Source organism: Apaloderma vittatum, unplaced genomic scaffold, assembly GCF_000703405.1.
Source record: "Apaloderma vittatum isolate BGI_N311 unplaced genomic scaffold, ASM70340v1 scaffold2405, whole genome shotgun sequence".
Taxonomy (NCBI): Eukaryota; Metazoa; Chordata; class Aves; order Trogoniformes; family Trogonidae; genus Apaloderma; species Apaloderma vittatum.
Genome location: NW_009717478.1, coordinates 6,715 through 129,223, shown reverse-complemented (window position 1 = coordinate 129,223; position 122,509 = coordinate 6,715). Strand labels below are relative to the sequence as shown.

At 38.2% G+C, this 122,509-nt stretch overlaps 1 protein-coding gene across 1 annotated transcript; it reads right to left on the bottom strand.

The window, feature by feature from the left end:
* Positions 1–1,791: 1,791 nt before the first annotated feature.
* PRUNE2 (prune homolog 2 (Drosophila)) lies at positions 1,792–102,119 on the bottom strand (the record flags this gene model as incomplete). The annotated part of the gene is given in 15 exon segments (XM_009869900.1): positions 1,792–1,915; positions 2,089–2,220; positions 5,841–5,943; positions 13,184–13,360; positions 19,697–19,897; positions 20,794–20,873; positions 44,355–44,482; positions 44,591–45,183; positions 45,611–52,127; positions 53,122–53,280; positions 90,032–90,126; positions 93,086–93,238; positions 99,875–100,038; positions 101,357–101,559; positions 102,015–102,119. Coding segments are annotated over 15 exon segments (8,934 nt in total), but the record flags the coding sequence as incomplete, so codon positions are not given.
* Between the last annotated feature and the right edge of the window lie 20,390 nt (positions 102,120–122,509).

Sequence of the window (122,509 nt, the reverse complement as noted above, 5' to 3'; positions counted from 1 at the left end):
CTAGATGATCTTTCAAGGTCCCTTCCAACCCCCTGACGTTCTGTGATTCTGTTATTTACTAGTGTGAATAATTGGGCCATAAAGAGTATCTAGGGCCTGGCTTTGCAGCTACTAATGCTTTCATTTCCGTGTGTTTAGGCAACTGTTTAGTGCTTGTCAGGCAAGATGAGTCCCAGATTCCACTGAAAGACCTTGCTGTTTTTTAAGGTAGAATTGACTACAGCACAACCTCAGTGACTTCACTGTCCTTTGTCGTGCTGTCTCTCAATTTCTTGATTCCTACTGCTTTGTCCTGCATCTCAGCTGAAATACAATTAAAATTATGTTGCTCGTGTTCAGCTATCTCACTGAAGCCTCTCCTTGCCTTGTGACCAATTCATTCTGACTCTAAATTCCCACCATGTACATCAGTCGTTTGGTGAACAGCTCAAGGCTAGTAAACTAAGCTACTTAAATATAATCAAGTTTCTATCTCCTTACATTGCTTGTTACTGAATTTACTTTCTCTTTTCATGCCTCCCTGAGTTTTTCACTCAGCTTTCTCATAGTGCATTTCTGTCCTCAGCAAGGTTCAAATATCTTGCGTCATCTTCCACAAAAGTTACATTACCTACGTGTCCTGCCCACTTTTTTTCAGCTCCTGTTCGCACTTCTATTTCTCCTTCCATGGATTCAATCTGCTTGGCTGAAATGGAGACTTAACTGGTCTCTATTGTGTCTCGTTTTGTACTGCTAATCTGCTTTGCCAAACTATTTGGAATGAACCTTTTCTCCTTTTTGGCAATGCGAAACCTCTAGTCGCTGCTGCTCAGTACAGTCATTCTGAAAAAAATTACTAATTAATTGAAACGGACATGGCATATTCGATTTCTTAAAAAATTTTACTGCCTACCTTCCCCTGGGAGCAAATAGGCTGCCAACAGAAATATCTCACCAAATACAACACAATGAATCCCCATCATTACTGTTGATAATTTCATGTATTGTTTCCCTGTTATTCTGGTGTTTTTAATTGTAATTTTCTGCTTGGTATTAAGGACATCACATCTGAAAGAAGCAGCTTCATTATGACATGCTGCCTGTCGCACTTTGTCAGAACTCATGTGCTTCTCCATCCCAAAGTTATCCTGTCAAGACAGAGCACCCTGCGACAGACACCTCCAGTGTCCTCATCCGCAGCCCACAGGGCAGACCTCTCTGGAGTCTGTCATGACCATGTGCAGCCTCTGCAGACAGTGCTTCTTCTCTCACCTTTCCCACACCTGCTCTCCCTGATCTCAGGATTTCAACTGCATACTTGTCCATCTACTTCAGCAACTTGTGAGGTCTTCAGGATCTATTAACACTTTGATTTTTTTACCACTCAAAGCATTAGTTGGGTGGCATTAAACCTTTTTTTGAACTGGAACTCCTATGCATTCAAACAGCTCAAGGGGCTGGCAGTCCTCTTGCATGAGCAGCAACTATTCTTTTCAAACCCAGAACTGTGGCTTAAACTTGTTGGATAGCCAAGATTTTTTTTTTATGAAGTGATTATCATTACATGCAGACCTATTTTTCACATGTCTTTTAGCTGGCCTTGCAACAAAGACAGTTTAAGGGATTGAATTCCCAGTTCTGCATACACATACAGGTTTAGAACGTGCCTGTAATGCCTGCAACTAGATACTCATATAAATCACAGGGGGTTTTCCTCACTTTAGGAAAGTCAGATTCAGCTGTCAAAATCCTAACATAATCTGTAAAATGAGTACTCTTTAATGAAAGATGATTTAGGATGTTTCCATATTCTTAAGGACATAGAAAGTCACTGGTATTCACTACATACCTTATAAAAGGTCGTGTCACAGCCAAAATTGTCCTGATAAACCATGAGGGATGAACAATTATAAATGATTTCAAATTCTTCCGTAATCTAAGTAAAAAAGAGAAAATAAGTGCTTTCTTAGAAAAAAACCCCACACAAAACCCCAAAAATCAAAAACATACAGAAATATCATATCCAGTGAACACTGCTATATAAGGGTTAAAAGAAATGGATAGTGTTTAAAATAATGGCTGTGTATCAGACAGAAAAATCCTTCTTACCTTCGATCAATCATCTGGTAACATTTTTTCATCCAACCCAGTCCAGGCATCCTCCTTCTTGGTGTTGCACCATTCAAGTAGACAATCATATAGTCTTCAGCCACCATCAGCTCTAAGGTGCTGATTACATAGCTGATAAAAGTACAGAAGTAAGTCAGCACATACTTAAGCCCAAACTAAATCAGTCTACTAGGAATAAATCAAGGCAGACTAAGCAATTGATGACAAAGTGCTTTTGGTTTTCCTTTAAACCAAAGCAAACATTTAGCACTGATCATCATGCTACCTGTAGATGTATAACTACAAAACAATCGAATCTGCATCTTCAGAAATATGTAGTTTCCTTACAAACACACCATTTAATTAGCGAGTTTTCAAATCTTGGTTTTTATTTTTTATTTTTTAAGAGGGCATTAAATAATGGGACTTTGCAAGAGAGAGCAGGACAGGACAATATGAAGTTCCAGGCACTCTGAAAATTAACTATTGAGAAACCTTACTTTATTAATTATCATGTTTGTTCAATGTAAAAATAATAAGGGTCAGGAGAGGATACTTGTCTATAATTGTGATCCTCACATTACTTCTACTGAGTCTGTGACTATCAACTACAAATACTTTGCATCTCAAGGATCTTGAGGCTTTGAATCTCACGGCTGTAACACTTGTCCATCAACTTGCCTTCTGATGGGACAGAACACTCCATGGCATCACTTCATTTTCTGAAACATTTCCAAACACTTATTGAATTCCTCAGCTCAGCAGTAATAATTCAGACAGAATAGTGCTTTGGGGGCCAAACTCACCTCACCTAGAAGAGCACAGTACTCAGTCAAATGTATGGGTAGCTTTAAATTCTTGTCTTGGACTACTTATATAGATCTGTTTAGTAGTCCCTACCTCACTTGGGAGTTGTTTAGCACAAGAATGTTCAAATCGTTACCTCCTCTATCCAGCCCCAAGGCAGGTCTGTGTAAAAACTACAGTGAAAATCAGGAATCACCTTAAAAACCTGAATGCCTGAGTGTGCTCACTACAAAAGGCAGCTCTATCCCTGAGCATAATGGCCTCTTTCACAGGTGTATGGGAACGACTCACAATCTAATCTGATTTAAAATGCTGTTTCTTTAAAAGAATGGTAGGAAGTCTAGTTCTCACCAAAGAGGGTGACATTTTACCCGGGCATAAAGTAGGCAGCCATAAACTGATCAGTTCCATGCATTTGATAAATGCCATCTAAATTCCTACTCACTCAATGCTTTTTCACTGCTCTCCTTCTCAACTTCCAGTTGCTTTGCCGGCCTTTGCCTGACATTTGCAAAGGCTCACGTATAACAATGAAATATCAAAGTGAGGAATTTATAGACATTCTGTATGGATGTTCTGACACAAAAAGCTTGATTTTACTGAACCTAATGACTATTTGATGACATAGAGAATTAGGTCTAGCCATAGGACACAACAGCTAGTGCTTCAAAAGCATTTACACACTGGAACGTGCAGAAAAGCATGTGTAAGTACTTCTCAAAACACTACAATCCTTTCAGTTATAGAAACAGAGATTGTCTGAAAAATGTCTATGTCTGCCTAGGTGCAAAGGGAATTGTGAATATTATGAATAATCAATTATACTAAGATCAGTCATGTATACTTCTTATCAGGAGTAAGAGGAGTATTATGGCAAAGAGGAATCCCTGATAGTTTTTTAGTTAGATCTCATTTATCTCAAGTACTCAACAGCTTTTACTCCCTGTGCTTTGAATTAGACTATTTGCCATTTTAGGAATGCTGACCTCTTTTGCAAACCTTACGTAACTTGCAATTTTGTATTATTTGGTAATAATGTTAATTATTATTTTAAAAGATGAAAAAAAAATTTCTCATTGACTAGAAAAAAATCACTCAGTCCGAAAGCAAAAAAATGCTGGTTTTGATATTCAAAGTGTAGTTTTTCAAGCTGTGATTATTTTAAAAAACTTTTCAGCTCTAGACTGTATCAGGCAGCCATGGATAGCATATTTTTCTGTGTGGTTCTTATCATCTGGAAGAAATGCTGTAAAAGATGCAGTCTCAAGGTTTTGGCTCAAACTCAACTCTTCAAAGACAGTTTTACAGGATTAGTGAAGGCAACAAACAGGAACAATGTAATTGGAAACATGCAGGAAATCTGGAAAGTAACTGCAAAACTCAGAAAGAGTTGAGGACAGTTGTTATCCAGAAACTAGAGGTGGCTTATATACTACAAGTGCATGATTATCTACCAGAAATACACTGTATAAAAAATAAGAAAATATTTAGTGAATTGTAGGCTTCTCCAAACCCCTATATAATTCAATAATAAAGAATTCACAAATATTTAAATATATCAGTTATTGGATATGTTGTAAACTGTCGCACTCTAATTTGTTGCAATTAGGAGGCCTACAACTGAAAAAGGTGATCTAATTTTTCTTGTCTTACAGAGAACCAAGTCTACAAGCCTTAAAATAAGCTGAAGGTCCACAGCCAACCTGAACTCTCTCTTACACTACTACTCCAGAAAAAGACAGCAAGTTACAAAATTGACTTCAGCAATACCCTCAAGTGATGTGGAAAAGTCTCTTTAAGACTTGAAAAGGCTTCCTCTGCGAAGTCTGATTACTGCCAGCTCCATCTATGGACGGAGGTCTCAGATGAAGTCAAAGAACAGCTACATAATGTCAGTCACAGTTACTCTCAGCTTTGTTGCCTAGTTATCAAGTTAAAACCAGTGTAGGTCTCTCCTCTAAACCACTGGGCACTGCGTAAATCAGTTACCGCAGATGACATGGGGTTCTTACCAGCTCTACCAGGCAAATGCTAGCCTGACCTGGGCCTGAAGGACTCAATCTCATTTTTCACAGGCAGACATAATGTTGAAGGCATTAGCCGTCAGCACATGCACCTTCAAGGACTGGAGTTTTATGGAAAACGGGTCCATGTTCTCGGTGCCTTGCAAGCTGCAAATGGTGGAGGCCAGGCCTAGAAATTATTACTGAGTTTTAATATAGAAAATGCTGGAATAATTGGGTTTTTAACAGCTGTAAGTGGAAGTAGCTGGAGGCACTTCAGGGGAGTGCTGCCTTCACAATTTTTGGCTGCTAAACCATGTTGCTGTTAGGAGCAATTTTCCTGTGATAAATTTGGGTTCATGTGGCCACATTTGTGTCCTGGCCAATTGGTCCCTGCCCCTTATAACTCAATCAGAAGCAGCTGGAGTCAGGAAAAGTACTTTGAGCTGTTTGTGTCAGCAACTGTCATTTATCCTGTATTTTTAAAACAAGTGTCACAAAATGCTCCTGTGACTCTTACATACAGACCCAGCATATATTTAAAATATGATACACCATGATGATATATAATAAGCAATGAATAGTGAAAACCAGTCTGGTGGCCCAAGTCCCTGCTGATTGTCCTCAGAAAGGGCTGGAAATCACTAGTGAAACAGTACAATAACTGTAGGCCCAAGAAGCTGAAGATGCTGCACTCCTTGACATTGAGGGAGATACTACAGTCAGATTTGGCCCTGATAATTCATTTGGGTGAGTAGGTAAAGAATAAAAAAATAATACTCCACTGAACAGTTTATCTAAAACTGCTATTTTCGTTGTCATTCATATCGCTCCCCCTCTAATGACCACAACTACCTCTTAATTCAAGTCAGGTTATATGTCACTAAATAATTATGAGCACTAACTCAAAAGACTCTGTCACATTGCTCACATATCACTCACAGAAAAAGATTTTCCATGACATAGTTGTAATCAGTTCGACTGCTGTCTGGCAAGAAGCATGCCGCAAACACAATGATAGCATTCAGACCATCACCGTAGTATCCTGTGGAAAAAAAACCAAAAAGGCGTTTTTATCTTTGTTGAAGGCTCTTAAAAAGATAAATTTTAAAAGAAATCTCAAAGTCCTGGAATAGAACTACTATGTCTACCACTGAAGAAGACTGAAAATGTACAAACTATCATCAAGGGATAACGAAGTAAAATAGTTATGTAGAATTCCTGAAAACCACACTTAGCACAACTACTAGTAAACTTTCTATAAAGACCAGCAAAGAAACCTTGGAAGTAATAAAATCTTATCTGAACTCCTGGTTCAGAACTCCCTATGGCAATCATGTGCTGCAGCACTACTGTTTGGGGGTTGCTTGTTAACCAAAAGAATTTTCTATTTTTTTTCCATGATGGATTAATGTTGGTTAATCTTCTCCACAATCCTCTGTAGTTGCTATGGATCTCTGTATTGGTGTTAGTGGTGGTGATAAAAAAAAATATTACTACTACTATTACTATTACTATTACTATTAATTACTATTACTACTGCTACTACTACTACTACTAATAATAATTCCTGCATTTCACTTGGAAGTTTTGTTTAAAATATCCATGCAATCAGGAGGCAATTTATAATGAAGCTGCAAAAATGGTTGTAGATACATAGCCCTAATGATGCCCAGAGATAGAAGCTAGATATACTTAGAAAATTACTTGAAAGACTTTCAGAAGAGGCTGGGAGAAACTAACCATGAGGGTGAGATGATAATCTTTGTAAAGGAAATTCTGTAACTCCCTAGGAGATAGGAACACATTCCTGACAAAATTAAAGAATAATACTGGCACCTACGCAACGCTTTCCTAAGGAGATCTTAAAAATTTTCAGTGCTTTTTGGATATTAGAGAGCAGTATCCAAGCCTAAACCAAATGCTTGGAGAATTTGTTGTACTGTGGTCAGCCAAGGAAAGCAAAAATTCTCTGTGGAAAGAAAAAGAGTGCACAATCTGCGTGTGCAAACCAGTGAAGAGTGAGAGACTAGTTTATTTTCTCCTTTCTTACTCAACACTTAAGCTGAGTTTCAGTTAGCTGGAGAAGGTATTTATGTCACAGAATTAATTTCATACAAGGCTTTGTAGAGATCTTCAGAGAATCCAGAATCCCTGACAAAGCAGGTTCTTCAAGGCACTCACCCATGAAGTCAAGGAGAACCACAGCTAACTAATCTCAACACTATCCCACCCACAAGGACCTGCACAGAGGCACTGTCTGTTTCGGGCTCTCAGCTGTTCCTTACAGGACAGAAAACCACCACTTCCCCAGCTACAAATGGCAGCAAAAGAAGTATAAGTCTCTAAGAGAAAAATGTGCATGTCAGAATTAAGTCCCCTGACTAAAGCCATGTTGTGTGAAATCAAGGCTTGGCAAAGCAACCTGCTGAAAGATTATGTTGGACTTCTGTTCTGAATTTGATTTGGTAGATTTGACAAAATATAATGTATTAGCTAAGATGATACTACATATTGTTGATGGTAACACCAACATTGTGTTGAGAATGCTAGCTAGCCTTGACCTCCTGAAGAATCATCTGGACACTGCAGAAAGCTTTCTGTTCTTAGCATTAACTACATCCTTCCATGATCTTAGCATCTCTTATCTTCCCTAGCAGTGTGAAGCAGATTTTTTTATGGCCCTCAGAGGCCAAAGGCCAGCTAATCTACAGCTGGGCTTTCAGAGCTAGAAAAGCCACTGTACAACAGCGGCCCAGCATAGATCTGCTGTCTTCTCCAGACTTACAGTGCAGTGTGCTCTCCATCCTGTTGGAGAACATGGATGAGATAAGCTCAGGATCAGGGTCTGAGCTCAAGCCAAAGGGCAATGTAGACAAAACCACTTTAAATCATGTGTCACTGGGTGGTGTGTCATAGCTCCAGCTCATGTTAAGATCCAGTAAACATCAACAGTGTATCTATAGATACAGATACAAGTGACTAACTTTGGTGTCGCAGTGAAGATGTCAAGTTCAACTTCAAAGAGGAGCATTGTATCCTCTGGCAAGGATGTACACAGAGAAGGGAAAGAAACTCCAGTCTTGTTTTTGGCACCTCTACCGTTTAAGATCTTGACATGAAGGAATATACCAGTCTCCTCAAAAAACAAAAGAGGAAAGAACTCCACCTGCCACACTGATCACTTAATACTATTCTTTATTATGTTTCTGTCTTCTAAATAGAAACACAAACTTTTAAAGAATCATAGAATCATAGAGTGACATAGGCTGGAAGGGACCTTAGAGATCATCCAGTCCAACGTCCCTGTGTAGGCAGGGACGCCACCTCTTGACTAGAGCTGGCAACACTTATTTCAGTACTTATTTCACCTATCCCATCCTGGATCATGTCTCAGCTAAATCATTATGGAATAACGCAGTATTTTTTCCCCTCTTCAGCTTTACAAATAGAGAGGAGATTTCCTTCCTCCCGTAAACTTAAAAATCCTTAAAAGACTTTCAGGACAACTTATACCATGCTGCCATAAAGCAATCTGTCCAGCTCACTCTCAGGAGTGAGAGCACACTGTGGAAGGTGTGTCTGCTAAATCACACAGCAAAGTCTGCAATTCATGTAAAGCAAAATGATAATGTGCAGATGTCACCTTGCAGCACACACAAGAAAAGCCCATAGATAAATCTAAGCTACTTTTTCTTATGCATGCTTATAGACAAAGAATGCTTACCCAAAGGAGAAGTGCTTTTCAATTCATCACTAGAACCCAGTAAAAGCCACTTGCCCAAATTCTCAGTTAGCCTACGCAAAGAGACAGATCTCCAAGAAATTTCTCCATCAACATATGTGGAAGGCAATCACACACATAGACTGCTGAGTCTACCCTCCACTTTCCTATTTTATGGCTACCATTTAGATTGGGTATTCAGTGTATTATTGAAGTATTGCCAAACAGGACATCACACAGGATAGGTCTGACGACTGTAACATAGAAACTGTTCAAGCTGTCCAAAGTTTTCCCACCACTTATGCATCAAAATCTTTCCCTCTCTGTATCTTCAGTCTGCCACTTCATAAACACAGAATCTAATCCAGTTCTTAACTTATTTTGATATGTCTAGATTTCAGGAAGTATTTCTAATTTAGACAGTGATGGGCTGAAATCTATCATTACATCTCACATAATTTCTTTTGTAATGGCTAAGTTACTGACCAGCACCCATCTGAAATGTAATGCCCTTTACCTCAGATTGATCTAACAAAACAAGATGTCAGACGTAAAATTTGAATCCTGATTATTTCACATTGAGAGCCAAGCTGAACGACCCAGGCTCCCATCAATAACTATGAATTATTACATACTTCACAGTTGCTGTCAGAGATGTCTGTCACTGGAGCTAGTCCTCATTCAGCTGTGAGCAATGCTTAAGAGCTAATTCTCCACACACTAAAATGCTCTAGTATTTATCTTTCATAAAAGGTGGTATAAGTGTATGCATCAGCATCTAGCAAGAACTGTATGTGATAGTTTTTACCACAAATGTACCTACGCTAGTTTACAGCATACAAAAACATACAAATAACCACCATTAGCAAGGCCTCAAAATATCGTATGTTTGTTTCCTAAATTATGCCATCTGTGCCTGTTTGCTAAACTGTGTCTGAGGTGTCATCACATTCATAAATCTTTGGTAGTGTTGTTATAGTAGGAAAATGCTTGGAGGTTTAAATATCTTTATTAATTCCAACTAAAATTTCTGCACACTGGCCACTGTGAATATCTGTAGGCTAGGATATACCTGCTTTTAATATTAATGTGCAAATCTGAGAATCACATCCTCAGATAATACAATTAACCATAATTTATTTATCTCACTTTTACCAGATAGAGATTGAACACTGAAAATACACTGGAAACAATGGTTTACCTTTAAATTATGTTACAGATTGGCAACAATGTCACAGAAACATCCTCATACAAACTCACAAATCTTACCTCTGAGATGTTACCTGCCTCAGATTTTGCAGAAGTAGAACAACTCACCCTTACTTTACACCTTACTTAAGAGCTTGCAAAGAGCTTCCCCCAAACATACAGAATCCAAAGATAATCTAAACCTGAGACCTCAAGAAAAAGGTTCTTAGAAACCTCTGTTACATTTCCTTCCTCCAGTATCTACAGTAATATTTATCCTTTTGAGTTAAATTACAAAGAAGTGTGCTATTAACAGCAGAACTACAAAGCCTCTGAGGAGGTTAGGGAGCAGATGAGCAAAGAAGACAATATAGTAAGCACATGAAGTCACTTTCATAGTGATCACCTAGTCCAACCATCAGTTCAACACTACCAGGACCACTAAACCATGTCTCAAAGTGCCACATTTAAGTTTTTTGAACATTTCCAGGGATGGCAACTCCACCACTTCCCTGGGCAGCCTGTTCCAATGCCTCATCACTCCCTCAGTAAAGAAATTTTTCCTAATATCTAATCTAAACCCCTGGTGCAACTTGAGCCCATTTCCTCTTGTCCTATCATTAGCAACTTGGGAGACCAACATCCACCTCACTACAACCTTCTTTCAGGTAGTTCTAGAGAGCTTGAGGTCTCCTCTCAGCCTCCTCTTCTTCAGGCTAAACAATCCCAGCTCCTTCAGCTGCTCCTCATAAGACATGTTCTTTAGACCCCTGACTAGCTTTGTTGCTCTTCCCTGGACACGTTTCGGTGCCAAAATGTCTCTCTTATATTCACCAGTGCAGGGGCAAGTCACTTCCCTACTCCTCCTAGACACTCTATTCCTGATAGAGGCCAGGATGCCGTTGGCCTTCCTGGCCACTTGGGCACACTGCTGGCTCATGGTCAGCCGGTTGTCCACCAGCAGATCAACACTCCCGCTCAGTCTGGTGTCACCTGTGAATGTACTGGGGATGCAATCAATCCTCTCATCCAGACCACCAGTAAAGGTACTAAACAAGACTGGCCTCAAAACTGGGCTCTGAGGGACACCACTTATACCTGGCTGCCAACTGGCAGCCAGTTTTTAATCCAGCAAAGAGTACACCTGTCTAAGCCATGAGCCACCAGCTTCTCTAGCAGAATGCTCTGGGAGATGGTGTCAAAGGCTTTACTAAAGTCCAGGTAGACAACATGCACAGATTTCCCCTTATCCTCTAGGTGGATCACCTGCTCGTAGAAGGAGATCAGGTTGGTCAAGCAGGACCCGCCTTTCATGAACCTGTGCTGGCTGGGCCTGATCCCATGGTTATCCTGGGCATGCCATGTCAGTGCACTCAAGATGAACTGCTCTATCTTTCCTACTTTAAATGTTTTCTTTGATATACTATATGATGATCACTAACAAATTACATGGAAAAAAACACATGAAAGAGCTGCTAGTTTGCATCTAGTATGAAGTGCTATTTGCTGACAACTATAAATGGCAGAAAAATAACATAAGGAGCTTAGCCAGATGAATGGAAGCCCCAGGGAAAACTATTTTTTTTCTGTTGCCACTCTACTTGTTTAGATCAGTGCACTCACATACATCACTCAGCAAATCAGAGAGTACCATACCTCCTTGTGCAAATTTTTTTCCAAAATCCACAGAATAAAGTTTTCAAATTTTTTTCTGTAGTACAAAAACTTTTTTCCTTACCCTAAGACAGTTTTAGCCTACAAGGACTGGATTATTTCTGACACATGTATGTTCATTTATTTGTTGCTCCTGAAATTGCTTTTTATTTAAAATATCCATTAGTCATTGCCATGCTGAACTGAAAGCCAGGTTGATTTCAGCCAGGGATGAAAAATAAACTCTTTCTCCTCCTTGCCACTAGTATAACTGAACTAATACAGTGTCGTGGTTTGACCCTGGCCGGCAGCCAGGTGCCCACACAGTCGCTCTCTTACTCCCCCTTCTCCACTAGACAGGGGGAGAAAATATTTCAAAGGGCTCAAAGTTTAAGATTATCATAGAATCATAGAATGGCATAGGCCGGAAGGGACCTTAGAGATCATCTAGTCCAACCTCCCTGTCATGGGCAGGGACGCCACCTCTCGACTAGACCAGGCAACACATGGGGACCGAGCAGGAATCAAACCCGCAATCTCAGTGTTGTCATTGTTGTCAGCACCGCGCTCAAACCACTGAGCTAACCGGCCCCCTAAGGACAGGGAGATCACTCTCATTTACCATCCCAGGCAAAACAGACTCAATGTGGGGGAAATTAGTTAGATTTACTAAGAACAAATCAGAGGAGAGTAGTGAGAAATAAGAAAAAAGCAAACAGATCTCAAAAGCAAAACACCTTCCCCCCATCCCTCCCTTCTTTCTAGGCTTAACATCAATCCTGGTTTCTCCACCTCCTCCCCACAAGAGGCGCAGGGGGACAGGGAATAGGGGTTACGGTCAGTTCATCTGACGTTGATTCCACTGCTTCTTCTTCACTCCAGACGAGAACTCTTCACTCTTCCCCAGGGTCATTGCGGGGTCCCTCTCACGAGAGACAAGCTTCACACTCTCTTCCCTGGTGTGAGTCGCCCGATGAAGGGCAATTCATCACAAACTGCCCAACGTGAGACACCTCACGAGGGGCAACCCACCCCTCGTGAGTCTGAGGTGCAGTCCTTCAGGGAAACTGCTCCAGCGTGAGTACCCCACAGCGTCACAGAAGTCCACCAGCCAACCTGCTCCAGCGTGGGCATTCACTCTTCCATGGGCTACAGGTTCTGGCAGCGACTTGCTCCAACACGGGCTTCGCACGGGCCACAGCCCCCTTCAGGCATCCATCCACACGGCATGGGGTCCTCTGCCCCACGGTGGACACCTACATCCCGCCCATGGGCTGCAGGGGGACGACCCGCTTCACCATGGGCTTCACCACGACCTGGAGGACTCTCTGCTCTGGTGCCTGGAGCTCATCCTCCCCCCTCTCCTTCTTCACTAACCTTGGTGTCTTAATGTATTCTCGCTCCTCTGTCTCTGTGCCAGCTGTTGTGGTGCAGTTCTTTTTCCCCGTTGCTAAATATGTTTTCACAGTGGCGTTCCCCTCCTATCACTTTACTGACAGGCTCAGCCTTGGCCAGTGGCGGGTCCCTCTTTGGAGCTGGCTGGCATTGGCTCTATAAAATTCGGGGAGCTTCTAGCAGCCTCTTGCAGAAGCCACCCTGCAGCTCGCCTCCCCACTGCCGAAATCTGGCCAGGCCAACCCAATATATATAGAAATATATCATGCTTAATAAAGCAAGATTTTTTACATCAATCTAAAAAATGCATTCAGGGTCTTCCTACCTCCATGTGAAATGACCTTTTTGTAAGGTTCAATGATTTTCATATCAATTCTTTGTTCTTGTTCTCCAATAACCACCGTTCTCCATAATCTGTTGTCCTCTCGCTCTTCTTCAGCAGTGTACTCTGGAATTGATTCAGACTCCTCCTGTGAAGCATCCTTAGTAGCAGTCTGCTCTTCTGAAAAATAAAATTGTACATATTACAGCTTCCTGTAAAAGCTCTAAATATTTTCTGTTACATGCATTTGAAATGGATGACTGAAATCAGCTGGATTTTTATAGCACTATCGTGGATCTGCACTAGTATAAACAAAACCAAATTTCAAATATCTAACAGTCAGTATATGAGATGCTTAAATTTTTTAAAACTTTTCGTCATTATGAACATAAAATGAACAGCAGCAACTAGCACTGTGCAGAATACCACCAGGGGATTTTTGCTTTTTTGCATCCAGTTAGTAAGATCAGCTACTCACTACAGGTACTGCACTGTAGGTCTTTAAAAATCTTTGTGTTGCAGGTATGAGAACTAACTACTAACAAGCAAAACAGGAAACTAAGAGTGAGAATAGTGATGCTTCTTGTCAAAAGGTGAATTACCACAGAGCTACAGCTTCTCAACTTCTTCCCAGTTTGTCTCCAATCTCTTCGCATGTGGCACTGGCAAATATGAAGAATGCCTATCTTCCTCTGCTTCAGTCATGACATAATGCTGACTTCTCAAATAAGCACAGTATTCACTTCCCTCAGGGTCTTTTTGCTGAGATTAAATGCCAGTTTCCTCCCAGATGTAAAGTACAGAGCAGCCAGGCAATCTGTCCTGTTTGCACTAGCACCCACGAGAGAACAGGTACTTGGTACTCCACAGACACAGTCATCACAATAAATAAACTGCAGAGCTGACAAAAGACCATGGAGACTCGTAGCACAGCCTCTGTGCTGGACACTCTTTGTTTCAGAAAAGCTGTAAAGTAATTAACTGAATCTAGATTGTCATTGCATATTGATGAGATGTCTTTTAACAACAAATGTAACTGTATTCCAGTTTTTCAAACTTAATAACTGGTTACAGAGAGAGTAAAATGAACAGTCACTTTGTCCACAGCTGGTATTATTTCCTTTCCTTCTTCAGCCATTGTTAAAACACACTGGGTTTTTGTTTCATGGAGAAATAAAAATAATCCATCTTTTGTACTATTATTCTTGCTGAAGCATCTTTGCCTTGTGGCTATGTGTGTATTTTTAATTTATCTTCACTGTAAAGATTCTAAGTAATATGTATTACACATATTTGAAGTAAACAAAATAAACTGTGCTTTTTAAAGCACTATTCTGGCCCTGAAGTTGTAAGTAAGAGCAGAATTTGGTGATGTACATCAACAAGTGAGGTAACAGTAAGTAAAGATATAGTGAGGTATATAATGACACATATATAATGGCACATATACAAGGGCACATAAAAAGTAGATCAGTCATCTACATTGAAAATACCAAAGAGATCTATGAGAGTTAAGTATAAACTAAAAGAAGTGATTTTAATTGACAAGAAGAAGTAAAGAACACAATTTTTCACAGAAGTCCTCAAACGTTTTTATGTATTGGTTTATCTTCAGATGCCTCTTTGCTGTTTCTTGAACTACTCACAAAAATGAAAGTAGATGATTCTTAAAACACATCAGTTTAACAAAAGAATTAAATCAATGATCTTCATAAAATCAAGAATAAGATACTATACTGTGTATATACAACTTCTATCTATAGACATAGAACCTATGGGCACATACACATACATATACATGTACTATTACTTTGTAAAACTGATTTTTGCACTGAAAGCTATCACGAATTCCACCAGATTTCTTGGGAATATCAAGTTCCTCAAAACACACACAAAAAATCTTTGAACTTTAAAAAAAAAACATTACGTTGAGCACATATTTGTTGTTACATTAGGACTAATGAAGTCCGAATCGCTATTGTCTTGTATTTTCTGTCCCTAATACAAAGTATTTTTAAGGAATAATGGTGGTGGACAGTACCCATTTCTGAGGCAGAATCTCCCATGGTGTACTGGGTTTGCCTGGCCAGATTTTGGTAGCAGGGTGGGGGGGCTGTAAGGGCAACTTCGGCAGAAAGCTGCCAGAAGCTTCCCCTAGGCCTGACAGAGACAATGCCAGCCGGCTCCAAAGACGGACCTGCTGCTGGCCAAGGCTGAGCCTGGCAGTGATGATAGGATAGGAATTCCTCTGGGATAACATATTTAAGAAGTGGGGGAAAAAAGAACTACACCATAAGAACTTGCAGGGAGAAATAGAGAGGAGTGGGAACATGTGAAGACACCAAGGTCAGTGAAGAATGACGGGGAGGATGTGCTCCAGGCACCAGAGCAGAGATTCCCCTGGGCTGTGGTGAAGACCATGGTGAGGCAGGCTGTCCCTCTGCAGCCCATGGGTGTGATGGAGGTGTAGATGTCCACCTGTCACCCATGGAGGCCGAGAAGGTGGATGCCTGAAGGGGACTGTGACCCTGTAGGAAGCCTGCGCTGGAGCAGGCTTCTGCCCAAACCTGTTGCACCTGCACAGAGAAAAGCCCATGCTGGAGCAGGTTGGCTGGGGGACTTTTGTGATGCTGCGGGGGACTCACACTGGAGCAGTTCCCCTGAAGGACGACTGCACCCCATAGAGAGAGATGCATGTTGGGGCAGTTTGTCAAGAACTGTCTCTCATGAGCGGACTCACACTGGAGAAGGTTTGTGAGGAGCGGTGTCCCATGAGAGGGACCCCCCGATAGCCCAGGGGATGAGTGAGGAGTCCTCCCTTGGAGGAAGAAGGAGTGATGGAGACAGCATCAGATGAACTGACCGCAATCCCCATTCCCTGTCCCCCTGTGCCGCATGGGGGGAGGAGGTGGATAACCTGGGAGTGATGTTAAATCTGGCAAGAAGGGACGGGTGTTATTTTTAAGATCTGTTTTTATTTCTCATTACTCTTCTCTGATTTTGATTGTTAATAAATTTAACTTATTTCCCCAAAATCAAGTCTGTTTTGCCTGGGATGGTAGCTGTGGGTAGGATCTCCCTGTCCTCATCTCAAACTACGGGCACCCTTCATTATATTTCCTCCCTCCATCTAGCTGAGAAGAAGGAGTGATAGACCAACTGTGGTGGGCACTTCACTGCCAGCCAGGATCAAAGCACTACACATGTGCAGCAAAAGCTTAGTCTATTAAGAATTCTTTTCTTTATCTAAATCCTGCCTGCTGTAATCTTGCAAGAAATTAGCGATATTTCAGCTCCTAACTCACTGCCTAAATCAGCTGATGAGTTAAAAACATATCCAAGTAAAATTGTATTAATGGTGGAACTGCAAATAAAGGGAATTTCAGGACATCTAAAGTTGGGAAGAATAGACGGTGAAAGGCAAATTTTTTTCAAGTATACTATTTCAACTTGGTTTAACACTTGCTGCTCAGTAGATTATATATTGTGGAACTGAAGTATGTACTCATACCTTCTCAGGGTACAATGGTTAGGATGTTTATTAATATTATTTAGCATTTGGTTTCAAAGTATCACATATTCTGTGACACTGGGAACAAGCTTACAAAATGCATAACCCTGCTCCCTCCAAACCTAGATATCTTGATGCAGTTTTGTATGACGTTAATTTTGTAAAAGCACCATGGGAAACAATGTGAGAACTACATAAATGCAGTCAAGCTACGCAATGTTCGACAGGCCATCACAGGGTGGTCCATTCCTTTAAATATACAGGGTCCCCACAGGATGCTATTACGCAGCTCAGGTGCTTTCAGGTTAGATAGATGGGATCATCAGAACAGCCTAGGAAACCTGCCTAGTCAGCTGTTTCCTCAGAGGGTAGAAAGAACACGGCCAAGGTAGAGAACTGTAGATGGCAGAACAGCTTTAGTGAAAAGAGGCCAGGATAGGGAATTGGCGAATTCATGTTGAAATAGTGTTTGTGGTTCGGTAAGTTTTTGTTTTTTGGTGAAACTGCAAATGATGAAAAAAATCAGAAAGAGATCCTGATAAAACTAACGATGCTGGAACAGGCCAAATGAATTATTTTTTGACAGAAAACAGAACACCTCTTCCAGACAAAGTAGCTAGGCTTTACCGCCTGAAGTGTTGAGTCTGCAGTGAAAGATGCACCAGTGTGAAATTCAGAAAGGAAATAAACATGTGCAGACAAAATGATAAAGACTTCTACTTCCCAAACAAAGCTGATTGGGATGGAGGCCTTCACCTATATGCACATGTGGTTTTCAGAAATGCAAGTTCTATGTCATCTAATGTAATAATCATGAAAAGTTCATCTCAGAAACAGGAACAAGTTCTGAAATAGAATGTTTAAATGTAAGGTATTAGTGAAATTGATGATTGACCAACACCCAAACAAGTCAGGTGCTAGTTTAAGACAAGTGCTTTAGTATTTCTGTTCTTATAAATTTTCTTGCAGTTGTGATGATGATTCTTCATTATTCTTTCAAACAAATGGTATTTCAGTATTTCTTGTACTACAGAGGTATCATTTTTCCAGGAATGAGATGGCTCCCTGAATCATGTTGACAGTCTTCATTTTCTCAGTTGCCTTTTATAGTTCAAATGGACATTCAGCAGCCTGAGCATGCCAAACTAGAAATCACAGTTCTTTATAGTCTTAACAGCTACATCTTCTGTGTATTTACTTCCCTGAGTTTGGCAGAACAGTCTGAAAACTCTGATCTGTGGTTGATTATGAGTGTTGGTATCACTAGAGTGCATACTGGTTAACAGTACAGTGATGGAAGTACAAAGATAAGAAAGGCTATTTGCGATGCAAATAAACCCTTATGCACTAGTTCTTGTGACTACACTCTCAGCTATTAGATTCATGTATTATATAGCCCACTTATTTTATTGCCAGCTTATTTTGATAAAATGCGATTTTTTTTTTTTCCTTTTCTACTCTCTTGTTCCTGGTTCACCTAAGTGGAGGACGTTTGGCTAATTGAATATGTCTAACATCAGACTACACAACTGTAAAAATGTCACCAAAACACAGGCACCTTGAGTTCTGCACCTCGGAGTTCAAGGTTACAGGTCCAACTTTGGTGATTGAATGAATCATCACATTTAGAAAGCAGCTAAAAAAGCTGGGGAGAAATGCTTGCCATAAATACAACTGCCACCAAAATCACTGAAGTTGAATTTATTTACTTGAGTGCTTAAAGGCAAAATCTGTTTCACTGCAGGCAGAGATTTTTGCTCTCACACAGGAATCACAATAGTCTAAAATTGCAAGCACACGCTGCTCTGCTGTGTGTGTGTGCTAGTTTTAACCTTGGCTAAAAAATACTCTAACCACCAAGCAACTCATCACTATGCTCTGCATCTACTCATAAGGAAATCAGCCTTCTAATGAGAAGTGACATTAGCGATGCTCATGCATGATTGAGTACACAGTAATGTCTCTTTGGCAATATCACTTAAAATTGATGCAGCCGTTCTTATATGCTCAAAAGAGCACACCATTTTAAAATTATAGCGATCTCACCAGCAATATAGATTTTAAATGCAAGGGAAAATTCAATTTAAATTGATCCATTTCAAAAATTTGTTTCTGGTGTAGATTACAAAATGATCACACTCATTTTCCCCTCAGATAGCTTATCATCTTTATGCATCTACATTAGTGAATAGAGTTTTTACATGGTTCTTAAGGTACTAGCAAGGAACGAGTACCAATACCCTATTTTCTACATCATGAAGGTAAACAGAGTAAGACTTTTCTACCACATGAGGTAAAATCACTAATATGCAAGGGAAGAGTGAAGCATCCATTTCACACTTCAGGGTGTATCTATAGTGTACAACTGCCCCTGCTGAGAAAGCATAGTTAAATTAGTGGAAAGAGGAATTCTCTCGTTCCATCAGCTGAGTTAACTTTATAATGCCATGTGCTCACCTTCCTCACCTCAGCTTTCCAGCCATATGTGGAAATAAAATAAGACCTTTCTCATTAACAAAAGAACTCTCTCATCACGCTGTGTCTACTTCATTTATACACTGCTAGCTCTTTTGGTACAGCTTATGTCAACCAACACATTTTGCACAGTGTTATATCTTTAAGCACTACTAATGTAAGGGCAATTTAGAGTTAGCCAGAGCTGCACAAGGATGCAGTTAGCTAGAGTGTTCTCTACAACAGAGAGAGACTCTTTCCAGGCAAGTCCTATCGTATAGGACAAAGATAGGACTTTGAATTTGATTCTCTCTAGGTAGCTCTTTTTCTTCTATTTGATCAGCTGTACTTTGTCTTTCCGCACTCTGTGTAAGCAGAAACGTATTACATTACATAGGGCAAGAAAGGTTGAAAAACTGCAGAAAGTAAAAATATCTGGACATCTAGCATTAATTCTCAAATGCTTTAATCATATACATGGCCTGACAGACACAAGAATGATAATCTAAATAGTCAAGGAAAAAAGAGAGATAAACAGGCTGGAACATTACCTTGTCCAGTGTATTCAAAAGAGTCTGCTTCATCAGGAGTGTCAAGGTCATCTACATTGATGTCAATTTCATCTGGTGTATCCAAATTATCATCAGAAAGTACAGACCCTTCACTCTGGTCCAAAGAGAGATTGATATTTGGAGCAGTGAGCTTTATCCTTCTGGGGTGGGAACCATTAAGATCAAGAGAATTGGGAGGTTCTGAAAAAAGAGGAAGAAAAAAACCACTTTATCTCTTCTGCATATGAGTAATCTCTCACATATTAAAGAATCACCTTTAAACACATTGGGATAGATCAGTTCTAGTAACACCAAGCCATTTAAGACCACCTAACATAAACCACAGATATCAACATTAAAGAAATAAAAGAAACATCTACAGCAATGGCAGATGTAGCTGGGACAACTTAAATTATGCCAAATCCAGATTCACTTCCTTGCAATCATAAGACAAAAATAAAGCCTTGGTCAGGCTCTGAATCATAATGTTTAGATTTTAAAGAGCAACATACAAATAATTTGAGTTCTAAACCAAGACACCACTGAATCCTTGAAAAATTCACATGAGTAAAAATCCCCTGTAAATACTTGTTTTCTTATGCACTTGATGCTATTCAAATAGTGCTGATTTGCAAGCAGATACGTCTTTGGTTTTAACTCTACAATATCTTATTCATTACAAAAACAGAAATAGAAACACCTTTGAATCTCTTAATCAATATTAAATAAAAGCAGCCTTCAATAAGACAAAAGCTAGGTTTGGCTTTACCCCTTGTGCGGCACATTCCAAGCTGTTCTGTTTGAAGTATTCTAATGCTAACTCAGTTCACTTAGAGAGCAGATAAACATAAGATAAATAATAGAGACTACCTTAACTTCACAAGGACTAAACAAGCAATGGCAACTGTGCACAAAGAAAACGGCATACCACAATTGTCATTTGTCAAGTGAGGCATAAAGTTGACTAAATTAAGTGAACTTTAAAATTTTTCTTTTTAACTGAACTAATTCTTTATCAGCACAGAAACATCCTTCGCACTGCATAATTAAATGACAAGGGAATAAGATATAATTAAGAAAATAAATGTTTCTCTCACCAGGTCTCATCTCTGTAGAACTGGGGCTTAGTACACCCTCAGAAAATGGGATGTCCATTCCCACATCCTCTTGTACTAACCTGGGAGGTAAACACAAAGCAAAATCTTCAAGAGATGTACAGGTTGACCTCGCTATCAAGACAGCTCCTGCGGATCTCCTGCAGAACTGAAATTTTCCTGAAGATAGCCAGTTCGTAAGTCTGATCACAAACGGATGTGAGAAACAAACGCAGCTATCGTAATTCTACTGTGTCGTTCTTACCCTCTATTTATGCACGTCTGTAGAACCTCTGGAGCCAAGAGGTCACACAGCCACTTTTATTTGGACCAAGACATAGCACTGAAAAATAGCAGGTTGGCATAACAGCAATGTGTCTCATTTTATACAAATTAAGTTTGTCTGGCAAGCCAGACACATCATTGCACGCAGCTTCAGCTACTCTTCAAACTGCAGGTCACAGCTAAGAGTTCCATTAAAGTGTTTTCATTGCTGTACATACAGTTACCATACAGAAAAAAAATGAGATGAGTAGGTTTTTTTAATTTTTTGATATAATTTGTACTTTAGAACAATTCTGACCCAAATCAGTCATTCTGTGATACTGAAATCTGCACTGAAAGATTAGACAAAGCACTGAGAACCAAAACTACGTAACAGATTACACAAAATACCCTACATAGACTCCATTTTAGGAAGATACTAAGAAATTACATTTAACATACCTACATAAGACATGTAAAAGGCATTAAGTGGTTAAAATAATAACAAAGGTGTTTGAATGTTATAGAGCAACTTGTCTTGAACCGTTTTCATGTCTATTTTCTATTCAAATATCTTACAAAATGCTTGCTGTTCAGTTCAACTGCAGAGAGGAAACAACATTTTACATTTTCAGGACGCACTTGACAGCTTCCAAATTACTGCACAAAAATTTTATGACTCAAAAAAGCTTCATTTATTTTACCAAACTAATTACGTATTTTTTTCTATATTCCCGTTTCAAACTGTTTATTTTTAAATTTAATTTCTTTTCTTCACAAAAATCAAGGAGGAGACAATTTTCATACTTTGATTAACAGAGCTGTGATGAGATTAAAGAAGGTACTTTTCCCTGCCACAGCACCAGCTAGCTCTGTTCTGAATGATCCAGCTGAATGGGTCTGAATAGTCTTGGCCTGTCACTTCTGCAGTTTCTTCTCGCCCTCGTTTTCCCTGTGAGGACTACCCTCATTATTTTACTGTGTGCAGACAAGACTCTTCTGGCCAATCACTGCATCAAAGTATAAATACAACTTCTGTGTTTTCTTGTTAATTTCATATAGATTATATATAAATGCGTACATGTAAACCTGCCTTCACTATGCTTGGAAGTTGCAGAAGATCTTTATCCCAAGCCTCATACTATCAAATTCCCAATGCAGACAGGGAAACAAGCAAACTCCCACTTTTCCCATGTGGTCATAGAGAATACAGACAATACAAACATAGGGTCAAACACATTTGTGCTGCTCAGTTCAACATCAGGCCTTGTCTCTTAGTAAAACCAGACACATAATAATCTTGCTAATTTTACTACATTTATCCCCACATACAGTAGAGTGCACCTTTCACAAATACAGAGATTAACTGCTTAATGATGCCTACAAAACATGCCAATTCTGGAATATGTTTAATTACTGTCAAATAAGGCTTGAATTATCCTTTCTTTTTGGCTACACAATAGAATAGTAAAAAAAATTGATCAGAGTATCCTGTTCATGAATAAAATGAATGGCACAAATTGTCTGTAATGTACCATTTCCTTTTTTTCTGCTCTGTAGCATCATCTGTGCTCAGATACACAAAAAGCATCACAATTTACTTTAAGAATGTAAATAAGTCATTAGAGTCTTTGAATTTGTTTGATGTCTGTTCAATTCATAGTAAAATGTGTGTAATAAAGTCTAATTTATTCATCCGAACTTAGCAGAGACAAATCTGAATTCTAACGAAGCTCTGTAAGTAACAGCCGGATAAGAAACCACAGTGGTGGAAACAATGTGGAGAGAGGACGAATACTTATAATCAATTTTAAATTCAGATTAAGATTTTATTTGGGACTTTACTAACATTTCCAAATACAAAACTACGAAAAGTTCTCAGATCAAAGCAGCTCAGGACTAGTCAGATGATGACTTATGTGTACTCAAGGGTGTACAGTTTGGCTGGACAGAAGAGAGGTTTGATATTAATATAAAAACCATTCATTTATAAAATCTCTGTCCTGGTTTGACAGCTCAAACCAGGACAATCTCTTACAGCCTTATCACACCAAATGACAATTCCTTCCTGAACAAGCCTCAGAAATCACTGCAGGAGATTATTTGAAAGGAAATGCTCTTCTTTCAAGTTGTGTGAAGAGTAAGCTACCGGAGGGCAGTGAATTTTCAGGCCTTCTGTATTAAAAAGAGGCAGTATTCCCTGTGGTAAGCCTGCAAAAATGTTTCAGTATGAAGATTATCTTCTCCTCCCTACAATAAGAGCATGACTGAGGTTTATATACATTACCCTGACAAAAACAGTGGTAATTATAAACTGAGAAAAGCAATTTCTCCCAAGTAATTAAATCAGATTTTTTGGAGTTGCCTAAAATTTTTGCCATGCCTGGGACCAAATTATCCTAAGTCATGACATATCTAGGATTGCCTCAAGACTGCTTTTCTCCCTGTAGCATCTTTATCTTTTTTTTTTTTAAATGAGTATGTTCTTGATGTTGGCATTGCTGCTTTATCTAGAATCTCTTACACTTGGATCACATACATTTCAAATGTTTTTCTGCTTTCAGTGGGACAACTACAGCTGAGTTCAACCAGAATATTACATTACAATTGTGTTTACAAGAATGGTACACTTCTAGGAGATGGGAAGACAAATGTGTCATATACTTTCGTTTAAATTGCTACTGAAATACAGCTACAGCTACAGGCAATATATTCAAAAATACTCCTTGCTTAGGGATTACAAGTAACAGTATCAGAATTTGTCAGAGAATATCTAACTTTATTTTGATGGCACAACGTTTATAATGTCAACAGCCTATATCATTTATATTGGGATATTTGATTTGGGAAGCAATAGTCTGCAGTCCTGAGAGATCTGGGACAAGGCAGGCAGTTATAAATCAGTTGACTCCTAGTAATCAAAAGCATTGCTGACACAAGGTTATCCATTGTATTTTCGGTCACATAAAAGATAGTATCACCTTTGAAAAATTTTTAGATGAGACTAGATTTCCTCCTTTTTTTTTACTTTTCTTTTTTTCTTTTAATTATGTCAGGTTCTCATGTACTGTCAAATAAACAGCCAACAGGCTACTGGGAGAAGAGAGTCTGACTCTGGAGTTAGTCATATTTTTCCAGATCCCTTGTGATTTACCCAAACAGATTAAATATAGGGCAGACATAGAAACTCTATGTTGGTGAAAGTTTGTATTTTTAATAGCCATAATTAATATTTGTTCAGTCATAAATCAATAGGCAACATAGGTATCTTTAAAATCTGGTGCATTTAGAAAGCTTGTCACAGAGCATGGCTTTTGTGACATTGTACCTCAACACATGGCTCCAGAGTCCCCATCAGTGTGAGAATGAGCAAGAAATGGATGAAGTTTGTTTTCTACAGACAGAGCTCCCCATTTTCTGACAGATTTTAAGAGCATGCTATCCTGAGTGGCTCAACACCCTGCAGAGTAATATCTGGCTCTGCACAAGCTTTCAACATACCACAGCAGGAGCCCTAGCAATGGAAAATCAACTCCAGAAAGTTAAACTAAGCAACTACCTCCTCTTCCTTTCCCAGAGATTACTTTGCACACTTCCAAAATTCTGGCTTACAAAGTTCCTTGCCTTCCATACAGGTGCGACTCATGCCATGGATGATGTGGCCAAAAGTATCAGAAAAAGAAAACACTTCCTCCCTCCTCTCCCCTTCCTTTTAATGAATGCTTCTTTTTGAAGACATAAATTAGGTTACTTTTGAAACCTCTACTCTAATCAGGTATTATTTACTGGATTGATAAAAACAGGGATCTTTCACTCAGAACAGAAGTCAAAGTCAAATAAGCTTTTTGTGTCATAAATGACTTCTTTTATGTGGTTCACAGATCAGTCATTTTAGGATCAGCTGCACTGGGAATCAAGTTACTGCATGTTTGCTTTGATAACTCAGGTCTACATACTTGCTCAGCTAAAAAACTCCTTGTTTTGCAAGGGTGGATCAGAGACGGATACCAAGAGGAGAGGGAAGATGGAGGCTGAAATCCTTTCCTTGCCTTTTTTCTTCGGCTCAAACATTCTTACAGCTCAATAAATTAGTAATCTTTAAATAATTCCTAGTGCCCTCTCAAATCAGTATTTCTCAGAGCAAAAGTTATCCTTCCTGACTTTTCTAGGTACAGTAGGATTCTGCTATTTTGGAAAGAGCAGCTCTGCATATTCCCAGCAATATGTCATAATCCCTATGGGCTCTGCTGCCTCACCCTTGTGTCATATGCGATATATCACCAGTTTCCCAAGCTGCTCTGCAGCTAGTACATATCAAGAAGTTAATTTCTTCAGTCTAAACCAAACAGTATCTCCCAGGGGCTGCTCTGAATGAACACCTACAACCTGCTAAAAAAGAGAAACGTTAATCCAATTTTAAACAGAGGATGGCTCGTCTGGTTATAGGCACAGCTCCACAAACACAGCTCCACAAACTATGTTATAACTAACAGGCGTTGTTTCAGAGACCTTTAGTGCTAATAGGCTAAGAATGAATGCTAATTTGATGTGTATGCATTTGCATCTAGATGCTTATCATCTACGTAAGATAAGCAGAAATGTTCTACAAGCAAAGTCAGAGAACTGTTGGAGATACTTCAACATCAGCTGCGTCTATAGCCAAAACGGTATGTTACAGGAAATAAAGCATTAATATATAAAGTTGAAAAATAAGACCAGTCAAAATATTATCCTTAAAAAAGTTTGATGAAAATACAGAGAAAGAAACAAAGAAAGAAGTCAGGAACATTAGTCCCCAAAAAACCCCGAGTGGACTGTGCACTAGGAGAAGAAGAAACCCGTTGGCAAATGCATCCACTAAAAACAATCCCCACAATCACTTCCTGAAGCTAGTCCTTCACTACAAAACCTCCAGACAATAAATGAAAATTTCTAGAGTTGCCTATTCAGAGATAAAAGAGATTCAGTGTGAATGTTTTAGGTTCGGCAGAATTAACGATCTCTGAACTGTAGACGAGCATGCAACAAATCAAAGTGACATATACTGTGCAGGATTCGCTCAGTATCAGTCAGACACTATACTTCAGCTACATCCATATACCAAGAAAATTAGCATATTGGAATGAATACACTCCAGGATATCTGAGACTAGAAAAAAAACCATTACTTCTACTCACAGCTGTGTAAAATAATCATTCTATATACAGGTGACTTGTAAAAATGGATTAATTATATAACCTACTGAGAGCTGCATTTAGCAACCATATGTTAGTATTCTAAATTAACAGTGTTTCTACTGCTATTTATTTTGGTAGCTCTTAATCACAAATTAGTTCAGGAAAAATCTATAGACCGAGCACTAGAATTTATGCATAGCATAAGACTTTTATTCCCATCTCTGGATGCAAACCAAAACCCCCAAAAAATTATCTGTGGTGTTTTGTTTGAGCCGAAAGCTTTATCAATCAAACATCTGTGCAAATGTTAACTAATCACTGTCATACTGCTGCACACATGCTGATATTTCCATTTTACAGAAAAACATGTCACTTTCTCAAAAGCCACAGAAAAAAACATTGCTAAAAATATTAGTAAAAGCCATTACTTCCTGTTTTTTCACACTTCAATCTTCAGACTTAAAGCTTCTTTTACTGATTATACTGTTACTTGATGTTTTCCATGTGTTGATTTTCTACTCCATTTTCAGCATCAAAGTTGGATGAAAAAGTTAGGCATGTGTGTAAGAGGTAATACTCTTTCTGCAGAAGAATCCTGTATTCTAGCCAGAAGATTTAAATCATTTGCTTTCAGTATGTTAACCGAGAATATGTTAGAATTCTCACTTTGGGCCCCTGAATATATATTTTTAATCATTTTTTATGAAAATATTTCACCTTTAGTGTTTAGTATGTGTTTATGAGCCATCTTTTTCCGTGTTCCTCTTCATAAACCTATACCATAAGCCTCATTTTATTCCAGGTAACCACTCGTAGCAGTAGGCTCTCCTGCCTGCTCTTACCAGTTTAAGACTGTAAAAAATCAAAGCTGCTATTCTTAAGCACACGCTGCTGCTTTCACTGCTGCTAGGCAGCCACAGGCTGTCTGTCCTGACTCCTTGCCAGCTCCCTCCCTGTGCCACAGCGCAAGGGAAGCAGGCAAAGCCAGGGAGGGATGCAGGGAGCCACGGAGGGACAAATCTAAGTAAATAGATGAGTGATAATGGGATTCACTATGCTATTTCAGCAACCTTATGCATATGTTCATGGATGAGGAAGGGTTATGGAAGGAATCCAGGGCTCCAGGCTTCTTCAGTTATCTGTGACTTCCAGCCACACGAAATGAAAAGGACTCTCAATACAGAGTGAGGGAGATTGGATTTTAGTCCCAGACCTAGATGTCTTGCTGAAACAGGGTCTTGGGAATTCAAGACTGGCTGATGCTGCCTCAAGCAGATCCCAGTGTCTTTGTAGAGGTTTGTCACCAACAGGTCACAGGATGCTACTGGAAAGACAGTGCCACCCAACAAACAACTATTTAATACCTACTTGTCTGTTCTGCATCCCCAAGCATTATTAACTGTGCACCATTCAAACATGGCTCTAGAGACTGGACAATTAGTCCTCGCTGGGGCTTTTCAGAGCTGCTAATCAAAAGATAAGGAATTATTCACTGCTACAGAAGAGAAACAGAGTAAATATCTTTCAGAGTGTCCACTAATTGTGAGTTCCCGGTAAGTAATGCCTAATAATATATGGGATTTTTTTCTGAATATGTAGCATTTATCTTCATATATCTTCTATATGCCGCTACTAATCCTCAAGAATAGCTACTACTGAAAAAGCCTAGTATAGTCAGACCCCAGCAGCTTCACTTTGGCATCCAGAAAAAGAACAAATCAGAACTGGGTCAGAGAAGGATGTGTGCAATTCAAGCAGTTGCTGACTCCTAGTGATCTGCCCCACTCTGCCTAACAACTTCATAGCAGAGACATGGACAGGAGCAATCCTTTAGGGCAGTGTTATATGTCCGTACTCATGAAACAGCACTCCAGCTATGCCTCTTACAGAGGAGTGTAGAACCTGCTAGGCATTTCCTAATATTACCATCTTAATAATATTCCTCTAACTTGGTATTTTGTGTGCCAAAGCAAGTAGAGAACAACAATTTCTAAGGTAGAAGTAACATGCCACTTGACGTCTATTGCTGTGCTTTGGTGTTACACTCACATGCCACCTCATGGTCTTGCCCTCAGAGCACCAACTCTCTTTTGTTACGTGCCTAGCAAAATGCTGCTTAATCTTTGCTGAGCTAGTGGAAAATTACTGGAATTAAAACCACAAAGTTGAGGAACCTGTGTGATGGGTGCTTCTCCATCAGTACTGGAAGATCACAAGATCTGGCAGCAAGCTATGTAGGTTCAGAACAGTATGTGCATTTAGAAGGCCTATTTAAATTTATCTGATCTCTCTGCTCTTAATAAACGTTAATATTCTACAAATAACATCTAAATGGCCTGTTAATCAGCAACCACTGCTGAACAAACACTACAAATGCATTCTAACAAGGCAATGCCACCAGAGAAAGCAGGAGTTAAATCAATCTGATGTAAAAGATCCTGAAGTACAAACTGAAAATATATCTGGCTTGAAAAATGTATTTCTAAAAATTTATTAAAATGTCAGGCCTAAGCACCAATCTGGGACCTATTTCCCACCCTCCACTTGCATTGAGCCATTAATTATTCCTTGAGAAAACTCAGTTTTAATTTTCCTCACTTTAAAACAAGTTTTCCTTCCAGCATATGCAGTTCACAGTGACCATTTTCCTGCCATGCTGTGCTGTCAAGACAACTCATCAGAATACCTGCGGCACCAAATGATGCAATTGGCACATGAACAGCACTTCAAAAAGCAGCGTGCACCCTATACCCAGTGCAGCCATCTGCACTTTCAGGAAGTATGCTAATGCTTTGAGAGGGGTTAGTGGACTAGAGGTTGCAGGATCAGAAGTGGAAAATCTTTAGGAAGTTTTACACTTTGTGCCCTACTGGCACTTTCTAGTGGAGTTGTAAGAACTGCCCTCCAACTATTATGACAGTCTATACCTTATGAAGCACATGTGCTTCCAAATGAAGACATGCTAAAATGCCTCAGACTGCTCTTAACCATCAGTAACAACCACTAGTTCTGCAGCTCAGGTAACTTCTGAGCTTCAGTGGCTATTTCCTGTTTTCTACTTGGCTTGTCTATAATACCGTCAACTTTTTGCACTGCTTAAAGAATTTGTTTCTCTGAATGTATGAATGCTAACATGTACAATGATGATGATACTTATTACCATACCATACTACTTGGAATCAAATCATAGAATCATAGAATGGCCTAGGTTGGAAGGGACCTTATAGATCATTTAATCCAACCTGCCTGTCATGGGCAGGGATGCCTCTCAACTAGATCAGGCAACACATAGGGACTGAGCGGGAATCGAACTCGCGACCTCAATGTTGTCATTGTTGTCAGCATCACACACAACCCACTGAGCTAACATTTTAACAAAGCTGCTTACAACAAGTGAATTCCATCTTGCTCACAGGATGTGTTTAGGGATGTTTTTCAGAGCTGCTAATCATAAGAACTCAACATCAAGGTGTACAGATTCGTTGCACTTTTGTTGACTGTTCATTAAAACATTAGGATTTTTCTAGTACTCCTTCAATTTCAAGTTTGGCTTATGCACAATTTATAATACACTGATAAACAGAAAAATATACATGGCAACATTTTTTTTGTACTGTATGACTTCCACCTTTTCCTCACCTCATAATGCTTTTTCTCCGGTCCTATTTATGAATTCATTCCTTATTCTTCTCGAACAACTTCTATTCCTTCAATACCTTAAATCTTGTGAATTCGTTATTTTACTTTATTCTCACTTCTGTGTCACTTTACTGCCAAATTTCCATCTTTCCATCTTTTCCATGGAACTATGAATGTTCAACTTACAATGTCCAATGTTATTATGATTTGGATTCATACCGTACCTGCTGCAGCAAAACTACAAGTAACTGACAGCTACATTTTCTCTATCTTGGCTATGACTGAGCTAAATAAAAGGCCCTAAAAAAGATGTTGACACTATAGTCTCTTCTTAAAGCTGCAGTTGTCAGAGATGTAATAGATAGCAGGGGAATGTAAAACACAACGCAGAATGTTCACTGGGAATTTTAACTGTCTGATTAAAATGGAAATACCTTAATGGGTGTAAACTGGTAACTGAAAAGTTCCCATCCACACTGGGTGAACTGAAACTTGGGAAAAATACAGGAAAAGCCCAACCATGAGCCAAAGGAGACACCTAATCAAGGCACATAAGCTCTGTCGAAGCAGTAAACGGGGCACCAAGCAAGGCAGTGGTGCAGCCTGCTCGCACCAGTGTTCAGAGCAGGAGATGCTGTCAGATCCTGCAGTAGGCAGGTCTAAAAAGGCATGTGCAGAGGGAGACAAGAGGTGCTGAAAGCCACCAGTTATCTTTGGAAGCAGAACTCTGTCGCTGAGTCAGAAGGGCCACAGAAGCAGTAGGAAGATAAAAACTAACCTAAGTTTGGCAGAGAGGAAAATGTCAGGCATAGAGAAAATGCTGTTAAAGAGACAGAGCGACAGGAAATGCCAGAGTGAAGAAGTAATGTACAGGAACCAGGTGAGAAAACAGAGCTCCTCCTTCCCCCACGTGGCACTCTAGCACACACATTATAGCTCGGGAAATGTAAGGGCAAGGTTAGCTATATGCCCCACTGCTTTACACAAGCAGGAAAAGGTGTATCCTGTTGGGCTGATGTCCACCAGATTGCTCTTTAGAGTTTGCTCCCCATGTTTTCTGCTAAGGAGAGTAATCTTGCTCTTTGTAAGACACAGTCAGTTTACATCTGGTAACCTGGAAACAGGGAATTCTGATCTGCTGCTCTCTCTTTTTCAGAGCTGCAGCGGCTATAGAGAAGACCATAATCTATAGGATACACTAAGAACTAATTAGCAATATCTGAATGAGTTAATTCATAAAATCCTGTAACAGCCAAGCCATTTCCTTCAATACCCAAAGGAAAACCAAGAAATGTGTCAAATCGGACTATCACTCCCATCCTCCCCTCTGCCTCAGTCTTCATGTCTTGTTGCCATAGCACCACATTTGTCTGGATATTTGTACAGAGTCTGACAGGAAGTGTCTCCAGTCCTGAGGACACCAGAGTGATAAAAACAGCTTTATCAATATTCACAGGTGCTGACATAGGTGTTTTTTCACCTATACCTTATTTCTTGGGAAGTTTGAGAGCTGCAATTTTTTCCTGAATAATGACTGTGGTTTAAAGATTAATCTTTTTTTTTTTCTCTCTGCTTTTTTCTACAGATTTATTAAAAGCTGTTAAATAACACTGCTCTTCTGTTACTGCTGAGTACTATGGAGCTGCCACAAAACTAAGAGACTGCTTATAACAGGATCTAAGTTTTTTAAGTAGTGAACTTAAGTAAACTTGCCTCTAATGACATGAATTTTCTGTAATATTGTCCAGATTCATGCACGGCCAAATGAGAGACTCATCAAAGACAGGACTGAAAATCTCAGTACTCCTCTGCCCCACCAGCGGTAGCAGTGGAGAACGTGTGCGAGAGCTGTGGGAGGAACACAGCAGTCCTGGAAAGAAAGTGTTCTGGCAGGGTAAGGACAGGTGTATGTCGTTTCCCCTCGCCTCCACCGACTCCCACAGTTGCCTTAATGCCTTCTGACAGTGCTGCTAGAGCTGCATGCATCCTCTCTTTCTCAACACAGCTCTGCTTCCCAAAAGATAAAAAGATCAGCCCAGAAACTACATGTCTGGCTGCCGACCCCACTTACTTAGAACAATTCTGGCTAAATACACCTACTAAGCCTGCATGCATTTCCTTTCAGTGTTGCTCTAAATAGCTAGTAGTTAGACATTGTACACATTTTCAGTGCTTACTGCACATCATTGTCATTTCTTTGCTTACCATGCTTAAAACTGAAGAATATTTTCATTCCTTCATCACGGACAGAAAAGCTAGCAAGTGAATATAATTAGAAACAAAAATGTTGCCTGTATAAACCAATTTTTGCAGTAATTTTTCAGTCCTCTTATCCCTGAGATTATTGCTGCATCCTTGATGAGTTAACCTTCAAGGATCACATATTCTGTTCACTGCAACATTTTAAGGGGACATTGCAAAAGACTGAAAAATCGTATGCTTCAGTTGACACAAAAAAAATTGAAAACAATGCCACAGTCAAGTAGTCTACCACAACAGTTATCACAAACAATTGCTATGCCAGTAATTAAGCAGTCTTAAAAGCAAGTTATCGTCTGAGAATGAACAATATTCATTCCTTTTTTCCCCACTGTATCCTCAGAGATAGGCAAACAAGCTGAAAATAATCTAACATGCTAGGTGACTGTGCAGTGAAGTTTTGTTTCCTAATTATAAATACCGTGCCTGCGCTCAGACAAAGAAAATCCCATTGAACTGATGTCAGCTTCTCTCATAAAGAGCTGCAACAGAATTAAAATACAGCTGCCCGCTTTCCAGTAATGAGGTCCTGGGTACTTTGCATCACGCTGACAAACATTTCCCCTTTTTCTGTCTAAAGTAACTGCAACAATAGAGCCATTTATCAGAAAACCTTCTGCATATCAGTCTCTCGGAGTAAAGAGACGCTTACCTTCTAAAGACTTGAAGAGGCCTTTCTACTGGGAAAATAATAAAGATGCTTTACTGCTGCAGTTCAGCATCCCTCCTTCTGTAGCAGTTTCCTAGGAATACAGATCCTCCACCATTTTCTTGTCACGTGGCTAGCGGTGCTGCTAAATAAGGGTGATCACCTGCCCTCAGATAGATGGCTGTGCGAACCAGCAGCTACTGGGCTTTGGTTAAAGCGGTGCTTAAATGAATGCAGAGCTGCGCTTCGGCCAAGAAAATTATCCTCTTTTGTTTTTACATTCCCTGGGGATTTTTGTCAGCACCACCAAACTTTGATACGGCAAGTCAGCTGGCAGTAGTGAAAGGCTCCCCGCGGTTTCATTTCAGAGCCTGAGGAAAGCTTTTGATGAGAGTCTGCATGACAAAAGTTCTTATGGATTCAAGCCGTCTCAGCCCTCGTTTCTGTTTGCCTCAATGGTTATAGAGCACACGCATATTCAAACACGCTTTACATAACTTGTTTGGTTTGCAATTCAGCTATACGACTGCAGAAGCAAATTTAAAAAAAAAAACAGACCCACAACAACAAACAAACCGAACTGAACTGGTTGAGAAGGCAGGGTGAATTCTGGAAACACAAACTATACAACACCCGTAAGCAACGCTCATGACCTGTGCTCTTGACCGTGTTTCTTAAGGGTGTGCTTGAAGTAAGGACATTTCCTGCCATGCAGTGCAGTCCCACTGTCTCATTTTACAAAGCCTGTTGTGGGCAGAGTCCTTAGAGGCTTTAGGTTTCTTCCTAAATGCCAAACAGCTTTCAGTCCTATTCTTTTGCAATCTCATGTAGATAAAACAGCAGAGCCACAGGACCTAACCTTCAGCTAGTTTCCCCCTTCACACAGCACAACTCCAGTGACATGAGATGCTTTCACATCAGATTTCTAGGCCATAAGCAGTTAAAACCAAACAAAAGCATAACCCCACTTTCATTTGTTAGTACAGGTCTATGCACACCTGCAGAACAGTGTAAATAAAAATTAATTGGCTTCCACCTTGCTCTTCAGCATATTAGAAATCCTACAGGGAAAGTTCTCATCAACTGCTGCAGATCTCCTGAGAAATCAGTCTCCAGCTGCTATTTTAAAGAACAGACCAACACCAAGCATTAAAAAAAAAAAATCACCAATATGAACAAACATTTCTGAAGACGACACTGCAGACATCTTTGACGCATCAGTCAGCTAGCTCTGCATAAAATTTCCAATGATGAGGCTATTTTTTTAGCACCTTTTCAACTGGATAATCTTTAATTCATTTAAAATCACAAGTCCAGACACCAAGAAGCTGTATCCAGGAAATAGAGATATAAAGTATTTATGTACAATAGAAGTCATTAGTAGTATGATTAGGATGAAGCTATGAAATTGGTAACATGGCAGAAACTGCAGCCTTGATCCCCCATGCTCAGAATGAACATCTTCAAGATTTTAGGATGCTCTGCTGGGACCCTCTAGGCTTATTGAAGCTTACTGTCAAAGTCAGATCTGTATCAACAGGGTTACATTTCAAAGCTCATTAATGCTTTAGGCTGAAATCTCATGTCATTGATCACACTGATTGAAATAAATAATGTAGTAAATTAGCTCAGAAAACCATGGGGTTTTGAAGAGTGGGTGAGTTTTTCATGTGAGCGCTAGTAGTACAGGTTTTCTTGCTTTAAGTAAGTGGCTCTGTCAGCTGAGTTTCATAATTTAAGCAAAATTTCAGAACCACAACTGAATAATAGTAGGCAGGGTATTTTTTACCATTTAAAATTGGTTTCCATCACTTAAGTGTTTTTCTGTTCTTGTTAAAAGGTTTTTATAAAGTACTTGGTATCTGGCATGTAAACGGTAATGCTGTTTTTACAAAAAGGGGATCATCATCATATTGTCTGTTGCTATTTTTTAACAGCTGGCTCTGCAATGGAAAACTGGGTTTTTAGTTTTAATTAATTTTCAACCTCCAGATGGTGATAGAAAGTACCGTATCACCCCAAACTTGATAACAAGAGACGGTTGTCATGACTCCATAGGCCAAATCAGGTAGAGGGAAAGAAATATTGTTATGAAAGCCCATGCATGAACAGCGTATGTCATTACTTCCATCAATAAAAAGCTGTGAGACTCACTGGCACTAAACCAGATTATTAATTTATTTATTTTAAAAATAATGTTGTAATGAATTTTCAGCTATGTTGTTGGAGAGTTCCCTGCTCTGAATCTGTCCCAGTCTATTTTCACAGAAGTAACATCTTTGCAAAGCCTAATATGTAACATAGGCCTTCTACTACATAATCTAGATTATTGTAATGATTATGATGGTATGATTTTATAATAATGTAAAATACATTAATTATATAATTTCCCATCCTAAAATCAGACAAACATAGTTCTGAGCCAGCAATCATACAGTTATTGCTCATGCCAATCTAAACATTTTGTTTACTTTCATTTTGCATTTTGTTTAGTTCCAATACTTTTGTTGCAAGGCAATAACTTTCATTTACATAGACTTTCTTACAAGCAACCTTCTCAGTTCCTGCTCCTTTCCTTACATCATTTACCTTTAAAGCATGTTCCCTGTATTTAGTCAATTTTTAGTGCTGCCAAGTGGGAAACCTGAGTTCAATTTTGGTTTCAAGTCCCTAATCTTGTAGTTTATCAGGAGCTGGAAGCACCATTGAAGCAGCATGTCTGGTCCCTAGAGCGTCTGGAATTCCTTTCTAGCAAATCTGGCCAGTTAACAAACAAACTCAACAGCAGTGAAAGATGTCAGCTCCACGAATATGCAAGGGAAAAGGAAACAGAAACATCCAAAGGGAAGTAAAGGTTACTTTGCAGAATGTGGCTTCTTAAAGTTACACCAGATTTGCAGTCCTTTAGGCTTCCTATATATAGCAACCTGCTCTGCCTATTTGTCAAAGGGTTAGAGCTGGGCTGGCCACTGAACACTGACAGATGCTTCCTCAAACAGGAAGGGAATCAGAATCAAGCAGAAATATACAATTGGAAAAGAAAATTAAAACAGTTTTAATAAAACAATAATAGTACTAATAAGGAAAAAAATAATTAACTACATACAAATATATATAAAACTGATATTGAACCCAAATCCCGTCGCTGATACCAACCCCCACTGATGCTGCAGGGGAAGCCCCAGGCTCAGCAGCAGAGGGGAACTGGATACAGGAGCCGGATTCAGGAACTCAGGGTTGAGATCAAAGGCAGAAGATTGGACAGAGTCCTCCTCAGGCACCAGCCATTGCAGAAGAGGCCTTAACCCCTGTGATCCCCTAGCTTTCTACTGAACATGATGTATATGGAATGGAATAGTCTTGTTGGTCACCTGTCCTGTCTGTTTCTCACCAGAGGCGCAACTTCGTTGTGACCCCTCTCACTACCCGGCACCCCCAGCGTGGCACACAAGAGCCAGCAGTGGCCTTGGTCACTGTGGGAATAAGTATCAGCAAGAGCCTTTCTGCATCCCAGTCCCAGGCAGTGACTGCAAACATCAGGTGTTATCACTGCCAGTAGCACACACTGTCTGCAAAAATATGCTGCTGACTTCAGAACGTGCAGCCTCTTAGAAAAGACTGAGCTGAGAATTAAAATCACTGAACAGAACTGGTTCTAGCTCAAACCAGGATACCACTAAAACAAGAAGCAAACCCAGGCTCCTTACCTCATTTTCATTGCCTTAGCCTAGCTTTGGGGTGATAGAACAGGATTTTGAGAATATACTAGGTAAAACCCTTGGTCCCCTGAAGTCAATAAGAATTTTTTCCATTCTGTCAGTTCAGTATTGGACGTTCATAATTGACTTGAATCATTAATAGTTTTGAGATATATTATTTGCATTTGGCTAAATCACAGGAATAGCAGAGTAGCCTCAGAACTTTTATTAATCTTGAAAGTCACAGATCTTTCTTTCACTATATTTAATTATCTTTATTCACTGTCAGCCACACGCAATGTGATGCGAAAAAAGGCTTTTCTATTAAAAATTTATTGGACTGCTTGCAGTACTAGCCAATTTTAATAGCCAGCAGTACAGCAATAGTCACAGACAGATATTCTGGATAAAGGCAGCAGAGGAACTTTTCCAAAAACTCAGTGTGCAAGTGAGCTGAAAAGACTGATTCCTGCTTCTTTGAGAACACACTATTTGAAAGATAAATGAAGCTTTCTTCTGTGGAAGCTTTATTCTAGTGGGTTAGATAAATCTCGGCAGTTGTTCAAACGAAACTGTCTTCCACTCAGTTTTGCCACCAAAACTGTCCGAGCATCAGTGTCCATATCTCTGCTGCCCTCACGCCTTCTTATTGCTCAGGTGAACACAGTGTTTCACAGTATTTCTCTCAGCCCTTTCTAACTCCTCCTCCTAAGGAAAAGGATAACCTTTCCCCACAGAAAAGGTAAGAGCAAGAACAATCTAGTATACACAACCATGAACCACCACGAGGAGTGTTCTGGTAGCTCGAAGTCATAGTCATAGTCATCATCCGCAGTGGCCTCCTGACCTCTGCATCAACAAAGAGCTTCATACAGCTCTGTAAGACAGGACAGCTTCTACCAGGAAGAAAATTAACTCCGGTCTTCATCAGTTGTACTGCTAGCACACCTCCAGCCACAGCAGCAGTTATGCATGTTATCCTGCCTACCCAACATTTGTAGAGTGCTTCATGAATTCTTCCTTTTTAAATGTAGACACTCTTGGCTGTTCACCTATGGAAAGCTGTATAAAAAGCTAATTTATTTCTGGAAAGACTGACATTAATAATGTGCTATCAAATATTTTTGTACTTTTTTATGAGGCCAAAGAAAATTCTAGGGTTTATTATTTCTGGTACTTGGTATTACTGAGACAGGTTTATATCTTTTTTTTCAGTGTTTGAAATCCTAGCAATCATCCTCATGCTTTTCTTTCCAGTGCAGCTTTTTCTAGCTGGAGAAGAACAGGATAGGAGGAAAGAACTTTACCACCATTTATAAACTACCTCAGAAACCCCCTGAATAGCCTAGAGGGTTATTCTGCTTGACATTGGGATGAAGGAAACAGTGACTAGCACACATGAAGATTTCAATCCACTTCTTCATTCTTGTTTTTGGTTTACACTTTCTGTTTTAAAACTTTAACTTCCTCTTTTACAAAAAAGTCAATTTATTTATACAAAGTCACAGATACTTCCTGAACAAAGGCAGAAAATAATGCAAACTGCATCCTTTACTGACATTTATTTCACTACTAAAGAAATCTACTTCAGCACAGTTTGCAAGCATTAACTTTTTTCTAAACAGGGACATGTGAATAAATTGTAGAGTCAGAAAGGGGCTTAGAAGAAAGTTATTGAGAAAATGCATCCATAAACCTTGGACTACCAATTCAGTTGTCCATTTGTTGGGTTGTCCCCATCATCTGTTTGAGCACAAATGGCGAGTTTCTTTATTCTTCAAAGATCAAAGAAACATAGAATGGTTTGGGTTGGATGAAACCTTCAACCCCCTAGACCAGGCTGCTCAAAGCCTCATCCAGCCTGGCTTTGAACACTTAGAGAGGGTGTCCTCTCTGGGCAACCTGTTTCAGGGTCTCACTGCCCTCACAGTAAATAATTTCTTCCTAATACCTAATGTAAATCTACCCTTTTTCAGTTTAAAGCCATTATCCCCTGTCTTATCACTACACTCCTTGATGGAGAGTTTCTCCCCTTCTTTCCCATAGGCCCCCTTCAGACATTGGAAGGCCACTATATGGTCTCCCTGGAGCCTTCTCTTCTTCAGGCTGAACAACCTGAAGTCTCTCAGCCTGTCCTCACAGGGAAGGTGCTCCAGCTCCCTGATCATCTTTGTGGTCCTCCTCCGGACATACTCCCACAGATCCATGTCCTTTTTGTGCTGAGGACCCCAGAGCTGAAGGCAGTACTGCAGATGAGGTCTCATGAGAGCTGGATAGAGGGGCAGAATCATCTCCCTCGACCTGCTGGACACACTTCTTTTGATGCAGCTCAAGATGTGATTGGCCTTCTGGGCTGTGAGTACACACTGATGGCTCATGTTCCATTTTCCATCTACCAAGTCCTCCTTTGCAGGGCAGCTCTCAGTTCACTCACCACACAACCTGTATTTGTGCTTAGAATTGCACCAATCCAGCTGCAGAACCTTGCACTTGGCCTTGCTGAACTTCACATTTTCAAGGGCCCACCTCTCATGCCTGTCCACGTCTCTCTGGATGACATCCCTTCCCTCCAGTGTGTCAACTGCATCACACAGCTTGGTGTCATTGGCAAACCTGCTGAGGGTGCACTCAGTCCCACTGTCCATATCCCCAACACAGACGTTAAACAGCACCAGTCCCAGTATTGATCCCTGAGGAACATCACTCATCACTGGTCTCGAGCTGGACATCAAACCGTTCACCACAACTCTTGTGGCTGTCCAGCAATTTCCTTATCCTCTGAGTGGTCCATCCATCAAATCCATGTCTCTCCAATTTAGAGACAAGGATGTCATGTGGGAAAAATGTTTTGCACAAGCCCAGGTAGATCAGTAACATCAGTTACTCTTCCTTTATCCATCAACGCTGTAGCACTGTCATAGAAGGCCACCAAATTTGTCAGGCATGATTTGCCCTTAGTGAAGCCATCTTGGCTGTCAACAACCAGCTCCTTATTTTCCATGTGCCCTAGCATAGTTTCCAGGAGCATCTGCTCCATGATCTTGACAGGCAAAGACGTGACACTGATTGGCTTTTAGGTCTACTTTTTTTCATTTTTTAGAGATGAGCATTATGTTTCCCATTTTTCAGTCAGTGGGAACTTCACCAGACTGCCAACACTTGCTAAATATGATGGACAGGGGCTTAGCAACTTCTTCTGCCAGTTCCCTTAGGACCCACAGAGGCATCTCATTAAGTTGAACGGACTTGAACTCGATCTTCTCCTATAGCGGGCAGTCCTTCATTCTTCCAGTCCCTGCCTTTGCGTTCTGCAATTTGGGCACTGTGGCTGGAGCACTTTTCATTGAAGACTGAGACAAAACAGTCATTGAACACCTCAGACTTCCCCATATCCTGGGTAACCAAGTCTCCTGTTCCCTTCCACAGAGGGCCCACATTTTCCCTAGTCTTTCATCACCAACATATCTATAGAAGCTTGTGTTTGTGTCATACATAAATATATGAAGATTAAGCATATACCTAAAACCAAGGAACTTAATTTGTGTACCTTGCCAAGAGGTATAGGAAACAACAACCAAGAGGGCACAAGGAAAGATTCCTTGCAGGAAAAAGAAACTGCACAAGACAAAGCCCTGCATTCAGGAGCTACTTTTAAAACCACTATCACAGAGGTGGGTGTTACAGGTTCAGAAGGCAAAATTAATCACATAATGCAAAAGTATTTGGCAAAACAAAAAAATGAGCAGAGAATGTAATCCGTGCTCAGGGCACAGCTATCCAGCCAGACCTTCAGACTAAGGATGCTTAATTTTGATACAAAGCAGGCTTAATTAAGCATAATTTAGGAATTAGACTCTTTAGACAAATTGAGAGTCACATTTAGTGAAGAATCCAAGAAACTTTCCAGAGTCAAAATAATGGCCTTTCACAAGTATAAGAACTCATGCAGGAGGACACTTCTGAGAGCTGAGTATGACTTACTTGGACTTTGATTCAATTCTGCCAAAGCCTACTTCAAAGACGTAAATCTTTGGCAGATTCAGGGCCTGGTGACAAGCACTATCAGGCTATCCAGACACTCCATCACAATAAGAACAAGGGAAAAGCCTTCGTTTCCTCTTTTATGTGATGAGAGCAGTGTTTCTGTGCTAACCTCCCACAAGCTGGCAGTTCTGCTTATCACACTGTGTTCAACTTTGTCAGACATAAAGAGCAGTTAATTTCAGACTTAAAAGCTGCACATGGAGGTAAGATGAAACTTGTGTTTTTAAAACTGTTGAAGAAATGCATTAGAAGGCACTTATAATTACACATTTCTACCATACCAGTTGCTGTTTCTTCAGCTGTTTATATAGGAGATTTAATGAAATTGGCATATAATCTGGAAATAATGATTCCCATGTGTGTTTTATCCTTTCTCTCATAGTATTTTTTGCATGTTTGCTTTGGTTTCAGAGGAATCAAGGCCTCCATGATTATGCTGTGGGCATGCATAATGGACACCTGCATGTATCTCTACTATCTCCTAAAAAGTCTGAAGTCATTCTCTAAGCAACCAAAGATGTTAAGTTTATTACAACTTTACTGAACATCAGCTACCAAGCACTGGGAAAACTGAAGGGAAAACAGCACCATAAAAGCAATCTCTGTTAGATATGGAATCTTCACACAAAAGCTTTATTTTTAATAACATTAATGGTGGAAAAAGCTGCTATTAGATTTCACAGAATCACAAAATCGCAGAATTGTTGAGGCTAGAAAAGACTTCTGAGATCATCAAGTCCAGCCTATGACCCTGACCCAACACCACCACATTGGCCAGACCACAGCACTAAGTGCCATATCCAGCCTCTCCTTAAACACCTCCAGGGACGGTGACGCCACCACTTCCCTGGGCAGTGCATCCCAGTGCCTGACCACCTTATCAAAAAGAAGTCTAAAAACAAAACATAAACTCCAAAGAAAGTAGTTTTTACTGGTTTCTACGCTTCCATAAATAATTTTTAAAGTGGATGCTGCATAACTTCCTAGCTTTTCTTTACTTCTCTGGGCTTCAGCATCACTAGTATTAAGAACAGAAACAGCCACTCTATCCACTGGAAAAGCATTTGGTATTAAAAAAAGTATTAAACAGCTTCTGAGTCAGAGAGAAAATATTCCATCATGCATTTTTTTTTTTTTCCACTGAAAACAGTCGTACATTAACATGGTTCAGTTTTGGACTTTAATATGGGAATCAGACTAAGAGTATACACTAAGTTCTAGGAATAATGAATGTACTGTATCGGAAACATCAGTGCAAACTACCATTGTGTACAAGAATCAAATTTTTACTTTGGAGACTTAGAGAAATTCCTAAAGAACAGCAGAGTCCTTCTCAAAGTAGATCTAACAATCCATAGCAAGAAGAGGTTAAAAAACTCTATAAAACCGTGGCCACAGAAATGACTTTTCTAGTGCCAGTGGAAGTTGAAAGACCATTCATCCTTTGATGTATCTAACATGGAATCTTACTGCCTCAAAAATCTCTACTCCATTGTGCTGATTTATAAAAATAATTTAAAATCAGATACCTAGATAAGTTTTCTTCTCCTCTCTCAGAACACCAGGGGCACATAAACATGGCGAGTCAAACCACAGGATGCTGCCTGCATGTAATTAATCAGTGTGACTTAAGCAGGATCAGCATCTGGCTGCTTTTAATTTAAAATGCTTTATGGGAGACAGAGGAGTTGACAGCTGATTTGTTCATGTCAGATTTGCAAGCCTGTAAATAGCCAGCACCTCTAAACAACCCTTCCTTTTCCTCATCCCATTATTCACCTTTTATTGTGAGCAGAGGTGGTGAACATTTTTTAGTTTAAAGATTTTAGAAATTACTGGTTTGTCAAAAAACAGCCTCATTAATTTCATTAAATTAGTTTCAAAATTAGTTTGTTTTGACAAACTTCCAATGAAACCCTGTGGAGATAATGGAGGAAGATGACTTCCAGGGTATGGACTAGTTCTAACAGGCAAACCATGTTAAAGTCAAAGGACTTCTGGTTTTCCTAGATCTGCAAATCCCAAGCCCCCATTCCACACAACTGCTTGGGGAGTTTGCTTCTTTTAGATTTCACATTTGTAGAAAATTTCTAAATTTCTACTTTTTCTTCAGAAATGGAAGTTAGAAGCTTAGATGACTGGATGCAACAGAAACGTGCCATCCAGCTCACTTTTGACAGCTTCATGGTCAAGAACCCAGCATTTGGTTTACTTCAGATCATACAGAAATGGGGAGCGCTCAATTTCTGCTAACCCTTCTGAAGATCTGCCTCTTTCTTGAGGGCAGTGAATGCTAATCTGCATCAATAAAAGCCGTCACTGCCCCACTGAAACCGAGACCCCCACATCTCACTTTCTCCTCTGTTTAGTTAGAGTGAAGCAATTTCACTCAGGGGGCAAACTGATGGCAAATTATGCTCTGTATACTGCATAAAATGTTCTCTGTAAGGAAAACCTGAAGTCCTATACAAGCACTTAAGTTTAAGTTAACCTGGCAAGTAAAACCACTATACTCACAGTTTCTGAGATTGGGGTTTTTGCTTAGGATAAAGACAGCATTTACTGTGTATTAAAAATCACTCAGCTACAACAATACACTCTTTGAAAAATGTGTGAAAATGCTTACAGCAGAGGTATTTTCATGTCTGGGAGAAGATAGTAAAGTCTAAAATAAATTGCAAGCCAATTAAAGGCTTGTAACAGAATTTGAATGTGATGTGTATTCTGAACTGACATGCGTGGGAGAAACTTGAAAAACAAGTAAAAAAATTCAGCCTTACATTTTACACAAGCAGTATGTTTCCACATGTTTCATATCACATATGCTATTTTGAGTAAGTGCAGCTGAAAGGAGTAACAAGAACAAAGCAGTTACACCCCCTTGTTTTATTTGTACTGGGAAGTCTCTTTTACTGCTCATGAGAATTTCACTTCCCTACGAATGCAATGCCAGGCTCCTCTTCGTAAAGCTGCAGCATGTCAGTTGCAGATGCTCTGGAGAAATGAGGTCAGACCTCCACACTTACATCTCTTGGGCTACCCTAGAAGTCCGCTGTAGCAGTTACAGCCTCCTGGTTATAAAAGAACAGAAGTACTCTCTCCAAAATGCTACAGTCAATGGAGTCAGGAGGGTCATTTCTCTCTCCGTCTGGTAGACAGCAGGCAGCAGTGATGCTGTCAGCACAGAGGCTGCACTTCCACTCAAAGGCAAATACAAATATACTCAAACTGCCTCAACTGCCAGTCCAGTCTGAACAGACAGACATGCTGCTCTGACCTGACTACTGCTTGGAAATCACCACAAAGGTCATAATTTGCCATCACCTTTTTACTTCCTTTATAAGCAGCACCTCTTCCGGACTCTGGGCTTCAAATCCCTCCCATCTTGCTTCCCAGCACTTTTGCATTAGGCAGAGACAGTACTTTGCTTTGATCCTTCCACAGTTGCATCACTGGCGTTGTAGCTGGACTGCCAATATCATCAGTACCTGGCTTTGGCCTGCATTCCCTGTCCAAATCTGTTTCAAATCTAAAGGTACGTTGTGAGGTCTATGGTCCTTCACAGAAGGAAGACAGACTTATTCCTGCAAGGAAGAGGCCTTACAAACCTTCCTGCACTGCAAAAGAATCCTTATTTGGCTCATATCAAGCATTCAAGAACCGAGATCCTGTTTTTAGAAAGAGAGGAACACAGTGATACTTAAATCATGTAAACATAATTAGTACTTAGGATTTGAAAGTCGTGCCACCTATTCACAGTGTCATACACTTCAATAACATTGATAACAAGGGAACAGAAGACTCTTGAAAGGAAACAGATTGTTTTTTCCTTACCCTGATTTTTGACTCGGTTCTTCACTGCTGAGAAGCACCGTTTCCTCCTTCATTTCTTGTTCTGCTGCTGTGTTATTTCCAAGTTTCTGTTCAGAATTTGCTTCCCCTTCATCATCACCACCAACCACCTGTAACACACCTGTTCCTCTGATGCCCAAACTCTCATCCTTGGTATTCAGGATGTCTGAAGGAGAATAGCCCTCACGTTCAAAAGATTTCTGAAGGGGAGCTGCTGCCTGAAATTCTGCCTGAGTGTCAAGAATCAATTCCTGTGCTACAAGAGCTGCTGGTTCTTCACCAGAATGTCCAGATCCTGATTTTGCTATCTCTGACTTGGCAGAAATTTCTTCAGGTGATAGGTCACTGACTTCATTTTGGCCCAATATAATCCAGCTCTCATCTTGCACACAGTTTTTCTGTGATCTCCTTTTGTTATCCAGTTTTTGAGGCACAATGGAAGAACTTTTCCCTTCTAAGTGAACAGAGTCCCATTCAATCCCACAAACTGAGCGATCTTCCCTTTCATTTGTAATGGAGACTGACGGAAAGGCATCCAAGGAGCCTGACAAAAAGCCTTCATGTGGTTCTATTTGTTCAGCTATATTAGCTTCTTGAAATGCAAAATGACTTTCATTGCTTTCAACGGTATCCTGTCTTGAAGGTGTATTTTCCTCCTCAGTAACAAGGACGTAATCCATGTCCAATGAAGCTGGATCTTGATGCACCTTCATCCTCACACCTTTCTTCCTCTCTGTACCTTCCAGATGAGGGCTTTCAGAGGAATTTCTTTTTTTTTAAAGTAGGGAGTCAGTGCAGTCAGTGTCAGCTTCTAAAAAAACAGGCAAACAAAAACTCCTTTTAGTTTTTAAATCACCATTTCAGTCACCATGATTTTTTAAATCAGTACAGTGAGATAAAGCTCTTCTTAGGTTGCTTTGCTCTGTTAATGTGTACTTGAATTTTATAACATCATAATTATTGTTAAAGATTATACATTAACATCACAGTCATTCCTAAGGCAGAAATGATTCAGTGTCCCTTATGCTAGGCCCTGGAAAAACAACAGAAATAATGCCTAAAAGCTTTAGATCTGTCTAGAAGAGTGATGGTAGAGGTCTTCCTGAAATACAGAGTTTTGAACATCAGGGAGACACACAAACTACAAACTTCACTCAAAGTGTCATCATACAGCAGCAATATCCCAGACATTTCCTTCTTTCTTTGTCCTATGAACTCTAGAAAGCACGTTTTCTTACCATCAGGAGATCTTTTATCTCCACCTGGCGGTGAGTTGAGACCAGTTGTTTCTGCTTCAGGTTTTCCCGTTGCAATCTCAGAAGCTCCTACAGTTACTTCAGACTCGGAGAGTGAAGGTACTGATGTATGATTTTCCAGAAGGCACTCTGTGGGTGTTTCAGACACCTGATCTTTAATGTGGCTGCCTTTGGTCGCTAGGATGCCTTCTGCACCTTCCCAAGGAGTTGTCAGTGGTAAAGGCTTTTCCGAAGAAACACTGTCACAGGGTGGCTGCTGTAATAAGAGCTCATCCTCTGCACACTCTCTGCTGCCAGAGGGTTCAGCATCAAAAGATCTACAGGATGGTGGAGTACGCACGACTGGTGATTGGTCACTGGGCATCTCCTTAAATGTGGGAACATCATTTTCAGTTACATCTTCAGATTCCTTTGCTATGCAATCAGCCAGCTGATTATTTGAATCAGACTCATGGCCTTCATTACCCCATGGAAGAAGGGATTTGGGAAAGAATACCTGGTTATCCTTTGACTTGCTTTCTGCTGTTTCACTGCCTACTGCTTCCAGTATGTTTATGCCACCACATGTGCCTGGCCAGGCATTAGTCACTGATGTGTTCTTCATGTCATGTTCTCCCCCGGTCTCAGATTCATCTACACATTCTTCTAACACGTCCAGCTTTTCATCACCAGTTACTGCTGTATGTTGAATATCAGAATATTTTCCAACTTCAGCCAAGGCACTAATTTCTTTTAAGCTTTGTTCTGCTCTGGCACATAGAGTGAAATTCATGGGAACGAAGTGCATTTGAGAGGTTGCTGTTTGAGATGTATCAGTTGGTGTTCCTTGATTGCTTGCAGTAGTGAAACTTCTACGGAACTTGTCTTTCAGATCTAGGGACATTGCTTCTAAAACTTCACTGGTATCTTCAGCCAGCTCAACTGGGTCAGTAACAGGTTTATTTTCTAGACCACATTCTTTAAAAATTGCAAATTCAGAACTCTCCTGAGTGTTAGAAGAGATTAGCTGATAGGATTCCTGGGTCTTTCCCTGTTCACAGTCCTGGAGGCTACCAGTTTCAGACTGTAGCTCTACTTTCTGCATGACTAAGGGACACTTTGAATCAAAATCTGCCTCTTTACTCACCTCTGACCATGTGTGACTTGGCTGACTATCTTTGCTTTCAGGCTCCACCCCAGTGTGAAAAGACGGGATAGAGGCATGCTTAGCTTCATACTCTTGGCACACATCAGGACTGCTTGATGCTTCTGAACTATTGTCTTGCTCACAGTGACTTAATATATCAGGATTTTCACCATCTGATTTCAAAGTGACAGTCTGCTCAGCATTAGTCCACAGGTCAGGCTCTACTGAAAATGGATGATTACCTACTTGTGTGTTATCCTGTAAAATATCTGGGATAAGTGCAGTTTGGGGAACTAATACACTCCACCCTGGGCTTGATTTCTCTGTCATTTCAAAAGATAAGTCTTCTACAGTGAAAGCACCTGGAGGGGAGTTGTGCATTTCTAATCTTTCACAGGTGTCCCACTGCTCTTGAGGAATGAGACTTGCACATCCTTCATTGTCTTTTGGTAGATCCAGTACAGTGATTTCCTGAAATGATGTATTTGGCATATTTCGTTCCTCACCTGAAAGGGGATTCTGTGGATTCCGATTTTCCTCATCTGTAGGAAACAACTGCTCTTTCAAGCCCTTTTCTTCTTTATCTGATATGAAAGGATTAAATTGTTTGAACTGTACAATATCTTGATTTGTTTGACTATCAGGAGTATTCACAGGATGTACTAGCCTTTCATTTTCTTTCTCATCACAGTACAGAAGGAGAGGCTGATTTCCATCAGTACTTGCATTAGTGAAATGTACTTCTCTTAGATCTTCTTGTGAAGGTGATCCACGGGAGTCCTCCTTACTATTTGTTAACTCGTTTGTTGCAGAGTGACTTGGCAGAGAATGCTGATCTTCAAACCACTTTTCTCCACAAGGTTGGGAATTCCACCATTCTGAACTGTTACCTGGAAAACCAAATGTTCCTACTGTGGATTTTGGATCAGTCCCTAGATCAGCTTCCAATGATGTACTCCACACATCTACAGCTTTTGAAGAATACTCTTCTTTATCTCCAGCTGCAAAGGTCAGTGTAGCATATTCATTCATTTGACACAAGTATGAGTCTTCCTTGACATCTGTTTTTTCACTGGAAATACTCACTTGTGCTTCTTTCTGAAGTGTTTCCCAGTAACCTACATATTCAGAAGTCTCATTATGCTTCACTACAGTCAAGCCCTCCTGCAATACTTTCCTAGCTTTAATTGTTTCATTGAGGATGCCTACCTGGACCTCCTCTCCTAATTTAGGTTTTACATCTAAATTGTGTTCATTTGCTTCAGGATTCACTGCACTGGATTTAGCATAATCCTCTCCAATTTCAGACACTTTGTGCTGTTTGGCTTCATATGTGGAATCTTCATTAATCACTTCTGGACATGCCTCCGAATTCTCTGAATCCTCATTTATGTCAGGACTTGACAAAGAAGATACAGTATCATCATCCACATGGGCATTCCAAAAATCTAAGCTTTTAGGAGTTTTACTTTGTTCAGTGCTTGTTTCAAATCCTTCTTCACATTCATTCCCCAAATCATTTATTTTACCAGCATCTTTGAGATTTTTAGTATTTTTAATATCCCACATATCCCCACTTCCTTTGCGATGACTGGCAACAGGAAGATCTCCCCACACATTCATAGATGTGTCACTTAAATCAGGACTCGTTCCACTTGAATGTGCATAATCGTTTATTGAATCACTCCAGACATTATCTTCCTCCAGATAACTTTTGATCTGTATAGCCTTTGAAAGGCTACTGGTAGTGTTTGCCATTTCAAGGACTTCGCTTGTCTCAGGACTTGTTCCAGGAGATTGCAAATCTTCACCTGGCTGTGAATTCCATGCAGTCTGGGCAAAACTGTCATTAGGCACTACACATGGCTCTCCACAAAGATGACTAGCTGGATCTAAATTTCCAGAGTTTTCATTTGTCCCAGAACCTGTTTTTTGTGAAAATGAATTTTCCACCACAGACATATCTGTAATGTCAGGAACAGTGACATATTCAGAAGAAGGACTCTTCTTAAACTCCTCTGTGAAGTATTTTTCATGAGTCCCACTTTTCATCAGTTCTGAGCTATTTTTGAAAGATACTAACTCAGGATTACCAATGTCCGGATGGTTAGAAACCACCTCTTCCACTTCTCGCAGTACTTCTTGTGGTTCATTCATCAAAGGAATTGATGTGGCTAGGTGACAACCACTCTCTCCAGAGTCATTCCAGATGCCTGAGCTTCCAGGCATTTTAGAAGAATTATTTTCAGGATTATCACTACCCTTATCAGAACTTTCAGAGACACTTTCAATCTCAGGACTTGTTGCATCCTCTATCACTGTTGTCTCATTTTCAGCTTTCTCAGAAAACAGCTGTGATGTTTCTCTGTAAGTTTGTCGTCTGCAGTCATCAAAAGATTCATAATTTCTGCCTTCCTCAGAAGCACTTGAAGAAGATTCTACATTATTCTGCAACAAGTCTTTCCTTTCTTCCTCATTAACTTGTTTACTTTGACTGGCAAATGTCTCATTCTCTGTGACTAACGCTTCCAAACCAACATTATTACTCTTTTTTTCTGGGGAGCTGGGAACTTCAGTGTTTGACCTGTTCTCTTTTGAATCTGCATTACATGAAGATTCACTGTCCTCTTGCACTACTTTATTACAAATGTCACTAATAATCTGCTGTCTGCTTGTTTCATTGGTCCTCTTATATCCCTCTTCTCCTTCCTGAGAGATGACAGTGGTGTTGTCCCAGCCTTCCTCATAACTCTGCTCACTCTCTAAACTCTGTGAGTCCAGCTTCTGCACTGAATCCTGACTATCCAGCTTTTCATCAACATCGGCAGTGTCTTGTGCTGATTTCTTACTAAGTATCTCACTCCCTAAGTCACATATTTTCAGATCCAAACCATTCCCTGTGTCCGAAATGGGCGTAGATGTGTCAGTGTCTTCTACAGAAACACTGCTCACTGTTTCTGCACTTCCAGCTGCAGTTTGTCTACTATTTAATTCATTCTGAGGTGGTGATAAGTCATTCACTGTTTGATTGTACACTGGTGTTATTCTTCTGTTCTGAGACATAGAAAAATTATTTTCACCGGTATGTATCTCAGTTGAAAAACACTGATTAGCTGTTTGCTCTGAATTAAGGAGAGGTTTAGCAGAGTCAGAAAGAGCAGTAATATCAGAATTTCTTTCTTGTAACTGGGTGACATTATTTAGGGGAGTGTTCCAGATGTCTGTGTTTCTGGTACTTGAAAAAAGCATGTTTCTAGGACATAATGTTTCCTTATTTGCTTTCTCAAGTACTTTTGTCTCAGTCAAATTTGGCTTTACCAATTTACCAATAACTGCTTCCTCATCAAAATCTTTGTCCTCATTTTCTCTTTCATCTTCCACATATGTAGGTGATATATATGAATCAGATGTTGAATAATTAGTATCTGGTGGAGAAACAACTAAATCTTCACCCACGGTTGATGAACTAAGACCTGAGTGTTTATACAAGAAGGTATCCTCCCATGGCACCACTACATCTGTTACTTCTTTCCTAATGTTTTTATCATACATATTCCAGGTATCTGTATTTTCAAATTGTTTTGGTCTGTGTTTAGGGTCACCAAATACAGTTTTTTCCTCTGTTTGCAGCTTGGAATTATTTTGCATATTGTTGAAAACACAATTCTTATTTTCAGATTTTCCATATTCTTCTATTGCATAATAACCTTCTTTTTCCCAGGCTTCTGGAGATACCTGGATAGGATTTTCAGTCTCATTGTCTGCTGTGACTTCTGAAGAATCTGACAAACTAGTTTTTGATAAGGCCCACTCCTCAGGAATATTTACTGAAGGTTTTTCTCTATCCAGTTTGGACATGTTCCATATATTTTCTGAGGATCTAGCAGTATCTCCTGCATCAAACTTTGTCCAAACTTCGTAAGAGTCTCCAGGTAACTGACTGCCTTTCCCTTCACCACTACACCATGTATCTGACATCACAGGTGTTGGCTGACTGACCTTCCATGGATCAGGAAAGCTCTCCAGTTCTGGCTTTGTTTCCTCTAAAGAAGCAGTTTGCAAACACAAATGTTCACTGCTTTTCTCTTGATTATCATGGTTCCAATTATCTTGTTTAAACTGATTATCCCACAGAGCTGCTCTCATGTATTCCACTTGCCTTGGCTGTTTTTGGAGGAATACAGAATCTGAGGCTCTTCTATCAATATGCTCTCGCAGCAAGGGACTTTCTTTACAATCCTTCCATAAGACAGGGCTCTGAAATACAGATTCCTGCTCACTTGAACTCCATGTATCAGCATTTCTGGACTCTAGGTCAAAGCCATCCCACCAGCTCCCATATCTAACGCGAGACTGAGAATAATTTGTGCCATCTATTTCATTAATTTTTTTAATGACATCTTGTGGGAAAAATAAAGGCTGCCCATTATCTAATGGTGAAGTTTCTACAAGACTGTTCATAGGAGTTGGTGGAATTCTTGAATCAGCAGATTTCAACATTTCTGGTGAAGAAGAATCACCTTCAACTAAGTCAATCAAACTTGAAGTTTTCTCACACATTTCTCCTGGATTCTCATCAAAATCAGCTAAACTGTCTTCCTCATTTGTTGTAGTGAGCAAGTCAGCTGAATAATTTGCTGTATCATTTTCTAGCAAGTTTGCCTCATCAAGTTCTTTCTGCACAGTGAGTTGTTGTCCTTCTGATGAATCACTATTAAGGAAATAGTCATCTGCTGGGGAACAATCAACAGAACGAGAAGATGACTCGGATGGAGCTGTAACTACAGGTGCTAGATCAAAATTGAAAAGATCAAAGTTATCGCTATTGTCTCTAGACTGAGGTTTTTGTTCTTCAGCTATCGTTCCTTCAGGAATAGGGCTATAGGAATCAAAGCCAGGCAGAAAGCTGTGATGGGAAGCAGCACCTTCTGCAACAGGGCTATCATCACTAAGGAAAACAGAACTCTCCTTGGAAGATCTGCTGCTTCTAATGGTAGCCAATCCACTGTCTGGACTCACAAGGTCTACATTAACATCCACAGGGGCTTGCATCGATCCATTTAAATCTTGAGGATTTTCTACAAAATTGGCAGAACTGGGCTGTGGTTCTACATCAGAACCATATAACTCCATAATACCAGAAGATCCTTGTGAAAGTGGAGCGCTTCCAGCAACAGCTTCAGTCGAAGAAGTTCTACTGTTTGAGACCATTTCTGGTTGTCTTCTATTTATAACTTCCTTAACTAGAAGAAAAACTTGATCACAGGTCACCAAAGAATTTTCTTGATGATAAATGAGAATTTGGTCACATCCACATTCTACAGGATCTAGCTCCAAACAAGGATTCTGACATTCTTCTAATTCACAGCAGATCTGTTGAAAGACAGGATGTTTCAAGAGCCATTGCAGTCACAGGCATAAAGACACAAATTGTGTACTTCACTGTGTAACATAGCCACATCTACCTCTTTGTATTAATCTATATCTTGGCCTGTAAGGCCTTATTATTATCGCTAAATAGATAAAGTATTAAAATAAAAGATCAATACAAAATATATATTATATAATTGGTCAGAATATTTACTTATACCATTTGACTTTCAAGTTTACTTATTATAGTAAAATAAAATCCAAATAAATGTTTAGTTGTTGCCTTAAGAGATCTAAGCAAAATATTTAAGGATACATGAGAAAAGTACTTCTGGATTAGGACAAGTAGATAATTAAAATATATACATTAATATTGATCTTGAAAGCAACAGAGGCTTTTAGCCACCTGATTCCCCAAAATCAGAAGTTTCTGAGATTGAGAAAATTGTTCAAAAAGTCATCACTGAGATGATTTCTTCCATTTGAGGACAAATGAAGTAAAAAAATGGACAGCACCTGGATCTGAATAAATGAAAATCGTAGTAATAATTTGGTTACATTTCAGAGCTTAAATTCTTTAGTGATAACATACACATAGATGAGTCCTGGTCATTACCATTTACAATGTGTTTCCTCAGCCCTCATTGCCAAAGACTCATCTGTAGGGATCACAATACAAAACCAACGCAAAACTAGTTTAAAAAAAAAAATAATAATTCTGTTCTAAATAAACTGAAAAATCTTTTTTCTTCCTTCATTTTTTGTAACCATACACTTTTCATATTAGCCTGGTCTGAAACAATCATAAATAGCACAATCTCTCATTTTACATGATATAAATAATGCAGCCATTTCAAATAGCTACTCAGTTGCCAGCCAATTGTTGCTACTTTTTAACTCCACTTAATTATTAAACACTATATATAGTATATACTACTTTAAAATCCCACATTTTTTTCAGAAAAGACATTATTTGATTCTTTCTCCAGGTACTTACTTGATTGCCTAGCTCTAAATTTTCTGAGTATACTGCTATCTGTCGTTTTGTTTGCTTCTCCTCTGACAAACAGTTGGTCAAAATGACAAGTACATCAAACCCATATTTATCTATGAACGCTTTCAGATCACCAACAAGACTCCTGTGTAACACGCAGTCCTGAAACATGGTAAGAGACAAAAAAAAAAAAGTCATTATCTTTTCCTTGCTCTTTCCATTCAGATCTGTGGTGAAAACAACCAGAAATGTTAGTAAGCATCAGTGTCTGTAACTGGCAACACAGTTCCATTCAATTTGTCACAACACGAGTGTGCTTAAAAAAAATCACGAAGCACTATCACAGCACAGTAATGGACTTTTATTTCTGCAGAATTTGGAATTCTCGCTTGTTCCTGCTACTTGTTTTTGCAAGATTGCCTAAAAGTATTTGGCTACTGCTATTTCTGGAATAAAATCCCTTTTTAACTAGAAAATTAAATTTTTTTTAATGAAATTTGTCATGCTAATACTCCATTTAAAATAATAGTGAGGTGCAAAAACAGGTATGAAAAAGGAAATCATGTGTTAAATTAGTATTGTTATATGTATCCATTATGGAGTTTCATGATTGTATACAATTTTACCACTAGTTTTAAAATCTCTTTGTGTCAGAAAAATACTTATTTTTACATACTTCCCACACCAAATGCACAGGAGTTAAACACTGCATTTGCCATTCCTGTTCTTATTTGTACTTGGACTAGCCTAACATTCAATTATCTAGGTTTTGCAACATAAACCATACATTCCTCTTTCTCACCCAGGGCCATAAGGTACAACGTATAAATATCCCTCTTGAGCCCTCAGTTCTGGTAACTGCCACTGAACAACATCTTAGAAACTTTGTTTTCTCCTTTATGTCTCTGCTATTTGTATTTGAGATAAATTTTTGCCATCTTTTAGCTAATAGTTCTTCCGATGCTGCCAAGCTACACTGGCCCTGAATAAACAGCAGTTCATCATGAACACAACACAACTGTATACGCAGATTGGCATGTTATTCCCCTGCATCTGTCTCCTACCTAATAAATTACTGTTTTGGTTTCATATATACAAATACTATTTATTAATCTACTCAAATGTGTCCACAAAATGGGGCTCCCTCCCTGTAAGTTAAATTTAAAACAAAAAAACCTGCTTTGTCAAATGCTTTGGAAGTAGATTATTTTCTGAGATCAAAGATGAAGTTCCACTTTCATGTTTGCATAATACCTAAATATTTTTATGTTTTACGTGAAATTCATGCAGATTAACACACAAACAAAAGTCAGCTGTCAGTTTACTGGTGGACATCCAGATATTAAAGGGTTATGGTGAGGAATTACAGCCAGTAAGATATGAATGTCCAAGTCAGTAACATTTTCCTGAAGACTCAAGTATTGAGTATATTAGAAAAAGTACCAAAATACTGCTTAAGCATGAAAAAGTTACTTCAGTTATCCCATTCCTAACTGCGGCAGTGCTGCTGTTTAACCCCAGCCAGCAACTAAGCACCATGCAGCCGCTCGGTCACTGCACCCTGCTCCTAGTGGGATGGGAAGGAACATTGAGGGGGAAGAAAAAAGAAAGAAAAAGAAGTAAAACTTGTGGGTTGAGATAAGAACAGTAATCGAAAAAAAAAAACAACAAGATAAAACAAAATTTTAATAGTAACAAAAGGGAAGATAACAAAAAGAGAAATAAAACCCAAGAAAGGACAAGTGGTGCACAGCGCAATTTCTTATCACCCGCTGACCAATGCCTGAGCAGAGATTCCCCCTTTCTTGGCCAACTCCGTCCAGCTTCCATACCGAGTATGACATTCTATGGCATGGAAAATCCCTTTAGCTAGTTCAGGCCAGCTCTCCTGACCGTACTCCTTCACAGCTTTTTGTGCACCTGCTCACCTGGCAGAATGTGGGAAACTGAAAAGTACTTAACTTAGGGTAAGTGCTACTTAGCAACAACTAAAGCATCAGTGTGCTGCTAACCTTATTCTTATACTAAATCCAAAACACAGAACTGTACCAGGTACTAGGGAAAAAGTTAAGTCTATCCCAGCTGAAACCAAGACAAATTGGAGTAATTAAGATCTATTTGAATAAAAAAAATTACCTAGATCAGATTCAAAACCATCTGGAAAAAAATCTGCTATCTCCTTTTCTCAGTTACCTAATCACAGCCAACTTAAGAAGAGGTGACAGGGAAGTACATGGAGGATCTTCTTTGCAAGATGGTTATGGCTATACATAAAGTAAATAAATGATTGCTCTAAAAAAAAGCCCAGCCTTCAAGCCAATGATGCTTTATCTTCTATATTGCTTGTATTGACTGAAAATGCAAGGAATTAGAAATTTTCTGTTACAATCAAATGACTGAACTAGAAGCTTTATCAAAATGATACTGACTAAATTAATACTTCCATCATCTCATATCGCATTTGGCCCCCAGCTGCAGTGAGTTGGGGAGTGCCAAAAATCCTGCTTTCTGCAGTATTTTAAGGGAGGAAGCTCTTACCATGCCTACACAGCAAGGGAAAAATCCCTTGTCACATCCAGCTCAAGGGCAATTGGAGGGTATATCTCTGGAGTTTAAGGCCAAGGACCACTACGGCATCATAGAGAAAGACTATAAATAGCACAGAACAAGATACAATACCCACATGCCAGGAGCTGTTTGTTGGTGGGAATGGTTACCAAAGCAAGGGTGTGGCACCAAACGCCATACAATGAAAGCTCAGTTCTGCCACTCACAGCAAGAACTAAAGATGTAAATTGCCATGGCAAATCCCCTGAAGGTGCTAAAATCTGAACTTGCTTCTTGCCCTGCTTTTTGCTGACTTACGTCCTATGATCAAGAGAAACACTGAGGAATTGACATGGTAGCAGCAGACGATCACTTAGAGTCTGTGTCTCTAAGTGGGGAAGCTGCCAAGTATGTATCCTTGGTGGAGCAGCTGGACTGGAGAGCTTCACATTGGGCCACATTAATATAAAAAATAACAGATCTGTACTACCTCTATACCTGATCTGCTTACTTGAGGTTCTCTCTAGCTCTCTCTCCTCCCAAACTTACTGTTATTCAGGGTGTGCTTTTTTCCTTTTCCAGGATCTCAGGATGCTGATGACTGAGAGAAGTACAAAGACTAAATCTGAGCAGGCTACTTGTCCCACTCCATTGTGTACAAGCTGCAGAGGGAGATCAGTTATGCACTACATGTTTTTTTCTCCGTACTTCACACCCAGTTTGGCCTTTGGGCTATGCTATGCTACACGTATTCCTTGGGCAAAGAATAAACTTGGCCAGCTAACAGTACCAGAGAAGCCTACAGGCACCTTACACTTGGTACAAGCACTTACGTCACCTGTGCATCCTCACTTTTATCTAAAAGTGCTGCAACATGTTCTCTTACAAATAACCTTTCTGTCTGACAGTAGACAGGACGAACAGAATTGTTCTCTTGTAAGAAAATCCTATCATGACCAAAAGGTGGAAATTTCTTCTATGAGCAGGGTGTCTCCAGCATGCTGTGCAGGGATTGGAGGCTTATTCAATGTAACATGCCTCCGGGCTCCCACATCTTAAAGGGATGCAGAATTATGTATAGCATTTTCTCCTTATAAAGCTAGCTCTAACAAACAGTGTTTTAAAAAAACTCCAATAGCTCGCGTGCTTTGCTCACTGGGAACATAATGGACCAGCGCTGCCTGGTGCAAAACATGATCAACTGACAGACTGCTCAGAGCAGCACAGGAATGGGTCTAGGTGTGCCAGCGTCATCCACCACATCAAAAGAAAACATCTTTAAAGAGAGCACACAAATTATTTGAGGATTTAAAAGTGCAAGAGGGCAAGAGATGTTTTACAATGACATCCAGTCAATAATACGGAGAACTCATCAAGTATGTCAGAACACAGCTCACGTCAAGCAAAATGACGGTGATTACACCCCATTTACTACTTTACTCCACGGCTTGTCAATGAGAAAACTTTCAGACAAAAAAATCATCATTCAGCAAAGGTATAAAAGTCAAGACTCTGTTAATTCTGTGGCATAAGGAATGCGATACAAACTTCTCACACTACTATTACTAAGCAAGAATTAATATTCAATAACAACTGACCAGTAAATTATTCAGATTTTCCCCAAATCAGTCATTTTAATAATCAACAACAATTGTTTCTCGCAAGTTGTTATTTCACTAAGTGCATCCAGAAATGAAACACAAGGCAAACAGAACTCATTGAAAGAGCAGGTCAAAGAGCAAATTTTCTGGAAAATGCTGTTGACTAAGCCATTGAATCAGATCACATATCTTACAGAAACATGACTGCATCATTTTTATTTGTTGATTGGACTTTTAATCAAAAGCATAATATTAAACATTAATTTCAAAATAATCAAAGGTAATTTTGTTAATACTAATAAATATTATGAATTTAAGGAGTATTTTTTTCTGAAACTTAGTTTAATTCCATCTCTCCTCCAAACATCCACAAGGTTCACTCTTTTAAATTAGTAACAACTCAATTCAGATATTCCCTTCAGAGGCATTCAAACATTCAAATAAGGACAGCTGCAAACAAGAAACTCTTATAAATTACTAAATATTGAAAGACATGGTAGACATATGGACTCTTCCACAAACTTGCTAACCTAAGTAAACAACCAGAATGTTGCGTGTATTGTAAATGCTAAAAGAAAATGAAACATTTCCTTCAGAAATAAAAAAATGCTAATCATTTCAACAGTTAAAGTGCTACATCCCAGATTAATTATAAGCACTGCAAAATATGCTGTTGATGAATTAGTAGGAAATACACTTATATACAGCCAAACCACTACAAAGGTCAGTCAGCTATTCATTCTTACACTACTACTTTTCCTTACTTTATTATCATGTGCTGGCTTAAATATTAATATTTGCATAGTTCACAGCAGGTAAATGGCATATGTAAACATTATCCATTGTCATAATGCCCTTTAAGTAACCTATAACAAAAAAAATTGACTGTAAGAATACTTGCAATGTAATATATTTGCAATAAGTAGAAACTAGTAGTAAATATATTTACAAATGTTGTTAACTATACAAAAGCATAGTTTAACATCGATATGTATACTGGAGAAATGTGCAGTGTCATAGCATTTGTAATAAAATTTTGCATTTGTTTTGTTTAATGCATAAATAGATTAAAAATGCTACTACACAACAATATGGTGAACATTCTGAACTGACAAATATTTTTTCAACCAGGTAAACAGAATTAAAAAGTTTAAGAAATCCACAGACTTTCAAAGGATTTTTGAATGTGACTTGTATAGTTATTATGCATTTCTGTCAAGAAATACCATTTTATGTAGGCCATATATCATTGTGAAACTTCTTTTTCTGAAATTTGATTTTCTTATAGGAATCTCTTTTTTTAGATTTAATAGTTATCATTAATACAAACATGAATGATTCTTTAAAAGAAGCAAAATCTCCAAGAAATAGCCAAAGAGAATTTGTAACTTCTCTGTCTCTAGCATCGCTTCTTGATTCCTGAAGCCATGAGCCATTTACTGGAGTGATCACTGTAAACGTACAGTATCCACAATTCTAATTCTTCTAAGTGAACTGTGTCAATATTAACCTGACAAAATTAAGAACACACTGTCTCTTTTGTTCTTCACACTCCTCACATGGAGAGCACAATATGGCTTTTGTCAGAGGTGCTCCATCATTTTGGCTCAAGGAAACTGTCAGTACAGTTTGGGATTCGTTATTCATGGGCAGATACCCTGATGGGTCTAATGAAGCCTTTCTGCTGACAACTCATTTGCTAAAAATACCCAACTGTCACAAAACATAAATGAGAACTATTATTGTATTACAACACAATTTTCACAATCAAAGCAATTATTGCAATACAGAAGTCAATACAAATTACTACACTCTGTGTTCTCTTAATATTTCATGGTCAGTACTTCTGCATTCCAGTTTATTTCTATGTGATCACTGATAAAACTTTATGACATACTTAAATTGCAGTATAATAGGGTAAACACCAATGTTACAGCACACATGCAGAGCTAACAGTCTGTGTGCCATTTGCTGTAAATCCAGCTAATTACTAGAAGCCCCCTCCTTTAAAAACAAAAAAAAAATCAAAAGGCAAAAAAGCAGAAAAAGATTCACAAAACTTTTCATGTAAGGTAAGGTCACTTAAAAATTGAAAATACAATATAAACACTATGGTGTTTATATGACTTCAAAACCACAGACAAGTATATTTACTATTCTGCCTCTTTTTTGTATCAACACCACCAGTGAAAATGCTTTATACAAAATTCAACATATTCTCTGTAAGAAAAGATTGCAGTTTTCTGCTGTATGTTTCAATCTGCCAAAAAAGTAGCTCTGCTGTTACCAGTATTTGTCAGTCTTCTGAAAAAAAACCAAAAATAGTAGCTAATTCTGTGTTCTTTATGTTTCTGTTGTGTTTCAAAAGAGAAACAGGTATTAGGTCCTAAAGCAAAGAGAGCAAGAGAGCGGGCATCTGAGAGCTTGTGTTAATCTGCTCTATAGAGGCCTCTGTCCCATCTTAAGTTTAACTTTAGGCATCATGAGCATAATTGAGAAGGAAATTTAAACAGGAAATTCTTTTGGATTGTGAAACACTGTATATAGAAAAAAGTAATGAATGTCTGTTTAGCACTGATCTCAATCCCCTTACTACAGGTGATGGCTGTGTTTTTGCAGGTGATGGCTGTGTTTATTATTTTCATTAAATGCAGGATAACTTTAAAAAATAAAGCGAGAAAGAAAGAAAGAAGGGTACATCTACAATAAATTTTCATGCCTTGTTCCATGAAAAGTGCATTCAGCCAGTTTCACATTGGAAACAGTGCCTTTTCTACAGCACTGGTACATTTTATGATAGCGTATCCTTACAATGATCCAGCTTTTATGAATTGCGATTAAAGATAAACAGATTTTACACATCACAAGCAAAGATTCTGTGTATTCAAACTGAGTCTTGCCCATTTTAATCTGTGTTTAACTAGAAGTTATAAAGATGTCCATGTTTTATATGCATTTAGCACAGAATTCAATTTTGAGTAAAGCCTAGAAAGTCTCAAGTCACTCATAAAATTAAAAAAATAAAAGAAGAAAAAGTGAAGTTGTTCAGGTAAATAACTAAAGTTCTATTATTTCACATTTTCAGACCTAGCTGAGACACCTTTGACTTTAGCAGCTAGACTAGAGCATTTCCATATATTTTATGATATCCATGTAACATAAGGATACCCATTTGTCTTAGAACACTTCCTCCAGCTGGAATACCTGCCTTCAGGTATTGACTGCCAACCACCTGAAGGAACACAATTTCTTACCTATAAGCAAGGCAGCCTCCCCTGACTACTGAGGTCTACAGCTCACTACCCAAAATGCAACAAAAACGCTGCCTGGCATCGGTGGGGTCTGTGCACAAACAGGGAACATAACAGATGAGAAGGGCTGGAGATGAAGTCCTCTTATGGTGCTGCCACTACTGCATGAGATAAAACATTAAGCGCATAGCCTAAAGACATAAACAAACACAGGCAATGGTGCGCTGACTGTTGTGTTGTGCCCTGGAATGACATGATAATGTGAGATGGCTGTGACCACAAAATCTAGAAAATAAATTTTTGCAGTGGCACAGGAATCAAAGAAGGGATGAATATCATCTTGTCTAGCAAGGTAAGGGTAAAAGTGCTTATTTGTCTCCATCTTCAAGGGAAGAAATTAAAAGCGCTTGCAATTTGTCTCATCGCTAATAGGTATTTTCTGTCATACAAAAATCATGACTGATAAAGATAAAACTGGCCTTTGTCAGTATTTTTGGCAGTTGAAGGTAGGTAGTTTGGAGGTGCTACAAAATGAAAAATACAGGAAAACACATAGATGTGATTTTTGAGTTTAAAGGCTTAAATGCCGCCTCTTTTTTCAAGTGTGTTTTTAAAACTCTGACTCTCTAAAGTAATTAAGGGAAAAACTAGAAAACTTGCAATCTTGACAGTCCAACTTTTGCTGCAAGTAGAGAATCTATAGAAAAATGTACTTGCACTATGTTAAAACGTACTCCCTCCACGTCATTTTAAAGGCTGAACTATGTATGCACATCCTTTTCTGGAGTAAACTGCACAGAAAGCGAAGTCTCTCATTTTGACACCACAGAAGTATCCAAAGCCTAAAAGTAAAGGAATCCAGGGACCTGCTCATTACCACATTTATATGCAGGTAACACCTGTACAGAATATGCACAAAATAAGTACAAAATGAAAAGGAAGAATCTCCATACTAAAGTATGGTATAGTACATACAAACTAATACATTATTTAACTCAGAAACTTAGAGGAGAAAAACAGTATTTTTTTGTCTTACTAATCAATAGGCTGGCTAGACATAACACATTATACATTTTTTTATTCTCCTTTATATTATTCTGCTTTTTGATCCTAGGTTAAGAACTTCCATCTGATTTTTCCATAGCTTGTAAATCAATTAAAAAACACTGAAAAAGACGCAATCTACCATTTCAGTTACAAGGTTCATTTAATCACATACAATATTTGATTTCACTGTTGACTGATTAGCAAGTGGTAACAAGCAAAAGGCTGACTTGCCAGAGTGATGAATTAAAACATAAGAAGCATCACAGCCATATATGTACTGACCAGGAGCTGTCTATTTTAGCCAGCTAAGTCTCAGGTGTAGGTTTATATGCAATAATTCATACCTTACAAAATAATTCCCATGCAAACACGGTAACGCAAAAACACATTTCTGGCTGTCAAGAAAATTTCTGGCAAAATTAATCAACCATTCATCCATTCAGGCTCTTTGCATACCCTTTTGTCAAAGAGGGAATACTAAGAGATTTCTTTCCTCTTCCACGCACTCATTGCAATGGTTTGTAGAATCCATCAAGCCTGAGTTGATTTATTGAACTGTCTCTTAGCTCAGCAGTATAACTATAGCAAATGAACTGGTAACTTCTCAAAAAACAGCAGTGATTCAACAATATCTGTTTTATTTAATTCCTTCTAACTTCAGACTAGCAATTTCTTCAAGGCACTGACTTGCATTCTTTAGAAGTTCTATCTGCAATTTCACAGTGGCATGTTTTATTTCCTTTTTTAAAATTATTTCTTATATTTTGACATTTGACAAAGGCATTTTTGATTTAAAACTGATGTGAGAATCTACCTAAATCTTCCTATCTTCACACTAGCTAGTATGCTTTTACCGCTAGTCAATAGAGCTTTCAAAATTAAATACAATACTGCCATGTACTTCTACGTGAGCCATCTTCTTCATCATGCTATGAATACTGAAAAATAACTACCCACTTAAAGTCCTCACCTATTTCTTTAACTACATAGACATCTTGGCATGCATATTCAACTATTTTTGAATTTATCAGGTCCCATCAGGAGCAATGAGAATTGCTATAAAAAGTAGTTAAGGCACAAAAAAAACAGAGATATGCCAAGCCTTTTGAAACACTGTTTAAACATGGATTTTATCGCTAAGCATCGTCCATTGAACCCCACAGAGCACATTTATCACTCACCAGCTTTGCATTTTTCTTCATAAAGATATATGACCTTTGCCTATTAGATTTCATTAGCAGGGCACCATACAAGGCTCCTCTGCAGATGACAGGATAGCAAGCTAAACAACCTCGCCTGAAGGATTTGTGAGAACAAGCCCATCTTCAATCTTTGTCCCTGGGAGGCACTTCTAACACCTGCCAACCACAGCACTATCATCAGAAAAACATTTAGAGATTTATCTTCAGGCTGGTGATTATAAGAGATAATTTGTTTGGAGTATGGATAAAGTTGGTCTAGCATAAACAAACTACAAGCTCAAATTATACGATGAACCTCATTAACTATTGATTTAACCACTGCAAATCCATGAACAAATGTTGTACCAAAATGTTAATTCTTCCTGAAGATATAATCAAGGAAAAACCCAAAATGCTAAGGCAGGATGGAGAGCTATTCTTATGCGCACTTTAAATGTTTGCAGCTTAAACTGGAAATTCATACTTGCTTCATAACATTAACAACAGTATACTACTGTCATTTTCCCATAAAAATGCAGGTTTTGTCCAGCAAAAACTGATGTATCTCTTTAGTTGCTGTCACTATAGAGAGATGAAATAGCTCTTTCTCTCCCGGAGCAGTTTTTCTGTTGGAGACAGCAAGACTAGATGTACCATCAAAAACACTTTGAACAGCAACAAGCTAGCAATTTTATAAATAGATACCATCATAGGCAGACGGTCTGAAAAATTATATATATATTTATACTTTCTTGTATTATACATATCACACATATCCTCTGTGTCTGTAATAGGAAATAACTTTCTCCTCATCTTCCATTCAAGCTAATAAATCATCAGCCTTCAGCCAGGAGCATATTTAGAAATAATGTAGCTGAGTTAGTCCTGAAAGCTTTTTTATTTTTACACTCATCATACAATGGAAGCCAACACTGTCCCTTTACTGGTAAAGGATAGAAAAATGCTGCCAGGCCTTCCTATTGCAATCCAAAGAGAACAGACAGAGAAAGTCTCCACTGATGCTCTTGGGATATGGCCTAGCAGAGACCCACTGCACCATGTCTCCCCCAGCATCCCTGTTCCTTAGAATCACAGAATGGCCTAGGCTGGAAGGGACCTTAGAGATTATCCAATCCACCTCCCTGTCATGGGCAGGCACGCCTCTCAACTAGATCAGGCAACACTTAGCACCACCATGCTGAGTGGGAAAATTCAGTTGTGCATAGGAATGAGAAGGAAACTTGTAGTTCTTCCTACAGCGTGGCTCTCTGAACGAACCATTCAGCACAATTTATACTTAAAAGCAAAATACCAACACTTGTAACACTAACATTGGCTATTAAAACAGCAAAAATACTTTGGATGGAACTCAAAAACTTCCAGACAAAAGAAGAAACTCTAGAAATATTTTGTGGGACAACATCATCTCTGGGCGTTAATTCATTTTAAAATGGAATAGTATTTAATGGGAAATGATTAGTTCATCAGTAAAAAAAAAAAAAATCACAAACCAAACCAAGTAAACAAACAAAATCTCAACAACAACAACAACAACAAAAAAACAACCAAAATCTGCTGGGGAATACTGTAATACTGTCTTTCAATCTGAGTGTTCCTCACAAAGCAATGCAATCATGCAGATGCAGTCACACTTTTCTGCTTTCTGGTTCAGTTACCAGAATTTTTAATAATTACAATCCCTTAAATCTTTTTAAGTTTTTTAAATATTAACATGGAATTTCAAATTGTAAGTTGCTCATTTTTTTTCTTTTTTTTCCCCCCCCATCACATTTACTTTGTTTATTTATGTAAACACCTCATAATCTCACAGGAATAAACCAGTTACTAACTGTTAAAGTTATTTCACTCTATTTACACAGATGAGCAAATCTTTTTGCAAGATAATAGATCTAGAATTAAAAAAAAAGGACCACTCTTACTGATACAGGCTCATCAGGCACTCAGATTTGTGCAGGATCTGAACCTTTTTTCCCTATTAAATATTTTCCCTTGAAAATGATCAGCTGGTAATAAATCAGTTGAACTAGTTGTGCAGGATGCAGATTTATCACTTTTAATACAATCTAAGTTGTTAATGTATCAGTTTTGGATTGTTTTGTCAAATATTATTAATTGGTGAAGCTTTCTGTTATGTCTAGCTACCTGCTTCCCTGCCTTTCTAAAGGAGTTGTTTCCTCTCTTGGTCTTTTGATTGCAAACAATTTTGCTCAAAAACTATACTTCTTCCATTCGTTCTCTTGACTGTAAAATACTGTTTTCTCCTACAAGTTTTCTTCCTCCAGTGCTGCAAATACTTGAATTACTTTTTACTTCCCCTATTACCTGTCATGAACCCTCTGTTCCCACTTCTAATTTCTCATTCTCCTACCTACTGCAATTTAATTCTCAGCAAAAATGACTGATGCCACTAAAAGATTTTAGGATTTTTATAGTTTTTTCCTGTTACCCCAAATCTCTAGCTGTTTCCCAATGAGGCAAAACACTTTGACTCTACCTCAGTCTTTATTATACTTTGGTTCATAATAAATGTTTTCCTTTCAGCAGCACAGATCCATGGCTTTGAAATGCCCCACTCTAACAAAGGCTTCTGAATGTTAGAAAACAGAAATATTAATTACTACCTTTAGCTGCTCATTCTGCAAGCCTGAATATAATAGGCTGATTCAGAATCATGCAAACTAGAAGTTAATAGAAAGCTTCTTGCTGACTTAAAAGGATTTGGCCCACATCATTAATGTACATGTAAGTATTCTCCCAATACGTTCCCTATACAGACAATATTCATGCTATTTGTCAGGCATTCAAGTTTAGCAAAATGCCTTTCCAGGAATTAAAAGTTCTGTGCTAAGTATGTAAAATTTTTAAACTTGCATTTTCAATTATTTTGATTAAGTCAGTTTTGCACTGTATGCCAAACCTCTGGCATGCTGCTTGGCTGCTCATGTTGCCTTATTGATAGGGAATTACTCTAATCTGGAATACAGACAAACTGGAGACAAAAGAGTAATTTTCCATTTACTCAGTTCATCTCTCTGCTAAGGAAGCTGAATATCTTCCTGCACGACACACAAGCACACAGGGATCCATGTGTTCTCAGTGGAACTAGCTTTTGTCTCATCTGCACCGGCTGTTTCTGAACAGGAACCAGGAACTGGACAGAGATGATCAGATACTCCCCCCAAAAATCTCAGTCTTCCTACAAATAAGGGTAGCAATTCAGTTTCTTGTAATTCACTTAAGTTTTCCTAAGCATTCTTCTAATAAGCACTTACAGTTATGCAAGCAAAATGCCTTTAGCAACTCATTTGTTAAACAGTCAGTTCCTTCAGAAGAGATAAAAGGAGTCATTACCAATACAAGCAAAAACAAGATAAAACAAAGTTCTTTGCAGATGCCTGTCAGGGAACACACTTGGTTATATCAGGCAGAAGATCTGCTCTGGCACCCTTGTCTCTTTCAAACTTACAGCGACTTTTGCCACTGAGATGGTTCAAATTTTGGAGAACAAAACACAAACTGTGCGTAAGGCAGATTTTGGATGGCAACCAGCAAGACTGAGTTGTCCAGCATACACACTATTCAGGTTGTATGTTTCAGAAAGTTGTGCTTTGCTCTCTCTCTAGAAAACAAGTAAAAGAGAAAAATGGGATGCAATAAGACAGTACCCTAAATCCAACTCAGAGTCAACCACTCTGAGGCACAAGGATCACTGCTCTGCTGACATTGGCGTGTAAATCTAGTTTAACAACTATTGGCCCTCAGGGCCCAAAGCAGCTGGAACACATTTAATATGGTTCTAATTTTACTTTATATTTACATGGAACCCCCAATTTTTAAAAGAAATTATGAATAGGAGTGTGTAAAAAGGAAGAAAAAGAGTCTCTTTTTTTTCCTAAGGATTTTGTTGAGTCTGGTAAACAAAATGCTCTGCTCTGACATCACAGAAAAAGAGTCATGCAAAATTATTGTTCTTCAATATGTTCAGCAGCCAAGCCAACTACTTCTGAAAACCTTTTGTTGGTGCTGATCAATTTAGGTTGGTACTGTCTCTGCAACTTAACACAAGTTCAAAATGGGCTTTACCAACTGTTGGCAATTATGTATACCCTGTGTACTAATAACTCCAGCTAGCACAACCCATGACACTACAGCTTTACTCCAAGCACTCAAATCTTTATCCAAGCTTAATCTGTCAGGTAAAATGCATAGTAAGATTTGTTAATAAAGTAAACAAATATATTTAAATATAAACTCAATAAATACCAAACAAAAATGTAACTACAAAATACATAGCAAATTTAACAGCACATATTTGAGTTTGCCACACACGTGCCATGCAGAGCCATAATGTCTTGAAAAAAATTCATTTACCCACTGTTTTCATGAATGCATTGTCACTGAGGCATCTTTCTAAAACCATGACAGAAACAAGTACTTTGCAGCAATGCCAAGACAAAATTTCATCTAACAAAGAAAGCAACATATTTAGTATATTTTGTACCGCCATCCATTGGCTTCACTGTGGCCTTTTAACAATTTGAGGTTTCAAAATTAATGTTATGAATACAATTCTTTAGAAGTTAAAGTTTTTGTTGACTGAACAACCAAATAAACAAACTAAAGATAAGCTGGTCAAACTGCTAATACACTTACAGTTAACATGTACTTAAATATATTCAAGGAAATGAATTAGTTCACGGAAATAAAAAATACATGTATGAGCACCTTACTAATTAGACCAATAGTTAAAGCCTTCTATTCTGGCTCATTTTCAGAATGTTCTCACTTCAAACTCTGTGAAACTGATGTCTTAAAATTTAGGGCCTCAGTTATTTTCTGAAAATATTATTAAAACATTAGCACATAAACAAGGAAGCAGGGCTCCAAATGGCATCCAGTCTTCTTTCAAATTATGAAAAAAATATCCATATGGAATGACATAAAGGCTTTACTTCTGCTATAGTGTGCATTGAAAAGGGAGAAGAGGAGCCATGAGAGGAAATAGTAGAAGATATGACATCTTTTGCTAGTCCTTTTAGCAAAAGGCTGATGAAGATATCAGCATGGAGACAGAGGATATGGAGAAGAAACTGAGAACAGTTTGAAGGAGAGGTTGGGGGTGGGGGGAGAGGGTATCCATAAATACTGCACATGAGTTTATACCAGAATAACACATAAATAATTCTCTGTTATGTTGAGTTCATTGAATATAACATTGAAAAACACAAGGTACAGGCAGAAATAGGAAACAAATATACACAATAATAAGTATTATATCATCTGAGTATTTACAAAAAAAAATGGGGAGCAGACAAGAAGCTTCGATTAAGAGACTTTTAAAACTGATTCCTCTGCCAAGCTTTAGGTTTTTATTCCTGTTCACCCACCAGATGGTGCCGTTGCAGCATCCGTGAAGCATCTCTGAGCATCCCTACCACTGTCCACAGGCAAAAACACAGGCACATGTCATACCGTGGGTTTGCACAGCAGTTTCTGAAGGGACAGTTTAGATAAAACACTGCGACTTGAGCTGTCCCTAAAAAATGAGACTTTTCAGATAGTTCCTGACATACAGATTTTTCAAACTCTTACTAGAAGTTTGAGTGATTTTGGTAGCAGCATGATCTGCAGGCCATGACCACCCCTATGGCAGCTGGTATCCGCTGCGGCATCTGGATCTGCGAGCAGGAGGAGAACAGTTTGGCATCAATAAGGAAAGTGCACAAACTCTTAGAAAACACTGGAGATTTGTTTCGTTGCCTGAAACATAGTTTTTAACCTGGAAATACTTAATCTCTGCGGAGCCGTGTGGTTGTCCCACAGTGATGGATAAAGCATTGCAGCTGTTCAGGTTAACGCTTTCCTGTTTGTCCGCTGACATTTAAACTAGAGGATGCACAGCATTCTTCAAAGCTTGACTGGCACATGGAAGTAAAACATGTAATCAGTGTTAATCTCCTAGTCTATTACTACTGCCTTTCATAATCTACACTTATTTTACAAAATTCTTTAGAAGGAAATGCTGTCAGAGCAAATGATGCATCAAATTCAAACAGGCCATCAAGATTGCTAATGGATTTTAATAGCAGCTATTACAGCATAATGGTATTTTCCCAACAGCTGTTTGTTTATAAAATTTTCAGTTTACAAGACCTTTATGTCCAATCCCAAGAGACATCCCTCAATTCATTTATAATCATTTGGTTCAGCCTACACATAAATGCTGTCTTATTCATATTGGGTGTGTTTGTGTATGTGTCTAAGATATGAGCAACCACCACAGCAATGAAAATGACAGAGACCTTACAAGCTAAACTAATTACTGTGTATCTTTCGTCTTTAACAGCAAATAAGTATTCTATATGTTTCTTCTCTCTTCCTAGTCTTGAATAGCTCATTGCAATGCACAAACAGCTGTCTGGATCACAGTCTATTTTATGTCTCAAACTGACATGATTATTTGTTTGTTTCATGTAGCTACACCCATTTAAGACCTTGAAGCACAGTGCTAGGAGTCACAAGGGCATCACTGGGGCAACTGGCCAGCAGACAATGGCACAGTGTGGCTGGCAAAAGTGGTGGAGAAAGATTAGAGGAAAAAGATCTTGACAGGCTTCCAGAGTCTGATCTGAGCTGGAAGGCCTGTCAGGAATAAAACCAAGAAAGCATGATTTTTCCAGGTTTAGGATTTGTTTTGTTTTTTATTTTTAATGTATTATCAAAATTTTTTGATATCTATTAAATATGAAATAAGGAAGAAATAGGAAACTAGGACCATGGCATGCTTTTTCCATTGAGGCATGTTCATAATTCAACTGTACTTGACCAAATGAGATTTTTTTTTTTTTAGGTATTGGGAATGAAAAGCTAACTATGAACTGAACAGAAAAACTGTTAATTTTATGGAATGAGGTTTTTAGACACTGCACACTTGCAGATGGCTGTTGGTCCAGCTTCTTTTCCTAATTCTCAAAACTGCCTATGTAAAATAATTTTTAAAATAATAATTAATGATGAAATCTGGATAAATGCATTTTAGCGTATGTAATAATGGATAATCTTTTTCCAGAAACATCTAGACTTAATTAAGTTTGCATCCATGTTGTTATCAAATATTCTACGGACAACAAACATGTGGGAACTCTTGAGGATATAGCACAAGACAGAAAAAACACCCCCTTCACAGTAAACGATGCTGTCTTTGGACAGTAGGTGGCTCTAATTTTCCACAGAAGAAAGCCACCATTAAAATTCTCACCCAAGACTGTCATTTCCACAATATGGGAACAGCGTTGGGAGCTGGTTTGCAATAAAAAGGATATGAATAAACAAGCTACCAAGTGAATATGTTTGTGAGTGGTGTTAAGTAGCCACCTTACCAAAAAGGCACTTTTCACCCATATTACAAACAGCCAGGCCCTGTTAATTCACTTTCTACCTCTCTGCTTGCTAAACTCTGCAGTCTGATAAACACTTAGCTGTCTCAAATAATCAGGAATCTCACTAAAAGAAGATTCTTTGCATTTATTTTCATGCACTGCCTTAACATTCATGGAGCTTTACATGAAGAGCCACAATGTTCCCTTCCTAGCCCTTTCAATACTCTACTGTCATTTACCACTATTTGGTTTACTTTTGTTCTTTCACACCTACTCTGCAAAGCATAGTTATTAGCAGACGTTTTCATACCAGAGGAAGTACTAAAAAGTTAACCAAAATACTGTTCCTTCCTAAGGCTTTTGTCCCCTCCCCATGTGTCCCAACAGAGTCAGATCTAGTTCTGGCCTTGCAGCTGGTAATCTAAATGTGATCAAGTAAAATGAACGTACTTTTTATTTCTAATCAGCTACAGAAGAGTTTGGCTTAAAATAAATCCATCAATGAGATTAGATGGAAAACCCCACAACTGATATTTATAAACCAGCTGGCAATAAAAAAATAGATTCAATCACCTCAAGCCTGACTCTTACTGATTACTAGCATCATACTGGAAAAAGCCTATTTTGTTGATGAGAGAGTTATTCTTTGAGAAGAAGTGGTAATACTTTGGAGTGGTCTACCCAGAAAAAAACATAGGAAAAAATACTGATTCAAGACTGATATTTTTACCATTTACAGGTGGACCCTCCTATCTTACATGAGCACCTCATGCCTATGGATATGCCACTGAATATCTTTGGTCAAGGAATTCACAACTATATAGAAGAAAGATTATTCATCTGTTAGTTTTGGAACTCTGAGAAACTGCTTGGATTTGAGCTTCATGAACTTACCCGTATGTCACAGTATTATTTAATTTTATTGGCTGCCTTAAAAAAGAACGTTGCCTTCACTTGTCCAAAAGCACACATGCATGTGTAGGTACCTTCATGTTAGCATGCAAGAAGTTTTCCAATGCCTTATTTTTCCTTCATCTCATCTACAGTCTTACAAGGTGGTTGGTTCAAGGACTTTGTAGTAAGTTAGGCATATTCTGAGGTATCATAAGCGGTCACTACATTAGAAAGCTAGGACAGTCAGTGAAGTCTTAAGGTGTACTTGGTTTGCGTTTTCATGACACAACGATTGCATTTTCCACCTTTAGCCAAAATGAAATCACAAGCTCAACTGGAAACATGGCACAAAAAACCTAAGCAATTTAAAAGAAGGCTGCAATGGGAGATGAAAGACGACCAATCTTCTCAATGAATCTTTTTTCAAAAACTCTTAATACCTTTTCAAAGAACAGTGAGAAACTGAAAGCGTAGTATTTAAAGAAACTACCTAAAAATTGTTAAAGGGAACACTCAGAACAGAGGACTGAACTTTTGTTTACTATTAGAGCTGCTTGTGGACATAGACAAACCTAATGTGCTACTAAACAAATCTAACGTATATGCATTTTGTGCTTTATGTGTACTGAATATTTATATATACTGTATATATATGGTATATCCACTGAATATTTCATATTTCAACAGTGTTGGTGTGTATATATACACTGTCAAAATAATATATTTGTAAGTATATAAACACACATATACACTACTTACACAGTTCAGTTCAAGTTGATCGAGTACAGTCAATCAGTAAGTAGTCACAAAATTAAGACTTTACAAAAAAGAACAGAACACTATTTATCCCAACTGCACAAATAAGCTGTGGGACAGCAAGTTTGTCTAGATAGAGACGTTACAGTGAAATATTCCAGAAGTAAAGATAAGGACCTAATAAATTCCATGTGCATAAATTAATCTGACAAGAACATACACTAACATACTTGTGGTCATTTTTAATTTAAAAAGTTTGGGTAAGGGATGACCTATTACATACATTAGAGTTTAATGCCTCAAAATCTCCTAACTGGTATCACTGTTATAGGAAAGCACGGTAACAGCCACAGAAGTAAATGCTACGTACACATCCAGAGAAATTAAAAAGTAGTTAACTAAAAGACTATATAAACACAACTTAAGAGTTATTAAATATTTTCTACACAGCGTTTTCCTCACAATTTTATAACAACTTACTTGCTACATTCTCAGTTCTGGCAGAGCTGTGCTCAACACAGCACTTGCGTCTGTCTTTATAACAAAGTGTTCTGGCTGATGTGCTTCGCTCACCGTTAAGTTCTCACAGTTTAGGTTTCAAACTGCAGCCATGCTCTGACACAACCACAGCAGAAACCAAGTCATTCCTGCAACTAAAGCTCTTTTGCAACCTTTTTTTGGGACATATACAATACTCAACCATCTCAATTACTCCGAGAAGGTTAGAAGATTTTTTTGAGTTTAAATTGCTATTTAAAAAACTCTGAGGGCTACATTTAATTCTTGCTGCTGTTACAGGCTTCTCCCAGGATCTCCGCCATATCCTGCATCCTCCACCCTGTGTACCACACTGACCCAAGGAATTTTCAGTTGAATGATAAAACCAGAGAGATTCCAAAAAGAACGTGAAGACACAAAGTATCTGAGAGATGCCTATTCAAAAGCAACTTTCAGCACTTCAGTATGTATTCCATGTAAGTTTACTCTCCGGACAGTATTCTGTTCAATAAATGAAGGGGGGGAAGAGGGGGAGTCAATGCTCTTTAGCCTGTTCCTTGTATTTTCAGTGTTCTACAGAATATTATGCAAATATTAAATACTATATGCTTATAGGAATGCTACCTCTTCCATACAGAATATGTATTAATAAACTTTTTCTGAACAGTGCATTACATTTCCTTGTACTACTGAACAAATACTGCATTTCTTGCTGACACTGATGAGCGAAGTGAGAATTATGCGCGTCAGATACTCATAGAAGAGGAGATTAAGGGAGTACTGAGGTTTTTGGCTCAATTCATAAATCATTATGTGATCTTTCAGGATTCATAATGACCCATAAGAATAAAATTTCGAAGAACTAGTATGAAGACTACACAAGATGTGGTACTCCCTCAGAGTTTTTCTGTCATTAACACGCATCTACTCAAACGTTTTGCCTCAATAAGGAATTTGTCTATTCCACAGTGGGAAATCTATGTAAAATAAAATGTAATGCAAGATTTCTAACAATGCCAAATGCAAAGCTGGAGAAGAAAATATAATTTATCACTTGCTGTGGCCATGATAAACTGATAGCCTTTAAAAGGAACAAACATCTTCAACATGTTTTAACACAAACAAAATATATACTCTGTTTCCAGCAATCACTTGAAAGTAGAATTCTTTTGTCTCACTGAGAAGAAAGCTAGTGCATATTTGTGTGTCTTGGTTTCTATTAACTTCTCCTTAATTTTATTTTACTGTATAAATTATGCTTTATATTATTTTATTTTATTTTATTTTAAAGAACTCCTAAGCTGTTCATTCAAGTATGTTAATCTACCATGGCTATCATAAAGTTAATTTAGACGTGGCTTTTTTGATACTGAGCATTATTCTACAAAAGACAAGAGTACAGTTAACCGTAATAAGGCCAGATAACACTCGGTCCTAAGCTTCCTGAAATTTATAAATACTGAGCAAACATGTTCTACATCCTGTGTTCTCACCAAAAAATACCATCTTTTATATATAAATGGAACTTGGAATAATGTGCTCTCTGCTTACTAGGTAAGATTCTGCTTTAAATTATATCTTGTATGATAAAAAATGGCTTCAAATGAGTTAGTGTAGTCACTGGAGAAAATTTACACTGGAGAAATACCAGTACCAATGCATTGAAGGGATATCAATACATCTAATCAAACACATCTTCTAGATAGGATGAGTTTCATTGTCTTTCATATTTTTACCTTTTGTATTCTACACTAATTGCAGAATTGCTTAAGGTATTACGAATTTTTAGTATTATGAATTTTCACTATTGACTTATTTCACACAAATTAAGGGATAAAAAATTTCTATATAACAAGATATTTCATCAGAGAATGCAAAACAATGTCCAGGATCCTAATAAATACTGTTATGTCTGAAATGAGTTATCTCAGTAGTGACTTGGGCTCAGATTTATTGTACAGTTCATCAACTTCTCAGCATGCTGGATAATGAATGTTTCATTTACATTGCTAATTGCCAAGCCATGGTTCCTTCAACCTTTAACCCTTGCGCTTTATCACATTATCACCATATGTCAATATAATTGCATTTAACATTCCAAATAACTAACTTTCTCATGAGGTCAGGAGATCCTTTTTTTAAAGCTTTACCAGTGGGGTTTATTTAGAACTACCAAGAAAGGCAGCATTATACAGATACGGCAAAACTAACGGAATTTTTAATAAAAGAAAACAAAGCTTCTATCTTCTGACCCCAAATAAGCTTTCTTCTGTTAAAATCTGCATTTGCTCGTTGTGACTAAATCACTTACACTTCTGTGAAGAGCCTTAACTTTACTGTCTGTGATTATGAAACACTATTAATTAAGACCTAGTATGAGATGTCTTCTGTATCTGCATGAGATTTTTGTTTCTGGATCTCTCTGAACTTTGGAATTACACAGTTATTTCCACATACCAAATTATCTTGATTGTCATTCTGCTCTGCCCACATAGTAAAATAGTTTACCGTAGGCACCATCCAAGATACTGCCTTATGCTATGTCTCTGCCATAACAGCATTGCTACTCATCTACTTGCAATTACACTTTCCTTCAATAAAAACTGAATTTTATTTTGCCTCTAGAATATGCTACGGACAATGTTAATTCTCTCTGTACCTGAAAGACCCTTTTTTCAGTTGACTTTCACCGCAAATATTTTTTCCAGCTCTGAAATCTACATTGTCAATAGCAAAGTCTAAGCCAAATCATAGAAAGAATAAGCTGCTTTGGAAAACAATTTTTACTACTGAGTGTAACTGAGTCAGTTTTATTGCTTGTGCATAGTCAAACTTAAGACAGAAATGAGATTCCGGGTTGGTAACAGTTATGTCAGCAAAGGCTCCGCCTTCTCTCCATCTATTTGAAACAAAGGGTCAAGGTGCTTTCTTGGAACAAGTCTGAATTTTAGAAAGTTAGAAATTTATTTCTCAGGATCTAAGTCAGAAATCTAGATAGCATCACAGAATCATTACGGTTGGAAAAGACCTTTAAGATCATCATGTCTAACCGTTATGTAACTCTACCAGGCCCACTTCTAAATCATGTCCCTGAGCATCATATATATGTGGCTTTTAAATGCATCCAAGGATGACAATTCAACTTCCCTGGGCAGCCTGTTGCAGTCTTTGACAAACCTTCCAGTGCAGAAGTTTTTCCTGAAGTCTAACCTAAACCTCCCCTGGTGCAACTTGGCACCATTTCTTCTTGTTCTATCAGTTGTAACTTGTGACAAGAGACCAATATGCACCTCTCTGCAGCCTTTCAGGCAGTTGTAGAGAGGAAGAAGTTCTTCCCTCGGCCTCCTTTTCTCAAGGCTAAACAATCCCAGGTCCCTCAGACTCTCCTCATAAGACTTGTGTTCCAGACAGTTCACCAGCTTTGTTGCTCTTCTCTGCACATGCTTCAGCATCCCATTATCCTTCTTGGAGTGAGGGGCCCAAAACTGAATATAGTACCTGAGGTGTGGCCTCACCAATGTCAAGTATAGGGGAGATCACCTCCCTGCTCCGGCTCACAACATTATTCCTGATCCCGACCAGGATGCCGTTGGCCTTCTTGGCCACCTGAGCACACTGCTGGCTCATGTTCAGCCGGCTGTCCATCAACACCCCTACGTCCCTTTCCGCCAGGCACCTTTCCAGCCACTTCTCCCCATGCTTGTGGCATTGCATGGACTTGTGACCGAAGTGCACTTAGCTCTGTTGAACCTCATACAATTGGCCTCGGCCTACCAATCCAACCTGTCTAGATCCCTCCGTAGAGCCTTCCTGACACCAAGCAGATCAACACTCGCACCTAACTTGCTAAGGGTGCTCTCAACCTCCTTGTCAAGATCATTAATGAATATATTAAACAGGACTGGCCCAACAGAGATCCCTGGAGGACATCACCTGTGACTGGCTGCCAACAGGATTTAATTCCATTCACCACCACTCTCTGGGACCAGCCATCTAGCCAGTGTTTGATCCAGCAGAGTGTACACCCGTCCAAGCCTTGGGCAGCCATTTTATTTGATGAGAATGCTGTGGGGTATGAAGTCCAGGTAAATAACATCCACTGCCTTTCCTTCATGCACCAGTGCACCAGATGCACCCTCAAAGAGAAATGAGCACCAAACTACATTAAAGAAAATGAGCAGTAAAAATGGAGTGAGCCTAATCTATTTTCCATATAGCAAAAATTTAATGTCACACAGCAGATAGCTTGTATTTCCCACAGCTTCCACATATACGTGGTGCATATATATATGCATACACAGAGATGTATGACATACTTTTAAGTGGCATACAGTGCAAAAATCAGTAGCCTCATCCCTAAGAACAACCCTGTGGCACAGCCTTGAAGATCACAAACTGGTGAAGCTTCAGGTTGGCTTATATCACACCTCACACTGGTTTATGCCATTGTGTTCTGTGACAAAGCAGCTCACTCCCCTCTTCTGGCATCATTTCATACCCCTTCTCTGACTCCCTGAATGCCCTTTCTGACCAGAGACCAAAACCCTGAAAGCTCCTTTCTTTCAGTTTCTGCCACCACCCACTTCTACTGTAGAAACTTTTCCTCGCTCTATGCACAGAATGCCACAGAGCAACTACCACACTTTAAAATTTTAAACTATAATGGGAGTTACAGGCATGAAATAGCCAGCCTACCTTATGGGGTTCATATACCCCTCTCTTGTAACTGCAAAATAAAAAGTTTTAGCACATACTGCTGTTAGCATGAACCTCTTGCCAAGCTGTAGACAATCCCTTTCAGAGGGGATTGTTTCTGCCCCCTGCTAGCTTGGACAAGATATAACCTTCTGATTTACCTAAAACATTTACATAAAACATGAGAGAAGGCTGGAATCAGAACCATAAAACCCATTTGAATTAGTTTAGGACCAGAAATGTATGTATTTTTTTTTCTTTCAAGTGTTTCAATCCATTAAATATATAAAAAAAGTTAAAAAAAAATCAAATTTCATGTTACTACTGGGAAATGAATATTCCTTCATGCACACCAGCTGAGACTCAGCACAAGTATTTCACTTAAAAGAATTCCAGGATAGGAGGAACTTTTAGCAGCATACGTCAGTGTATTCCTAAGAGATTTAAATATACTATGGTTATCTACTTCCAGCTGCTTCTGCGGAGTCAAACTTTGTTTTCATGTTAACAGATACCATTATTATCACATTTTGTGAAGAACAGTGACATCAAGCACTGATACATCACTGACTGTGCAGAATACCACTTGAAAATATGCTTGTTTTTAACAATGGATCAAAAATATAGCCAAATTCAATGCCACTTGAAATGTGTTCAGAATGTAAGTTCACAATGAGTGTACAGTACGCAAAGGATCCTTCATCACTTAATTTACTTTAACTTCCCAACCATTACGAGCTGACAGAGGACACTGTAAGTTACCATTTTTATAAAATGGTTAAAGCACAAAATCCACAATCCGAAATAGTAACCAGTGGCATCTGACTTCATCTGGCTGCAAGTCACAGAAATTCAAATGCCTAAAAAGGAATTAGCAAAATGACTACTTTCATGGTCCTGTCCAGCCAGACATCTTGAAAATCTCACTCTGGATTTTACTGCTATGCTGAAAGTCCACAGGAAGTTAGGCTGAGGTTTGACTTCTGAGTAAATATTGGTTTATACTAAAAAACACAACTCCATTACCTCAGAGGATCTGTGTAAGTGTAACTGACTGGAACACTGTAAACAATTAGGCTAATGATATACATGAAGGAAGAATTCATACTAGATGATAAAACAACCAATATTTTCTATTTACTCATCTACAAGTATTTACATATTAGTTCATGGAGAAGATCAACAAGATACAGCATGCTAGAGGAGAATAAAATGCCCAATAATAAGCAGAGAAACAAAACTGGCCATTCCAGTGTACCTCTGTTCGAAAGATTGAACAAAGGAAATCGAACATAACTGCAAATACTAACACACAAGATTAAAACGTAACTTGTAGATCCTCCTGCCAACCTGTGAAGATAAGCAAGATTGAAAGAAGGAGCTTTGTATTTATTTGAACTAAATATCTGCAGGTGATCTAAATTAAGTATTTCTTCTTGAAGGAAATTATATCACGATTGTTCAATGAGGGAATATTGCACTTTCTTCTAAATCTGAACCATGCGCAGTTCTCAATCATTTGGCTGAATCCTCAGATCCAGAATGGGAACATGCAGTCTTCTTGTTGCAGTGAGAAAGAGAAATAGTAGATGGATTACAAGGTCTACTGTATGACCATAAGGCCAAAAGCAGGACTCAAGCCATGGCTTTCTAAAAACATTTTCTTTCGTAACTATTTTCTTATTGTAATTACAACATCAAGTGTGTAATGGCAACAATTTCTGTTTTCAGAACAATGCATTTGTTTATGCAATGGAGTCTCTTTTGTTCAGATATGCCTGCTCTTAACCATAAAACAGGTATTTTTTTGATTTATTTTTTTTTTATATAGCAACACAGACCCTCCTGGGAAAAAAAAATAATTCCCTGAGCTGGAAGCACTGAGGAAGGAGTGCTCACTCAGGTTACTGATACATGCTTAGTACTTTGTGTTGCTCCCCAGTGATGTTCCACAAAGACACACTAAGGACTGCAGTTGACCAACTTCTAAAGAGTCCTTGAAGGATGGTTATGGCAGCAAAGTCCCTAGAGGAAGAAGGTAGCCCACAGAGAGAAAGCAAGCACATATGCAACAGTAAGAGAAAGCCCCAGGAACCCGTGGGAGATGGGAGGTTTTCAAAATATTGACACTGTGGATTTCCATGGATGTGAGTCTTGAGAAAAATCCATACCATTACTTATTTTATGCCTCTTTCTTTGCCTGTTCCAAATCCTAGCAGTGGACCAGAGCATCGACACATTCACTCAGCTGGTGATCCTCCCGTGGAGGCCTAGGGAAAAGCTAAAGCGCCCCATGCCACAGCGAGAGCAGCAGTGTTTTCACCAACTGCCCTTCATGGAGAGAGCACAGCCCTGGGGGGGCTGGCAGCATGTCAGATTGGAGCAGGGAAGGTATAATTTACACACTGCCGCGCAAGCTCCAGCAGATCAGTCTCCTGGCAAGAAAGGCACAGCACTTCAGTCTTTGCCAACTCCCAGAAGAGTGGCAAATACATCCATGTTCAACTAAATGCCACAACTGTATGGGATGAACCTGAATATGGTTAGTTCATCTTAAAAAAAAAGCTGGGGTGGGGGGAGAATATTAATATTTTCATTGCCTTTTTTTCCTGTTCACTCACTGTGTGTTTACCATAAATTAGACCTGCTGAGAGTGTGATGCTGAGCAACCCATATGGCAAATATTCAACTGAGAAATATGAAAGGAAAATCACTTTTTTGTTTCTGAATTATCTCTAGTCTCTTTATTTAGAAAGCCTTTTTTAATAGAAAATGCTGAGAAACAACCCTGCTAATACTACTTATTTAGAGAAAAAGACATAAACTTTTTAGATAAAACAATGCCTTTTCTGTAAAATATGATTCAGTATGTCATGATATCTCACAAAAAAACAGCACTTAGCAGTCAGTTAATATATTGGGTTTGAAGCACAATTACAGGATGGCATCTATTCAAACTCATTCCCAAATCCTTCTTCAGCTAAACCAGTCCACAGCTAGTGTAAGGCCAGGGTGTTCTACCAACTCAAAAGTTGAGCTAATAGTTCCCATCTTGGGTACAAAATTAATCTTCTCCAACTTTTTCTTTTCTAGTCTCTGACAAACACTCAGGGAATGAACTAACGTACAAAGATATGTGGCATCCATGAAATCTAAAAAAAATCAAATTCTGAGTGTGGAATCGAGGCACAGATTGCTGCTTATGCCTCTCAAGCAATCTTTCAGCGGAGGAAAAAAAGAATAATGGACTGCAAAACATTCCCTCTAGACTCTGTTTAATCTTACCTTTCTTTTTCTGCAAGTCTACTTTATTTTTTTTACTTCTTTTTTTTCCCCCAGGAGAGGGAGAATGGAGGGAGAGTCACATTTTAAGAAAATTTGTCAGAAACGTGACTAAGAAAAACTAGTAAGATTTGCCCTTCCGTAAAAAGAACCAATAAATAGTAGGGGGCCTATTAGCTCAGTCAGTTGAGCATGGTGCTAACAACGCCAAGGTCACGGGTTTGATTCCCGTTTGGTCCCCATGTGTTGCCTGATCTAGTCGAGAGGTGGAGTCCCTGGTGGCAGGGAGGCTGGATTAAAATGATCTCTAAGGTCCCTTCCAGCCTAGGCCATTCTATAATTCTACGATACCAACACATAGCCGTTGTTGGCAAAAGTAGAATTCCAGAGTAGGACAATTTTTCTTTCATTAGTTTCTTTGTTCATGAAAAGAAAGAAGAAAAAAGAAGTGGACAATGAAGACACGTAATTCTGCCAGGCTGACCTTTTGATTTTACTACTAACTATAGTCCTGTTTGACCTGAGCTGAAGATCCAAGCAACCCATATTCAGATTCATTATTTCTTTCCCACAGAACTGATGATAACATTCTCCCAGGACTGTATATATGACTGAATTCCCCATCTCTACAATGAAAATACTGTGATTTTTCTTATTTGGAGCAGACAAAATAATTAGCTGCCTAGTTTTTATTTGGCATAAACTTAGTGGTCTCAGAAACTTTTTCCTGTTTTGTATCAGCATTAAGGGCTGTGTTTATCTCATGTTCAGAAGGATAGGAGACTATAAGAATGCTGGAGAACAGCCTTCCAATATGCCTAAGAAATTCCGATGCATTGAGAGCCACACGATCACAGCTGAGGAGACTATCCTGTTCTACCCTTTTTACCTAAACAGCAATGAAAACTCAGTGACTTTGCATAAAAAAACCACAAGAAATATGCTACCATAAGAAAGGAAAATCTCTCCACAGCTACACTTCCAGACAAAGCACGATTTTGTTATTAACCTGAAATCACAAATATGGAGCAAGTTATGAAACTCAGATTACTGAGATCTATTCTTCAGTTAAAGTGCTTTAAATAAATGTAAAAACAGACAAAAAAAAGGGAGAGGCTAAACAACTACCAAAGAACTTGAATATTTCTTACTCTTTTTCTCATAAACAATAAAATCAATCTGTACTTAGCAACTTTGTTTAAGGATACTGTAATTATTTGAGACATGGGGTGTTATCAGGTCTAAACATAATATATTCATGCATAAAATTTCTTTTGGAGAAATGTAAGTTTCTATCTATCCCAAAGTAGTGCAAAATCAACCTGAAGGAATTTTCATTTGACACTTTATTTGTCAAGTCTATGCAGAAAAGGAAAAAATGGTAAAAAAATAAGATGTTGCAATACTTGTAATATGCACAGGAGTTCTGAATGTCATTTTTTCTAAGGTCAAAGAGCCTGCTGGTTAGACTTAACCTGTATTCACTTAATACAAAAAATAAAATTTACACAAGCAATTTAGCTATGGGGTTGAAGAAGAAATTGTATCTTTTTGTGATCAACGTTCATGCAGCAGCTTTATTATGAAAACTACATTTCATTAGAGAGGCACAGAAGCTGTGAATAATTTTGAATATGTAAGCATGATCTTTCTGAGAAAAACTTTATCTGTCTCCTAGAAAAAGAGAAAGAAAATTGGCACTCTTAGGTAGAATTACAGCTGTTGTTTTCAGCTACTCGGAATGTGAGTGTTCAGAGAGGGGCTGAAGGGTTTTAACTTGAATAATTTTGTACTTTTTTTACCTCTTGTGTTATAAATTAAGTATATTAAAATACAATATAAAATTAAATAAACCCTGATGTTTTCAGTCAGATAAAACACTTGATTTCAAATAAGCCTGGCAGTGTACCAAGTTACACAAGAGTCAAAAGAAGGATCTTCCCTGTCATCATCTATCCAGAGAACACAAATTCTGAAAAATACCACAGATTACTTGATCTGACTAATCAAAAAATTCTCCTACATCTTAAAATAACCAATAGCTTCAGGACTAGCCTCCTGATAGTCGGCTGAAGGTATAAAATTCAGTGGTGTATGCTAAAACCACAGGCTATGGGAATGTTTAAAAGTGTTAAGCATTCACTTACATTCCAGCTCAGAAGGCATTTTAGGCACATGCTTTGCCAATCAAACAGAACAAAATTAGTATTTCAAGACACAGCGGACATATTTTGTTGGTTTTCTGCATCAAAATATCACTACTCTAAATAAATACTGCACAATTTTAAATGTGTAGGTTTTTTTAGTTGGTTGGTTGGTTTTAATTTCTATATAACAAAGATAAAAGCAGATACCAAGACAGACATTTGCTTAGAAACAGCCTGTATCTCTCTGTCACATCCTGTGCACAGAATTGCTGTATTCTGTAGTAGTGCAACACTAACATTAGAAAATCCAAAAGAAGTCCTGATACTATATTGAAGCTGATACTATATTGTAATCTTGGATCAACAGTTTAATGTTCTAATTAAGTTGCTTCCCACCTAACAGCAAAGAAAAAAACAAACAAAATAGCAGAAAATAAAATTAAACTTCTCTAATATTTATATTGTTGTTATCCCTAACGATTATAATTTCCTATACTGTCACACATTATGGCCAGATCTTAAAATATTAAACGTCCAAGTTAGGTTTTACACTGAAATTTTTTTAAAAATTGTATTCTGTTTCATAGAAAAAACCTCTTTTTATGCTGAACATCTCTCAAAACAGCACCTCCCGCTGTCAATGTCTATGCCCCATGAGCAGCTGAGCTGAGATGCCACTGACAAGAACTAGAAGAGTACACAAATGATAAATTAGCCAGCTTTGTAGAAGTCAGAAATGCAGTCCAATAATGATGCTGTAGATGACAGCATTTTATTTAGCTGAGAAGAGTGCATATTATACAGCTCTATTTCATAAAGAAACTATCTTAATCTATTTAAACACACTTGACACAAAAGAAAATATAGTTTCTCTTCCTGAACAATGTACTTGTAAACAAAAGAATATTTTCACTATAATGTTAGTAGATTAATGTCTACGCTTATTCTTTTAATAATTCTCATAGTTATTTTACTTTGTTTATTAACTTTTGAACCAAGATTAAACAACACCAGTAAAGACAAAGTCATAAACAATAGCATGGGCCAAATTCAGACCAGATGTCATGCAAATTACCACCGATGAAGTCCATCCAATTTCTTCAGACACTAAAATAAACTGAAATCCTACATAAATACCACTGCAGACCTGATATCGCTGTATACTTTGTGCATTCTTAAAGAGTCCCTGCAAGTATAAAACCTGTGATGTTTCTGGTTTACTGTGAGTTATGAGAGCATCATAGAATAAAATAATAAAATACACCTTGCAAAAAACAATATTTGAACAATTCGGTTTTTAATGATTTAATGACATGCTGGATTGGACTGATTGATAAATACAATGGCTTTGGCCAGTTTTACAAGCCTACACTTTTCTCACGTTGCAAGGGACCCTTATGAATACCTTGCCTGACATCCTACATGACTTCATGAAGAAACACCTCAGTGTATAAGGAAACTTTAGGTGAGTATCACCCTCACGTCATCCTCTGGAAGGGATCTGGTCTTGATTTCAAAACCATGAGCAAGCCTGATAATGACTGTAATCAATGCTGCTGACACTTGTTTTCACACAGTTAATTGGGAAGGACTTGAAGCAGCTGAAGGTTCTCCCCATGTTTCCTTCTGTGCTTTCAGAGTCGAGTGACTAGCTACGACTATGAGAGGATGCAGCAGGTCTGCCTCTCCATACCTTGGATGCTACTCATGACAGCTGGGGTGCTGACCAGAGGCACCAGTGGAACAGCTACCATCCTCCAGGACGTAGCAGTCTGACACTTAAATACGAGTACAATATTTACATTAATACACGTTAGGCTGCATTACTCAGTCCTATAAGGTGATGACTTAACCCTCCTAACACCTCCAAAAAAGCAAACAAAAATATGTTTGAGCTTTGTGTGCTACGTATGTTACACATTTTCCTACAGGCACATCACACACACTGACATTTTAAGACCTTAATTAAGGTTGATTTATTTACAAATGGCATGTTTTCAACTCTCAGAAATGATGTATTTAATGTTTTATTTTTAAACACAATTAAAAAATAATATATAAATATATACATACTGCAAATGTAATACAGATAACAAATTCATTTAAGCCCATTTATGCACATTAGTGACACACCATGTGGCAGAAAGACTAGGACTACAAGAAGACCCCTTGGCGATTTATTTTATATTAAATCCCTAATGGCCTCTTCTCATCTTTGCAAAAATATGCACAAAAGTCCAGACTATGCAGCCATTGAAATGAATGGTTATTTATTTGCTAAACGAGAACCCTATGTTTAATGTTCCTTAGACATAAGGTAGTCTGCAAAAGTCGCATTCCTACAGCTCCATACATCATTTATTTTACATACCCTAACTTCTCACAACAGGCATCAGAAAAATACTTCTGAACAGCACTGCTATTGTAAGTTGCTGAGAATTTCGTTTCCAATTCCATTACTGGAAGATTAAATGTTAACATGTTTACTTGGGGTTTTCTTGTTTTGTTTTAAGCATTAAAAACAAATTCATGGGCCAATCTGATGTCATTTAAAATGTTTATATTTATACTGTGAGAAAAAAGTTCCCAAATATATAACTAAGGTCCAGTCATTACAGAAAGACAACAAAAGTTCAAACTTTCAGACAAACATGTTGTAATTTCACTTAACTGCATGCAATAGTGTACCTAGCACTTGTTTAACACACTGCACCTGAGATAGAGATTTTAGATTTGCTTTACGGAATTATTAAAAGCATCACTTTTCATAAGAGACAAATGAAATTGAATTAGGAACATACTTGCATGCCATACCGCAACTACACAGCAGCCTGAAAATTAAACCATCTCTCTGAGTTCTGACTATTCATTACAAACCAGACCCATTGTGCATCCAAACATCTCTAAATTTCCTAAGTTACTGTTGCTGGAACAGCCACTGAGTTTCTCTGAAGACGCAGAGCCACAAAGAAAAAAGTTGTTGCAAGAGCCAGAACTTTCCCTTGGTGCTATCCTGAACCCATCTGGAATGCTAGATGCTATTTAAGGACAGCCAAGCTCACAGTGCCAACATGAAGTTGCAAGTCAATTTGCTGGGACAACGACACTGGTGACAGCAGCCGTCATTGAGGCCCTGCTATTTTCTCTAAACCTCTTGGTTGGCAACCCCACAGAGATGGCTCCAGCCTGACAATGCCAAAAGATTACACAGCCTCTAGAACCTGGAAACTGTCTTTATGCTGATATTGTGCCAGAAACACAAAGAAGAACTTCAAGAGATCAGTCAGCCTTCAGAATGCATGTATTCCCCTGTCTGTAATAATCAGTAGCAGACAGTCACAGACTATTTGTCTTATTTTCAATTGACTGCCCTGCTTCTTCCTGGAGAAAGTTGATTTTCTATCTTCCTAAGTTATTGCAAATTCTGTGAGCAGTTGGAATAAATTTTCACGAATCAAAAGATTAAGCCAACAAACATGCTATTAAGCTGCAACATCATTAACCATTTCAAGTAAGCTGAACACTCATGAAACCTGGATTCTCCTTCTGGTGTGCTAGACTTAAAGCAGAGAATAGAGTTCATTTTACAAAAGAAGTAGTATTGCACTCTCAGGAAAAAAATTACTTTCACAGAAAGTCACATTGAGAAGATATTTCTCATTTCCAAGAGAATTCCAGCAGAGAACAAGCACAATATACTCTCAGGGTATAACATAATGTAATAGAAATTAACTGTAACGCATGCATTGAATTTTGCTCCAATATCCTATGAGTAATCATTATTGTGACTTGTGGAAACTTTCTGGCAAAGGCAACAGAAATAACTGTGATCTGGGTGCTGTCACTTTTCTTTTATCAGTCTCTTGAAAAAATGCTGCTATGCATGTGAAAATCGAGTAACACAGGCTCTGGCAGGCAGTCACTGGAGACACAGTTCTGATTTCAACTTAACAGCTTTAATGCCACCTAAATCCAGGAAGCCCAGATCCAAAGGTAGTTATCTCAGAATTGGAAAGCATAAAATGTCTTCCCTGCACTTACTATTACTGGCAACGCTGTCTATTCCTTTAATATATGAAAGATTCACTTTTATCAAGGCACATAAAAATCAGTCAGCTGACAATTAGTAAGCCAAGAGACAACGAGTGTAAATCATGCACTTTTGATTGATACCAGTATGCACATACAAATAAAGCACTGAGATCGACTGTACTACTATTTCTGCATTCATGTCCTTCTTCATGAGAAACTGGAGAGCAGGAGTGTAGCTGCATGTGTCCTAAATGTCTGAGTGTTGATATGTGATACTATTAGAAGTAATTATGAGTATTACTCACAGTTAATGACTTATTAGTTATCATCATTTCCTGCCTTATGAAGGACAGAACTTAGAAAACATTCCCAAAGATACTAGGAAATCTGTATCAAGACTAATAACAACAGGCTTTATAGCAACCCACCTAGCACAAGTTTCAATTGATTTAAGTTCACAGCACATCTGTGAAATAAAAGATTAATATCCTTATTTACAGAAGGGAAACTGAGGAAACATTTCATTTCTTTAACATAGGAAATCAGCAATAGGCAGGGGAAAGAACTCAGCTCCTGTTCAAGACTTTGCTAAAAAGAGCACCCACCCTTTCAGGAACAAGCAATTTTTTCAGAGGCTACTTTCAGTAAAGTTCTAAAACCCCTGCCATAAAAACAAAAATAAGGAGAGCTCAGAATCATTTTAGCATGTGCTACTGAGATGTGACACTTTTTAGAACATCAGACTTACTGATCTCTGTCTTTACTATTGTGAAACTGACTGAAATCAGAGCTTAAGTGCTGAGCTGCAACACTCACTGTTCGTGATACATATTCAACACAGCAGGGGATTCATGCTTGTCAACAGCTTACTCTACCCAATTGTAAAATCATCACCTTCGATCTTAGCAGGATCACGTTTATGGTAGACCATTGAAACAAAGAAAAAAAAACCTACAGAAAGTACTTTAATGAAAGGCACTGTTGCACACATGTTGACTTAAAAAAAAAAAAGACCATGTGAAATTTCTGTAGAAACAAACACATTCAACATTGAACACCTCCAGCACAGCCGTATCTGCTCTTCATGTTCCCTTAGTGTTTAACCAGGTAACATCTGTAGAGAACATGGAGGACGAACAATGAATTGCTATTGTTGTTGCTGAGAAAATCCTGACATTGTTAAATTTTGTGTATTCTGAGTTTATAAAAGAATTTTAAAATGCACAGATAGACAGGTCTGGACAGTTTTGTCTACACTTTGCTTACATGTATTATGTTTCTGATAGTGGGTAAAGCAACTAGTGTAGAATATTTTTATAAACCTTCCGTTTTACTGCAGTGCAGACCATATCATCCCTGGCTCTAAAAAGAGCAAGTAAAAAATGTCTTGAGCTCGTCAAGCACTGTAAATCAGGGAGTTCAGAAAATGTTTGAACAAAGAGGAGTAATGCAGCAAGAGCAAAACTGATCTCCATTCCAGCTGTGAAATTAAGACTCCTTTTAGTACAAGGTGTGACTCTGTAAACATGTAACTAGAAGAAAAAAGTAGTTACACCCCTGAAAGACTAGCTCCTTCTGAAGCAAACTACTCACAAAAGAACAGAAAATAAAAAAATGAAGAGAGATACCTCTAATTTCCAGAAAAATACCATCAAAAACACTAGTAATAAAAGTGCTTAGCAGACTGGGATTGAAAAACATGTGACATCAGTAAAACAGAGAGCCACTAGATATGTCCTAAGAAAAACGATTATGAAACATCCACTCCTTGACCATCAGAACTTGGCACTCCTTGAACAAAGTATGACAGCATCAAATGTTATACAGTCACTGAAAAAAGTTTGAAAATTTGCCTGCTTTTAGGACTACAAAAATGTACTGTTGATAAATTCAATTTGTGAGTTGTGGCCAAAAGGAAGGGTTTAGGTTATGATTAATTTTAGTATGTAGAGTAGTAAAGATGAGTTCAGCCACATTTAGCTGGAGCTTAGATCTGTGGAGTGCAAGTCCTGAATTTCACAGAGTCTATTAAATAGCATGAGAAGGAACACAAGTAAAAAGAAAATGTAATGTTAAAGCTAGCTTCTAATTACTAGTTCTGCCTGTCTGCCCTTCACTGAAACCAAGGGAATAAAAGAGAGAGGTTTAAAACAAACTAGGAGGAAGATTTTTTAAAATCTCATTTCCTCTTACAAAGATTTATCTTACAATCCCTTTCCCCATCCCCTTTTTGACCAATCTTAGCATAATTTTCAGGAGCAAAACTAGGGTTCATAAAGCAGTGCAGATTTAGTGGCTGGCAAAGAATGCTTGACACTGAGAAATTAACCAAGATACTAACAGATTCTGCTTAATTTCTTGAAGCTTTGCTACCCAAATTGCTTTGTATATGTTAGTATGCAAGCAAAAGTCTATGGATAATTATTAGCTGTACTGTGCCACAGATTTCCTCATCCACAGAAGCACCCTATTTTTTGTAAAACATATTACAAAATGCATGTTGTAAGAAACCTCATAGGATATATATGGGGAACAAGTGATTCTTTTTAGTACTATTTGAGTTGAAATAAAGTTTTGATCAATGTAAAATGCAGAAGTAGAAGAACCTCTTATGTATGTTAAATACTTTTGTATGGGTGATGTTCAAGCAAATGTTGAGACTGTAAATTCCAAACATACTATGTAAAAGTGTCTATTTGTTGTTGAGATCTTTTCCAATCTAATTAGTTTTATTATTAATCAGTATATCAGTATGCAAACTCCCATGAGAAGTAATACCACCATGTCATATTTGTTCAATAGTTTAAACATTAATACTTTTTAACGAACATTTTTACATAATAGGCAGCAACACTTACATCTACTTCATGTCAGGGTCAATAGCTACTAATATCCATAACACAAATTATCCTGAAATAATGACAGAAAAATATTACATAAGAGTTTTCCCTAAGGAATTACAAATGTTTGGGACTGGTCAGAAAGAAAATCCCAACAGTCACTTTCAGGATGTCTCAGGGATACTCATAAAGACAAATCTATAGTTTTGATCCAAAACACCAAAATTCTAGAAACTTCTGCCCAATCAAGCTACTTTTCTTTCTACAAACATTTTCATTTAGGCAATATGGCAATGGATACACTTCCTAACACAGATTCAAGCTAGGTTTATTGAAGGCATAACAGAATATCCCCTCTTCTCAAATAGCTGAGAGTGTTAGAGTGGCTTTATAAATTGCCACGTAAGTGCCACACTGTAAGCGAAAGCAGGAGAAAGTTCTACTTAGTAAACACCTGCTGAAGTACAACAGAAAACTCACACCTTCAACTCATCCACAGGCTGAAATTTGCTGATGATGTTGTAATACACCATGGTACAGAGTAACAGGAAGGAATAATCAGAGGCATAATAATGTAAGTCAGACTACAAACACCAACTGCTTCTCTCAAAGTTAAATAAATCACCAAAAACGGCGCTCATATATAATGTTGAGGAAAAAAAGACTCAAAATCTTTGTTAAAGAACCATCTCCGTAAGCAACAGGGCTGCTCACCAACTGTGCTCCTTAGGTTTCCTCTTACCTCCAGTGTCATGTACAGGGTGCTAACTGCTACTTTGATTTCTCCATCTGAAATCTCCTTGAGATCCTTCAGCATCATCTCCTCAATTCTTACACCTGCTTGAGAAGAGAAAGGAATTTCAGTACACACACATATCCATAGCTGACCAGATGCAGCAAGCTGAGACCTCAATGCTGACCCTTCTGTATTTTAGGATATCCTATGAGAAAATTAAAACCAGTATTAACATTTCAATGCTTAATGCTTCTAGAAGGACTTTCTAAGCAAGGAATAGATTTAAGTAGTAGGGTGAAAGGGAAAGCCATGAAGAATTAAGTCTCCTGCAACGAAGCTGTGTGAACACTCACATCTTTTAAGTGAATTGAATTCCAGCTGATGATAAATGTATAGATAGACCATTCCTATGGTCTAATATAAAATCACTAATATGAAAGACTTCTGGAATTAGTAATCTATTTAAAAGCACACATGAAATACCATGGTATTTAAAAATACTGACCAGCAAAGCACTTAAGATATCCCATAAAACTGAGATAATTCAAGCTTTTTCACCTTCCTCACAAACTGATACCAACACCAATTTTTTTTTTCTAGTGTGCATCAGTGGTGAGTGAACCAATTAGATGATTATGTACCACAGAAACAGAAGTACATATCATCAGAAACAACTGTGTAAAACTGGAATTGCTTCACACTGCAACCAGACATGTTGATATATTTATGTAAAATGTACTGAAATTCCACAAGACTAAGTTTCTCTAATGGGAGATGTCTGTCTAAAATGCTTTACGATTCTCAAAATAAATACACATCATGTGTAGGAACATGGTCACGTCACAAGATCAAAAATAAAACACAGTCAAATTATACAACAAAATCTGCAAGCCACTTCAGTGTAGAGTGGCAAATAAAATGTCCACAGACTTCTAATGCTCAGCAGCATAACATCCAAAACATGTTTGCATGACTGATTTAAGAGGGAGCCAAATACTAACTTAAGCCAAAGAAATTAATCCTCTCACTACTGTTCCAGTAGAGAGTCCAGTCACTGCATTTAATCTAGTGACAAGATGAACTGGCTAATGTTCACATATTTATAATATTTATGCATCTGTCCTTTAAAAAATATTTATAGGTAACCTATATAATATAGGTATTTATAGGTATAGCTATATAATATAGGTATTTATAGGTAACCTATATAATATTTATAGGTAACAGTGGGCTACAGACCACTGTGCCTCAAATAACAAACGAATCCATGAATTCAGGCCAACAGAGAACTTTTTTGCTGACTTGTCCTGATACCGGTTGAAATAAGGACATAAAGTAAAATATTCAGCAGAGGTTAGTGCCTTCAAACTTCAGAAATGCAACAGCACTTTACTAAGACAAATGCCACATGAATCTAAGCAGTGATAACATGTACTTTTTAATATACAGCAAACAGCAGCTATGAGATAAAAAAAAAAAGAATATATGACACCCTCCTCACATGGCATATCAAAATTATTGGTTACCAATGCCACACAGACAAAATCCTTTATATGTACTTGTCCAAGTTTTGCATTGGCTATTAGGATAAACTTCACAGGCAATGGTACATGACAAACATCACTAATCCATCTTCCCAGGCAACTGGCTGGGAACTAAGAACCGAGCTCCATAAAAGTCACTTCCACTGTGTTCCTCCAATCCAGGCTGCATTCAGTTCTTTTCTGAACTATTGCTCCTTGACTAATGGCTAAAGGAACCTCAGGGAATTATGTGAAGATCTATAGCCCTGAACTAAATTTAGCTTGTGACCTCACTGAATTAGAGAGTAAAGGAAGCAGCACCTCAAATTCTGTCCTTAACTACCAGCCAGGGTAGTCATCTCAGGTTGACAGTCTGAACTAAGATGAGAGGTCTTTGGATACATAACAGTAAAAACATACCGTGAGTCTGCACAGACTCTGTGCATACCTGATATATCTATCAAAGAAATATCTCAGTAATTCAATACTCACTCTTTGGTAACAATTTGTAGTAAACACCATTTAACCAAGATAGTAAAAAAAGTGAAAGTTCCTGCAACAATTTTCTTCAGGGCATCCCTTCCAAAGCCTGCTACCAAATTTTAAGTTCAAACATTCCTTTTTTTGACCACTGAAAAAATGACAACTACATTCACCTGAGACATTTTCAATTCTTTCCCTGCTTCCCAGTCTCAAGTCAAATTCACTTGACATGTACACAGCCCTCGATAAAGCTACAGAAGGTAAAATCCATTCCCACACCATGTAGGCAATTACAGCACAATTACACATGGACTGACGCATTGATTATGTCCCTACAGTTCATCAACATAAATTCTTGACTAACATGCACTTGTTAAAGTAGTATAAGAAATAAATGAATGTTTACTACTTCTGTGTTGGCCTAAACATGCTTAGCTGGCAACTAAGGACCATACAGCCTCTCTCTCCCTTTCCCTGCTCCATGGGATAAGGGCGAGGAATTGGGAGAAAAAAGTCAGAAACTCATAGGTTGAGATAAGGATAATTTAATAGGACAATGCAAGGAGAGAAGGAATAATAGTAACAACAGTACTAATAGAAGTGTATACAAAGTGGGTAATGTACAATGTAATTGCTCACCACCCGGAACCTGATGCCCAGCCCAGATCCCTCCTCTCCCTGGCCAGATCCTCCAGTCATCTACTGAGCATGGTACTTTCACAGGATATCCAACACCCCCTTGCTAGTTTAGGTCAACTGTCCTGGCCGTGCTCCTTCCAAGCTTCTTACAAAAATTAGCCCTAACCCAGCCAAACCCCAGAAAAAGCAATAGAAGATTATTTAGGAATTCAGTAGTTCCTCAACAGAAATCACAATCCCACAATTCAGAATGCAAGCCACTTAATTTAAAATTAAATATAACACATGCAGTTGCCAATGAAGATAGCGCGCTGCAACCGTTTTCACCACACACAATAAGCCAATATGTTCTGATACATTTAATTACATAACTAAATTTCTAAAAGGCCTGAAAAATGGAAGGAAGTTGCACTACCTTGTGGGTTAAATTGAGTCTCCTGGAGAACAGAGATAATTTCCTCTCGTGGGGGAAGATCCGGAAACTTTTCCTCTAGCATTGACAGTACTTTCTCCTGCTGCTCTGTAATTCTGTCAGTCTCCAAAGACATGCACTTGAAGAGAATGCTTCCTGAAACATTGAAAGACAAAAATCAATGCCTTCTGTGAACAGCAAAGAGGTACTACAGAAACAGGAATGTTTACTGTATCAACATCCAAGCCCTTTCCTTCTTGCAGGTTGTTTTCACTCATGAGATCACCAAATTAGATATTGAATGAACCTTCCTTCTACAGATGTGTCAATGAGCTGCTACAAGGGACATATGGAGGAAATTCCTCATGATGGGAGTGGTGAGACACTGGAACAGGTTGCCCAGAGAAGCTGTGGATGCTCCCTCCCTGGAAGTGCTCAAAGCCAGGCTGGATGAGGCTTTGAGCAGCCTTGTCTAGTGAGAGGTGTCCCTGCCCACGGCAGGGGGGGTTGGAACTAGATGCAGTTAAAGTCATTGGTCATTTTGGTCTAACTGACTCTGAATAACATACCAAAAAGCACAGCACATTCAGCCAAACAAAATGATGCATTCAATTTTAAAATATACGAGAAACATAATCCAATAAATAACTTCACCTTAATTGATATGCTCTTACAATACAGAGGTACGATGTCTTTTCAGACAACTATATGCTGCATGTATTCCATCCTGGATGTGAAACGTTCCTGATGGTTCAAAGTTTAATGCCACCCTTTAAATCTCTGGAGACTGGAATCCCACTTTATTAATAAACTCTAAGATAGACTTGGCTACCAATTACACACACTAAATCAAAGGTAATAAAATCTTACACTTGGGCAATTGAAATTATTTATTACTGCATTGGGCACAGGGATTTCAAACAAGTGTATGAACTGCATTGTATCATATTAGGTCAAGGAGCCAAATCAGTACAATAGTATAAAATAGTTATTGTCAAGCCAAACAGGAACACAGACATCCTCAATCTGACTAAACTGACCAGGACTCAAACATCTAGCATGCATCCACTTTTTCCCAACACCATAATCACAGAAAACTACGAAAGGTATTTCTTCAAAATTCATAAAGCACTTGCAACACAAGCCAGTTTTGCCATGCTAAGTACACACCTCCTTATTAGACAAATCCTGTGTGGCTTAAATAACAAGTAATGCATACCAAGGCAGAAGCTGCTTCCCATCCGACATTAATTTCCAAAAATTCTCATACATGAAATTCTATTCTGTATTTCCGTTACAGATGTTCTCAGTGTCTCTGTCTCTGTGTCAGTCTTATCATCACTTAAAGGCAATGCCTCTGCCCTATTTGATATTACTAAAAATATTAAAGAAATACAGACTGCAAGAAAATCATGTATACTGACTCAGATTGACATTTGTAAATTTAGGCACACAAAATGTGGCTTCACATCAAGCAGATTTCAGGTAAATATCTGAAATATACAGCACCCAAAATAGCAAGGCCTAATTTTCAGTCCCATTCATATAAAGCAAGTTTCTTGATCAGCAGCCTCAAGGCTAATTCATCTAAAATATCTCTTTGTCACTCCCACTTCTAACCAGGTAACAGTGCCTCTGCTACATATTCTTGTCCATACTTCAGGAAGGGCAGTGACCAGAAGGAGTTAGATGTGCCACAGCACACTCCCAGCCAGCACAGAGCTGGATAGACGGCAGCTTAGAGACTAGGTTGTATGAATTATTTTAGCAGTAGCAATCTTCCGTTTTTTCAGTACCCGTTTTCCTCCTTCCTCTAGGAACAGAGACACTGCTCAGGTACGCACAAAGGATGTGCAGACTCCAGCAGAAAGTGCTGGACTTACATGCTCAGATTCCTCACACAATCACCTACTTGGGGGAGGCTGTAGCATATCCCGCACAGCCTCCCAGGTTGAGCTAGGTAGTCTGTCCATCCGCATAGGTCCTCAGACACACGTGTCAAACCTTTTTAAGCACAGCTGTGTGTGCTTCCAGGCACAGAGAGTATTTGGGGAAAACCAAGAATGTAAGAGGTATGAGTTGTATATCCAATCAAGCTTAGCAGTTTTGAAGTCAACATGATGAACATCATTGTTGCCTAATTATACAGAAATAACTCCTGTGTAGAGAGTTCGGTGCCAGGTCAGCAACTTCTGATTCGTTTTAGCTCCAACTACCACCAATCATTCCAGCCTAATTACAGGTTTGATTGTGAAATGAGCAATAACTACACCACAGTTTCTATCCAGTCAGTCATGGATCTCAAGCATGCTACAAGACAAATACAGAAGCATATCCTTTCTAAAACGTTATAAAAGGTCCTTTTAAAAACCATATAGAAACAATTCCTAAGCCATCACAATAAAATTAACTAGTTTATTTAATTAACTTTTATTTTCTATGTTAGTATTTCCATGTCAGTACTTCAAACAAATAACTCTCCCACCCAGCAAAGGCCGTTTCAGGGCAGTTGCATCAAATCAAACTGACTAGCTCCAGGCCTGATGTAACACAGCCTTTGTAGAGCCATGCAAAAAGAGTATTGGGAAGCAAGACAGGAAAGGAGTTGAATGAAGAAGAGTCTCACATTTCTCTAGATGCAGGAAACAGGAGACCTGGCAGCAGAAAGCTGTGGTTACACCAAAACAGGTTCTAGCAGCCAAGGCAGTATCTGGCTGTGATTTTAATACGTGCCCAAACCAAAGCAGCTATGCAGTACCAAAAATCACTATCCTAAGTATTTGTGTGCTAAAATAATACATGGATTCCTTTCTCCTAAATACATGGATTGGTGGAAGGCAACTTCTATGTTATTTATCTATTCCCCAATCAAAATGGATGGAAAGATTGCCTCAGGCATACTACGGCAGCCTACCATGCATTTTTACAGCTACTAGTGTGCATCTGTCTCTTGCTTTCACATGTGTGACAAATCCTCACTTCCTTCAACAGTAAGATCTCACCTTTGGAAGGACACAGACATTACTGTAAAGTTATAAAATCAGAATGTTTTTAAACACTTACTGTACTGCAGCATCTAACTCCACTGCGGCATCTAACCGGAAGCCTTTGCCTTTCAACGCTCAGTTAACCTCAGGGTCAATAACATTGCACGTTTTGATCAGGGGTGACATCTTCAAAAAGCAAGACAAACTTAGAAATCTTGGGATTTATCACTTAAATAAAAAATGAAGTGCAGTCAGCCTGAAATAATGCCTCATCATAGGCAAGTATCTTAGTTTTTAAAAGTCTTGTTTTCCCACTTGTCGCAGCAATTACTGGAATGCTTCTAATTGCTAACTTTTCTGTGAGGATTAAAGTAAGAAAAGGATCCTTCTGAAATTAATGGGGTGTCACCAAGCCCTAAGATCAACATTTACTCTTTCTTCATTCTTTAGTAGTATGCTCATAAGCAAGAAAGGCAGACACACATCTCTCCCAGGCATCCTCAGCATTCCTATGAGGGTTAAGATTCCAGGTAGTTGAGAAAAACAGTTCACTAAAGGTACTTTTGTTTGGCCAAAGGTCAGCAGCTCATTTAGTCATGTGCTCCCTCATAAGTACCTGCTGTAAAAGAGATACATGGGTTCAGAAATCTCCTGCAGAGATTTCTGGTGCAACTCCCTCAGGGTTTCTGAAAGCATAACGGAGGTTATTCTGTCTGCTGACCAGTAGAGAAAAAAAGAAATATATAACAGGTAATATAAGATTCAATATTATTTCTCATGTACATCACGCTACATGATAGTTGTTTTTTCCAGAGGAGAGGTTGCTAGAAAACAGGCGAGGACTCTTAAAAAATTTCATTTTATTCTTTTTTGCAAAGCAGTTTGGAAGTGGAGCACTAGTTTTGCCAAAAGCAATTGCTGTGCATTAATATTAAACATGATCTAATGAAGGCAGAAGTCATTTTGGGAAAACATTAAGAACAGCACACGCATCTCCTGAATTATAAGTTTATGGCTGAGATAAACAGTACAACGAAAATATAGGCATTTCTCCTGCCGAGGTTTTGGTCTACAACCTGGAAAAATAAGGGCCAGGGGAAAAGGGGAAACCAGAAGTCCCTCACGGAATGTGTATTTTTAACACTCCTCACCTCCAAAAAAAAACCCACAAACCAAAGCTCTAAAATGGATCCATGCAAGCAGTCTTCACTGTAATTACCAGGAAATCCATGAAGCTGGAATAAAAGGTAATTTGGGGGTAAAGATGGTAGAAAGGGAAGCATTGTCTCCAAGAAAACTGTTTCCATACATAAAACCAAAAAAATCAGTCCAAATAAGTATAGCATTTGGTGCAGATCAAAATTCCCCTTTCTTTCTGGCATATCTTTTAAGGATGTACCAATCAGGGAACATGTGAATCATCTGACTGATGTACAAGGAAGAACAAAACAAAACAAAACAAAATTGGATTAATTCCCAAAGCCCTTAAAAGGGCATTTCTCAACATTTGCCTGAGTGGATAGAATAACACCCTAGTATTCTCCACTGAAAATCTGACTGCCCCAACAGGGCACAAAAAGGCGTCAGCTATGCAGCTCATAACTAGCAGATTCACATTAAAAAAAAAATTAAAAAAAATGCTGACGCTCTTGCTATAAATCTGTCTCTATTTACATGTTGCAGTCTGCACCTTGTGGCATCCTTCAAGGCCTTATACAAATAAACATAAGGAGGCATTTTTGAGAGTGCACTGACCCGAGGTACCTGACAATGAGTGCTTGGAATCACATCCTTGCCAGCTGGCTGCAACAGAAAATGTAATGATTCAGCAGTTTAATGGATCTTGGGTTTGGCAACAGCCCCCTTGTAAATATCTCTGGGGAAATAAAATAATACAGGCCCAAGACTCTGGCAGGTTCTGTAATTGTTTGTGTCTGGCACAAATCCAGGGACAGCACACGCTCTAACTTAAGGCAAATATGGCTGTACAACACTGTGAGTCTCCAAGCAGGCTCTCTTCAAAGCCCAGGGGCAGAATTAACTTATAGCATGTCTATCAGGGAGACAAAGATACCAGGAAAGCATTCAGCTGAAAAAAAGTCCTTAAATATTAAACTGCCTAAATCAATAGCTCTCAGTTTCTCAGTAAAAGTCTTTCATTTGACTCTTTTTTTATTTTTATTTTTTTAACACAGAAGAGCAGGTTATGTTTGTTCAAAGTTGAAATATGGCAGGATACAAACATCCGCCTTTATTATCAAAACAAAAAAAAATGCTAATGGACTGTGAGGAAAAAGAATTTTCAAAAACAGGCAACAGATGAAGCTGTCACAGCCACTACACAATAATTATTAAAACAGGAGATTTTTCTATTATCTTACAAGTCTTCTAGCAAAATACTCTTTGGAAAGCCAGAAAATGAAAGATAAGTTCCCAGCTCAGAGGCTCGGATGTGAAGGTCTCTCAGCTGTTTTATGAAAATAAAACCCTAATTCTTAGTACTTTGACTTCCACTTCGGTCTCCTGTTCTGAACTTCCTCTGAAATTTATATAGACTGACACTACACAGATTTACATTGGAAGAAACATAATGAAGTGGGAAAAACCCACTTTCAATATTTCTCTAATAAAAGTACTTTAATTTACAGAGTGAAGATATGCAGACATTTATAACCATGTACAGTACCTGGACATGTTCTTGTTCATTATTCAGAGCACTGCCTCTGACTCCTTCTACTACCAAAGAGCTATCCTGAGAGATCTCCGAAAGTGTTTTTTGGTTCTGTCTCCAACATCAATTATTGTGCTTGGTTGTTTGCCTAGATTCCTCTATAGCTACTCAACAAAAATTTGGAGCTTACAGAAACATTTCGATGCTGGTTTACTAGAGGCTATAAGCATGGAAAGGTACTAAAGGAGCAGGCTAAATTGCTGTAGTACTGTTAATGCTTCTTCTATAGAAACATCAAATCCCCAACCTTTTGTAATTTCTCTTAACATGCTCATTACACTAGTACAAAGACAAGCAGACTCCGCTGAAATCTATGCATTGGCAAGTTTTCATAATCCCCAGTAAACATGTCCACATGAATTTGTTAAAAAGGCATTTAACAGTTGCACATCAACTAAAGCCTAAAACCTTTAAAATCCATTAAACACTAGTAAAACTCAGTAAATAACTTAAAAGCAGCAATCAGTTCTTTTCAACCCCAGTTTTGTTTCCCATTGAAGAGTTCTGCTGCAGCAAATAATCTAAGGCAACCAATACAAACCAAGATAGAAATGAAAATACTTCTGACTGTTGAAGGCACATCCTTTGTACTCTACTGGACATATTATACAAAAGGAAAGGAGAGCACAATGAAAATTTGTTTACAGCAGTTTTAAGCAGTAAAAGTTTTGCATCTCGCCATTAAACATCATTCTGTAAAAAGGTACTGCCATCGGGAGAAGCTTTAAATGTAAATATTAGATTCCAATCCATATTGTTGTCCACAATGGCCCTGGAATCGTCGAACTGCACAGCTCTCCCAGCTACCCAGCTGATGTGTCGACAGCTCCATTTAATATTCTTGTCTAGTGATACAGCAAAGACCTCTCATGCCTATTTTTAAATGCACATTTTTAATATTCAATATAATGTTACTCTTTAACAAACTCTTTACTCCCTGCTTCTTTTATGAAGCCTCCCGTGGTCTTTAAAGGGATTGTTAACCAAAGAATGGATCACCCTCTTTCTGCATGAGCAGATTCAGAAACACTCCATTAAACCTTTCAGTATTTAATATAAAGAGTAATCTCTCACCTCTGAGGAGATAAGCCAGTTGCTGAGTGATTAAGTCTGGTGCCTCTTGAAGAATCTCTTTTACTACTAAAGAGGAAGAAGATGCTTCTAACTGCAGGCTGCCATCACATTGCTCATCTGGACTGATGATTTTGACAACAGCTGATTCCAAACTTTTATCCTCACTATCAAGGAAATTTAAGAATTTTTTTTTTTTTTCTAGCTGCTTAGAGAACACAGTAAAACAATGCAAACAACTGTTTAAAATTCTGGACTATAATGCTATTGTTATTGCTACTTAAAGTCTGCTATACACAAGAATAACACAAGAAAGTCCTAAAATCATATTTCTTTCAATAAAGTGTTCACAGTGGCTTTATTGCTTCATAAATCACTCAGTACTAAGACTTGATAAATCACTTAGTACTAAGACTTAAGATCTAAAGCTGTTAAAATTAGTAATCTGAAAAAAAATATTTCTGCATGTACTGAAAATACCACTCCTTATATAGGGGAGGTTTGGGATTTTCCCCATTTTGACAACTTACAAAAGATTTTTTTTTTTGCAATTAGCCTCTTTATGTTTCTGCTTATAATAGCAATAACAAAGCCAAACTATATCTAATAATATAAAATGGTAATAAGAATTCTTTAGAAGGAGGAAACACAGGAGGGAACAGTAATAAACAAAAAGGAAATCTTATGGATAATTTTTCCTTTGAAAAAGTGAATGTACTGAGCTGATTGCAGATAAAGAATTGATACCTATAAGATTTAAGCATATTTATCATTTTAGATTTTCCCTACTTCTAATCTACAAACTGCTCAGAGTAGGATGGGACCATAGCACAACATGGATGTTACTTATCTTAAAGGGTAAGTTTTAAAGAGAGTTGGAAGTAAACAATATCCTTCACTCTGAGTAAGACAGGCACACCATCGTGAAGAGGCTCTCCATAAAAGATTCATTATGGGCTTGTCAATATTCCCTCTTAAGGATGGGTATATGGACTATGCCCTTCCACAGAGCAACTGTGAGCCTCTGGCACTGAGGAACTTTGAGAAAAACGCTCTAGTTCATAAGGACTCCTATAATCCAGCAGCCACCTTAACAGCACGTATGCAAGTGTGCGGGCCATCTAAAAATCCATGTGAAAATCTTAATGCCTTCAGCGTAAGCTAAGAAGCAGTGAAAAAAAATGATCTCTAATTTAGCAGTCACAGGAAACTGGATTTCAGACTACTAAAACTAAATTGAAATATCTGACCTAAAGTGTGTGAGAATACAAGATCCTTAAAAAAAGGAGTTCCATTAATAGCAATGGAAAGATGACTATTTAGTTTGTCACATTTATTGGAGATAACGGGAGACAAAATATTTAACTTACTTTTTTTTGTCTGTCTTAGCATAGCAATACCAATATGGATGCAGAAAAAATGTATAATATAATTTTTAAAACAGCTCAAATTCACACAAGCTGTCTTGTACATACAATGCAATACCTTGTCAGCATGTTGCTGTTTACAAGCGTTAAAGACAATTTCCCTTCAGCATTCAGCTGGTGCAAATTGATTTCATCTCGGAAGATATGGAATGACTCCGGGATATTCAGCTCCTCCAAGATAAATCTTGTCTCTGTGAAGTAGCTAAAATCTCTTCGTGGTATGTTCAGCACAGGTAAACAAAGAACGTCAGGAGGACTGACCTGTAACATAGGTGTGCATTTGTCAGAGTTGCATTAAATAAGATACGCTTTTTATTAAGAAGATGTTTTAACAGAGTAAGCAAACGCAAAGTCTAATTTTTTTTTCGTTTTGTTCCCCTTTTACTCCATTTTTTAAAAATCATCTTTTGCTTTCTTTCTTATTCTTGCATCTCTATTTGCCTTTCACCGTGAAACCAGGAAGGAGAAAGGAGACAGAATGATGTATGGGGGTGATTTTTTGCTGCTATTGAATAAGCTATCTAGTACCCACTCACTAAACTTTGCATGGAAAGAAATTTAGATAGTTTCTATTTAAAACCTCACCTCTTATTATAACAAGAATCATTGTCCAGACTAAGGTTTTTACAGTATCTTTTAATTGACCTAACAATGAGATGCCTGTAACAACCTGGAACAAACGAGTTAAGATCACTTGGTCCATTTTTTTCCATTACCTTGTCTAGAAAGTAGGCATAGGCCAGAGTAGAAATGAGCGAATCCAAATCACAGGATTTATTCCCAAGAACAACATGAACTTTCTCCAGGCGTTTGCTCCTATTCTGTAACATATTAGAAAACAGTTACAATGAGTGACAATAATGAAAAAAAAAAAGCCCCATCACCAAGACACCTCAAAAGACAAATTAAGCATCAGTCATCTTCCTCAGTTGTAGTGCTCTTCACCACTGGCTGAAGGAATGCACTTACTATAAGATCAGACATGTTTCCTTGGCTTCACATATCCCAGGAAAGAAAATCCGGAGAAAGGTACCCCAGTTTAGAGCTCAAACAAGATCTAACCTGACAGAAGTTCATTTAGCAGCAAAGTAACACATAAGTAGCTTCATGAGTACACGGAAAAAGCTTCTAAAAACACTTCACAAATCTAGTAAAAAAAGCAGTCCTGAACTGTGTGGAAATACACAAAACAAACTGTATATAGCAAGTTGTAATTTTAATTTTTCCTTTCTTTGTTCAGTTGAAATCAATAACTAGACAAAGTGGCTTTCACCCTGTATCTTCAAAAGCTGAACACACCTGGTAAAGCAAGTTGGTGATCTCAGCTGTTCTCATTTGCAAAGGGAACTGAGTCTGTTCTGTATTTAATAAGATTAAGAGCCTTCTGAACATGAGGAAAAATAAAAGACCGACTGACTGTGAAAGCAAAACATTGCAGGGAAGTGTCTACCTTCTTTATAATTGCACACATGAAAAGTGGTATTTTTGTCTTCTGCACATCACTAATGTTAAGCTAGCTGCATGGAAATATTCCAGTTTATTTTCTTTTAATGAGCTACGCTTCCTACTTTGAGAAACATATCTGGCTGATGCTATGGTAGATATTTCAGAACCAAATGTATGCAATTAAACATTTTTGTTGTCATATACAGGCTAGTATGCTTTTAGTTATTTTGAATTAGGACTCTGGACATCAAATAAATTTTAATCTTCCAATAGAAGCAGATAATTAGTATATTACCCTCAACAATTATAAATGCACAATTTTTTTATACTAAGCCTTTTTTCTCTGTATCTAATCTTACCTCTAGACAGATATAAGGCAGAAATTTAGTTCTTTCCTTTATATGGCGCAACCATTGTAATACCTTTGGGTAATAAAACCAGGACACTTCTATTCTCTACTTATTGGGAAGGACTAACAGCTTTCTGAAAAGTATAGTGTCTGGAACAGATACGTTCCTCTAAGTTGTAGGCCTTCACCAGCAATAATCTGTCTCCATTTTTGTCTTTTCAATATATTTTTTGTCGCACTGTTCTTCTTCAGTGTACATTTCCGATTTATCAGTCACAATAAAGTTCATGAGCTCATCCCTTTTTAGTATTATTCAGTGTATACTAGTCTTTTTCTTTCAGTTCGTCATAACCACATGAGCAACAACTCACCCCTGAAAAGGAAGGAAACTGAATGAATTGACTGATTATTAAATCTACAAAGTCTCTAGGAATCCAGTGCAAATAACAATATTAAAAATTTCAAGCCATCTGATATTGTTTTTTATTTACATATTCTGCACCTATAAAATTATTTGCTTCTTGTTGCTCATATTCTATAAAATACTACCCCCTATAGAACTAGCAAGGTTCCTCAACAGTCATCTGAGTTTCAGGGACAAGAGTCATCTCTTCATGTCATCAGCTACATGAGTGTTTGCTTTTGAAAAACCAAGAAATTTTTTGTGTTGTCTTTAGCAGTCGTTCTCTCAAGCACTAAAATCTGCACAATTGCTTTTACAGCTCACAAGTTAGCTGTGGCCTTGTTACACAGCCATATTGCAGTTTTAATATCTTCTGTAGAAATCTGTAGTAAACCACGTGGGAGGAGAACTACCATTGACAGAAAACTCTCTGTCTTAACAGCTGTTTAAAAGGAAAGGAAAAATTCACATTAAACAAAAAACACAAATAAAAAACAACAAACAAACCAAACAACAACCCAGCCCCTTTTACTACTTCTTCACGAATGAAGACAGAATAATTACAGGAAAATTTAAAAATACCAAGGCTGAAAGTTTCTGAACACCACACTTCAGAAGAAATGAGAAAATTACAACTATAAAGAGCAGAAGATAAAGGGAATACAGTGGAGCAAGAAAGCTCCAAGATCATCTCTTCATAACCCAAACAAGTCGACTAGCCATCTGGGGACTGATATTTTAACACCAGCACACGGAATTTCATCAACACTTACAAAGCAGAACAGACTGTGGAAGAACAGGCCATCTCCCTGGACTGTTCTGAAGAGCTTAACAAGAACTCTGAGATGGAGTTTATTAAGCGGAGTTTTAATATGACAGGATGAAGACTAACAGTGAAAGTGTGGATTTCTTGGTCAGGCTGTTAACATACCAGACAACTGCTGGTTTATTCCACAATGTTTCTGCCTAAAACAAACATGCAGTCAAGGTAAACTGCTAGCTACTGCCAAGTCTTTTCGCAAGGAAAGGGAATGAAAAACAAATTTCTGAAGGCGTTCAGGGTTTTTGTGTTGCACACTGCCTTTCTCTGGCCACTCCAGAGAGGATATATTTTTGTTGCATCCACTACTTTTCCTTATTTTAATAACTCTACCCCTCTCTGAGCAAGAAACTGTTCATTTGCACACAACTACCCCATTTCACTCCCTAATCTCTCATTTGTGGCTTTTAGCAAATTGGATTTGTGATGAAGTTTTTCTAATAAAATATGACAGCTGTTCTACTAAGATTAGAATAGAAAGTCAACATGTAAGCTGTCTTAATAATTCAGGTTCGTATTTCACACATTTAAGACCAAAATTAGCCAAAACAAACAGCAAAGGGTCATAGAGTCATAGAATGGCCTAGGTTGGAAGGGACCTTAGAGATCATTTAATCCAACCTCCCTGCCATGGGCAGGGACGCCACCTCTCGAGTCTGTGCTTCACATTCTGATGATATAAGATACACTAATGAGAGAGAAAAGTGATAGTCCACATCTTGCTTCTCCACTCTGAAGAATGTTCTGCATTTTAAAAAGTGTGAAAGCATGATTTTTGAAGAGGCACCATTCAATGATATATCATAAATTACCAAATTACTGATTAATAATTAAATAAGTCAATATTAGTAAAGTTGTAGAATACATTTGGACAGTTAACTCTTCCTGTAGTTCTTGAAACTCATAAAGAGAGCAAAACATAAAGAAACCCTAAAATATCACTCAGTTATTACTAGAAAGCACAAGATGATGTTTGCTATTATTTTCCTAAATTAAATTCTCCATTTTTTGAACAAATATTCTTATCCACATAAGTGATCTGTTTTCCAAAAGACAAGTTGGATTCAATGATCCTTACAGGTCCCTTTCAACTTCAGATATTCTATGAATCTATGATATATTTCTAGAAAAAAGCATAAATTTTATATAGACAGAAATTGATTGGTTTAGCAGACAATCTGCACCAGTCTCAGTAAGAAGTTACATCCTGGCATTTGCACTCACAAGCTCTCCCATTAGAGGTGAAGTTAACATGAAGGGTTAGAACCATTGGGTTAAGCAGCAACTCCCCTAAGCACATGGACCTAATTCCAAACCACAAATCAGGAGCTCTGATCTGAGAGCTGCAAAACCAACAAGCCAAGGACCTCTACAGAGAAGCCCATAAACAGGTACATGCTCTACCTGACACAGCTCAGTACATTAATTCTGAATTATTTACCATCCTATTTCCCAGTGATAACCACTAAAATAATTCAGTGACACATAAAGATCACACTTGCGTAACTTGCTCACATGGACAACATTTTCTACGTCAAGAATCTTTATTATTTGAACTGGACATTTATCTGATTCCTGAATGACCGACAATGTATTTACATTTCTACAGATCACTCAGGAGAGCTAGGTAGCATCATTCTTATTCCATTTTAACACAGGAAACCTTCTTGTACCAACAACACAAATCCTTTATCAAAAGGTTAGTGATGACCACAGTTTTGCACAAATGAGAGCAGTTAAATACCATTTCATCCTGTGCTGGACAGACAATCTGAGATCTGTGCATCAAGTAAAAGTCCAACTCTGCCAAACTGCCGTAATACAAAATTGAATGCTATTGCTAACACTTATCTTAGCACAAACAGGTACTGTCCACTAAAAAAAAAAAGTCAACTATTTTAACCCTGATTTGCAATATCTGTTACGTTGCAGAAGTCAATACCTCACATATCCACTACTAGCAAAAAGATACCACCATCCAAGGACAAAAATTATTAGATACTCCATCAGAAACAACCAGGGCTTGTCACAATGATGTTTACTACAACTTTTAAAGCAATCAAAAGCTAGCAAGGAGGGTACTGATAGATCTGAAGTTACATTAAGAGGAATAATTGAATGGATTGCTACAAAACTATTTTCATATTGGTTAAAAATATATTTTAAGACAACAGAACCCTCAAAACAACCTTTGTTTTTATCTTCCAGGGCTTGAATCAGAACTTAGCCATAATAATATGAACAGAACACCGCATAAAGCCAGCATTCCCTGTGACATGCTGCCTTTTTTATAGAACAAAAGTACGTTATCTCTCAATTCTCACATCAGATAATGGTTTTCAAAGAGTATGTAAAAAAGTGGCATTCTCTAGCTCAGATGACATCTGCAGATCTGACAGACTTAAGTGAAAAGTTTCCTCTTACGTTGGTGCCACCTCTTCTGAAGCTGGGGCAACTGTCTCCTCAGGTTCTACAGCTGCTCATGGTTTAGAAACCAACACAAAACCAGCATGAGCTACTGTCTGCTGTTGTGAGTTGATTTCTAATCTGTTTTTTCTAGAACATTAAGGCACAAGGCAGACCTTCCACTGACAGTCTTCATACGCTGTCTTACAGATCAGTGATATTTTTTCACCTTTGGTGTTCTTCTATTTGCTAAGCATAATTTTATTGTCTTCACTTCTGCTCTTCCAAGTCCAACATACATAATTTCACTAGCATTTCCTCTTCCTGAATGGCTTTTTAGTATCCTACTACTAGTTATTAATAATAACCTTCCAAAAAGCATGTCTTCCATAAAACCAATCCTCAAGTATGCCCTCCCAGGGCTACACAAGTTTATTGTTTATCTTACAGGTCTGAGACTGCTTCCTCTTCTGTTATCTCAGATCCAACTAGTTTGCACAGCCTACTGCTTGCTAACCGGCCAGCTAGGAGAAAAGCAGGGATAAGGCTGTGAGGCTTCCTCTTCCAGATCTTTGCAAGTAAAGACTTCAGCAGAGAAACCCGCCAGGAGGAAGAGAGAGCTTTAGATCCATAAACTCTGTGAGACTTAGCTGCAATAGTACTAAACTGTGATTAACTCCTTCAGCTACTACAGCTAAACCTGAGAGGAATTGTGAATGGTTGGTACATCTGAGAATTAGAAAATTTAAGGGGTTGATGATGAAGCTGGATCTCATAAATTAAACTACAGGAAAAGACCACAGACCTCTCTTAGGACTGATGGGGTTTTGTTTAGCTAGATTAAAGACAGTTTGTAAAATGCATAAACACTGAATGATAAAACAAATTAAAGAAATTATGCCATCTGAGAATCATAGAATGGCCTAGGCTGGAAGGGACCTCAGAGATCATCTATTCCAGGGTGGGACGCCACCTCTCAGCTAGACCAGGCAACACATGGGGACCAAGCGGGAATCAAACCCACGACCTCGGTGTTGTCATTGTTGTCAACACCACGCTCAAACCACTGAGCTAACCGGAATGACACATCAATTGGGATAACTCAGTTCAGATCAGACCTGCACAGATCAACATTCATTTATCATGCTCAAAATAGAGATTTGGAAACATTAAGCTACTTCTGCCATCTGGCAAGAGATCTCTTCTGATACTCTGATACTTAAGGTGAAGAAGTTTTCCTATCTGCCCAATTTTGCTGTCTTCATTCACATAAAAGCATTAGCATGGCAACTGTATCTTTATGCAACTACAGTCAAAAATCCCTTTTATTGGTTCTTACCTGCATCAAACAGCTGATTTCATCCAAACATACTGCATATATTGACATGTTTGCAAGAACTTTGGCTAGGACATATTACTATAGTGACTCAACAAATCACAATATTTCAGTCAAAACCGACATTGTCTCTTCTATTTTCTTCTGTTAATAGAGAAGCTGAGATGATCTTGCAAGATAAGAAACACTGAATATTCTTTCTGGTAAAAAGAGGAAACCCTACAAAACCCTCACTGCTTCAAGGCAAAAATTTTTGCCCTTTTCCTTCACCCTCACTCACCACGAACTCACAGACAGAGCCACACCCACAGGGCCTTGCCTTTTGAGCCACTGTTTTCTTTCTGCCTCAAATCTCACTGCATGTTCTGTTCATTCCGTTCTGTTCATTCCATTGCAATGAAATCACTGCACTCTGCTGCACAGCATGGGACAGTGCTCCTCAAGGACAGCAATTCTTTGAACAAAGGAGCTACAGGGCTCAAGAGAAGCACATTAATAAAGAAGCTTCAGTCTAATGTAAGAATAGTGTCAGATGCAACATTGAAAGCTTTTCTGACTTGTGGCGGAAGCACCAACAAGGGAGCATGGCTGCACGGATGTACTTAGCTGTCCTGGAGATGCATGGGTTCAAGGCCTAGCTACCTGAACCAAGGAAAAGACAGTAATAAATATGGCAACTGAGATTTTATAGTAATTTAGTTCCAGGAAAAAGGATTTTTGTACCTACTCAGTAGCATTAGACTTGTACTCCAACCGAGAGGTACAATTTATTGAGCAGTCAGTTTAGAGTACCTCCTGCATTTGCCTTATAGCATCAGGCCTGAAGGCTTTTAAGTTGATTATCCTTCTCCACTGTCAAAGAAATGGCTTTAAACCAAAGCAAAGTTAATTTAATATTTTATGCAAAGTCAAGTTAGTTTAATATTTCATAAGTGTTTTCACAAGAAAGCTTTATACTGGCCTGAGGGGAAAAAAAAAATAGAAAGAAGATGTTCCCTTACCCTGATAAATCTCTCTTTTATTTTTGAGGACAGAAGAAAAACTATTATATTTCTCTGCCCCCGCAGTATCATATATATCATGTAAAGTATATAATATATATTGTAGTTTACTGTGTACTTGTAAAGTACATGGCTACATGGTGGCTACTTCCCTAAGAAATATAATTTAACAAATAAATTTTCAAGTGTCCCACGTTTTGATCATTACTTGTTGGATCTATGTCCTACAATGGTGCTTTTCTTACATATCTTTAGAAAAAAAAGCTTTTACAGCAAACATAAATCCCACTAGCAAAGTAAAATACACTAAACAAAAGAGCAATTTTCTAAATTCACAGCATCTGCTTTTGTATGGGAGACACAGCCTTAGAAAAAAGATAAACCAAAGTGGAAGGGTTATAAAAAAATCAATGCCAAACTCAGACATAGTTGGATAGGCATAAAATATTGCCTGATATTCTGAGCTGAGTAAGATCTGAAGACAAAAGACCGTAACTAGTCTACAGTCTACTAACCACAGGAGGCTGAACATAGTCTTGTAGAACAAGCGTTACTGGTCTTCTGAACTTAATACTTTAAAAGCCATATTTAGGAGTCAAGAGCTTGCTAAAGAGAGTTTTGCCTAAAAAATGCCTTTTCAAAATCACATTGCCGTTTCCCAAAATCACATGTTTCATAGAAACATGCTGATCCTTCAAAACTAGTCACAGGAATGAGGCAGATTAATTATCTGGCGTGCCAGCTAGGCAAGGAAGTCCTGTCCTTAGATTGTTCCTGGAATTTCCACAAGGCAGGAGCTCTCTTTTCCAGTCATATCTGACCAAGGATTGGTGCAATCAGCTATTGCTGCTGAGAATTTTGTTCAGTACTTCTGCATTACCAAGTGGCTGTCATTTGGTATTTTGCATGCAGACAAACTTCACACTGTTCCAGAAAGAATATCAACTGCAAACATCTACTTTCTTTTCACTTTTCATTAATTTTACAGATTATAATTGCGTGCAAGTCTGCTCTACCTGCTGTTGAAATACCTTGTAACTTACCACAGACATTTAGCCACATTGCAAAAAAATAAAAATTAACAATTTCTTCATGCAAATTTCATTTTAAAAAAATAGTTGGAGTAATCAAATAATGCTGAGACACCATTTAAATATCAAAGCACCACTTCTACTGAATCATAGGGTGTACAACATACAGTGTAAGCAAGCCCAATAGTATCTGGTTCTCAAAGTGGGTCATATGCAGGGTACACATACACGCCCATGTTCATACACATTTTGGGAACATGACTTTTGCACCATGTTTTGACCACAATTTTGCTCTTACATCAAGATAAAAATCCCATTAAGTACATGTTGTCTTAGGGAGCTAAAGAAACCTAAGTTTTTATGATACAAGATTAACAAAGTGCGGAGGGGAAAAATTTATTTAAATTACTTTAGGATCAGTAAAGAAATCATATTGCTCTTCCTGCCAAGACAAAACAGGATATACTCTCCTGTCGCTGAAAAAGGAAAATGTTCCCAGCAGAATGATTATTTATGCTTGAATCAGCAGTACTTCAACAGCCTGTCAATAGGATTCTCTATCAGAGAAGTTACTAAAGCAAAAAAAAAAAATCAAAGTACTCCTCTTCCTTTTATGCTGTATTAACTCATTTGTTGTTCAAATTAATGTGCTCTATGCAGGATTAGTGCTCTCACCTAATAACTGAGTATCAACAATACAACATACAGCAATTTAGCTCTGAAAAAGAACGAGTTCTGTCTCTATTCCAGATTATCTTTAGGGTGTAAAGCCAGTCACAGTATACGCTTAAATTTTCAGGTTGTTACACAACGCCTCTTCAATTTCCCTCCCTACTTGCTGCTTAACATGCAAAGGTGAGACTGCGGTGCCCATCAGTGTACAGGATTTGACAGTATTCATCTCCTTTAGGAATTGTTTGGCTTACTACTGGATCAAGGTGTCCCTTAAGATATTAAAACCAAATGAGTTAAAACTAGGGAGCATGTTTACCAGAGGAGCAGGGTGCCGCTGTCCTATTAATTGTATCAGTTCTGTGGTGTCTCAGGAGGTGACTGGTACCAATAATCCCCTACATCATACATTGCATAAATTGAATGAATTACAGACAGCAAAAAGAAAATACAGTGGAGAAAAAAGGTGATTTTTTTGCTGGTGATAGCAAGGAATTCAGCCCAAATAAAGGAGTTCATTTACCTGCCTCTGTCACAGACTTAACATCCAACCTCAGAGCGTTTAAGATTAGGTTCTTCTCTAAAATGGTGGAAGAAACTTTGCAGTTGAGAAGAAACTTACCAAGACTTAGGTGGCACTCAAAAACTGTGCCATATGGGAACCTTTGGAGATGAGCTTCATGTATCTTAAGTCAGTGTTGCCCTTGCAGGAAACTGAACAGGAGACCGTACCCCAAAGTGAGCTAACAGCCCAGTAGAAATACTATTAGTAATCATATAATGAGACTGAAACTTCTGTGTCTATGTGGACAATATATAAGCAGGTTTCACTCTGTTATTTTCTTTTTTATTATTATGATTATATAATTGTATCATCTTGCATTCTCACTCAATGCTTTTCTAATCTTTTATCAATATGCTATAGATAATATTAGTGACTATACTGCATTCAAATACAAACATGCATAGCTACATTCTTATGCTTTCATTTCATTTCATTTCTGTGTAAAATTCTATCTCCTTATTATCATAAACTATATTTTAAGTGATTCAAGACAAAAAAAGTAGCCCACGCTAACAGTAGAATTATAGATAGCATCTTCCCATCAGTGACTTATCCTAAGATGTCTTACACATCTTCACTCGATAAATAAAATCATAGCTAGAGGAGATGATCAGGAGACCAAAGTTACTTTCTATTTTGTCTTCCTTGCTCAACAGGTTTTTATCATACTCTAATTCTAAAATGCCCTAGGCTTTCTACCCACTCTCTGGTAACACTGCCCCAGAAAAGATGCAGGGTTTTTTTCACTTTAATATTACCTTAGTCACTATTTCTTTTTCCACAATGAAAATCAGAAACCGATTGCCAGGTCCCCTGAAAATGCCATTCCCCAAAAGAATTTTCCCCAAAGTCCCTTCTTATTACTGCCAACTTCTTCTTCCATGAGGAAATTCTATCATCATGACATATTTAAGTCCAAACGTCTTTGTGAGAGATACATGTTGCATTACTTTGCTGTGGAAGGTGAGCACAGATTAAAAATTATCTTGCAACTGTGTGCTTGTTAGTGAAATGACAGCTATGAAATGATCACTCAGAACGAAATTTGATTTTACAAATATATTCTATTTGGGGGGAGATGTTACAAGATTAGAAACGTGCTCCATTGTGAAAAACCGCTGCTTTTACCAGTGATTGGTTATGCCTACACTGTTTAGATCCCTGAATTGCTTTCACCATAATACCAGTATTGGAGCCATGTATGTATGTATGTATGTATGTATGCAAGAGAAAATGCATAATCACATTCTTGTATTAGTTTTAACATTCATATGCTTTTCAGCATATGCCTGATCACTAATAAACTTAGAACTTGTGCTGCTTTAATGTCTAATAATCTTTTTTACACAGATGACATTAAAAAAGTAGAAATTTGAGAGTACTTTATTTAGTAAATTAGGCTGGGTTCTAGCTAGGGACAGAAAGGATATGATACCTTTTGAATCCATAGGCAAAGGACATCATACATCAGGAATCTCTAGGTATGGAGTGATCCTTCTTCTCTGATTGTTTGTGCTGTGCCTTGAGTTTCCATGCTGCTTACCAAATCCAAAGAGGTCATTAACACAATGAGCCACTGAGCACTTCTTGGAGAGGTGTGAAACCAGCTTGGTCAATTTGTCTCAACAAGAAATCTAGTTCAGCTATTCTCCACCATGACACACACCCTGCTCTACAGCACAACTAAAAAAGGTGTAACCTCATCACCTGTATCAATATTGTTGAACTCAGACCCTCAGTCGAGCTGTCTTCTGCCAGAGCGGAATCAATATAAAGCTGTGGTGTTGACGTCCCCAAAGTCAGACATATGAGATTAAAGGGCTGATCCTGCACTCCTTTTCATCAGCTAATGCCAGTGCATTTCTTCAGAAGTCAATAATTTTCGATATATCATGTATTTTGCCTCTTCTGGATCCCACATTCCTACACACATCCTTTTTGTGATGGCAGGAAGCCTCCAGAGACCTTGCCAAATTGCTCCTGGGTGACAAAATACATTTCAGCATAATCATTACCCAAAACCTTTTCTGAATCAGACCTTCTCATCTATTCTTCAAGCATTAAGAAGGCATTGAAACATACTTCCTTGCTATCATTTGGCTCGCTGCAGATTTTTACTGTGATTTAAGCACACTATCGACTGCATTAAATAACCTCATAATCACATTTAAAGGCTTAGTGATCTAGTGCCACCAATGTACTAAAATATATGATAACAAATGCTGTCAGCATTTTCCATACCATATGCTGGTAAATGTTATTCTGCAGGGAACCAATTAAAACTATGGAAAATTTGGAACACAGACATATGGAACAAAACAAAGCAACTTATCTTGTCACCGTGCTGCTTGCTCAGTACATTGATTAGGGAATCGTGATATTATAGGACAAACAAATGCCACTTTAATTAAAGCGTGCTGAAAGGCAATATACATTAGCAATCTAAGACATTCATTTTTGCTGTGCTGATGTTAGTTTTCCTTCTAATGAGATAGAACATGTAAAACATACACCTGTAAACCAAAAAAGAAATCCACAAATATTCCTGTTTGAAGAAATGCAACACTGGTCCTGATTTATTGAAAAATTTCCTCATTTAACATTCAATGAGAAAAGGATAGGAAACTGGAGTGTTTGGGTTTCAGGGAAAAAAAATAAAATACTGCTAAGGATATAAGATTTTCAAGGAAAAAAAGGTAGAGCACGGACTCATTTCTTAAGTCTTTCTATGAAAATGTAGTGCATCAGGAAAACACTGAATCTAATCTCTGTAATTGAATTTGTACAGTGCAATCGACAACAGAAAAATAACAGGAGAATTGGAAGAAATAGTAATTGCTTTGAAAAATATCCTCCAGGCAAAGCAAAAACTTATGAGCAGCATGAAATTATGATTATGTCCTATGCCTGAGAAAAGCTGGGAAAGATCTATAGGAGGGAACATGTGCAGATCTGCTTTGCACTTCGGAGTTCAGCACTGCAATAGTTAAAAGTCCCATAGAGCACCACAATGCCTGTTACAAAGATTCAACCTAAAAGCAAGAACATAGAGGTTAAGGTATTTTGGGTAAGACTCCTGCCTTATTAGTCTTGCTGAGTGCCAATGACACCTTGAATTGACATATGGATGATGATACTGCAAACACTTTTGCTGATGATTATTATTGCCTCTCTGAATCACAGCTCCACTTCACTTCGTCTTGACGTAGAACATATGTGTACCTGAGCCTTGTTTTAAATTTAATGCACTAGGACAACTGGTACAGAAAAAAAAACAAACAAAACAATACAGATTATCTTAATTCTACTGGTCATCACAGTAATGTTCCAGCATCTGTCAAGAACCACAAAATAATAAACACATCTTTCTCATATAGAGCTATAGGTGAGAGCTGAGAGCTTCTATAGAGGTAAACAGCCCATTGATCACACAGACAGACTTTATCTGGCACAGTAGTTCAATTTCATCTGGTAAAAGGTATGCTATCTAGAGAAGAACCATAGAAATAGAGAGTATGTAATATTAAAGATGATCTTCATGGCAAGCATCTATTGCTTTGAAAGTATGGAAAATAATAGACAAAATTATTTAAAGTGTAATTACAAAGTAAATTGAAGTGCTGTTTATAATACAAAGCTATAAAACTAGTTCTTTAAATATAAGTTATGCAATTCATTTCTGTTACAAAATTTGGTAAGCATCAACAGAATATGAAGCAGAACACCTAGAAGAGGATACTTTTATTGAAGGTTTGGCTCAGTTCCATCCATTTTGATTATGTTTTTCACAATGTATTATTTCCACTTTTATAACGCAGAAGGAAACAGTCAATTTATACTGATAAATTAACAAATGAAAAGACATTAATGACTGATTAAGCAAGGTATCCTCTTCAATGATAGTTTTGCTGAATCCTCTCAGTTAACATCAAAATGGGCAATTCATCATCCCTGGCAAATGTGCTGCCCCAGCTAATTCAAAAGACAGCAAATATTTTAGGAGAAAAAAAATATGGTAATGACAAACAAAATAAATTACATTAATATTTCAACTTCACCTTTCAATTGACAGATGAACAGTATCTTTTAGTTTTATATTTAACACACTATGATCTATTTTTAATCTGTGAAAAACACTAATAACAGCGTCCTTCCCCACATGGGGAGTTGCTGGATTTTCCTCAACAGTCAAGCTCTTGGTTTTCAAATGAAGAGAACACTGTAGGAAAAGCAGCATCCATTGATGTGCATACTGTGTCTGTTGTAGTGAAAAATAAAGGGTCCAGAGTTAAGGGGAGATACATAAGGTGGCAAACAATCTTCTTCCTTTCAGGCTAATACCTTACTTCCATCAAATCACAGAACTCAATACTTGTTTAAAGTATTGTTTTAAAAATCCAAGAGCACAACATCCATCCGAGGTCACCTTTTTCACAGAAAAGAAGTCTTTAAATCTCTTGAAGTAGCAGGGGGGGTAAAAAAAAACAAAAAACAGGAACAAAAAAAAAAAACAACCACACCCCCCCCAAACCTAAGTACATAAAAGGCACCTATGCAAGCTAAAATATCTGATGCTCAAGAATGATCACAGCAGCCACACCCACACCTTTCTACAGGTAAAGTCTGACGACTCTGGCAGAGCATTTAGAATCTGCTTGCAATTAAACCCTGCCTCAGCCACTAGCCACACAAAATACTCCATCACATGGACCAAGGTTTAGTATGGACCAATACAACAATTCCTGAGTTTCCAGTTATGAGAATGCTGCAGCACATGAACCAAAATTCCTCTGTACTCGCAAGGTGTTCAAGGTGTTAAAAATGGGGATTCATCAGACAAGCATCCAGTTAAACACTTTTCCAAACAGGAACGCTGGTAACATTAGAAACTGGTGATGATTTTGCAGCTTTGCAGTGCAAGGTCACCTTCTGTTTTCAGTCTGATTATTATTTCTTATTAGAAATGCTTATTATTTCTGCTTAGTTAATTGCATATATCTTAGAAGATCAGAGGACCATTACACAGCACTTTATGTAATATAAGCATTTTGCACTGAAAGAAAAAGAGGAATAACTATGTGTAGCTTTCTTTCCCTTATATGGGCCTTGTATTGCTGCTGAAAGGATATCTGCTCAGCAGTAATGGAATTAGGAAAGTCTGTTAAAAATAAACATGGCATAATTCTTTCCTTTCTTCCACCAGCTATGTAGAACAATGTTTTTTTCTCAGCATCAATCAAAGAGGATAGGGTATAATAGCAATGTATTTGTATGCAGTTAACATTTATCTCTGGCTCTAGATGGAGTTCCTCTGTGTAAATACCAACATATACTTGCCACTCCTAAATAAAAAAAGCATGTTAGGTCTTAAAAGAACATACTGACTTAAAAGAGATTTGAGATATTTCACTGCATGACTACTCAAACAGATTAGTAAGCTCTTTAAATTTGTACAAGGACAAACTTGCAGAGACTTCGTAATTTGAGTCATCTATTACAGGCACAGCAATCTACAAGAAGCAAGTTTCGAGGACAAGGTCTACTTACAAAAATAGACCGTTATGGCTGTCAGAGGAGACCCACGTTCACTTGCTGAAGTTGCTTGAATACTGCATTCCTGTGATTTTAAAATGCCTTACAAATACCTTGCAATGATTTCCATCAATTTGGGGAACTAGGATGCTAATAATTATGGTAGTGTGACAGTGAGCATGAAAATAGAAACTTTTTGAAAATAGAAACTTTAATTTGTATCTAATTTTATTTTTTAAAAACAGGATATAAGATATACAGATAGCAACATATGTACACATTTTAACAAGAGCATGACATAAGATAGTTTTGTTACGAAGGTGTACTGTGAAGCCTTTGGTCTGTGCTACATGCTTAAATTAACATTAGTCAGAAAACCTGCAGTTTTCAGTCTGTCGACATTTAGTCCGTGAAATCAGTTACTGTGATACAAAGTAACAGCTGTGCTTAACACAAGAGGACACTCAAAATGCGATTTAAAAAATGCCTAAAGTGGGGAAAGTTTGTAACACATTTAAATGAAATCTACACCTCACTGCTCCTCGTGAATGGAATTCTCTTTTCAGGAGCTTCAATGTAATAAACAACATTCTGAGAATGTAGTAGAAAATATTTAAATTACAAAATCTCTAAATATAACTCCTCAGAAAAAAAATACAATCAGATTTGGAAGTCTGAACACTTTGCAAGTAACAGCACACAGAAAACAGATACCATCCCTGTCTAAGCACTTCCCTCATCCATCCTGGCTAAATGATACCAATAATATGACTGTTAGTACCCAAAAATTAAACTAGCTGAGACTCAGCATAAACATTCTGAAAGGCAAAGAGGATAAAAAAGAAAAAAAAGAGATTTCAGAAATTATGTCTAAAGCAAACATAGGAGTGTGGTATTGTTCCCACACATGAAATATACAGCAGTTCCCAGATATAAAACTGCCCTTTTTTAACATAATGTAAGTGCAACTGATTCTCCAAATACCACAGATCTAACATTACTACCAATTAAAACTCAATCAAAACCCCAAAACAAAGTTGCAGAAAGACCATGAAGCTTAGCAGCCTTCTGGAACAGTATCAGCACATTTCTCCTATTCCTCCAAAAGATCTTTGGTCTTGCCACAGAGTGATGAGCTGTGCTAGCACTGCTTACTCAATTTCTTATTATTGATTTCAGTAAAGATATTTTGCCCTTTCTTCTAACTTTACTGCATAAATTTTACTTTAAACAAGCTTCCATCTCCAAATTAGCAAAAGTATTGACTTAACTTGTCACTCCTAAATGTCTCTCACTATTTTAAAACACTCCTACATTTTATGGTTTCAAGGATTTACATGTTCCTATGAAGAAAAAAAGACCTTAACTTTAAATCTCTGCGATAGAGTGAGGTTACAGTAACATTTGTGGAGCACAGTTTTATTTCACATCAAAAGGCAAGACAAATTACAGATGCAGAAGTGCCCACAGACATGAACTTTGGACACTCTGTATGTCAGGGGCTGGTCCGTGCATGCGCATGTTAATCACAGACTCACAGACTGTTCAGGGTTGGAAGGGACCTCAAAAGATCATCTAGTCCAGCCCCCCTGCCAGAGCACCATCACCTACAGTAGGTCACACAGGAACAGGTCCAGATGGGTTCTGAATGTTTCCAGAGAAGGAGACTCCACAATCTCCCTGTGCAGTTCTCTGTCACCCTCACAGTGAAAAAGTTTTTCCTAATATTTTTGTGGAACCTCCTATGTTCCAGCTTTTACCCATTGCCCCTTGTTCTATCATTGGACATCGCTGAAAAGAGCCTGCTGGTTATGTTCAGTAACACAGAGTGTCTGCATATTTAATAAAGCGGCACATAAAATAACTGCTTCTATATAAATTTATATGATTTTAAAGATGAGGAATGCCTGCTTAGGAATTAACGGTCCACAGAGGAGCTGTGTGCGAACAGAGGAGGATCCTGTTTTCTGTCCCCACCTCAAAGACTGTATGGTCAGTTCTTTGCATGTTTGCTCCAGTTCTCTTCACCACCAGCACTGCAGAACCAGAACTAATTTCACCCAACTCCATTCCCACCCTTCTACTGGTTTCCTGGTACAGTAGCTATGCAGGCCTGAAAACAGGGACAAAAAAAAGGTATCATACCTGACTTACTGAGCACATTAGAGACTATCATTAGCCAAAAAGAATACATTGCACTAATGTTCTGTATCTTCCTTTTTCTTCCCACAGATGACAAGTCCAATTCCAGGATTTGGCACTAATGTTTGTTATTAAAGAGCAAATGATCTAGAGCTAAAATCAGACTTGTTGATTGTTTTCTCCAGGGACATTTCAAAAGATGCAGTTACAAGATATGTACTTTAAGAGCCTGAGACTAATCAGCTTTAGTCTAGTGTGATGGTGCTGGATGACAGACCACTCTGACAAAAACAGAAGTAACATTGTGGCTCAGCATGGTCCTCTTCAGAATGAATAGAAAAACATTTCTTCTCCTAGACCCTTCTGCAGCAGAATCTACCCGCACCAAAGAGGAAAGGGAAGGGAAACCCCATCTCTCTGTAACTGGAAACACCCCACTATTTCCTGCTGACATTTGGTTCCCTTTATTTATACTGCTCTCTGGTATCACAGTACAACTATCACAGCTTTATTGGTGTTTTTGTAAGAGTTTGCCAGAATAAAAGACCTAGTTACCAATGCTCAGTGGGTTTGAGCTATTTTAAATTTTATGCATGTTGATTTACATTAATTAAATGCCCTCAGAAACATTTGCAATTATGTAAAGCTCAGCCCCTGAAATGAATATCTCTCTAACAATAGTAACTAAATTGCAGACAGAGAATGTAAGCATAGGGAAGTTTTAAAGAAAAGTCAAATTTTCAGGTTTATTTAGATTTCTGGCAGAACCAGAAAACAAATGGGACACTACTGTGTTCAATAAATAGTATTTTTCTTACTATCATCCTTCTTTCTCTTTCTCTTTTTTTGTTTTTGTTTGTTTGTGAGGTTGTTTGCTTTGGTTCTGTTTTGTTGGGGATTTTTTTGTGGTTTTCACTCTCCTGCCCTTACCCTGTCTCATTCACCAGTAATTTCAAATAAAGTTCTGTGATTTCCATCAAACTACTCCTAACTTTAAAGTTATTCAAGTTATATATGAATAACTTTAAACTTATTCAAAATAGTACTCAGTGTTAATGCACATGGATATAATGGGGCTGCAAGCACTCAAGTATTCTGTAAAGATGCAGACAGTGCAATTCCCTTGTCCTATCTGTTCTCTACCCTTACACAATACTGGGGGTTCTTTTTACTACAGCAGCTGTTTCAGTGCACACAACATGCTCTTCTATCAATCTAACTCATGTCAAATTATCCAAAAAATAGGTTACTTCCTAAGCATTCAGAAATGTGTTCCTCAAAACAAATCAAAAGTCATGGTACTCTTCAAAAAAAAAAAGGCATATTTAAACTAGAAAACATGCCACTCCTTAGTTTCCCTGGACTGTCATAGATGAATAGCCTGCTGTGATGGCTAAATCTTTTTAACTTGAAGATAAATGACCTTTCAGCTATAGCTGTGTATAGTGCTGGTGACAACCAGTCACCTCTTCTGTTTACTGCAGCTGTGCATTCTGCTGGGATCTCTAGGGGACAGAGTATAGCCTCTCTTTCCTGTTAAAAATTATAGTCAGTTGACTAGAAATGTCTTCTCAGGAACCTGTGATGCTCTGAATGTATCTGTTAATGACATTAATATCCAGCCTTAAAAATATACATAAGAGCATGTCAAATTATGGCTACATGGAAGGAACATTTATTTTAAATTTTGGAGAAAAGTTTGCAAAAATATGTTTATTGTATTTCTTTCAATTTCAAAGGAAAAACTAAAAGCTCTTCATATTTCACAGAATATCTCAAGTTGGAAGGGACCTACACAGATCATCAAGTCCAACTCCCTGCTCCTCACAGGACTACTGAAAACTAAACCATATAACCAAAAGCATCATCCAGACACTCCTTCAACTCTGACAGACTTGGTGCCATGACCACTGCCTTGGGGAGCCTGTTCCAGAGGCCAATCGCCCTCTCTGTGAATAACCTTTTCTTGATTTTTATTGTTAAATCCGAGCTTCCCCTGTTGCAGCTTCATCCCATTTCCCCATGACCTATTGCTGGTCACCAAAGAGAGGAGATCAGCACCTCCTCCTCCCCTGCCCCGCCATGATGAGGTTGTAGGCTGTGATGAGGCCCCTCAGCCTTCTCTTCTCTAAGCTGAACAAATCAAGTGACCTCAGCCGCTCCTCAAAAGTCTTGCCCTCAAGAATTTCAAATTCTTCATTCAAATCAAAGTGAAAATGGGGTATTAAGAGTACTTTATTTTTTTAATAGCTTTTGTCAGAAAGGCAAAAGCTAGGGACATAAGCAAAGTCTAGTTTCCTTTCTTTAGAGGTGTAAGAGAACAGTATTTCTAATATCTATTAAAGATAACAACTGGACCAGTATTTTTCAGTAAGGTCTCCATCCCTGTCACAGGAATTTTCTTGCACATCTCAACAGTTTCTAGATTAAGCCTCCCTGGACATGTGTGGGAAATAAAGCATGCTCCATCCCCATGCATCACTGAGTTTGATGGCAGTTACTTTTGTTGAGAGGAGCGCTAGAGCATGCATACAAATGCATGTACATGCACGCACAAACACAGACACCATCCCCTGGCTGGTTCAATGGAATCTCAGAAACCATCCTCAGCCTTGAACTGTCGTTTGGTTTACATGTTCAAGGCAAAGAACTCTGCTCAAGAGCTCCCTGGTCCATTAACCTGCTTGCAGAGAGAGGACCTGTGCTGGTCTCTTCTCTCTAATTACTAATGACAGGACAAGTGGAAATGGCCTCAAGTTGCATCAGGGTAAGTTTAGATTGGATATTCGGGGGAAGTTCTTTACTGAACGAGTGGTGAGGCACTGGAACAGGCTGCCCAGGGAGGTGGTGGAGTCACCAACCCTGGAGGTGTTTAAAAAAAAAGTAGATCTAGCACTTGAGGCTATGGTGTAGTGGTTAGGTATGCTGGGATGAAGGTTGGACTAGATGATCTTCAGAGGTCCCTTCCAACCCCTAACACTCTGTGATTCTGTGATTCTGTGATTCTCTGTGTGTGTGAATGACAGAGACCATGGGCACACAAGTAAGTGAACTAGATGAAAGTGTATTTTAATAATATCCTAGAAACATAGCATCATACAGGTTGGAAAGACCCTTGAGATCATCAAGTCCAACTATTAACGTTACTCTACAAAACTCACCCCTAAACCATATCCCTCAACACCACATCTAAACGACCTTTAAACACATCCAGGGATGGTGACTCAACTATCTCCTTGGGCAGCCTATTCCAACATCTGACTGCTCTTTCTGTGACAAATTTCTTCCTAATGTCTGGTCTAAACCTACCCTGTTGCAGTTTGAAGCCATTCCCTCTTGTCCTATTGCTAATTGCCTGTGAGAAGAGACCACCATTAACCTCTCTACAGTGTCCTTTCAGGACACTGTCCTTTCTGTATCCAGAACTCATGGTGTATTTGGCACAGCCCAAGCCCATGGTCTGAAGCCTGAGGATGTTATCTTAAGGAAGTCACTGGGCACCACCTCA